The sequence below is a fragment of the Rattus norvegicus genome, chromosome 16 (assembly GCF_036323735.1).
Source record: "Rattus norvegicus strain BN/NHsdMcwi chromosome 16, GRCr8, whole genome shotgun sequence".
NCBI classification, from domain to species: domain Eukaryota; kingdom Metazoa; phylum Chordata; class Mammalia; order Rodentia; family Muridae; genus Rattus; species Rattus norvegicus.
Genome location: NC_086034.1, coordinates 62,387,275 through 62,531,453, shown reverse-complemented (window position 1 = coordinate 62,531,453; position 144,179 = coordinate 62,387,275). Strand labels below are relative to the sequence as shown.

At 44.0% G+C, this 144,179-nt stretch overlaps 1 protein-coding gene, 1 long non-coding RNA gene and 1 pseudogene across 12 annotated transcripts; 2 read left to right on the top strand and 1 right to left on the bottom strand.

Annotated features, from left to right (window-relative positions):
* Positions 1-27,554: 27,554 nt before the first annotated feature.
* On the top strand, positions 27,555-28,295 carry Ube2e3-ps2 (ubiquitin-conjugating enzyme E2E 3, pseudogene 2; annotated as a pseudogene).
* Positions 28,296-35,927: 7,632 nt separating this feature from the next.
* On the top strand, positions 35,928-91,829 carry Trmt9b (tRNA methyltransferase 9B (putative)). Of its 6 annotated transcripts, none has more exons than XM_006253223.5 (6): positions 35,933-36,126; positions 36,567-36,791; positions 60,806-60,994; positions 70,465-70,619; positions 78,073-78,246; positions 83,652-91,829. In XM_006253223.5, the coding sequence occupies exons 4-6, from the start codon at positions 70,466-70,468 to the stop codon at positions 84,662-84,664; spliced, it is 1,341 nt and encodes a 446-aa protein (XP_006253285.1). In that variant the 5' UTR covers positions 35,933-36,126; positions 36,567-36,791; positions 60,806-60,994; position 70,465; the 3' UTR covers positions 84,665-91,829. The 6 variants fall into 6 exon arrangements, with proteins under 6 accessions (XP_063131506.1, XP_063131505.1, XP_006253285.1 ...); XM_006253222.3 differs by having other exon boundaries at positions 35,936-36,291; NM_001107314.1 differs by having other exon boundaries at positions 35,936-36,273; positions 83,652-85,061.
* A 25,205-nt stretch (positions 91,830-117,034) lies between these two features.
* On the bottom strand, positions 117,035-132,870 carry LOC120097448 (uncharacterized). Of its 6 annotated transcripts, none has more exons than XR_010058414.1 (5): positions 131,673-132,870; positions 126,438-130,193; positions 126,115-126,243; positions 123,428-123,653; positions 117,035-119,810 (listed from the first exon to the last, which is right to left on the bottom strand). It is a non-coding gene; the product is annotated as an uncharacterized LOC120097448 (long non-coding RNA). The 6 variants fall into 6 exon arrangements; XR_010058412.1 differs by lacking the exon at positions 117,035-119,810 and having other exon boundaries at positions 121,250-123,653; positions 126,438-128,865; positions 129,834-130,193; XR_010058410.1 differs by lacking the exon at positions 117,035-119,810 and having other exon boundaries at positions 121,252-123,653; positions 126,438-126,522; positions 128,677-130,193.
* Between the last annotated feature and the right edge of the window lie 11,309 nt (positions 132,871-144,179).

Below are 144,179 nucleotides of genomic sequence, written 5' to 3'. Positions count from 1 at the left end.
ATTTTGAAAAGGGTAGAGCTTTATTGCACTTTATTTGAGGAAGCCAGGAGATGTACCATGCAGACACATGGGACATACGGCAAATGTTTGTGTACGTGTGTGTGTGTGTGTGTGTGTGTGTGTGTGTGTGTGTGTGATGAATACATTGACTTCCTCAAGGCAAACTAATGACTCCTCAGAAGACCTTAACAAACATGTGGTTTCTTTTGTTCTTATGAAATCAGATGAAGGAGCTTTTTTTTGTTTTGGTCTGAGATGCTCATTTTGTAGTCAGAGAGAAACATAAACTGGGAGAAAATGAAATCACCTGCCAGATTTATAAAAATTACAACATTCTAACACCCAATGCTGGAGCAGAAGGAGGCAAAACATCTAATATGGGCACCTTGCTATCGGCAGCTTTAATTGCTGCATTTTGAAATACACATCTGTCGTGGTCTACTGTGTTTATTCACATTTATAATGCAATCATTGGCCTGTCAGTCCTCTGGGGAAAGAAAAACATGACTTCAGGATTTATGTAATGCACCGGCATATTGTTTCAAGCATGTGTTTACTTATTTAAAGAAAAATTAACAAATTCAAAAATAGCTTACTTGTCTGTAGCCAGAGAATGCTTGAATAAATTATGGTGCCCATTCTATAAAATGGGGAGCAGCTATTTGAAGGAGAGTGATAGCAAGCTATGTTAATGTCAAGGAGTCTTCATGGAACACAGTCTAGTGCAGTGGTTCTCAACCTTCTTCATGCAGTGACCCCTTAATTCATTCCCTCATGTTACAGTGACCCCCCAACCATTCCTTATTTAATTGCTACTTCATCACTGTAAGTTTGCTATTGTTATAAATTGTAATGTCAATAACTGATAGGCAGGATATCCCATATGTGATCCCTAAAGGGATCATGCCCCACAGGCTGAGAACCACTGGACTAGTAAGAGATAAATGGCAGAGAGATATACAAAGTGTGGGTCCACTTTCACTTTTAAAAGGCACAAGTCTCCGAATGGACTTAGTTTTCTAAAGCAGATTTGTGTGAAGTTTGCCCTGTTTGGGCTGATGAGTATTGGCGAATGACTGGCCACGCTCAGACTCCTGGTTTAACCTGACCCTCCAGGTCATCTTGGGGGATTCTAGCAGAGATTTGAATGCTCGTGCTCCACAGGAAGCTATAAATAAGGGTGGGTTGGCTATTCTTGGTGGTCAACTTAACAACATCTGAAATTAACCAACACCCAAAGGTGGCAGCGCTGTGAGGGATTCTTGCCTAATTTGATGTGGGACAATCCACTTTTCATCTGGATCTTTGAGGTGGGGAGACACAAACTTAATACAAATCTTCTGAGGTGGGAAGACCTTCCTATAATGTGGGCCACACCTTCTGCCGGAAGCCTACATATGGACTTGGAAGAAGAAACCTTTTGCTCTTTCCCTGCTTGGTTTAACCTCACCAGCAAGTCCATTCCTCCATGAGCATTACAACCTAATTCTTCCGGATTCTTGTATAGACTAAAGAACATCTGAGACATCCAGCCTCGTGGACTGAACAGCTACTGCATTCTTCATTTACAGGCCACCATTGTTAGATTTTGCTGGAGCACAGCCTATAAGTCACTCTGATAAATGCCCTTTCTATCTGTAGAGAGATTCATTCTCTAAGTTCTGTTACTCTTGAGAGCCATAACTAATACAAAGGCCAGTCCTAGCATTACACTCAATAAAACATTTAATAAAATTATGTTTAATTCATGAAGATCTTCCCACTTCAGAAACAGAAAAGTTGGACAATCTCTGATGGCAGACAAAGGGTTCTTTACCGATCTCCCTAAGCAAAGAAATGGTTAGTGCTAGTCATGTCTAGGGACATTTTAGCATGGCAGCAGTAGACACAGTCATACATTCCATCACAGAGGCCCTTCCAAGTAGGTGTGATCTTCACACCCACAGAACCATTGTCCTGGGGCACTGCTCTGTTACTTTGGTAACACTAACTAAAATCAACTTGGGAGACAATGTGTTTATTTGGCTTATACACATCCTGCTCACAGTCCATTATTGAGGGGAGGCAAGGTAGGAACTCAATGGCAGAAGCTTGAGGCAGAAACTGAAGTGGAGACAATGGAGGAACATCATTTACTGCCTTACTCCTATGGTTTGCTTTCTTATCCAACCAGAGCCATTTACCCATAGGTGACACAGCTCACAGTGGGCTGGACCCCCCACCCCCATCCCACATCAATCATTAATCAAGAAAATGCCCTTTAGGTTTGCCCACAGGCCAATCTGATGGAGGCAATGCACAAATGAGGTTCCCTTTTCCCAGATGACTCAAGTTTGTGTCAAATGAACAATAAAAAGAAACTCTGACTGGGATACCTCTGAGCTACAGTGATGGGCACAGTCCTTTCTTTTCACTCATCCTCCTCTAACCTGGGTGAGTTAAACAACATGGATAGACTCCTCACAGCTTAAATGTGGATCTGAAAATGCAAGATCAAGGTCCAACACAGTCAGGTTCTGGTGTTTTAGACACCCTCTGCTTTCATACCACAGAGGAAAACGCACTGTTCTAGTCCTGTGGCCTCTTCTGAAAAATCAGTCATCCAGTTCCTGAGGACTCCATTCACATGATCTAATTATCTTTTAAGAGTCCCATCTCCAAATAGTACCAAACTGGGGGATAACATTTTATACATGGCTTAGAAGGTTCCGGAATCCAAACTTTCAACCACTACAGGATTCTCCAAGATGTTTTCCTTCTTGTTGGTAAATGTTCTTTCTTCTCACTGGAGCAGTAGGACTTTGGTTCTAAGCAGAAAAATCAAACCAGAGGTCTATGTTTTTCCTGAAATGCTGTTGGTATAGAAGTAATTGTCTGAGTGAGACTTTTAGTCTCCTTCCTTAAGCTGGCAAGGGGCAGTAGCTGCCTGAAAGCCAGCCTCTTGTGACTGAACATCTCTGTCTTTATGAGTCAGAATACACCTTTAATGTTGTCACCCATGCTTTGTGACATCCACTTGCTTTAGGAAAAGGATTGCTTGACCTATGGACTCAATAATAACAAAAAGTAGTGAAAGTAATATTTTTAACATATGAAAGTTTAAAGGGCCTTGCAAAGGACAACTGTAGAATATATAGTCAGTTTCTTTTTTTTTAAGGCTTTTTATTCAATCCCTTGTGTTATTTCATAAGGGTGAATCTAGTTTTAAAAACAATTAAATTCTGGTAACAGTTTTACAGGAAAAAAATTAAGGCTCTCCTCTTTGTTATTCTAAAATGTAGAGAATAAGAAAAGGAATATCAGGGCTAAAATTAAATTTGTTTACTGGTCAATTTGTATCCTTTAGCATAGACTGAAGGTCAGAAAGGAAGACTGATGCTCCTGGCTCGGTGTTGTCAGCCTTTTATATCGTTAGTGCTCCCTGGATCTCATGATGAGAATCAAGCTCACTGTTATGACAAAAGGAAAGTAAGCTCAGTGGATCTATCCAGGATGGACTGTTCCCCACCATCACATTCTAAACCCAGGGTAGGACTTTGAAAGACACATATTAGTTTTTGTCACCCTCATCATACCTGTGTCTAGCGGTTCTCCCTCTCTTGTCTCTCCCATTCTATTTAGTCTTCTGTTTCAGCCAATAGTCAAGATGGGTTAGGTTAAAACTCATGTGGAAAGTCATGGGTATTTAGATGGTGACTTTCAAAAGCTTGAACGTGATTCCTTTTGCCTTGTTTCTGCTGGACGATGGAGAGGATTCTCTAATATTTACCAAGAACCTGACCAGATTTCTGTTAAATGAGTCACACAAACTATAGATATCACCCATGATTGGCTCCTTCCGGAATTTTTAGCTCTGTATTTCTTCACACTGTGCCTCTGAAACTCAGCAATTACCACATTGACCTTTTTACATACTGCCTGCTCCCAAGATTCCACGATGAGACTCAACCATGGTAGGTCAAAAGAAAAGTATGACTAAAATTTGAGGAAATCTAGCTTTGTATGTTCCCCACTCAGGCAAAGGTTCCTGAACTGGTTTCCATTTGTGACTGTCTTTTCTGGAGAAGACTCCAAGGACCAAAGGGAAGGGGAGTCCAGCTGAAAGACAGGTGAGTTCCTGAGACACTGCTGGGAGAAAAACTGCTGAAAGTTGTGCCCCAGTACAGAATTCTCAGGTCTCCTGGGTAAGATGGTAGATGAGAGACTGTCACCACGTGAGGTAGTGAATAAGAGAGTCAGAATAATGGGCGAGGAGCAGGGTGCAGGGGGGGATCGTTATTCCAAGACAGAAAGAAGAACTTTGAAAATCAGCAAGTTAAAGGATTCACCAAACAGATAGTGTAGAAAGTGCAAGACACAGACAAGTGTGCTGCCCACAGTTTAACTGTGCACAGGAAACAGAATTCACTTCCAGAAACAGAATATTGAAACCTCAATTATAAGACATTCACAGAGAAGATTTTCCCCTGCAGCAACCCAAACGAAAGCAAACAAAGAGAAGAGACATCCAAAGGTGCATATAGACGAGTCACTTTACAGAGACATAAGCGCCATGAAAACTCAAGACAGACATCAGACATCATCCTAAGTCAAGTACTGAACTCAAGGGTATCGAAAGGGGTAAAACGTCAGATGCAGAGTTTAAAAATGCTCTATTTTAAATGATCAGTGACTTGAAAGAGGATTAAAAACAAGCAGAGGACTGCTAAGATGCCTGACTTCAGAGTGCTAACCGCAAGAGAGGGGGAAGGAGACAACCAACACCTATGACGTGTCCTCTGAACTCCGTACTTCTGCTGTGGTCTATGAATACCACACACAGTCACATGCACACATGTCACACCCACATACACCATATACATTAGATTCAGTGGATCCGATTTTATGTTGAAGTCCTTGATACACTTGAACTTGAGCTTTGTGCAAGGTGGCAAATATAATTCTATTTTCATTTTTCTACAGACAGCCAGTTAGACTAGCACTATTTATTGAAGATGCTTTCTTTTTTCCATTGTATATTTTGGGCTTCTTTGTCAAAGATCAAGTGTGTATAAGTGTGTGGTTTTATTTCTGGGTCTTCAATCCTATTCCATTGATCAACCTGTCTGTCTCTATACCAACACCATGCAGTTTTTTTATCACTATTGCTCTATAGGAGAGCTTGATGTCAGGGATGGCGATTCAGGGATGAACTTTTAAAATTCCTAGAATCAAATGAAACATATAAGAATTGTTACTATATAATTAAAAGATTTATAAGATGAAGATTTATAACTGTAAATGTTTATAATAAAACAGAAAGTTCCAATAAATACTGATACACTTGTAGGCCCTAAAAAGATAAGGACAATCCAAAGCCAAAAGCAGTAGACAGCAAGAAATAATAAACATGTAGTAAGGAATAATAAAGAAATAATAAAGGTCAGAGAAGGAATGATCATAGACTATAATCAAGAATAAATCAATAATAAAGAATATAATAAGTAAAATCAAAGTCTTGGTTCCTTAAAAAAAAAACAGTATTGATATTCCCTCAGTATAAACCAAAGAATGAAGAACTGCAGAGACAAAAAGAGAAGAGACTGAGGGAAAGAAGCTCCAGTGACAGCCCAACTTGGGATCCATCTCAAGGGGAGGCTCCAAGGCCTGACACTTACTGAGGCTATGGTGTGCTTACAGACACGAGCCTAGCATGGCTGCCCTCTGAGAGGCCCAACAAGCAGCTGACTGAGACAGATGCAGATACTTACACCCAACCATTGAACTGAAGTCAGGGACCCCTGTGATTGAATTAGGGAAAGACTGGAAGAAGCTGAGGAGGAGGGTGACCCCATAGGAAGACTAGTAGTCTCAACTAATCCAAACCCCCGAGAACTCTCAGACACTGAGCCACTAACCAGGCAACATACATATATACATATGTATGTATATGTAAGTATATATGTTGCATGTGTGTATACATTCATACATACACACACTTGCTTAAATATAGCAAACATAAAATTGCGTGATAGTTGGTGCAAAAGAGGCTTTTGACAGAAGTCAAAGTCATTTTTCATGGGATAAAAAAGTCCCAAAGGGAAAAAAGGGAGGAGTGAACATACCTCAACATAATAAAGACTACAAATCATAAACCTATGACCAGCAGTACAGCGGTAGGTGAAGAAAACTTGTTCAGGAATTTCAATACAGCAACATGGCTGCTTTTGCAAGAGATCACATCTTAAAACCTCTAGGCCTGTGTGATCCAGCTGGAAGACCAACAAACCTTTACTCCCAGGAGACAGATGCAAGCAGATATCTGAATTCAAGTCCTGTCTGATACAGAGCAAATTTCCAGTAAAGAAAAGCTTAGGTCCAGGGTAATGGTGCATGCCTTTAATCCCAGCACTCAGGAGACAGAGGCTTGCAGAACTCTTGAGTTACAGTCGTTTCAATTGAGTCGGTTGAGTCAGGAAGTTGAAAGTCAGTAAATACAGTGGAGTGGAGTTCCCGGCAGTTCAGTTTGTCTAGTTCAGAGGCAGTTTTTACAGGGACAATTTACAGATAGGTTGCAGAGAGAACAAGCTAGACAGACATAGGTGAAGACAGAATGAGCCAGAAAATGAGGAGTTGGAAGATTAGAATAAATTGCTAGCGTTAGTTTGAGGCCAAGCAGAGCAATTCAGTGAGAAGCCAAGAGAAACCAGACTGAATCCATCAGCTTAGAGAGGAGTCTGAGCCAGAACTCTTAACTTGAACAACCCAGCCACAAGACTAAAAACATGAAGAGAAAAAGAAAAAGACAAGTTTTCAGTACTTAAGATGGCATGATCCTATTCTTGGGTACGTGCATATTGTGGATATAGTGTGTGTGTGTGTGTGTGTGTGTGTGTGTGTGTGTGTGTAAAAAGAAGATATCCTAAGGAGGGAGGGACGGAGGGAGGAGGGGAGAGAGAGAGAGAGAGAGAGAGAGAGAGAGAGAGAGAGAGAGAGAGGGAGAGGGAGGATAAGGAGAAGAAAGGGAAGATGTCAGAGTGCACAGGGAGCATAGAGGAGAGTAGAGGGACAGAGAGGAAGAAATGAGACAGAGTATACTGACAAACACCTGTGAAAATACTTAATGAAACTTATTATTTTGTATGCCAAACCTAAAATTAAAAAAAATTCCTCAACAACAATAAAATAAATTACAAAGAAACCAAGACTTTTCCTTTTATCTTTGTTACTTTTATTAGCACAGCAAGAAATACTAGCATGCCAGGTATGGGGGCTGGGGACAGTGAAAGGCCTAAGGACGAAGGGGCACCCCAATCTATCCCTCTCTACTTTTGGTGCTGTCTTCAAAGGATTTGAGTAACACAGAGTACAGGCTTGAAACTACTATTAAGGAGTTCCAAAGACACAGAAAGAACAGGAGTTTGTATAAGAAAGGGACAAAAAAGGGGAGTGGCCACAGTTGTTCCCACTGTCTAGCTGTGTCCTCACTAACCACTTGAAGTGTAGCAGTGTGTCATCGTAAGTGCGGGGTGAGCTGCGGGTGCAGTGGCTTAACTTCAGCAGCTCTGTCTTTGCGTTTAGCGTGGTTCAGCCTGCTTGTTTTGAGCTTTTGGCTAGGTTTTAGGAAGCATATGTTTAGGCTCCTGTTCCTTGAGCTAGCAATCTCCATAATTACGAGTTTGGAAAGAATACTGGAAGGGGAACAACCTACTTCTTGGATGAATTTATATCTGCGTGTGGGGAATGCATTTCCTTCCGATTGCCTTAATTATCGTCTTGGGCGTCTACAGCATTTGTTTCACATTTAGAGTCTAACAACAGAGTCTCACTTGAAGAGACAGCGGTCTCTTGAATGATTCCCTCCAAATTAATCTCCTAAGTTTGCTTCCACATTTGCAACCAGTGTGTTCTCCTGGACTGTTTGCAAGTTTTAAATGTATAGCTTGGCCCAAGATCAGGTCAACATGTCTCTGATTCTGGGAGTAATTAAACTCTGAAATTTCCTGCAATAACAGCTTCACACACAGGACTGGTTGTTCATGTGCATCCCTGTCTTCTTTGATTGGTGGTGAATTAGTACCACAGCTCAGAGTCTACTGAGTGCATGTGGTAGTTATCTTCCTCCTTCTATGGCCTCATGGAAACAACATAAGGGAGGAAGGGTTTATTTGGGCTCATGGCTTGAGAGGAGACAGACCTCCGTCATCAGAAGACATGTGGGGTTCACAGTGAACATGACGCTGGGGCTCCTAAAATTTAGGTGGACCAGCAAGCAGAAAGCTCAGACAGGAGGTACTGTTCTTTGTAGCAACTTACTTCTTGCAGCTAGATTCCACCTTCTAGACCCAACCTGTTGGTCACAACCTCTTTGGGGTCACATATCTTGCATATCAAACAGGTTGATAGCATCCCACCCCTGCCTGACTTGGCACGATTGGTCATGGAACCATCTAGAGATGGTACTGTTGAGGAGAGGTAGGGAAAGGGGCAGGTTCAGAGGTTATGTGGGTCACCAAAATGAGACAAAATGGATATCTCTAAAAATGCTTGGATGAGTCAAACTACGTGGAAATGCAAGGACTGCACGTATGCCTTTGGGAGTTACAACGTTGGGTTGATTTTCCTCTTAGATGAACAGGACTGAGGGATACCAAGCCAACAAATTCATCAAAAACAACCAACTAAAGTCATTTGCTCTCGGGGCAAGACACTGTTGTGGTCAATTTTCCTTCAGTATCATTAAGGCGTCTTCCCCCAACATCTTTACAGGTAAAGGAACTTAACAGAGGACCTCTAAGAACTACATATGCATGCGGCTAAACAAGACGATGAAAGATTCATTGCGGAGCAAGAATGGGTGGAGCTTTGTCCTCTCCCAGATGACGAGAATGGGGTAGATCAAGATTTTCCCACAGAGAGCTGGCACACATAATATATTGAACATCACATACACACACACACATAAATACAAACATAAACATATGTACATATACACCTACACATGCACACAATCCATTCACATGTGCACATACATATACATGAACATAAACACATACACACATGCACACACACATACATACATAAGTGCATGCACATATTCATACACACACGCACACACACACACACACACACACACACACACTGATGCATACTCTCATACTGTCTCAAGTGCATGAATAGCTACTGGCATGACCTTGACCCAACTGACTTAATTTCAAAATCTCTGTTTTCTCAGCCACATGTGTATTGGTAAGAGTGGAAGCGTTAAAAGTTTACTGCGGGGCTGGAGAGATGACTCATCGGTTAAGAGCACCCGACTGCTCTTCCAGAGGTCCTGAGTTCAATTCCCAGCAACCACATGGTGGCTCACAAACATCTGTAAAGAGATCCGATGCCATTGTCTGGTGTATCTGAAGACAGCTACAGTGTACTTATATATAATAAATGAATAAATAAATCTTTTTTAAAAAGTTTACTGCGTGGATTCTAGGAGTTTTAAGTGACAGAGAGTGCACTCTCACACTCTCACACAGACCCACAAGTGTCCTTTCTGCTGCCCTGGCTCATAGTTCTATTTTGATTTGCATAAGCACATTTGTTTTTCCAATTTTGTAGCTAAAAGAAGCCTGAGAGCTACAGTAAAATGGCAGCTGGTGAAAAATTAGCATTAAGTTGCTGGCAGTGATCTAGAAACACAACTGAAAATGCATATCTCTGAATCGGTGTTAGAATTGCCATACCTTTCAACAAATCTAGTATCAAATATTTCCAGGGCTTTCCAGGCCAGACAGTCAGTCTTGATGGGTTAGATCCTGAACTGACTTATACTGCTCTCTAAAACCACTCTCTGTCTTCCTTCTCTTACAAACCCCACCTTCAAAACACTCATTTTCTTCTCTAATTCTCCCAGCTAGATGCTGCTCTAAAATATTTATTATGTTAAAAATTGATAGGATTGCATTCATGTGAGTGAGTGGGTTATACTCTTCACACTGTAGATGAAGATCGGGTCCTAAGGTTAACAGAGGTAAAATGTTCAGTGGCCAACAGGACCATTGGAGAGGGGCTGCATTGAAGGCCACTGTGACTGTAGAGCCTCTCTGTCTCTGGAACAGATCACTGCCTCTTCCCTTAAGCACCAGATTAAGCAGCTGGCTTGCACTCAAGGTCATATTGCAACAAGAGCGATACATTTAAAACACTCGTCTCACACCGAGCACAGTCAAGAGCTCATTCTTTAAGTCATTGGGTCTTAAGCTCAAGCTTTGCTATTGCTTTGGGGCACCTGCTCACTGAGGAGAAGATCACTGGTGTGATGCGAAATCAATGTCTGCACATCTATCCATGCATCTGCCCACCCATCCACCCACCATTGAGCTATCCATTGATACACACCTATCAATCTATCTACCTACTACCTATCTATCCATTTACCCATCCACTATTCGTCCACCCATCCACCCACCCACCCATCCATCTACCTACCCACTCATCTATCCATCCATCTACCTATTCACCCACTCATACATACATACATACATACATACATACATACATACATACATACATCTGCAAAAGAATGGTGCACTTCTAATGAATTGTTCTTTGCAGACAGATTAAAGAAAGAAAGTTGATTCAAAAATCATCCTTGTCTTTTTCTAATTCCCTAGAAATGATATTAAGTGTGTGTGTGTGTGTGTGTGTGTGAGAGAGAGAGAGAGAGAGAGAGAACAAGGGTGAAGCCTCAAACATTTTGCCAGCAAATTTGAAAGTTTAAAAATAATTAATAGGGGTTGTAAAGATATAAAGATAGCTTAGCAGTTGATAGCACTGGCTGCTGTTGCAGAGGACCTGAGTTTGGTTCCTAACACCCACCTAGAGAGGCTTACAAGCTCCTGGAATGCCAGCTCTAGGGACCAGACACCTTTGCCTTCCTGCACTCACATGAACATACTCATGCATTGATAGAGACAGAAATGATATTGCTAGAGAGAGGTGGAGCTGGAGAAGGAGAAGGGGATAATCTCCAAGTTTAATTATCCCCTGAAAAGCCTTATTTCTAGCTAAGAGATGGCCCAGTGGATGAAGTGCTTGCCACCTAGGCACACCTGTATGGATGTGAATTGTAGACATTGTAAAGGTATTTTTTTACAGGAATTTATTTTATATTGAAAAGGGTGTACAGTCATTTAACTCAGTAAGTTTACTTCTTGATTCCAAGTGGGACCTTCTCACAGACATACATAAAGAGGAACTCTGAGCCCACAGAATAGTACACAAGTCCTGTTTCAGCATGATTTGAAGTAGCCAAAGTGGAGGGAGATGATCAATAAATCAATAAATCGCAGTGTTCCACTATTATGTGTATTGATTGGTTTGTGAGGCCCACCAGTACTTCAGACTGAGTCTCCTAGACAGCAGGAACATTTTCTCTCACTTCTTCAACCTTGAAGTCGGAGCTTCGAGGGTTAGCATGGTGTGACCAAGACCTGCTCATCTCATTAGCTTGTAGATGGTCACCTTCTTCCTGTGAGTTCATCCTGGTCTTTCCTCTCTGTCCCATCTCATCAGAACACCAGTATCAGATTAGTGCTCACCCAGAGACCTCTGATAAGCTTAATTATCTCTTCTGCCCAGTCAAGAGACGGCCCAGTGGATAAAGTGCTTGACACCTAAGCATGACTATTTGATCTCAAGAACGCACATAAAAGTCAAGCAGGCTCTAAGTTCAGTTCTTGAGAGGCAGAGGCAGGACATCTGCAGCACAAAACTAAGTATGTGAACCCTGGATGAATAAAGTAGAGAGTAATGGAGAAAGACACTCAGTGGCCTACACACACACACATTAGCATGCATACAACATGTTAGCCTACATACACATGCAAAGATAATACTAAGTCAACATAAAGCCTTATTCCAATAGTCACTTTCTGAGATACTAGGGATTGTCACTACATCATGTAAATTTGGGGAAGATAATTCTGCCCACATCACTGTGGGATGCTATGCAAGAGTTAAAAAGAAAGAGGATACATGTACAGGCATAGACACAGTTCTGGACATCACGTTAAGTTTAAACAACCTCATCTAATTTGCTTTGAAAATGGAGCACTCATTTATGAGATTTGAGAAGCTGTCTCTGGAGTACTGTGGTCTGAGCATGGCTTGTCACTTCTGAACTTTTTCTCAAAGCTCACCCACACTGTAAGGCAGTATGGTAGTCACTGTCAACCTGCTTCTGCTGCTAACAGCAGGGTCTTAGGGAGGGGATTAGAGGAAGTGATCAGGTGCAGGGTAGGCCCTGTGGAGCAAATGCTGTCTGGGAGATGCGAATACTCATCCCTGTCTCTTGCTGCCTGATGTCCTGGGCCTTACACATCAGACACATTCTCTGATCTTGCACCAGACCTGTGAGCTGAAAGAAACCTCAGTTCTTTATAACATGCCCAGTCTATGGTGTTGTGCTGTTAGCAACAGAAAAATAAGCTGACACCATAGGCTAAGAGATAATGAAGGAGTTTTATTTTATTTATACTATTTCAACTTTTACATGGGGAGCTTTCCTGAACTTGCTGTGAATCCCTTCTTGGAAAAATCCTGAACCAGAACACACTAATACATCTCCTTGTCAAGTTAAATTCAGAAACACACATGGTAAACAGGGACAACCTTCTGTTCTGCCTTTGTTCAGTGCTGGGAGTGGCCCTCACAGTTTGGTTCCGACATATGACCAATCATAAACACATATAGAGATGAGTCTAATCATTGTGGAATTTTTTTTTCAAATCAGAAAACTTCAAGAGTGAAAGTGGGCACTGCCTATCATCATAACTGAGAAAATAGACAGACGAGGACTATTTGGGCAAACCAGGACACCTTGGCAATGCAGGCGCTTTGTTCCCTGCACAAATGGGTGTACGCTCTCCGCAGGATGTTGAACTCTTTCTCATCAGTTTTGCCTCTTACACATCCCTTCTGATCAGGTCCAGAGAGTCTCCGTCACTCTGCCCTTTCTGTGGTATGGCCGCCCTATAATTTACTTAAACAATCCATCTTTTACAAGAATGACCTTTCAAAAATAATTAGAAAATTATTTTCTGTTTTCATTAAAATGAAACTTGCTCATTGTAGAAGACAGGGGTAGGGCAAAGCAAAGCAAAACAAAACTAAACCAAAAACACAAACCACTGGGCATCTTCTAGGCTTTAAAGCTGGAGGCTTTGCAGCTGTTTCTGCCCCCCAGAGCGACCACTTCCTCCAGCTCCTACTTCTCAGTGCTGCTGGCCGTTAATTTCAGAACTCAAAATAACATGTCCACATATTGATTTCCTGGACTGAAAGATTGAATGTCTGCATGAGAGATGAGGAATTAAATGCATTTAGACCAGCTCCCACAAGCCCTTGCTGCATTCAAAACCTTATTACGTGGAAAAATCAACATGATTAGAGAAAAACCCACGGATGCAGGAGAGATCGTAGATTCCCAGAGCTGAAGAGCTAGTAGAATTTGGGGGCATGGGGAGTTACTAGGGGAGGCTCCTTTTCTGTGGTCTCTCCTCACTGACACCGATGTAGCAAACTTCTCATCCTCCTCAAATATCAGGCCGTCGTCTCTGAGGCGTTCCAACCTAGATGGGATGGTCACAAACATGAATCTTTAAAATGATTTTTATTTGATCAGCTGGGGTCTCTTTACCCTTCTGGGCTATCTTCTTCACTCACAGAGAATAGGGAGAAGTGGGATAAGATGTCTTGTGCGTTATTATGTTGTCCTTATCAATGGGAAAAGACGGCCTGTGAGTCCTTTATGTTTTCCTCACTAATGTTCATCTCCGGGAGCCATCTGATTTTGTAGATCTGCTCCTAATGAATTGAAAACTCAAAATCCCACTGACTGGTCCCCAACCCCTTCCCCAGGAGACGAGTCTTACCTAGTGAAAGAACCTTCCTCTCCCTGAAGAAAGATGTTTAGCCCTGTGCCTATTGCTGTGATTAGATTTACAAATGAATGATTGCATCAAAGGGATTACAGATCTTCTCAATTATCTTGACTTAATCTCATCTATTAACTTAATAGACATCTCAGTCAGAGGAACCAACCAGGGACACTGTGTCATTTGCTAATGAAAAAATTGCATCAGAACAAGAAGAAGGCTGGGACTGAGCTGGGGGTAGAAGGCTCCCAAAGAAGCAGAAGATGGCCCCCTTACTTGTCCCTGTTTAAGGAAGGAAGTGGAAAAGAATAGGAGATCAGGGAGGAAGGAGATCACTGAGTCCTGAATCAAGGGAGTTGCTTGGCACTGTAATGAGGGATGGATATAATTAAAACTAAGGGATGCTTGTCTGCTCTTTAGTGAGTGTGGACCGTGATGTATCATACTCCATTGTTTTTTCTCTTGCCCATCCAGAGTCCACAGATGCTAGTATTTGCACCCTGCTGAAGTTATGTTTCTATATAGAACACCTTGGCTGGGCTGAGAGTTTCCTTGCTAATGATCAAATTGTGCCCCCTGATCTAAGACCTGTGGCCCCAGAGAGGAACATTTTAATTCAGATAAGCCACTGTTTAGGGAGCCAGGTAGACTTCCTCGTTTAAATGTTGTGGTGTATGCTCTGAAGATGGGTTTCTCCTGAGAAGGCATAGAAAACTTCAGAGCAATGTGGCCTGTGGCTTGATTCTTTTATGAAGACTCATAATTTGCTTCAGCAGACACTTCAGCCTAAAATGCAGGCTCTCATTCCAAAGCATGACAAAACACTTCTGGGGGCTCCAACATGCAGGTGTGCAAAGTACTCAATTTCTTCTTTTTTAAAAAGTATGTGTGCACATTTATGTATGTGCAGCTATACACGTGTATTCAGGTGCATGTGTGTGCTCTGCAGGTGCACATCTTTGAAGCAAGGCCTCCCACTGAACATGAATTGCTCACCATTTAAGCTAGACTGGCTGGTCATTGAGGCCCAGGCATCATCCAGTCTCTGCCTTCCCAGTGCTGGGACTGTGGCTTGTACCACCAGATTGGGTATTTTGGGGGAAGGTTCTGGATACTCAACTCAAGTCCTCCTACTTGCAAGGCAAGCACTCACTGCCTGAGCTATCCTCCCAGCTTCTTAATGCCGTCATTGGTATTTAAGTACCTAATGAGTTGTTTCCACTATATGGAAGAGCATCAAGGGGCCTGGGAACAAGGCACAGAAGTCTGGAGAGCAAGCTCTCATCTGGAAGGAAGATGTATCTAGGGTAAGATGCTGGTGAGCAGAGAGGTATGCAGGACTACAACTGAATGTGCCTTGAAAGTTTCTTCTTGGAGCCATACTGTATACCTGTGGCTTTAGTGTATTACCCCAGTCTTTGGTTGTTAATAGCCTCTTTCCCAGATGGGAGGGGCAGGGAGAAGATGGAGTAGCAAGGTTAATTTGTAAATGCATTCCAGTGTCTGGTTGCCATGTGCCAAGCCCTGCCAAGAACTGCCAATCTCTTGAATCAACAGTTAACGTCCATCTCTGCTGGCAAGGAACTGGTTCACGTGTCATAAATTAAAAGCTGAGTTAAAAGGACCTGACGGGAGGGTCTGATGCTCTGGCTGGATCCCTCCAGTGATCTGCCTCCATTCTGTGGTCTTAGACAGAGGGGGCAAATGCATCTCTCAGCGTGCACCTAGCTCGACAGAGGCCTCACTCTGAAATTCCTGGAACCACACACTAATAGGCTTATGTATTTCACTGCTGTCAGGTTGGAAGGCTCCTGGAACATTCAGTTTAAACTAGAACATTAAATTCAAGTCCTTCGATCTCTCAGCTATTAGATAGGAACTGAGTATGAAAAGGAACAGAAATATATATAATGGTATGCAGCTGGATGAAGGGGACAAGTTTAGCTAATCTCAGTAGGAGCAGTTCCAGTAGGGGAACAGTCTTCAGACCATAAACATCAGGGGTGGGAGTAGAAGTGGCTATGGTGGACATGTCTTTTTTTTCCACATACTGTCAACACTCACACCCAAATATATAAAATAAAAATAAATAAATCTTTTTGAAAATGTTTATTGGATTTAAAACATACTTAGCAAATGCTTATACCATAAACCATCTTGATCCACCCACCCACTCCCAGAAAAAATTCACAATGGATTAACTTAATGAAAAGGGGCTCTCTTGGTTCAAAGAGGGTACTAGCTGTTGAGGCCAGAGGTTTGAGAGTCTTGAATTTTTGGATTCTGTAGAAGTGAGGCATCTAGAGTCTCAGAGTTTAGAAAGATGTCTATGATACTCAAGGTTAGGATTATACCTTCTTCCTGACAGCACTGAGCTCAACAGAGTTCACACATCCAAGAAATAAACAAGAAGAGAAAGAATAATTGCAGGTGGCAGGAGCGATTAACAGCAATACAAGAGTTGTTTCCAAAGCAAGGCCATCCTGGAGCAGGGAAAACGTGGAGAAATTCTTTTTCAAGGATGCATACCCATAGGGCGTTAGGCACATTCCTGAGCAAGCTGATTTCAGATATACATAACTGAGCATGCTCAGCCTAAGGTCTTTAAGAAAGACAGCCGAAAAGATCACTTGGCATGCCTAGCTTGCTTGGTAATGATGGCAGTCAGAGATACTTCTGGACCCACTTAACTTCTTTCACCATAAAGGTTTTAGCCATGGCTTTAAGAAAGAACTCTTCGAGAGTGGGCTAATATATGAATTTGTTAAGGGAACCTGCATCAGTTGATAACACAACTAGTCCACAACAGAGCTGTTCTTGTCTTTTCCCACAATCACTCAGCATAAGCCATCTTAGAATGGTCCTTCCTTGCACCCTTCATTGAATGATTCTCCATGCTGCCATCAGTAATAAACCTGACTTCCTTAATCGCTTGCTAGTGTTTCCCTTGGTTCTTTGTCTGGAGGGCTTTTGGTAACCGAATTGACTAGGGTGGTAAGAAAATGAAGAAAAGATAGACAGACGGACACATGTACAGCTTGGATCAAGTGATCTGAACTCTCAAGATGGAGAACACATTAGAAGTTCAGCAATGATTATTATATAGAGTTGAACCGGGAGGCGGGGGTATTGTCTACAGCTGAACGAGGATACAGGTTTATTACCTAAGGAGATAGGGTTTGGGGTGTACAGCTGGACTGGGGGACAGGTTTAGCTAATTTCAGCCTTAGGAGCAGTCTGTAGGGGAACAGTCTTTATACCATAAACAGCTGGGGTGGAGGTGGGAGGCCATCATGGACGTCACAACTCAGGCTTCCAACTCGGTCTTCCTCTGCTCCCCACAGATATGGTGTCTCAACTTGATGATGCCTACCTCAGTGCCTGCTTTTGGCCTCTTTGGATCATCTCCCTATTGTTGTTGTAAAACTATAAAAAATAAAATGCTGTCTTTTATCCCCCACTAAGTCCGGCACCGTCGTCCCTCAAGATATCTCAATCAGCAAAGCCTCTCACCTGCTTTGCTTCATATCACACTCTGGAAGGCCTCTCTTTGAGCTGTCAGCAATCTCTCTACCTATCTAGTTCCCAAGGCAGGTTTCCATACCAGAAACACACATTTCCCAACTCCACGGCGGCCCCGTCTCTAGCCGCCACACACACTTTCTTACACTTAAATCACTACATGAAAGAACACACAATAACCTTTGATCCAATTGATAAGATATAATTGCTCACCTAAACATACAAAGCCCTGTACACATCCATCCCTTAAGAACATTTATAACAACCTGTAAAGGGACAGCGTGGAATCTTAACGTCAGCCTCCATGTTGTCTCCCAGCTACTCTCTCTCTCTCTCCTTCCCTCTTCCGTTTCAGTCTCCTCCCCTTCCTCAAACTTCTCTCCCGCTCATCCTTCCTTCCTTCTCATCCAATGACAGACCTCATTCTATCTTGTACCTGCCTCACCTGTGACATCATCCCACACTGTATTTCAAATCTTCAGGCATTAGTTTTGTTCCCTCCCTCCCATCCCCTTCTTTCTCTTTCCCACTGTAGAAGCTTAGGGAAAGATGGTTGTTTGTTTTGGGAGAAGGAGATGGTGAGATGTGATCAGATTCAGGGTACAGTGAGTATAAGAAGAGTCACAAGTGAGTACCCTATCGTTTCTTCCCTTCTCCTTCTCTCCTCCCCTTCCCTCCCCTCCTCTTCCCTCCCCTCCTCTCCTTTCCCCTCCCCTCCTCTCTCCTCTCTTCTCTTCTCCTCTCCCTTCTCCTCCCTTCCCCTTCCCTTCCCTCTCTTCTACTCTTTTCTGCTTCTCTCCCCTCCCCTCTTTCCTCTCTTCTCCACTCCCCTGCAGATTGTTTCATGTGTACTATCTGTATTTGCTTTTCTTCACAGCACATATACTTATATGGAATGCTGAGTATCTGTTTGAATGTTCATCATCTTATTAAAAATAAGCTCTACAACTTGGTTTTCATTATACTTAGGACCAAGAACAACAATATTTGGCACAGGTACTCAGCCTATATTCGTCAATAAGCCAGCTACTCAGTCCATCAAGGTGATTCAAAATGACTGCTTAAAAAAATGCAGGTACCAGCAGTAGAGTAAATATAGCTTGGTTCCACAGTTCCTTGTTCTCAATTCTGACCTCCATTAAGTCATAGATTGGTAATTCGTCAGCCCTTTTTCCCCCCTGGTATTTTGCTTGGCAAATAACTTTTAAATTCACTTCAATTCGATGAATACATTCCAAGTTTGGGTAATTTTGTTTTGGGTAACTTATTTTTTACATAACCTAGGGGAGCATATTCGTTTTTGTTTGGTAGGCTGGTTTCGTGTTCCGTTTTTGTGTCTTATAGAGGCTTGCTATGTAGTACTCACAGAAGCACACTATGTAGCTTCTGACTCCTACACTTCCTAGCTCCACCCCCCTCCCCAAATGCTGGGATTAAAGACATATGCCCCATGTTTGCTGACGATGAGCATTTTTAATATATAGGTACATTTTCCCAAATCCGACTGTGTTTGCACACTGGGTGTTGGCCATATTCTCAGTGTGTAACTGCGCGTCACTTTTACCATTGTACCTTTTTGCATGATTCATATTCCTTGGTTGTGTAATCACAAAACAGCTATGTTCTATTTTCCTTTTTTATAGTACTGATTAGCGATGGGTTGTAAGAGCTCTGGCACCACCAATTGCCAGCTCCCTAATTCTCCCCCAAAGCAATTATATCTCATTTTCCCACCTACACACAAGCATGAATTTGTGACTAATTTAGAAATCATGAGGGGAAAGGCTCTTAAAAGCCTGTCTTTCCTGAAATAATGCAGTGGCCTTGATTGATAGCAGCTGAATTGTTAGCATCCCTTCTGTAAATACATCAACTCGACAGAAATAGCTTAGGCCAACTGTGCCTCTTCCTGCTTTACAGCATCAAGGCTGTCGGGTAACTAACTCACAAGGTGGGACACTTCAGTAGAAGAGTATAGGTCATGCTCAATGACACATTTCCCACAGTTCTTAAATACTTCGGGGGCTCTGATGCCTACCCAGCCTACATTAAAAGTAAACCATACCTCTTCATCACCAGGAACAGCGATTTAGCCATTCGTTCCACAGTGTTTCAGAGAAGCCATCATGAGCCAGGTTGTGCTGTAGCCATCACAAGGAAGTATAAAGATGATTGTAACACGATCCTTCACACAAAGGATGTATCTAACGTGCAGAAAAGATAAATGCACTCCATTCCTCCATTGAATAATTACTATTGAGTGCCAGTAAGTGCTGGGGAGCCCATGGGGGCCAAGACTCAGCAATGGAAGTGTAAAAGGAGGATAGAGCTCTGTGGCAGTCCAGAGGGAGATGGGATCCTTTTATTTACACTAAGACACAGGGCTTCATGTAAGCAACATTTGCACTCTGTCGCCCCTGAGTCTTAGGGAGCAAAGATGTAGCAGGGTGGAGTTTTAGGACAAGAGAACTCTAGGAATGTACGGTTTGACAGTTAATCTCTACTCAAATTGTCCTGGCGGTGGTGGCACACGTTCTTCACTGCCCATCCCAATGTTCTGGGTTCTCTAATAAAATACACACACACACACACACACACACACACACACACACAGAGCCTTATATTTTAATACCTTAAATAACTCAATGGCTTGGCCACCCCCAAACCTCCACATAGCTAACACTTCCCCTCTGATATTCCTGAGTTTTTTCTTACTAAAATTTCTATTCCATTTTTTTCTGCCCTAGATCCAGTTGGGGGGGGGAGGGAAGCTCCTCCCTGGCTCTTGCTTGATTGCTATGCTTTCTCTTCTGCACCTCTCAGGCCTGATTCTTACTCTTTTATCAACATGGCGGCCATATCGTTCTCCCTCCCTCAGTCCCTTGCTGGGGAATCCAAAAGTCACTCCTCTGTCTCCCTGCCTAGCCATTGGCCACTGGCAACTGTATTTGCCAATCCAAACCAACTGGGGACAGAGTCCTTGGGATCTTACAGAGATGTGTGGATTCATGTGTAATTTTGGGAACTAAATTAACATAATCTAAGTAGCATTAGACCGAATCTACAACATGAGAGCAAAGGGAGCCTGTGCAATAGAGAGTGTGTGTGATGGTAAATGCATACCTGACACACATGTGACAGACATATGGGATAGGAGGTGTTACAGCAAACAACTTCCAGATTCCAATTGTTATATCACGGTAAGATTCAGCATTCAGAATGTCTTCCATGAGGACATTTGTGGATCCATGAAGTCTTTTCTCTTTACTTATTCTGTGTTCAGGAGATAGACATGGAGGAGGGAGGGAGGGAGGGAGGGAGGCAGAAAGGATGTGACACTGCTCATGACATCCTACTGGCCAGAGACAGGTCACTTGTCAAGGTACCAGTTGACTGCAAAGGACACTGGGCCATATGATCTCCCCAGGGACACAAGAGGCAAATGAATCCAGTTTGTGATTAGTGCTACAAATGCTCGTTCATTTAAAGAGCTATCATTTAACTACTTAGCATGTTGCTATAGTTGCATGTATCCTAATCACCACCACATGTATGACTACCAGACGCTGAATGACTATTCTGCAAGACAATGCACTGAACTCTGAAATGCTAGCCATGCTGTAATATTCAGAAGCAGTTCTAGATTTGACAGGACCAGGACTCTGAAGTGTTGGGGTTTGCCCTGAAGTTATCTGTATTTTGATGCTAATTCCACTGCTCCAAGGACAGCTGCCTACTCACATGCTCAGAACTCAGGTGACTTCACCTGAATTTGTAAAGTACAGATGAGGGGCAGGTACAGGATAGAAGGAAGCCTATCATTGGAGGAGAAGGAAGGATGGGCGGGAAAGAAGTTTGAAGGAAGAGGAGGAGACTAGGAGAGAAAGGAGGAGACAGGAGAGGGGAGAGGGTGAGAAGTCATGGCAGGTGATGTTAAGATTCTGCTCTGTGTATTTAGAGGTTGTTATTAATGTTCCTAAGGGATGGATGGTACCAGGCTTTGTATGTTTAAGTGGGCAATTATATCTTACCAATTGGGTCAAAGATTATTGTGTTGTGTGTTCTTTTATGTGAGTGTTTGAGTGTAGGAAAGTGTGCGGCTGGGATGTGTTTCTGCCAAGATATCTAGCAGATATCTTGGGACACCGCAGTGCGGACCTAGAGGGGTAAAAGACACTGATACCTTTCTATTTCTATATTTTTACAACAACACTGAAGGCCTGAGGGAAATTATGCAATGGTGTATAAAGTGTGTTCCAAACTGCCAGCCAAAACACAACTTCAACAAATAATCTCCAAGCTGAGGGATAAAAGAGGCCAAACAATGAGAACTCAGAGAGGTACAGAGGAGGCTGAAACCCCAAGTGGACAGTGCTGTCTGCTTTGAGCAAGCAGCTCCTACCACCCCAGCGGCAACATCTTCAGCCAGCCTTCTGAGGGGAGGCATTGGATCTGACAGGTAAAATCATCATCACAACGCAGTTTGACATTTTGTTGGGGGTCATTTACATTTCTTATGTCTAAATGGCTCATTATTACCCTGAAGAATACTGGCATTGGGGTTGGGGAGTGTGGAGAGATGGTTCAGCAGTCACAAGCGATGGCTGCCCTTCCACAGGACCTGGTTCATTTCCCAACAACACCTTGGTAGCTAACATCTGTCTGTAAGTCCAGTCCCTGAGGCTCAAGTACCCTTTTCTGATGCTTTCTTGAATACCAGGAACACGCATGGTGCAAAAAACATGCAGGCAGATAAAAAACACCCATATACATAAAGTACACTTTTTAAACAGAAACAAATAAAGTGACTAAAACCCAGTGTTAGAGTTAATTACAAATATCTTCCACCCATAGGACAATCAGTCCTAGACTTTGGGTAAATCACCCAGTATAGCCTCAACCTCCCCATTAGTAAGATCAAAAAACTTGAAAAGGATAATAACACCATGATTTAAAGGCTGCTCAGGCTCTCCTGAGTATTTTGGGGGTTAATGCAAACTGGTACTTTGCTCACCAGCCAGCACATGCAAAAGACTTGTTTTTAAGTATTATAATAATCTTTAAAGTCAATATTTAGGGGAAGGATGTAACCAGTTTGACAGAACATAAAATATAACGAAATCCCGGGAGTTGATTTTTAAAAGCCAGGAGAGCAGTGTGGCAGCTTTGTGCTGGCCCTGTCCTTAGGAGGCACAGTTGTGGTTGCTTTTATTGTCTCTGCACAATTTTGTTTCTCTTTTGTGCAATTGATTTCTAAATCCCTTCCATGTCCTAAGTTTGCTATGCACACATAATTGCTTTATTAATGTCATCTGCTCTTTTATGACCCTTCCTTTTAAAGACAGGAAGCCCCCCCACCAAAGCAGGAAAAGACAGGAAGACCCCGCCCCTCCCCAAACCAGGAAATCTGTGTTTTGCTCTTGTGTTTGAATAATTGGCCAGCAGCATTAAAAATTAATCTCTTGAAAAGCAAAATTTTATTTTCATTCCCTTGACTGACTGACTCTCTCTCTCTCTCTCTCTCTCTCTCTCTCTCTCTCTCTCTCTCTCTCTCTCTCTCTCTCGGTAAGAACCTCCTAAAATATCTTTTCAAGTCCTTGCATCTGGATCCTGAATCAATTCATGGAATACTGCTGTGTCTCATGTAAGATTTTATTTACCCAAGGTAGAATGACAATCGGTGATATATTCCAAACATTCCAAGCTTTTCTGAAGCTGAAACTTAGCATACATTGAACTATACATTTACATCAGAACACAACCTCAGGTATAATTGAATCTGGTGGAAAGCAGTTCATTTCTCTCAGCATGATGCCTTTCCTGGTGCATGGACATCTCCATTTCTCAAGGGTAGTCAACCCTTTCTTTATATAAAGAATGTTTATCTTTTAATATCTATTCAGTTTGGCGGCAGGAGAATTGTCCTTGACATTTTGCTTAAGCTTCTCACTTTAGGGTACACTGATTTGATTTATGACCATGCTACATTGTGCTTTCCTCTATGCAGACAGAATCACAAACATAAGAGAGCTTTTTTCATGGAGAATGGGAGAGCTGCAGCCGATTGTAAGTTCCTACACGCAACATTTAAAATTGCTTTCTGCCTTGTGATCTTGACTTTAACCTCCATTTATTTCATCTGAAATCTTATCTGGTAGAAGATACTTATTCCCATTCTGTTACCTTCTGGTCTTGAAGTCCCTATGTAGTTCAGGGTGACCTTGAACTTCTGACCCTTCTCTCTATTCCCCCTGAGCACTGGGATTCCAGCCTTGTGCCACCATGCCAAGCTTTATGTAATGCTAGAGATGGCTAGACAAGTACTTGGCTAACTGAGCTGTAGTCCCAACCTTCATTTTTCTCCTAGGGAAAAAAATGCTAGTGTGTTTCTTGAGAATATTTTGTTTGTCAGTTACATTTTTTAATGGTTTTAGTGATCTTACTACTGCTACTTGCTAGCTTATTTTATTTCCTCTTCTTCATTCGTGTTAAATAAATACAGAAATGCATGAACAAATTCTACACTAATGTACAGTCTTATGTCAAAACAAGGCCTTCTTTCCTTTGTCATCTGTGTGCAAGGCCTTTGTGGTCGCCACATAAGAGTCCCTGCTCTGGACTCAATCGAATTCCCCAGTTAATGGGATATTCATCTTCGCTGTTCTTTCTCATATTTTTGTGTATCTTTTCAAAAATATATTCATTTTGTTTTATTTGAACATCACATCTCTGTCTCTCACATTTGAAAATGCTAGAAAAGGTGATTTGATCTCCTGGGACTAAAGTTATAGACAGTTGAGAACCATTAAGTGGGTGTTGGGAATTGAACTCCGGTCCTCTGAAAGAGTAGCTAGTGCTCTTAACTACTGAGCCACCTCTGTAGTCCTAGTTTGTATCTTGACTGTGAATTCCAAACATTACCAGTTTCTTTTACATTATATCTAAGGAGACACCACAAGAAGCAAAAGAAACGAAGGAAAGAAGGAAGGAAGGAAGGAAGGAAGGAAGGAAGGAAGGAAGGAAGGAAGAAAGCAGTTGGGTAGACTCTGCCTACCAAGCTCAGAGTATCTGCCTTTGGCCACTTGTCAAAGACCTGTGTCAGCAAGACCATGTAGAACTCCAGCCCTGGAGAGGACAGGGTTGTGTCCGCCTTCAGGTCCTCTTTGGTGTATACTTTCCTCTGCATCAGCACCAAGAGTGAGCTGGCCTCCCTTTTGAATCATCCATGAACAAGCTTCACTTCCTGCAGAAGCTCTGTCTCCAGGCAAGCGAGACTTCAGAAAAATCTTTCTCTCTCCTTGGGTCTGAATTCTCCGCCCTGCAGCTTACTTCTGTCCTCTGGGGCCACCTGGACAAAGGTTTCCTTCATCTTTCATGTGGCAAGTGCATCCTAAAAGAGAAACGGCTTTCAACTAACTCTACACACAGCATGTTAAAATCCAGATTAGACAACGGTAGCCCCCTACTGCTCCCATTCATCACAAATGAATATGGCGAAGGAGGTACCATGCCTCCTCTTGTTCAGGAACTTCCAGATCCATGTAAAAATGCTTATTTTTGGACTCAGTAGGGGTACTCAGTAATTATCTCACTCAGCTCCCACTTTTCAGATAGTAGCATGAGTCCATCAGTCTAAAGTGAGGTCAAGGTCACAGTACACTAGTCATTAGAATTCTGGGAGCAGGACTGTAGTTTACCACTTCTGTCCTGCCTATTCTCAGAAAATATACTGTAACTATCATAAATTGTGGCCCAGGAGTGGCACTATTTAGAGGTATGGCCCCATTGGAGTAGGTGTGTCACTGTGAGTATGGGCTTTAATATCCTAGTCCTAGCTGCCTGAAAGCTAGTATTGTGCTAGCTGCCTTCAGATGGAGATGTAGAACTCTCAGCTCCTCCTGCATCATGCCTGCTTTGATGATAACGGGCTGAACCTCTGAACCTATAAGCCAGCCCCAATCACATGTTGTCCTTATAAGAGTTGCCTTGGTCATGGTGTCTGTTCACAGCAGTAAAACCCTAACTAAAACAATTGTTTTCACATACATATGCTATATGTGTATGCGTGTATAATTCTTTCTTAACTCAGTTTATTGAAACTATTTTCTACTAATCCAACTTTTCATAGCATACATTAGAACTTACTCTTTTAGTTTAAATGTTTTAGATGTATTTATTTTTATTTTATGTGTATGAGAGTTTCGCCTGCATGGGTCCATGTACCATGTTTGTCCAGTGCCTGTAGAGACCAGAAGACCAGAAGAGGGCATCAGATTCCCTGGAACTCGAGTTACAAATGTAGGTGCCACCACCACCACCACCACCCCCAAGTCCTCTGGAAGAACAACAAGTACTCCTAACCTCTGTGAAATCTCTGCAATCCTGGGACTTGTTCTTAAATTTTTATTTTTTCTAAAATATTTCAAAGCTTATGTACCAAAAATCCCACCCAAAATGGTGCTAGGGAGATGGTTCAATATATAAAGTCTTTGACACAAAACAATGGGGACCTGATTTTGGATCCCCCAATAACCACATTAAAAACCCAGAAGCAGTGGTCTATACAACCCATTTTGGGGAGGCAGAGACAGGTAGATCTTGAAGGCTATTGGCCAGCAGACCTAGCCCAATTGAAGAGCTTCAACCTCCATGAGAGACTGTATGTCAAAGAATAAGATAGAAATCAAAGAAGACAATGATATCTACTCTCACATTCACATGCATGAGTGCACAACTATGTATATGCGCCTGCACATACACATGTATACACCCACGTGAACCATAACAGAAAATTAAACAAAAATCCCACAAAGTAATAGTAGGGGAAAATATAACTAACCATTTTAAAATCTGCCCTCTCTTTTCCCCAGTCTATCAGGTCTTTAGGGACTCTGCATGCTTCAGGGACCATGAGCACACAGAATGATCCTGCTTCTCTACTTCTCCATTTTCCCCCAGAAACTGATTTTCATATAAATTCAATTTTACCATCACCAACAGCTATATGTAGTCAAGATACTCGGGCAAAGAGTCAATGTTTGACCTTCCCAATGTTACTTTCTTGCTTGTTGCTTATTGTGATAAAATATCCTGACAAAAGCAACTTGAATGGCAAAGACCATTATAGAAAACCACAAACCAATCAAAATGGAGAGTTGTGAAGCCCAGTCCCAACTGATACATCTATGCCACAACTCCTGCATAAGGCTCAGGGTTCATTTAGAAAGATGAAGGACAAAGATTGTTAAGAGCCATAGGAACAGGGAGTTTGCCATGAGATTGTAGAGTGTGGCATGAGACAATAGAGTTTGCCATGAGATTGCAGAGTTTGCCATGAAATTTGTATCTGCTAGCATATCAGAGATGCTGCATCCATGAAATCTCATCAACATATCTGCCTAATCATGACCTGAACAAGAATGAACAACAGATGTGGTAACATGAAGACAAAAAGCCCATGAGACTTCACCCCTAGACAAAAACTATGGGCAACTAAATAGCTGAGCACACCAATTGGTTACCCAATACCACAAGGTCAGCCTGGAAAACATATACATATATGTGAGTAACATTATATAGACTGAGATAATTGTATTTGTGTGTTCAGATATATATATATATATATATATATATATATATATATATATATATATCAACAGTTAAAAAAGATGCCATGAATTTGAAAGAGATCAAGAGGGACTTTTGGAGGGAGGAAAGGGAAGGGGGGAAATGTGGCTACATTATCTCAAAAATGTTTTAATTATAATTTTAAAAAGCAATTTAAGAGAGACAGGGATGTTTTTGGCTTACAGTCCCAGGGAACTGTGGAAGGCAAGATGTGTCAGCAGGCAGAGACGATGATTCAGAATAAGGAAGGAATCTGGAATCTCAGAAGAGGAGTGAAGAGGAAGTGAGGCCAGGCCATAAACCCACAAGATCTGTCCCTGGTGACCCAACTCCTCTTGAAAGGTCACTGGCCCAGTGCAAACGCCTATGGGGTTATCTTACATTTCAATCACATGCAATAAGCATTCAAATACCCAGAAGCTGCAATAAACATTCAAATACTCAGAAGTTCCAATCCAACATGGGGCATATGTAGCCAACTAATACCTGAACATGGCTGTGAATAGTTTTCGATAGGAATGCTGTGGTAGACACAGCATAGCGGCACATGAGAGCACCGGGCGGGCGAGTGAGAAGTTTTCCCAGAGATAGCTTCACCAAGATGTCCAGTGATAGCCAAAGGTTGGACGATGAGAGCCCCAACACCAGCAGTGGCAGTTCAGATGCAGACCAGCGAGACCCTATCACTCCAGAGTCTGAGAAACAGGAAGAAAGAAAACCTCTGTCACCCAGAAGAAGAAAAGCACCAAACTCTATAGCAAAATGACTGCTAAGTTATCCACTAGTGCTGAGAGAATTCAGAGGGAGCTAGCTGAGCTCACCCTTGGTCTTCCCCCTAACTGCAGTGCTGGGCCTAAGGAGATAACATTTAAAGAATGGAGGCCAACTCTACTTGGTCCACCAGGTTCTGTCTATGAAGGTGGTGGGTTTTTTTTTCTTCTTCTTGATTTCACGTTCTCTTCAGATGATCCATTTAAGCCACCAAAGGTTACCTTCTATACCCGAATCTATCACTGTAATATCAACCGTCAGGGAGTCCTCTGCCTGGATATTCTGAAAGACAACTGGAGTCCTGCTTTGACTATTTCAAAGGTTTTGCTCTCTATCTGTTCCCTTTTGACAGACTGCAACCCTTTGGATCCTCTGGTTGGAAGCATAGCCACTCAGTATTTGAGCAACAGAGTAGAACATGACAGGATAGCCAGACAGAGATATGCAACGAAATTCATGTAATTTGTATGCGGTGTGAAGGAGCAGAAGGCCTCTTCCCACTGTGCTGCGGATCTTTATAGCCTTTACAATACGGACTTTGTGTGTATGTTACTCTGACTCTACTCTTGCCTTTATGCTCTGGAGACTAAGAGACCCCCCCCCCCCAAAGGTAAGCGCTACCAAGAGTAGAACTTCGTAGTTGTAGATTAGTTATGTTTAAAATGCCTACTTGCTTCTTTGGGATATCAAAATGTATTTTGTGATATACTAAGGATACTAATCCTGAAGTCTACCAAATGTTACAGTGCACTTTAGCCTAATTCATTATCTGTACGAGGTGATAAAAGTAGCTGTAGATGACTAGGAATTATGCCATTTGTATTGAGCCCAGATCCATTTCTGAATGTGTGGTTGATGCTGCTGTGAAAATGCTGTTTCAGCTCTGTCAGTTTGAAATGAGCGGATTTCCTTCTACCCTTTGTAGCTCAGAGAGCACGGATCTCAAACCCAATACACATGTGCCTGAAGGCACAGTTTCTCCTCATTATGTTGAAAGGCTTGTCAGAGCATGTGTCTGAGATGACCGTTGATGAAATAAAGGTGTGGCTGTGACGATTGATTAAGGACTCGTACAAATGAAGGAATTATTAAATTGAAAACTTTTTTTAAAAAAGGAATACTGTGGTTATTGTAACCACCACATTAAAGCAATTACACTCCCTTACACTGCCACACTTGAGAATTTAAAATAATAGTAAAGAGACAAAAGGGCAGCGGCTGACCGCTGCTTTCCACACATTTGCTTGTAGATTGATCTCAGTGCTGCAACATCCTTGCTCCTGCAAGAAAGGACTGGGACTGTAAATAAGGTAAGCTTTACTTCCAAACAGTATGCAGACTCCTTTCTCCTTAAAGAGGAACATTATTTCTCATAGATGAACATTAAAAAGCCAAGTCTGCTGCTCGAAGAAAGCAGCTAGCATGATTTCGACATGCTTGTCCAGTTTTCTCCCTGTACGTACATGTTAATATTTGCAAAAGCTGCATAGAACCATTGTCCATTAAACAGTATGTTCTATTTCCAAATCATTCATTTGTCTTCAGAATCATGACTCAGATTTTTTCCCTTATGTAAATGCCTCAATATTTATGCAGCACATTCTTTGAGAAATCTATTTTTCCATAGTCTCGTTTCCTATTGTGTCAGACAAGGTCACTATTCCTGTACTCTGTCCATCCCAAACTAAAACCAACACATGCACACACTCAGAGGAGGTGGGGGGCAGACAGACAGACAGAGAGACAGAGACAAAGTCAGAGAGGACATCCTGTATCTGAGAAAGTTTCTTAGGAGAATTATACAATAGTTCTTGGGGAAAAAAAATGTGTGTCACTCACTGTTTCTGGGGGAAAAAAAACCAACAACAAAAAAACAAAAACTTGACTCCCAAAATTGTATGCCCTCAAATTGCAAGTGATAAAAGAGGAGAAATATTATGGTGAAAGAGAGAATAGAAAGTCCCCTGATGTCCCCCATGTCCTCAGCAACTGCAAGCAAGTGGGTAAATAACAACACAAAGGCTAACTACAGAGTGGCCTAGTTTCTGAGAGACAAAATAAGCCACCACCTTGTCTTCAGTTAGAACAAACACTAGCGACTGGTGGAGAGGGATAACAGACACACACTTGACCACACACCTACACACACACACACACACACACACACACACACACACCCCACATACTGTAGAAATTGGGAGAGTGGAAAGTGGTGGGTGACATACAATTGGGATGGAAACAATAAGAAGGGGAAACGTGGATAAAAAGCTTTGGAGACAAACTTGGCAGACTGTAGCTGCCAGTAGGAGATAAGAGGTAAGAAACAAGACTCTAGGGACACACTCAGGGCCTAGAGGACAAAGATTTGTAGAAGAAAGCTGCTAGAAGCCAATTTAGGTCCACAAGAGTACAGGGCCTGTTTCCAATATGACTCACCCTGATAGAGACTAGAGATGCCAAGTAAGTTGCCAATCATGGGGCCTAGAGGTTCCTGAGATTTTTTTTTTTTTTTTTTTTGCGGGGAGTGGGGAGGCTTCACAGAGTCTCTCCTGAGATGAAAGAGGTGGTTGAGGTGGTCCTGGGAAAGGTCACAGATAGAGAAAAGCAGAAGTTGAAAGACAGTCGGTTGGGGAAATGTTAACATTTGGCTCGTGGCTTTCATACACTATGAGAAGACAGAGAGGAAACAGGTTTGTTCTCTTCTTGGCTCATAAACTCTTATCAGATAGTTGCTGGGAAGTGCATCATAGACAACAGGGAAGCTTGCCCAGCCTTCGTAGGCGTAGGTGTCCAGTTCCCTGGACAAAGACAGCAGCTCCAGACTCTGGTACCAAAAGGGCTAGAAAAGTGAAGGACATAGGACTGAGCCACAGGGTTTGTCCAGCAATACCTGTCGCAGGTCAGATTGGTACTTCCTTGTCTAAATTGTGCTGACTTACATTATAAACTGCTGTGAGCTATTTGTTCCAGACCCGTCAGACTGGTTTGTGATAGAGGATGGTTTAAATCTCTAAGACTGCAAAGCCTTCCCCATCTCTCTCAAATGAGTGCTTTGTCTCTAAGGTAATCTCCCTACAGAAATTGCACTTCACAGTTTATCCCCCATGATCTCAAACTGACTTCTCCTCTGTTCATCATCCCACTGGTGACAGGCTCTCTTGTGTCTGCTTCAATAAACTAAGTAGAATCACTCAAAAAGGTGACTTTGAAGGGATGAAAACAGCAACATTTTTTATAAAATCTCCATCATTATAATACATTGTATAAATGAACTTTTTCAAGGAATAAACAAATAGATAAGACTGGTAATAGAAAAATAGATAGATAGATAGATAGATACACAGATACATAGATACATAGATGATGGATGGATAGAAAGATAACAGATAGATGGATAGATAGATAATGGATGGATAGAGAGATAAATAACAGATAGATGGATAGATACATAGATGATGGATGGATAAAGAGGTAAATAACAGATAGATGGATAGATACATAGATGATGGATGGATAAAGAGGTAAATAACAGATAGATAGATAGATAGATAGATAGATAGATAGATAGATAGATAGATAGAGATAGGTATAGATAGATAGATAACTTAGATGGATGGATAGATAGATACTAACTATAGGAAAGGCCCAGCACTAACTCAGAGCAGGGTCTTGGAGGAAGCCCCAGAAACAGTGAATTCACGACACTAGGCGTTAGGTAGACAGTAGCTAGGCTTACAGCAGTAGACACAAACTCAGTCCAGATATGTACACTGAACTTTAAATGCTCGAGGTTATGCTAAGTAAGTAGTGAGAATCAAATAAGCCAAGCTGTGCTCAACAGCTCTAGAAAGAACACTTGTATGAATTTCTTACAGGAACGTGGGTGGCACATGAGAGCTGAGAGGTGTAGAAGTTGACACTGTATATGTAGAAATAACCCATGAGTTTCCTTGGACTCCGAGATGTAGCCAGGATTCGTGGTACATACTAAGAAGACACGGAAAGACAGAAATGAATGTCAGACAAAAGGATCACAGAATAATTTGTTTTTAATTTTTATTGAGTATATGTTTATTCTATGTTTCCACAAAATAAATGATTTTCAACATTAGCTGCTACATTCCGGTTATAGCTTTTATAACGGTTCAGAAATATTTTATAAGAAATTGTTTATTTGACTAGCAAAAATAAAGTTGAAGATCTAGAGAGACGGCTCGGACTTTGGGAGGGTGTCTTCTTATTGCAGAGGACACTGATCTGTATCACAGCACTGACAGGACAGATCCAAATCAACCTTTACCTCCAGTTCCAAAGCCCTCTACTGACCCCTAAAAACCCAAGGTATGTCTGTGGTGTACACACATGCACAAAGTCACAACACTCAAGGCACGGAAACCAAGAATCAAATAAATAAATAATTGTGTGAAGAAGATGCATTGAAAAGTGACTTGTTTTTTACAATAATTTGCCAAAGAGAAGATTCATGGCTTGTGCTCACACGAGAAGAAGGACGGAAGTTATACAGGGAGCACACTGGGAAGGACAATCAGAGGTGCCCTTGCCTGTCGTGACAGAATCAGGGGCAATCAGGAAGCTGTGCTATTGAATCAGGTCAAGTCGGAAAAGAATCAGGTCGTCTCTGTGGATGTGCTTGATTATGAAGCTATAAGAGAAAGGAATGAAGAGCTCTACAACTGTTGGTCCATGAGGACACAGCCACTGAGGAAGAACAGTAGGGTGAACTCCTCAGTTGCCAAGGCAACTGCTGCTCCCTACAATAAAACTCAGTCTGGTGCTGGTTCTGTTTCTTCCAAGGCAGAGAACAAAACAATTAACAGTGCAGTGAGAAGGTTCATAGCCTGAGTGCTAACCCACAAAGCCCCCTTCTAAAATAGCCACAGGACGGCCTGAACCGCTCAGGGCTCACTATCTGTGATGGGTAGTTTGACTGTTGACTTAATACCATGTAGAAGCACCTGGGAGGGGAATCTCCAGGAATAGTCTGGATTGGGTCGGCCCATTGGCAGGCCTGTGAGGGATTTTCTTAGTTGGGAAGCCGCACCCTGAAAGCAGCCGCACAATTTCATGGACAGGCCCTGAACTGATGGGAAAATGGAGACTAGTGAGCACACAGTTGAGCACTAGTGTGCATTCACTAATTCCTGCTTTCTGCTCTTGAACAAGAGTGTGGGGTGATTAGTTGTTTCAAATTCTGGCATCTTGAATTCCCTGTAGTGGGAGTCTTGCACCTCCCTAGGAACTATCTTCGGATCCTTGAATGAAACATACACACTCACACACTCACACACACATTATCTTTTTTAAAATGCCTTGACTACCTCAAAAGTTGGGTACTCCTAAACCTTCCCCTGCTACCTCAGGCCCATTAGGGAAAGTGGCCAATGGCTACTTACTGGAAATCTCACACAGCTGGTTGGCTTTACCCTCTGCCACTCCTGCATCCCATCCTTCTTCCCTAGGTCCTGGAAATTCTGTGTCCTCTCCCCTACAATCCTAGCCTGCAATCGGGGACAAGAGCCTTTAGCGTTTAGACATGCAGATTTCTGATTGAATAGAAACATTAGAACCGATCTCCAACATTTCCCTGTAGAAATGACTTGGAGCCTGGAACTATGAACCAAATAAACCCTTTCCCATGAAGTTGCTTTTGCCTGTTGCCTGCTGGGTATGTTACCACAGCAGCGGGAAAACAGAAACAAAAAGCTAAGACACCATCTAACACAGCACACTTCCGGGGATGAGCTAGACACCAATGTGCCTGACTGAACTAGTCATGTGATGGGCAGTGCCAGGGTGTACGCAGGTTAGCACTGTGGTTAGCACTGTGCGTGCCTGTCTCAGATTGGGGAAGCAAGCCATGCAGGTACTGAGGCGTACTGAGGCATGTGCATGCGCATGCGCAAGGCAGGTGCTCAGAGACTTCGATCTGCTCCTTCTGGTGTAGGTGCCAGACCTGAAGAACTAAATGGAGGGCAGGATCAAGTAACATCATCGCCATCACAATAATATGAGTAATATCACATAGTGTAGTCATAAAAAGTAATAATAAAGGAGTATAGAGTAAAATAAACTGTAAGTCCAGAAAACAAAACAAAACAACAGCATCTCAGCATTCTACAGTGGTCTGGTTTCTGCAGACACCATGTCAACAAATATCATCATTCATTGTAAGAGAATATCCATTGTAAGTAGAAGTCCAATAGAAACAATGGATACATGCCGTATCATCACTGACATCTTCATATTTTTCCTTTATTATTCTTTGAACATTTTATTTATTACCCCTTGTGTGTGTTCACACGTGTGTTTATGTGAGTGAGCATGTGTGTGTCTCAGCACGTGCAGAGGTCAGAGATGAGTTTGAAGTTAGTTTTCTCCTTCCGCCGTGAGTCCTGGGTGTTGACCTCAGGTGGCCAGTCTTGGAGCAAGCTCCTTTACCCTCTGAGCTATCTCATAGGCACCTCATATTGTTTATTAGTTCTCCATCCTAACAGCTGAAGCTGGAGAATTCCATAGGACCATCTATGACAAGCCAAGAGCAAGGATTCCTTAGATTTGTTCTCATGAGAAGTGTCAAACGTCACAGATAATGAGGTAATAATCCACTTACCTCCCTCTCCTCCCCACCCAGCACCAACAACTGCCACAGTTTAGATAGCCCTGTTTTCTCTCTACCCTCTATTTTGGCTGAGCTGTGGAACTCTCAGATAAAAATACATAAGCTGGTTTTCTGAAGCCTGGCTCTGTTTCCCTAGTCTACAAATATTCTTTCCATTTCCATAGTCATCACTCAAAGTGCTCACGGCCAGGAGATAAATGCCTCTTATCATAACCTCAACTCCAGCCATCTTCTTTCCTCCCTGCCCCCGGACAAGGGACTGATACTCAAACCCGCATATTATGGCATGAGTTTCCAATTAGAGTCCACCCCCAAGGTAGCTGTGAGTGTGACCCAACACATTTGCCGACTGCGGCAGGATGCACTTTCAACGGCTCCCATACCTTGCACAGCCATAAAATGTAAAAATAATGTAAAAATAATGTCTATGCTCATTCTACCGTATTCCAGAGCTTCTGTCCCCTTGTTGTCGAGGTCCATTCCCATCCCCTGCACAAGGCTGAGGACTTCTGCTACTATCATATCTCAAAACTCTCAAAATTAAATTCTTATACCAAAATGGCGTACCTGCCCTGGCCGCCAGAATGCCTTCACTGAAATCATTTCCCTCATGTGTCTTATGAAATGTAAACCAGGTCGCTTTCCCTCTGATCCTACCCTGTTCAGCTCTCTTTTATGATGTGATATTTACTGGGCTCCTGACTTGTACCACTCAATACTCTAAGGTATGTCAGTACTTAAGATGAATTCCATCCGCCATAACTGTAGCGTCCTTGAACAGAAAGAAAAAGGAGCACCGAGTGTCTTTCCTGTTGGCTCAGGGTTCAAGAAGATGGGAAGCAGGCTAGTGAGTCTCCCTACCTCTTTTTAATCAAACGAGGAGATGGCTCTTTTGTTATTCTGGACATTGCAGTAGAAGTCCAGACAGAAGTTCTCTCTGGACCACCCCAGTAGACGGAGTAAGAGAACTGCAGCACTATCCCTGAATTAAACCGTGTGATCTCCAATCCTCCTCCTAGGGGCGCATTATAAATGCACATAGGTGAGTCCCTACCAACCCCCATAACAGGACAGCAGCTCAACAGCATGGGATTCTTATCCAAAGGCCCGCAAAACATTACTGAATATGTCGGGGTCCGATTCCGGGGAACATATAGTTTTTAAAAAGTACAGAGAACCCTGCGGGTAACTACGTTGTTTACTAATAGGGGTCGAAGGTTATTAGCTATGACACTGAAAGCAATTAACACTATTATTGCAGAAGCAATGATCTATGTCCATTTTGGGCTATCGCTTCTAAATTTCCACACTGCACTGTTGTGACAGACGGGGGTTTTGACTTGCTCCTTTTAGCAAGACATTGAAAAGATTAAACAAGCGTTGTCTTTTTCAGGAAAAACCCAGAACCCGTGCAGTGACAGGTTGGACCTAATTCCTCCAATCCTGAGTCAGCCCACGTGCCCAGATACCCGGTAGAGATTTTTCCTTTACAGTGTGTGTTGTGGTCAGGATCAAAAGGGAAGAGTTAGGCTTAGGGTCACGTGGGTGTCACCACAGGTACTGAGCTGCGCTTGGGGCCCCGCCAGGTGTACCCGCCCAGAGGCGTCTCCCGCTTAGGACCCTTCACCCCACCGGACACTGGAGTAGAGCGAGGTGAGAGACAGGAAGGTCATCCTGATTCCAGCCTCAGGCACGTCCGGGCGCGGCGATCGCAGGGGACAGACAGAGCGGCCACACCGCTTGGGCTCTGCCGCGCGCCCGCGCCGCACCGAGCCGACTCCGAGGCGCCCCGGGCTTGCGGTCAGAGCCTGGGGAGAGGTGAGGGCGGCACCACGCTGGGTGGGGGTCGCGGGAAGTCGCAGCTGCTGTCACTCTGGCTTCCAAGCCGCGCAGCTTGGCAGGAGGAGGTCCCCGCGCGAGCCTGGGTGTGCGCGGCCTCGCGGCTGCGTTCCAACTTCTCTACGGAGCCGCGCTCCAGCCCGGGAGCGCGCTCCCGTCTTGCGCGCACCCCTGCACACCCTCCTTCCCCCCTACACCCCCCCCCTCCTCACTCCCTCTCTCTAGTCCTCTCCCTTTCATTCTCACGCTCCTAGGCCGACCCATGGAAGTTGCATCCTGGACAGTCCGGGCTGCGACGCTGAAGAGCACCGAGCCAGTGCTCGGCCGAGCCTCCCGCCCGGATCCCGGGCAAAGACCGCCCAAAACCTGCTGTTGACCTTCGTCTGCACTGCTCAATGGTGACCCGAGTCTTCGCTGTCCTAGTTGCAGCCATTTGGCATCCCCAAGACTGCCAGAGCACCCGGGATCTGCAAACCTGGGTGAGTTACTGGCCTTCCTTGGCCATCCTTGTTATGGTGAGAGAACCTGTTTACCCTGCAAACTTGAGGCGCAGAGCAGAGCAAAGCAGAGCAGCCTGCCTTGCAGGACATGCTTCAGATGGCAGGGAGGATAAATAGGCTCTCAGAGTCCAAAGCGACAAGTGCAGAGGTATAAAGGTGAAGAGGAATTCTTGTTTCTGGTCGCACGTGTATCTTTCCCTTTAAAAGCCGTGACTTGGGAAATGGTTTTCTTCCCAGCAGGAGGCGGGAACTAAGATCACTCAGCAGCCTGAAAGTTTCCAAAGCTGAGGATGAAAATACAGTTTATTGGCAGGAAAGTCAAAATAGGATGGTGAGATCTATACAATGATACATGTCTCTCGTGTGCGCCTGTTTGCGTTAACTTGAGCTGTCGTCATAAATAACATGTTTGCAAGGATGCAAACAACCCCGAGCCCGGCGTTTCTTTATGTATTAGCTAGTGAAATCTTTAAAATGCACCTAGGAAATTTCGTGCAGGAAAAGGCTAGTCTAGATCCGTGTTACTTGGAGATTAAAGTTATTCTCAATACACCAGCAAGGACTGGCATTTAACAATCTTCCCCACCCCCTAGCTAAAAGCACTGTTATTCACAGGACCCATTAAAGTATCTATTCTTTCTGCTTCCCAGAAAAAAAAAATGAGTGATTAATTTGTATGGAAGTTTAGTGAAGGGAAAGTTGTAGGATTCTTCAGAGATCAAGGACCCTGCCAGTGTAAACAGGGCAGTGTAAATAGCTCTGGTGGTGTGATCCATTGGTACCTTACGGACGCGTAGGGTGGGTCTCTGGAGATGAAGGTCTCTAGGAAGGAACGTCCAAGAGCCGCTGGCTGATTGTGTGTGTGTCTTATTTAAAAGAAGACCATGACAAGTTGCAAAGCATCTCATCACTAAGGAAACCATTCCAGAGAACTGCTGCTTTACCGGTGTCACATTTGAAAAAGGGAGCCCTCTATAGGTTCCTTTCACCACCCACCACGGAAAAGATAGCCTGCCTCTAGCAAGATCTGGTTGCTCTAATGATGCTCTTTGAACATAGTTTGCCCTTTGTTATATGTCTTAGAACACCTAAGGTAGTTCAGGTATTCTGATGTTTTTCTTTGCCAAAGGGATTGTGACATTGAAAATGCTTGGTCTGTACCGTTAAGGATTTAACCTGATTCTAAACGTAGGGGCCAGGTGGCAGGGGAATCCCAGGAAATCTCAAGCCTCCATTTTGTGTTTTTTGTTTGTTTCTTATAAAGCCTAATCTTACTGATGCTTGGAGGACTGTAAACAAGAAGTGCTAACTGGGCTTAGTCCTGAAGGACCCTGCTTCTGACTCTCAAGGTTCAGTCACTGCTTTGAAGACGTCACAAGCCGGACCCAGCTGGCAATACACAGCATCTTAACATTGAGAGAAAAGTTCGTGGTGGTGCTCTGGCTGAGCGTTTTAAACAGGACCTGAGTAAAAGATGTCATTGAAATGAGCCTTTGGCCTAACCAATTGTTGTTTTTCGTCATCGTTGTTGATGGCCATTTGTACATTCCTGGTCTCACTCTTACAGGAAGGAGGATGTGTTCTTTTTTTTCCTCCATCTTTATTATATTGGGTATTTCTTATTTCATTTCAACTGTTATTCCCTTTCCTGGCTTCCAAGTCAACTTCCCCCTAACTCCTACCCCTCCCCTTCTATATGGGTGTTCCCTTCCCCATCCTTCCCCCATTACCGCCCTCCCCCCAACAATCACGTTCAGTCTTGGCAGAACCAAGGGCTTCCCCTTCCACTGGTGCTCTTACTAGGATATTCATTGCTACCTATGAGGTCAGAGTCCAGGGTCAGTCCATGTATAGTCTTTAGGTAGTGGCTTAGTCCCTGGAAGCTCTGGTTGGTTGGCATTGTTGTTCATATGGGGTCTCAAGCTCCTTCAAGCTCTTTCAGTCCTTTCTCTGATTCCTTCAATGGGGGTCCTATTCTCAGTTCAGTGGTTTGCTGCTGGCATTTGCCTATGTATTTGACGTATTCTGGCTGTGTCTCTCAGGAGAGATCTACATCCAGTTCCTGTCTGCCTGCCCCTCTTTGCTTCATCCATCTTATCTAGTTTGGTGGCTGTATATGTATGGGCCACATGCGGGGCAGGCTCTGAATGGGCATTCCTTCACTCTCTGATCTAAACTTTGCCTCCCTATCGGAGGATGTGTTCTAAACACAGTAGCATGGAGTGGGAAGCAAACCGCAGACTGTGTTGTAGGAGAGGCCCGTGGACTAAAGCCAAACTGAGCTCAATGCATAATTTGGTCCCCGAGAAACCTGAAAGTGTAGTGACGCTAAGGGCCAGTTGAGTGTCCCTTAACTTTTGTGACTCACTTCTCCAGAGAGCCTGAGAGAGAATTTTGCCTAAGGTCCTTTGATAAGAGGTTCTTCTCAAAGCGAGTAAATGCTATTCATTTGGGGGAACTTCTAAAGGAAAGTAAGCAAAGGAGCACGGAAAGAGGGCATTTTGTTGAGTTGTAAGTAGGTGTCCTAAACCGAAGCCCAGCTCAAGCCTTTTCCTCCTCTGTGACTCGGGCATAACGGTTTCTCTGAAGGTGGTTGCGGGGAGTGGGGGAGTGGTGATTGTGAAATGCTTAGTTTGCTGTTAGTGCGAGGTGAGCAGTTGTAAAGAGTGGGTAGAGGCACTGGAGAGGTGGCTCGGTGGTGAATCGTACTCACCCATCTTTCAGGGAACCAAGAGGTCAGATCCCAGCATGGGAACACCGGGCAGCCATAAATGCCCATAACTCCAGGTGTCCAAGGGATTAGATGGAGAGGGGGGAGACAGACAGACAGACACCCCTGCAGTTGCACCGTGACTTTACTTCCATTGTTGATTAAAATGAAGATTTGCCTACAGAACACCCGATTAATGGAATTCCCAAGTCAGCCCATCAAGATGCATAAAGGAAGAACATTTACTAGAAACCGAACACTACCTGTCCAAAAATCGGCCGGGAGAACTACTCAGAGCACAGGCATCTTTGACAGGAGCTGTGCTAAGGTGACAGAAACAGTAGGGCTGCCCTCAGAGAAATGTGTTTTTTTTTTTTTCTTTTCTATGATCTTAGTAGAAATCTTGTTATATGTGACTGTCTTTCATTGGGATTTATTCGGATTACACTATTAAACTATAAAAGGGAATTTGCAATGTTGAAGCTAATCTGAAAAGAAATTTATCATAATTCATTTGCCAGGGCTTTGCACCACAGGTCTGGCCTTAAGGTCCTGCAGGGCTGGAAGTGTAACTCAGCAATCAAGCAAAGCCCTTAAGTCTACCCTGTTGTAGAAATTATTTAATCCTGACCTGGGGTTTCAACCAGGCCTTTGACCATTTAGTTCCCAGATAAAGACACACACTGCCTTATATTTACAATATAAAGCACAGGAGCTGGGCAGATACTGCCCCTCTATGCTGCTAGATCTATTTTCCTATCGATAACCCTGAGTTATTGCCTATGTTTTGCCTCTGAGCTACTCTTGAGGTTCTCCTCCAACCCCAGTCCCAGGAAACCTAAACCCCACCTACGTCTCTTCTGCCCAGCTATTGGTTGTTAGCATCTGTATTTACCAATCAGAAATAACATGGGGGAAGGGTTACATTAGCATCACGTGGGTCTAGTGCAGACTCCTGGTCTAGCATTACAATAGACAGCAAGACCAAACCTCACACCCCCAGAACCCTCTCCCAATGCTAAACAAGGTTTAGATTAATCTTTCTTGTGTGTGTGTGTGTGTGTGTGTGTGTGTGTGTGTATTTTTTTCCCCAGTTGGTTGCACAAACATTTTATTTGAATCTGGAGATCCATTAAGGACCTGTAGAACATATTTGTTTTGAAATTTCATGGGGAAGGCTCTGGTCTCTCTCGGAGGAAAGGACAGAGTAGAAACATGGCAACATTCTCCCCTGATGGGCAGATCTCCCATGGTCATTTGAAGGACTTGTGGTTGGTCATCTTCTGCACATAGGTGAATTCATTATTTTTCTTTGTCTTTCCTCTCTTTTCTTCTGTCTTTCCTTCCTTAGTTTTTTTTCTCAGCTTGTCTAAGGATGTTTTGGCTTCAACTCCATCCCTTCATTTAAGTAACCCCAGTCTGCTCTGTGGCCTTGTTCTCTAACACACAGTTGTGTGTCAGATGGGCACAGCGCTCTTCATTTTTCTCCCAAAGCACTTCCTACCATCGGTGCAGTGAATGCTTCCTTTCTGGCGACAGTTAGAAAATTGTTGCAGTGACTTAAGCAGAAAGGGGCTTAGTGTGGAGATGAAGTGTTTACAAGAAAGTTGGAGCAGGAGGTTGCTAACTGAATGGAGAGGAGAGAGCCTTGTGGGCTGTCTGAATTCTGAGACTCAGCCTCCTGCACAGATGCGGACTTCATGAACATGTCATTTTTCTGCATTCCACTAATCAGAGGAAATGCTGCGTTCTTTACCCCAGGAGCCAAGGCAGTGAACATTGTTGCCAATAGCAAAAACAGACCAGCCAATAGCATCCCTAGACACTTACTGCTTCCTTCCTCCGCCATTCTCTCTGGTAGCACGTGACCTCTGTCTTGCACCCTTCAAAGGACTCTTTGGACTCTGGGAAATGGAGTCTACAGATTTCTGGCCTCAGAGTTGATGGAATGAACACTTGGAGAATGAGAGTTGAGTGACAGGCCATCACGTCTAGCACATATTTAAAATATAGTCTTCAGAGACAGATATTTCATTCAAAGTAGGCTAAGACTGACTTTGGGTAATATTTTGTTTTTTTAAAAAGAAGTGAAAAAATAAAGCAGTTGGCTAACAAGTTCCCTTTCAAATAGAAGTATATTGTAGGGATAGAGTTGAAATTTCTATAAAAAAAAAAAGCATTAAGTAAATAAAACTTACTGACCAGTCACTATATATCTAAACATAAAAACATTCTTCAGTTGGATTGGTAATCAAAATAAAGTATTAGGAAAATGAGTTTTTATATGTGACTGTGTGTTTCTATGGTGTGATATGTGCTTGCATGTGTACAGGGCATATGGGCCAAAGGTTGGTGTTGGGTGTCTTTCTTTGATGCTTGTTCACCTTCGTTTGTTGACACAGGATCTCTCTATGAAGCCGAAGCTCATTGGTTCAGCTATACTAGCTGCCCGATAAGCTTGAGGGATCCACTTGTCTTTCCAGTCTCTCCCAACCCGTGCTGGGGTTGCAGACACAAGCCATGATTCCTGACTTCTTACATGAGTTCTGGGGATCTCAGCTCAAGTCTTCACGCTTCCTCGATAGTCACTATGGCTTAAGCCCTCTTTCTTGTCCCAGAAAAATGATTTTTAAAATGATCCTCCCCACCAAAGCTTCAGCTAACAATACCCATTCATGACCCATAAAACAAAGGAAGACCACAGTCCATTTAGAAATCAGTCTCTGGCTGGGTCAGTCATTAGATGAATCACCTGGAACTTGTATTTTTTGCTGACTCTCTCTTTCCTCTGCAACATTCACAGTACTCTTTTTAATGCTGACAAAGACAGAAATGACTTGTTTCTTGGAGAGTAAAATAAAAACATGCTTGGCATTACTCCAATCACTTCCTTCATGCCCTGGCATTGATCAGATTCCCTCATTTTTTGCAAATCTCTTATCTTCTGTTAGTAAATTATGACCTTGTTTGCACTCAGAAATTGCATTAGGACATCAAGGAATAGTCTCTATCATTGAATAAAATCATCTTCACTTGGCTGCTAAAACTTGGGAAAGGAGAGACAGTTGGAGCATATTGGAGAGCGTAATGAATTTGTTAGTCTGTTGAATCAATGTTCTTGTATTGAAAACGTTATATCTTAAAAGATGACAACCATTTCATTATCTTCCCTAGTGATTGATGAGAAACATTTAAATGCAGAGTTTCAAATGCTACCTGGGTGAATCATACTCTCGTGTGATTGTATTCTTCAGGTGTAGGGGGGACATCGGTAATTTAGCCACTCACCCTCTTGCCATCAAGAATGAACATAGCTAAATGTTGTTCCATGAATATCCCCTCAAGTCTTCTATCCCAAGGTGCCACAAGCTGTTGTTCACGAACAACTTTTGTTTCACAGTCTCTTGGGTATAGCTGTTTGACTCTAATAAGAGTTGATTAATTATAAAGGAAAAGTAGGAACTATTGACCTTTCTACTTTGAAGTGACATGTAAATGACTCTCCCCAAACCCCAAACCCCAACCCCCCACCCGCCATTCCAGCTTCTCTTCCTTTCCCTAGTTTTCCTCTTTAAGTCATAGTTGAGCAAACATTGGGTGTAGAGCTCCTTGTTTCTTCCCCTGGGCTGTAAGCGTGACACATTCTTACCTTGTCCAAACATATTGAGTGTACTTGGAGATAACGGTGTTTACAAAACTGCTGTTGTGGACTGATAGTCAAAATAGGACTGAGAAGATGACTGGACAGTTAAAAGTGGTTGCTGCTCTTGCAGAAAGCCTAGCCTCAGTTCCCAGAACAACCCAGCATCTCGCAACCTTCTATAACTCTAGTTCCAGAGGGTTCAATGCCCTCTTCTGGCCTCCGTGAGCATGAGGTGCATACATAGCATACACACATACATGCAGGCAAATAGTCATAGACATAAAGGTTTAAGAAGTAATAAAAGAAAATCAAAATCAGTTTTTATTTGCTAAGTATTATATAATGTAGGCCATCTAAATGTGACTCTTCCTGGTTAAGTCACTGAGGTGCTGATTGAAAGGGAGGTGGTTTTGACCAATTAGAAATTCTGTTGGTGCAAGATGCATAAAGCATTAATTTGAGAGGTCTGAATGACAATCTGTCAAATACCAAGGGCATATATCTAAGTCACAATGTGAGTAATGCCCCTGTCGTGTGCTCAGCAGAAAAGTCTCCTAGGTGACTCAGCACCTTCAGATGCAGACATTGCACCTAAGCTTTTAGCAGGTAGGGAGAGTGCTTCTAAGTCAAGTAATCTCTCCTCGCCATGCAGTTTCATATTGGTTAAACACTTGGGGAGGAACCCGTAGAATCCATTTACTGATCTGCATTAACCCAGACAAAATGCAAGGCAGGGGGTTGCAAATCTGCCCATCATCTCAGCCTCCTGCCTGCTGCTGCAGGCCTGATCTGACTTATCTGGACCATTTCCTTTGCAGAAAGCTTGAGGCTTTGCGCCCAGTTAGCAGCAATGTGGGCAAGCTCTTATTGGGCGAGGGTGCGTATTGTGGTTCCTATATAATGTGGGAAAAGCTGTCCCCAACATGAGTCTCATAAGCTACCCAGACACCTCCATAAGGATAGAGAACGCATAGAAATATGTGAGTAAAACTGTTGAGAGACCTACTGCTGAAAGTTTTTTTTTTTCTCAGCCAAAGTAATTTATGGTCTCATGTCTGGTAGTCTATCTATTTTACTTGCTAAAATGTGGGCTTTTGGAAATGTATGGGCAGCGTGTGCACACAGAAGCCTTTTATCCTCATTATGGCGATGCATTTTCTTTGGTGGAAGCAGGACAGGTCTGTGTGTGACATATTATGTTAACATAATTTTGAAATGTAGAAAGTCTGCAGGTCGCGGCGGCGCATGCCGTGAGGGTTTGCTGAAAGGTAGAAAGTCCTAGAAATCCCAATAATGGCACAACTGAAGAAGACGGACTTCATACTCCGCCATGTTTCACTATAGGCAAGAAGTATCTTGTCAATTATTTGTGAGACTACAAATTTTTCATGTGTAACATGTATGCCTACTTGTATGTACTGTGTAAGTGCAGGGGCCCTCAGCGGCCAGAAAGGGATATTGGATTCCCCGGAACTGGAGTCCAGGCAGTTGTGGGTGCTGAGAATCGAACCCAGATCTGTGGCAAGAGTAATACATGCCCTTTGCTCTTCATTGCTGAGCCGTCTCTCTGCTCTTTTCTTCAAGAGTGCCTTTTGAATTATCCCAGTGCTCCAGGGTCTTAGGATTTATCCATTTAAGTAGAAAATTGAAGATGAGTTAATTGGAAAAAATTTTAAATAAACAAAATATATACTGTTTCTTGACATGATTTTTCTTTTTATAGAGCAGTAATGCTCCCTTAAAACGTTAGTTACTGAATATGTGATACCTGTGTTAGGCCTGTGCGTGGGTCACCTCTGCTCTCTGTTTATTTAAACCAGACCATGGCTGGATACAACGAGTACTCAAGAATCCAGTGCTTAGTCCTTGGAACCTAGATGTGTGTTTTCTGTGCTGATGGCCTCTCTGGTATACTTGACCTTCGCCCCTGGCATCAACTTTGGTTTTGCATTCATTTGCCCGTTTTTGACTTGCCTTTTCCCTGCATGAGCTCTGTGACATCTCAGTTCCTATAAGTTGAGGAGGCCGTGATCTGATGGTCAACATAGAATGTGGCGCTTCTCAAGGAAGTCATTCCGGGTCATTTGTCACGAATTTTCAAAATTATAATGCCTTGCCACTGTTGAAACTACGCTTTTGTAACTCACCTGATTAGTACACGATCGTACCTTACAGTTGGTGGCATATACTCTGCTTTCTTGACAGTAAATAAATTATGCATAAGACAAACCAGATTGTAGCTTAGGTTCAACGTAACGTTCTTTTCCGTCCATTTGTGAGAAACATTTCGCTCTGCCTTGGGAGCTTCAGGTCGAGCGCTCTGTCTTGTTTTAAAGTTTTAAATTTGGAACCAGAGCTCTCTCACCCTGATTCCTCTGCTCAGAAAGTAGATTATAACGGCTTGCCCTGAAGGTTAAAAATGGTAGCAGTAGCTTTAAATCCAAAGTAATCAACAGCGTACAACTATCCCTGGGCTTATCTCTGAAGAAACCAAACCCAGTCATAAAGTGCAACATGGAAATCGGAAAAAAAAATTATCTTTCCAAAACCGTCTGGTTTATTCTGGGCACCAACTTAATAACTGCCGCTGCTAGGAGAAGTGCAATTTGCTGCCACGGGAAGGCTTAAAAATGTCAAACACGTTCTTGCAAAATACAATGCATGCCGCCTGCAAATGAAAGGACCCCTTCGACTGGCGCGTCTCCAACTTCGGTGCAGTTTCATAATTGTAGCACTTACTCAGAATTGAAAGCTTCACCGCATGATGTAAACAGTCACACCCCCGTGGCCCTGCGGAGGTTTTCAGGGGTGCAGAGCAAGTGTGGGCAGCTGCAGACAATGGAGCCAACTGTAAGACCGTCCTACAAGGGTCCCAGTGTCACTACACAAGACAGAATCCAGAGTGTGGGAGTGGGGCGGGGAGCCCGGCTGAGAAGCAGAAGGCTGTCAGGTCTCAGGGTGGAAGGTGCGGCCAGCCTTTCAAGCATCTTCACCTCCTCGTCACAGTACAGAGCCAACACCGCCTGTACACAGTCAATATGGCTGCCGCCAAGCTCACTTATCCAAAGCTAACCCCTCTGTTACCTGTAAGTCTTTACCGTTGGTGTTTTAGTTAGGACTCCAACAAAATGGTCAACATTAAGCCCAAAGCAGATAAAATGTAGCAAATTAGAGAATGAAGGTGCCTGCTGGAGACCAAGGCAGGCTGCGGAGCAATGAGAACGCATCCCTTTTATCCATGGTTCCGCATCCACAGATTCGACCAATCTGAAACCAAAACTACTGTGCAGGGAAAGCCCCACGTAAACTTTTTCCTTACTGTTATTTGCTGAACAAAAAGGTTTGACAACTATTTGCAGAGCATTAGCATCGAATTACTTACAAAGGACCTAGAGATGCTGTGATGCTTGCGGGGAGATGCACGTCACCTGGTGAAGGGTGGTTTAATCGATCCCCATGGTTTGCTACCCTGCTATCAACTTTGATGGGACCTTTAATAATCCTTCTCCTGATTCTCCTATTTGGACCCTGCATCCTAAACAAATTAGTACAGTTCATAAAAGATAGGCTTTCAGTTATTCAAACTTTTGTGTTAAGACAACAGTACCAATTAGTAGAACAACAACCAACTGAAGTACCTTAAATGACTCAATAAATGAGTGAAAGATTCCACTCAAGGACAAAAAGAAAATGGGGGAATGAAAGACCCCCTTCCAGAAAAGGGATTATACAAGCCTAGCCCTAGGCCCTCAACCATAGAAATGACAGATGAATTTTAATACACAGGCCTGGAACTAAAATAAGCCTTATGAGAAAGTTCAAGAAGTTCATATGAGTCCCAAGCTTTGTGGGACAAGCTGACCCAGCATTTAGACAAAATAGCCCCGAAAAGAAAACAAAATGCAGAAACTAGACTAAAATATGGGCATTGCTCCATGGGCCACCTGGCAGGGAAAAAGAAACAGTCCCTGACCCCCTGGGAGACCCGACCACCATGTGCTTTTTGCTAACTCATTGTTATGATTATAGCCAAAATAAGTAACATACACGTATGCCTCATTTACTCCACCAATCACATCCCTGTAACCATGCATCTGCTTCTGTAAGCCTGCTTCTGCTCCCCAAAATACTATAAAAAGCCTACCCTGGTTCTGCTAGGCGCGCCAGTCTTCCGAATTGACTGGGACGCCCACAGATACCTGTGTATCCTGATCAATAAAAATCCTCTTGCACATTGCAGCCTGTGGACTCGGACTGGTCATGGGGCTTGAGGATCTCCCTCCTGAGGGAAGATTCTCTCTGAGAGTCTTACACTGGGAGACGCACGTCACCTGGGATAGGTAAATGCCGTTTTCTGTGCCACCTGAGCATCCTGCAGAGTTTGACACCCTCGAGGTGGGAGTTCTTGGATGATTCTCATAGATAATAAGAGGTGATTGTATTCAAACCAGGTAAGACCCTAGAGAGTTCCACTATTTTACAACTCGCTGTCCTAATTTGTCCTCAGTTGAAAAAAATGTTATTTATCAGCGGCTTAGAGAGAGAGTGAAATTATTTAGCAGAAATAGAAAGTAGTTTTGTGAAAGCCCTTAAAATAAATAATACCTCAGTACGGAAACAGATCCATTTCAGCTGTTTCCTTCATTAAATATTGTGACAGCTTCTTCTTTAACAGATCTAAACATCAAACTCAGCACAAATTTATTTAGCAAGGACTCCAGATTAATACAGCGGATGGCACACGCCAACACCTTCTAACTTGCAAGAGCTGTGTTTAGTTTCTTTTCCACTGCTGTGATAAGACACCATGACCAAGGCAACTTAGAGAAAAAAAGAGTATCCCAGGTGTGATAGTTTATATATGCTTGGCCCAGGGAGTGGCACCACTTGGAGGTGTGGCCTTACTGAAGGAAGTGTGTCACTGGAGGAGTGGGCTTTAAAACTCTCATCGTAGCTGCCTGGAAGCCAGTCTTCTCCTAGCTGCCTTCGAAACAAGATGTAGAATTTTCAGCTCCTCTTGTACCCTGCCTGCCTCAAAGACTCAACCTCTGATCCTGTAAGCCAGCCCCAATCAAATGTTATCCTTATAGGAATTGCATTGGTCATGGTGTCTGTTCACAGCAGTAAAACCCTAACTAAGTCATTGGATTGTACAGTTACAGAGGGTGAGCCTGCGACCAGCATGGCAGAGAGCATGGCAGAGAGCATGGCAGAGAGAGAGCATGGCAGAGAGCATGGCAGAGAGAGCATGGCAGACAGCATGGCAGACACCATGGCAGAGAGAGCATGGCAGAGAGAGAGCATGGCAGAGAGCATGGCAGACAGCATGGCAGAGAGCATGGCAGAGAGCATGGCAGAGAGAGAGTATGGCAGAGAGCATGGCAGAGAGAGCATGGCAGACAGCATGGGAGACACCATGGCAGAGAGAGCATGGCAGAGAGAGAGCATGGCAGAGAGCATGGCAGACAGCATAGCAGAGAGCATGGCAGAGAGAGAGCATGGCAGAGAGCATGGCAGAGAGAGAGCATGGCAGAGAGCATGGCAGAGAGAGAGCATGGCAGAGAGCATGGCAGAGAGAGAGCATGGCAGAGAGCATGGCAGACAGCATGGCAGAGAGAGCATGGCAGAGAGAGAGCATGGCAGACAGCATGGCAGACAGCATGGCAGAGAGAGCATGGCAGAGAGAGAGCATGGCAGACAGCATGGCAGAGAGAGCATGGCAGAGAGAGCATGGCAGAGAGCATGGCAGACAGCATGGCAGAGAGAGCATGGCAGAGAGCATGGCAGAGAGAGCATGGCAGAGAGAGAGCATGGCAGAGAGCATGGCAGAGAGAGCATGGCAGACAGCATGGCAGAGAGAGCATGGCAGACAGCATGGCAGACAGCATGGCAGAGAGAGCATGGCAGAGAGAGAGCATGGCAGAGAGCCTGGCAGACAGCATGGCAGAGAGCCTGGCAGACAGCATGGCCACAGGAGGCAGGCATGGAACTGCAGCACTAGATAAGAACTCACAACTCGAGCTACAACCATGAGTCAGAGAGAACTAATTGGGAATGGCAAGGGAGTGACACGCCTTCTTTACCAAGACCACACTCCCCAATCCTTTCCAAATAGTTCCACCAAAAGAAAAAGGGACCATGTATCTCAACATAGGAGCCTATGTGAACCATTCTCATTCAAACCAGCACAAGATCAGGGACAAAAGTTTTCGGATGCCTAGAGAGCAGCTCGCTTTTGTCATCTGGATCAGGGAATCACCTATTGGAGATGGGGCTTGAGCCTGTGGTGTTCAGTACCATATAGCTTGCATTTCATGGCATTCCTTCTCATTTTTACCTTATGATAGCTTATAATCCAAAGACATTCTGGACCCTGATAGTATCCAACATCAATAGACCCTCAAAGTTGTTCATCCTCCAGAGATATAGAAAATGGTCTTAGTTAGGGTTTTACTGCTGTGAGCAGACACCATGACTAAGGCAACTCTTATAAGGACAACGTTTAATTGGGGCTGGCTTACAGGTTCAGAGGTTCATTCCATCATCATCAAGGCAGGAACATGGCAGCATCCAGGCAGGCATGGTGCAGGAGGAGCTGAGAGTTCTACACCTTCATCTGAAGGCTGCTAGCAGAATACTGGCTTCCAGGCAGCTAGGATGAAGGTCTTAAAGCCCATACCCACAGTGACACACCTCCTCCAACAAGGCCACACCTAATAGTGTCACTCCCTGGGCTGAACATAGCCAAATCATCACAGAAATGTAGGTAAGTAAATCATGGGCAACATGAAAACAAGTTTTTCCACAGCTCAGGAAGGATTGGATTGAGAAACAGACATGTTCTGCATGTTTTTACTCAAATACTGCTCCCCTCTGGAATCGCGAACATCTTCCCTGATGTCTTTGGTCACTTAAACAATAAGGTGGTGGGTGGAAACACAGAAAGAAGGTCACTCAAGGTTAGTGTCATGTGTCCCATTGTGGGAATGCATGGTGCCGCTGGGAGTTGACTCTGGGACCCCGAGTCTGTCACAAGCTCTTGCTCAACTCCGCAGCTCTCACACATGGCTCAACTCCATTGGACCGCAGTTAGGTGGCAGGGGTGGTGACTTTAAAGGCAGGGTGGTGATATTCTTCTTGTGTTAAAAATGACACAAAAAGACGCCTTGTTCCTGTTAGTATTGGTGCATCTTAGGGTGTCTGGCCTTGGATTGTTTTTAACTTTTTCTCAGCAAAGCAGTAGAAGCAATGCATCTGTTCTAATTAAAGCTGCTCTTTAGAATTGGCAATGCCGCCCGATTCCTCTAGTTTTTCTGTTAAAGTAGTCACTTTCCCACTATAATGACAAACATTAATCCACCCAGTGGCAGATGGTATATTCTCAGTGGAGGAGGGATTGCTGTGCTGTAATGTTTCAGAACATTGTATGATAAAGCCATGCCGATGGTAACCGGGACCAAGCTTAGCCACTGGATTTCAAGTGTTGTTACAAGTTTAACTTTGCCACATCGCTCCTCAAAGGTCGAGGAGCCTTTTGATACAGCTGCTTTTTAAAAGACGGTATTTGCACCGATGGGTTAGATGGCTTAGCCAGGAAAGGTGCTTGCTGGCCAACAAGAGATCAATCCCCAGGTTCCATATGGTAGAAGGAGAAAGCTGAATCCCACAGCTTGTCCCGTGGCCTCCACAGGTACACCGTGGCACACAGGTGCACACACATACACACAATAAAGAACATAATTTTCAAAAGTCAATATACACTATTTACATAGTGAATGAGAGATGCTAGTCCAATTATCAATGTTATCTATGATGTCAAGGGACTGTATGGAAGTCTGCAAAAGTAAGGAACCTTCCTGGGTTGTGGCCTGTTAATAAGGATAGTGTCAGAAGGGAACAAGGTCCTCAGATCTTTCTGTGTCTGATCCTTTACTTTAGCAGCAGGTAGGCTGGCCCTTTAGATGGAATGGCTCCATGTGGATTTTTCTCTTCTAAACGAATGCTGTCCAATGACAGACAATCCCAGTTTCTTTGTCATCAAGAACTAGATATTTCTAATTAAGTATAAAACAATTGGTTCTGGCTTTCTAATCTGCGGGCTGAATGTTGTTTACAAATTCAGTCCAGGAGAACTCCTCCCTCTACGTGTTTAGCTCTCAGGCTCTCACTGGATCAGGTGACCACTCTGGAAATCAGTGTGGCGGTTCCTCAGAAAATTGGACATAGTACTACCTGAGGACCCAGCTATACCACTCCTGGGCATATACCCAAAAGATGCCCCAAAATATAACAAAGACATGTGCTCCACTATGTTCATAGCAGCCTTATTTATAATAGCCAGAAGCTGGAAAGAACCCAGATGTCCCTCAACAGAGAACGTTGTATATAAGTTCTGCATCTGGATCACTTCTGCCCCTCCCTTCCCTCAACCCCTCCTGTGTCCCCTCCCAAGTTCGTGTGTGTGTGTGTGTGTGTGTGTGTGTGTGCATGTGCCTGTACAAACATGCCCATAGTGCCTGCTGCGTCCACCTAGCACACTTGTATGGACTCATGCGCAGGACCGACCACTTGAGATTGTTGTTAGCACTTTTTTTTCATCACGCCAACATGTGACTTCTACTTTGAATTTGTATGGGGCTTAATATATATTGGTATTTCAAACTGTACCTTTGCTGGATTTAAAACGACTATTATTAAAGCACCTACCCTAAATTATCCAGCATATGGCTGAGATTTAAAAGTATTTTATTAATTTATTGAGCATCGTATAGATAGCTTGTTCTACATCAAAAGAGAAACAAAACAAACAAAAAACTGGAGAAGGTGCTGACAGAAATTAAGAAATAGGATTTGGTTAGCAAGGTGGCTCGGCAGGTGTAGATGCTTGCTGCCAAGCCTGAGAACCTGCGTTCAATTACCAGAATCCTCATGATAGAAGGAGAGAGCCAACTTTCACAAGTTATACTTGGACCATCACACACATACTAGACTATATGTACACACACACACACACACACACACACACACACACACACATACACACATGACACACGACACACGACACACACACTAAATAAATGTTTAAAATAGTAAATAAGCAAATAGATGGGAGGAAGCATAAAGTGGATATTCCTAGAAACTTATGAGCATTTTCCAAACATCTGAGTTGGAGGCAGGGGCTGATACGCAAGACCAGGGAATAGCAAGGGTCCCGGATCCACATCTTCTAAGAAGGCTCTTGGTTGCCCATTGCGGTGTCTCTTAGGGGAATAAAGAGCTGAGTCTGGGAGAGTGGAAACAATTAGAGACGGACCAACTGCTCCTAGAAAAGAAGGTTGTGCGGAAGGACTGTTGCCAGGCAACTCTGGCAGGAACAGGAAGCTAACAGAGAGAACTGCTCCCTTCTCTGACTCTTGCCTTCAAAGTCCCCTGTTGGCATTGTCACCTGGCAAAGAAGACTTGTTGTTTGTAAAGCCCTGCCCTCCAAACACAAAGCAGGGGAAAGTTTAGAGAGGGAAGCTTTTATTTTGATAACAGGTGTGGTCCTGAGTGTTTTGGTGGCTGTTGCTATCGTGATAAGGTCGGTGGCCACACTACCTAAGCAGGACTTGCAGAAGTAACTGAAAGATTTGTTTTTATTTTAACCATTTCTAGATGTACATTACAGTGGCATTACATACATTCATGTAACTGTGCAAGCATCACCACCAGGAGAGTTTTTCCCTGTCTGAAAGTCAGTGAAAAAGATCTGTGTCTCTGCCCAGGCCTCTTTTAACAGCAGCAGAATGATCCCCATAGATTCCATCTCCAGGTACATGAAGTCATCTACAAGTCCTCCTTGTTCACAGTTACCGTTTGGCAAAGGAACAGTCTAACCGTAAGAAGGCTTTGATGAAAATGGAGGAGAGACTGTTGTAGCTTGTGGCTGTTCCGCATGGGGTGAAAGCAGTGATTTAGAGTGGGAGCAAAGGAAAGGGTGCTATGACACCATACACCTGACAAGCAAACACATAGGTTCTCTGGTTTAAAGCTGGGCAGAGAAAAACAGCAGTGATGGGGACCTTCTCTCCCCTCCCCCTTTCTCTCCCCTTCCCCTACCTCTTCCTTTCCCCTTCCCCTCCCTCTCCCCTCTTCCCTTCCTTCCCTTTTGACTTCCTTTTTTATCATTTTTTAATTCTTATTATTTTCTCCACGTCACCCAGTTTGCTGGATGACAGCCACAGACCTGGCATTGCCAGGTGTTCTGTGATCATAAATGTAGGGTTGGCAGATGAGAGGAGAGGAAAGCCATCAAGCTGGGGCAGCTTAATTTAAGAACTTGGTCCTTAGAGGCGGCTGTGAAACGAGGGCTTAACCTAGACCATGATCTATGTTCACACATGAAAGGACTGTTCATTTTTTTAGAGCTTATTGGAACACACTTTAAACTAATGAGAGGATCTAGGAGCAAGGAGAAAATTGATGATTGAGAAGAAAGCAGGAGGAACTCGTTCACTGTCAGAGCTAGATTCAGGGTAGGGGCATGGGATGGCTTTATAGGACAGCATAGTTCATCTCCTGCCCTCTGAAGAAGATAGGAAAATCTTATGCAAATATGAAGATGGTATGCAAATACGTTAGTGGAGTGACTCGCATGAACTTATCATCTACCAATTCCTTCAAGGGTGAGAAAATGAAACTCTTGGGAACTGTCGGGACTGAAGCGTCAAGCTGTTGGGGAACGCTCATCTAGCACCTGTAATTATCCTGGGTTTCCCTGTGGGTTTGGCTTTGTAACTGTCCTTCAAAGGATGCTGGACAGTTACCACAGACCTACGGGCTATGAGAATCAGAGGAAACATGGAATTGATTGAGTTGCCTCTCGTTGATAAACTTCTTTGGGGTGGGAGTAGGTCTGCCTGAAAGGTCTGCTCCTTATGCAGGAGAAGAAGGCACATGTCCCTAAATTCTAAAGTCCAGCTTTTATCCCGAATCTTAGAACTTCACCTAAAGTACTTGGCAAGGTGCGAATGCTCATGCCTTTTATTAACTTCTGAGTTCTTCGTTGTTGAGCTTTAGTAACCTAGTGAAACTTCAGTAGTTCTGGGACTCATGCTGACAGTTCAAGTTAACGCCTCAGTCATTAGAGTTTAATTTTCTCCTTCTTAAGCTACTCAAGTGCCTTACTACCTCCTTAATTCATTCCTCCAGAGAGAGCAGCACTGACTCCTAAATGCTAACTCCTCTGTGTGGGCACCTAATTCCTACAACCCAAGTGGTTAAGCCACTGGAAGCCACCAGCTCACTCTCCGGGTCATTAATGATGCTGCTCGAAATTTGTATATTTCACCGAGTGGATTGGAGCACAACTGCCAATGCTTTAAAACTTAGTCAAAATTGGGGTTTAGAGGTGTGTTTCAGCAGTTGAAAGCCCTCCTGTGCTTGCAGAGAACATGGGTTCAGTGCCGAACACTCCCATGGGAGCTAATGACCATCTATATAATTCAAGTTCTAGAGAGCCTGATGCCTTCTTCTGGCCTCTGCAGGTGCTTCTCACATGTGGTACCCATGTGGAAGGGAATCACTCACACACAAAAATTAAAATAGATGATGAATAGGTTTTTTTTAAATCAGTTAAGATGGGCAGAGGAGATGGCTCAGGCCACGAGGGCACTAGTCTCACAAGCCACGTGACTCAGGTTCAGTCTCCGGAATCTACGTAAGGAGCATAAGACTCTTTAGTGGCTGAGTGTAGGTCTCATGACCAGATCATGCTATTTGATTTCTAGGGATGCTATAATATAGGGCCACAAAGTGTGTAGCCTAAAATAATAGAAATGTCCTCTTTCAGGCCTCTGAAATCCAAATATCCTAAATCAATTGGTGAGCAGTGTCATGTACCATGGAAAGTTCCAGAGGAAATCCTCACCATTTTGATACCATTGCTAGTGGCTCCAGGCATCGCCGTCTGTGTCACCATCCCTGAAATCACAATCTCCCATCTTCCCCTTCCTTCTCCTCTGCCATGTGTTGTAAGAACACCTCCCTTTGGATGCAGGCTGGATGTGGATAACCAGGATAATCTCATCTTGAAGCCCTTAAGTACATCCGTAGACTCATGTTTTCCAAATACACCAGTTCTTGCAGGTCCCAGTGATGAAGACATCTTTTGGAGGACCACCATTTAACCCACTAAAACATCCCTCCAGGAAACAGTGAATGGGGAAACTCCCCTGTTTCGGTGATTAAGGAGACAGACATGGCCCCCCAATCTCACCAGCTTTCCATACTATGAGATTAGTATGGAAATTACATACTATAGCTCAGTGTTGGACAACGGTAGAACCTCTAAGCAGTCACTGCAGTGCAAGTAGCCCAGTGTATCTGAATAATATAGGGCGGTATAGAGAGCGTCTATACAGACCTGTACGGGTAGATGTACACATCTATACAGATAAGTGTTGCTTATCTGTGGGAGGGAAGAGCTCCACAGAGAAGGTAGCACAAGGCCAGCCTCAATTATGTGTCTGCAGTGGTCCAGGGGTGAAAGGAAACTGCAGGCAGAGAGGGAATCGTGTGAAGACACGAAGTGTATTCAGATCATAAACAGAGAATGAAGGCAGGGCTGAGACCGGAAGTTTGTGCCACAGTGTACATGGTTCTTCGTCCCAGCCATATCTTCTTCATGAGAGAAGCTGTGCGTTGATTTCTATCCTGATATGAAGTTCTTCTCTCCCTGAAACCAAGGGCGTGCCGTCTTCTGCCAGGGCTACGGCAGAGTGCAGTTGTCTAAGGCAGTTGAGTCATGAGCAGAGCTACCCAAGGCCAAGCTGGACTCAGACCGGGGCAGCCTTTCTGTAGCGTGCTAACGTACTAGGATTTCTGTTGGTCAGCGCTGACCGTGGCAGACTACCAGGGCGAGCTTCAGAGTATAGGTCTATGAAAGTGGGAAGTCTGAAGGGGCAGGGGTAGGACGCCATTACAGTTGTTTCCCCAAATCCAGTTCTTTATGACAGGGTTAGTTTGTGAAAATGTTGTCGTCAGGGCACAGTGAGGTAAAAACGTTTACAAACACGGTTTCGTTTATCTTTTCATGCCGTTCATCTTTATCCCATTTGAAAGGACTCTTCTTCCTGAAACGACAGTCTCTCACCTTCCGTGGGAGTGACGATCTCCCTCCAACTGAGCAATTATGGTGACGGGAAATGCTGAGTTTTAAAAATCCCTGTGTGTCAAGCTGTCTGTCATCCATGTGATCTCCCCAACTCCTGTCCCAGATTTCAGTGAAATACCAGCTTTTACTAGTTAAGCAAATATCCCCTTGAGATTTCTCTGACTGTAAAACCGCCTAGAGAAGAGGACTCCTGGGCTAGGTCAGTGCTAACCTCAGGCTAAGGGAATGGAAAGGACTAGGGGAGACACACGAGAGGCAAGTTGGGGGAACCCACAAAATGAGGTCCTTGCCAGTCAGGTTTTCTGTACTTGGTACACACAAGGACTCATCCTGAGGTCCAAGTATGTTATGTCTTCAGCTTTGTGCTTTCTGTGAGAAACGCAGAGTGCGTGCTTTAAAGCTAATTGCATTACAAAATATATTCTGTGAAAGATGCTGACACAGTCCCGCACTTTCCCCTCTATTTCATTCTAGAAAAGAAAAAAATCACGACTATTTGTGCATTCCTTGTTTTCTAGTTAAGCCCTACAGTCTTCATTTAAATCTCTTTGAAGACCAATTCTCCATCCCCCAGCCCCGGGTGACCATTCATCCTGACAGGAAAATGGACCAGTGATGAATGGCTGTGCCTGCTCTAGCTGTCCAGAACATCAGAATCATCTTCTTGAGGGCTGCTCTTGTGAGATCTGGCGCTTTGATCTCTGTGCAGACTGGAGGCTAGTTTCATCAAATTGACACCAGCAGCGGATGCCTGGGGGAAGCTGGCCACTCTGTTTCTATCTCCCTTAAATTTCATATTTGATTTTCTTGTTCTTCTCTGGCATTTCCTAGTCTGTGAACTCAGAGTGAATTATATAACCTAGTTAGCATGAAGAAGACCCGGCCATCGCCTGTGGAGGAGCAGCTGCATATGCTCGTGTTCTCCACCCGGATGTCATCCTGCTGGCTTTGATTGTGAGGATAATAGTCCACCCTGAAATAGAAGTTCATTTAGACAAAGAATCCTGGGAATTTTTGAAGAAAAGAGTAAAGTTTTGTTGGGGACATGTCAGGTCTTTTTTCCTTAATACAAAAAAAGAAGCACGTTTCCTATTTGACCCTTTCACTTCGATATGCATCTGATAGGCATTGTGATTGCAGGCGGGGCGTATTCCCCCTGGGCCCTGTATTTTGTTGTTGGAAGCCCCACTTCGTAGGCTTTCTGTTGTTCCCTTTGCTGCCATGTTCACTGGGATCTTTCTGGCGGATCTCAGGGAGTTTCTGGGCAGAGTTCTCGGCATTAATGAGATCGTTTCACTAGTCTCCTTACTTAACAGAATTAGAGTTCCTGTCACGCCCAACTGTAAAAGCAGCTCTTGCCTCATGTGCAAGATCAGTCAGTCCTTGCTTACTTGTTTTGTACACAGCCGTTCTTGAATGATCTCTCTCAGGCTAGACTCTAGACAGTGGGAAAGCTCACTTCTACACACCTTCCTTTTCTCGTCTCATGGTCACCAGTGCAATTCTTACCTTGTATCTGCCCCCTCATACTTCTTTAATGGCATTGAATCCTCTGTCACTCTAGGAGATGTGGCCAGCTGACATCTGTGGAGGTCAAGTATTAGCAGCCCGTGTATTCCCGCCTTATTCTTGCTCACTCTGGATGATTCTTCTCTGATAGAGCATATTCCCATGACCCTAGTTGCCAAGTGCGAGGATAATATTTTATTTTGTTTCTTTGTTGGGTTTTATTCTTGTTGCTGCTGCTGCTGCTGTTGTCATGATCTCTAACCAGTCCACAATCCAAAGCCTCAAGTCCCTTTTACGTGTTCTTCAAATTCCACAAGAACCACCTGCTCAGGCCTACACCCGGAACCTCCTCTTATATCCCCTCTGATGGCATTGACCATTTTGGAACCCTGACTGGGAGGAGGGTCTGTTTAATCTTTATCCTTGGTGTTTTATCTGTACACAAAAGCATATGAACCTTGAGAATACTCTGTTAAATAAATGATAGCTTTGTGCTAACTCAGTCAAGAAAATCCTTTAACCCTAACACTGCCTTTGCTCTGTGGTCAAGATCTGACCCTCTTACTGGACAGCTCACGCACATGCTGCACCTCATCATTTCAGGCGGTTTGTGTCAGAAAATCGTTTCCCATTAGCACAAGGAGAAGCGGAGACAGTGTATTTATTTTAATATCAAATGCCTGACAGAGCTCAAGGACTCATTTGAATTCAGACTTACAAAGATAGGTACTACTGTGTTTCAGTTTTACTCAGTAACTTCCTGGAGGAGATAACAGGATTCAAATACTTTAGAAAGAGGCAAATTTGGATCTAACTTAGGACACCTAAGTCAGTAACATACAGGCATATGGAGAATTTGCATGGAGCCTATAGAAAATCCAGGTTGCTCACCTGTACCTTCTACATCGCTTCCAACTCTTTCCATCAGCTGCTCTTACTGAGTAAGACATTGGAGCCCTCAGAAGTCAGAGAAGGCTAACAGATCTGCCACTAATGCTGAAGAAAAAGTGCATGCAGAACCAAGCCAAGATAACAATGTGTGACCAGACTTGGAAGGGTCATCCAGGTGGGGAAACTTTGCATCAGACATAGCCTATGTAACAGATTTATCTTAGTTATGATTAAAGCAGTTTGGGAACAGGTACGTAACTATCCAGGAGCTAACTCAAAATCTCTCCCTAATGTACTCCCTAAGGAGACCATTTTTGATGCTCAATAGCACAGACTAGATACTTGCCTGTGACTTTCAGATATCTCGAGTTCAAATGTCATTGCAAAAGACCAGAGACTCCTCAGAGATCCTTAAATAGGGATGGTTCTGTACAGTTTAGAGAATGACCTACCATACCCATTGTATTTTGAGTCTTGAATAAGTTTATTAATTATATAGCAAGCAAAAATAATAGAACAGTAATTAGGAGAGAGAGAGAGAGAGAGAGAGAGAGAGAGAGAACAAATTATTAGCAGACCGAGTGCTCACAATGTCTGCAGACAACCAGAGTAGTTGGACTGAGGGAAAATTGCAGTCTTGCGACATGCACCAGAAACTGACCAGGAAAGTTAAGGAGTCAGCTAGAGTTCCTGACCAAGCTTTCTCTCAGTAGCTGAATGGCCAGCTTCTTTCCCTCTGTGGGCATTTTTAGGTCATGGGATAAACAATAATAACCATGTTTGGTAGTGGGTTACCTTCTAGCTGTTCTTGAAAACACAATGTTTTTATTCTTGAGGCATTTTGCTCTTCTCTTTACTCCTAGTTTCAGAATTGGGGGATGGGGGCAGACAGTTCTCAGCGGATGGGTCTGGAGAGCTCTTTGAGATGAATCAGCTTGAGTCTGAAATGGAGGGACCAATCCCACTTCCTGTGTCAGCTTCTCTGTGAGCTCAGAAGTCACTTGGGAATAGGCAATACAATGTACACTGCAGAGACCAAGATTGGGGTGGGAAAAGAGCAATAGCAAGCTGGGGGAAGCCATGTGGATCCCACTCAGTCACCTTGATAATTGTCACATGTACCAGAAGGCATATGTTGTGTCCTTTCATGTGTGCAGAACATAGACAAAGGATCCGCTCAACACAGACAACAGTGGCTGATGGAGATTGAAGTCTGGTGACCTCACTTATAGATAAGCAATGAAGACAGAGTGTTTACTAGAGAGTGGGCTCTGTCTTTGATGTCAGGCTGCTCTTGGAATCTCATTCTCTACCCCACAATTTCTATGTTACAAAGAGACTTTTGCTATGTGGGTTACTTTTTTTCATTTTTTTTATTGTTGAAAGTCTTTTAATGGATTTCATGATAATATTATAAAAATAAAAACAAAGTATGAACATTGCTGGTTGACCAGGAGGACTTGTCACAGTAGCTGATACTGTGAATGGGGAGACTGCTGCCCCGGTCTCTGTGAGTTCATGTATGCTGTGTCAGTCCTGTCTTGTTTGGAAGGTGCGTTTCCTTGGTGTCGTCCATCCCACTGGCTCTTACAATCTTTCTGCCTCCTCTTCTTCGAAGTTCCCTGAGCCTTGAGGGGAGAGGATTGATGAAGACATCCCATTTAGGGCTGAGTGTTCCAAGGTCTTTCCTATTCTGGGCTCTGTCCAATTGTGGGTCTCTGTATTCGTTCCCATTTCCTACAGGAGGAAGGTTCTCTGATGATGGCTGAGAGACACTGGTCTATGGGTGTAGCAGATTGTCTCCAGGGGTCATTTCATTGCTGCAGTCCTGTAGCAAAGCAATAATATCAAGTAGAATACATCTTAAACCACTGGGTTTGAGATGACTCTCTGTGCTTATAATTTGGGGTAAAAGTACTTTTGTTTACAAACTATCTTGATAATTCTAGTATATTCCACATACTGGCCTTTCTTTGTAGCCCCTTCCTCCTTTAGTGGGATGCATAGGTCAAGAGACCAACTTGACAATAGCAGGTTTTATATTCTTATGTTGTTAAGTGACCCATTTTTGTTGTTTTTCCTCATAGGGCTTGGATTCTCTTCAGAGACTCATACTGAGTGGTGGATCTTGTGAAGGGCTCACTAACTCAATTCCTGCTCCTTTCATGTGTGTTATATACTGAGAGCCCTGAGAAGGAACTGTTCCTCCCTGAGGAAGGAAACTGCCGTGATTTACCAAAACCAGAAATAATCCACATGATCACAAAATGAGTCAGGTTAGTAGCTGCCTGTCATTGTATTTCAAAGACTGGGGGGGGGGGGGATTGAGTGGTGGGCATATGTATCAAATCCAATTAGTCTAGTGCCTATAGTTTAACATGTATGCTGAGATGCTGGAAAGTAGATTGAAGCTTCATTTTTGCACTGTGTGAGGGAAGGAAATAAAAACTATACAAACCTATTTGGTATTTGCTAATGCTTTTCTAAGATAATAAATATATATATATACATATACATATATACACACACATATACATACATATATATATACATATACATATATACATACACACACATATATTCATACATACGCACAGACACACATACACACACACACACATATATATATACATATATATATATATATATATATATATATATATATATATATGTAGTGTTTTGAGATGGGTTTTTTTTTAATCCTGGAACTCACTCTAGACCAGACTGACCTCAAATAGACTCAAACAGATATAACTGTTCTGCACCCCTGCCCTACACCAGTGCTGGGATTAAAGGCATATAGCACCACTTTCTGGCCTAATATAAACATTTTTAAGTGAGAGGTTTTGCAAACAGTAACAGAGATGTTTGAAGCGCCATGTGTTTGAAATAGCAATAAAGGCCACCTATTCTAAATAAGTCTTATCATTATTCTGATCAACTTAGAGTCTTACTTCAGAATTACAGTTGGGTATTTTCAATACCTTGGAAATTTAAAGCAGATTTTGATGCCAAATTTTTATAAAATACTGTGTCTCTGGCGTTAATAATAATATTTATATTTATTATTTATTTAAGATATGTGGCAGCTATATAGCTAGGTGTGTCTATAAACCTTGTCTCTCAATAGACAAACAATAGTACAATATAGTCCCAGGGAACCTGAGTCTTAGCTCTGCTCCTCTCGGAGCTTTCTGGGCCTTGGGCAAAGTATTCACAGCTTCAGCCTAAGACCTCTTTGCCTCAAGTAAAGTATTATTGTCTGGTGAGAGGAGTCAAAGAAACAGCTATTAATTCATTTGCTCTGTAATTATCTAGTGACGCTCTGTATCCATACCGTCTGAGGCAATTTTGTTGGTGTATGTATTCTATATGTTTTATATGTGTCATGCATATCATGTATGTGCAGCACATATATCTCCCGTCCCAGTGCCCACATTCTAAGTTTATACTCCAGTTGAAAACACACACAATTGCAAGTTGAAAATCCTTCAAGGGTCCCTCCTCCCTCTGGGGTAAAGCTTGCATTCCTCATTCGCCCGTTTATGTAGCCCCTGCATATATGTCTGCAATGGCTTGGCTAAGATATGAGTGTGTCTTTTGATGGTTCACGGGCTGGAGCCTGGTCCAAGTGTGGCTACACTGAGAGATACTTCAGGAAAACGGCTTCGACTTTTGCAAGAATAGAGATTCCAAATTCATGGAGAGAAAAATGACAAATTATAGCCAGCAAGCCAGGGATGTCACAAATGCTGTCATGGAACTGGAGAAAGAAGTGCTCTAGGGAACAAGACTAATCCTTCCCAGAGTTCTTTAGACATCTATGGGTCAAGGGTGATGTCCGCCTCCTTGATGGACCAGCAGGAAGGCCTTGTCTTGGGAGCATGTTTAGCTCTTCCTAGCATGTTTACCCATGTATGGAAAACTGGGTGTGTTTTTATGGACCTTCAAGAAGTGCTATACCTGGGTGAAAGAAAGCAAACCTCTCATTTTGTTTTAATTTTGGTCATATCATATACCCAGAGCTTGCCCTTGAAATTGTGGCTGTTGCTGCTCCCTCTTTTTTTTAGCCCAGGAGGCTGGCATTCCCAAAACTAAGCACAGTGAGGGTGGAAGGTAGCACTAGCTACAGACCTTCCTACACAGGGACTGAAGGAAGGACACCTTTGAGTCGAGAGGTAGGGTCATTGTCTTAATGGTCTGTGTGGCTTTCTCCATGGCTACATGTAACCAGACTTAACAGATTAGGTACTTTCGTTCTGTGCAGGGTTTTGCTTGTCAGCTATGCCTCTTTTAAAATTCAAAAATTAAAAAGAGAACTCGCTGAGTTGCCCTTGAGTTTTTTTCTTTATTTCCTCATTAAACATGTTATAGGATGAGGTGTGCAGGTCAATGATAGAGAAGGGGGGAGGAGGGGTGAGAGCAGCAGAGTGCAAAGTGTACGTGAGACCCTGGATTCTGTTCATGTGACACCCCCCCACAGAGAGAGAGAGAGAGAGACAGAGATAGAGAGACAGAGAGAGAGACAGAGACGGAGAGACAGAGACGGAGACAGAGAGACAGACAGAAGAGACAGAGAGAGACAGAGAAAGATAGAGAGAAAGAGACAGACACAGACACAGAGAGACAGAAACAAAGACAGTGAAAGAAACAGAGACAGGCAGACACACAGAGAGACAGACAGACACACACAGAGATAAAAAGGCAGAGAAAGAGACAGAGACAGACACACACAGAGACAGAGACAGAGAGAGACAGAGAGAGACACAGAGAGAAACACAGAGACAGAGAGAGACAGAGACAGAAAGAGACAAAGACAGACACACACGAGATAGAGAAATACACACAGAGACAGAGAGACAGAGAGAGAGAGAGAGAATATAGACTGAGGGAGTGTTAGGGTTGTACCATCTTAAAATAATTCAAATTGATATGTTGTCTCTTTCACACTGAAGTCTGAAGTCACTGTAACTTCAGAAAGGGCCATTTGGCAGCAAAACATAAAGGTTGTTTTGAGGGACATGCTCTGCCTACCAAGGCTGGACAGAAAGTAGCCTTGTCACCAAAGAACTCACTGGAAGTCTAACACATCTGTATAAAGGCTTTGAAGGAACCCTTATCTTCCACACATACTCTCCCACCCTCACACACATCTCTTGGTAACAGCCCTGGCCTTTACTCCCTGGCTCCAGTCTCTCATTTGTCCTGTCCGTCCTTCACATGCTTGCTGCTCTGTGTCTAAAAACCATAAAACCATCATGGGCTCTCCCATAAGGATCCCTTTGTCTGTGCAAAATTAATAAAACTTCCCTTTTGGAGACAAAGGAAAGGGATCCAGCAAGCCATAGGCTGCTTAAAGATTTTTCCACTCAGAAGCCAGCCTCATCTTTTTGGATCATGATTGACACCCACAGACAGTCACGTGACTTTGCCTGACTCGAGAAGATGAAGTGTTTAATCACACATGCAGAAGAGACAATCCAAACACTTGTGATTTCTTAATGAGGGCCCTGCTTCCAGGAGCAGGAATTGCTAATGTCCTAGCCAGTCCCCAGCCAGGCACCTGCTCTGCTAATTTCCCATTGTTTCTTCTTCTCTCTCTCTTGCTCTGAGGAAGGTTGCAGCTCTTCCTGTCAGGAGTAGCTGGACTGACAGTGAGAGATCAGAAACAACAAGCTTATGTTGAGGAGGCATTGACTCTGCCCTGGAGGGTTAAGATTAACTTGTGGGGCCACAGGAGCCCAAACCACAGAGACTGGAATACTGCAAGGCAGTATCCCGCTACCCGGACTCTCTCCTCTCCTCTCTCTTCTCTGCTTGCCTTCCCTGACCTCATTGCCTCTACTTGGAGATGAGTCCTTTCCATATGGTAGGAAAGATGGAGTCACAGCTTGACCCTTTCATGTTTCCAACTGTGGCATCAGAGGGGAAGCCACTTGCTGCTCAGCTCCACACTGAGATAATCCTCAGAAGGACCCACGAGAGCCTGGCTCACCTGCTCACCCTCAACAATGAAATGTGTTCAGGGATGTGGGACACATGCCCAGGGACATCGCAAGTCCATCTGAGTAGGGCAAGATGCAAGAGATCAGAAGAGGGACAGAAAATAGTTCTGGGTTTCAGCATGTAGTTTATTATGAATCCTTCCTACTTTTCCCGTCTCTCCTGACTCACCGATGAGTACCACGGGGGCCTTTGCTCCCCAAACGTGTTTCATTCTAGAGGGCACTGAAACCAGGCATGTGCCTTACCTTTACAGTCACTTACTTTCTCATCATGAGTGGTCCCCCCTTCTTCCCTCTTCCTCCATCCTCCTCCTCCCTATTACACACACACACACACACACACACACACACACACACACACACACACACACACACACACCGAAAGCAAGCGACAACAAAACAAGCAATAGCAAACTGCTACAACGTCATCACCAAAATGGAGGAGTGAAACATGATATAGTTCTTTCTCTTCTTACCTCCCAGTTCTCTCTCTACCCAAAAACTCTGGCAAAGCACTGATCTCACTTCAATCTGTTTAGTTTTATTCCACTGTACTTTTATAATTAGAAAACACAATTTGCATATACAGAGTTTAAAAAACAAACAAACAAACAAACAAACAACAGGAAAGGAACTCTGGACCATAAGCAAGATGTGAGCAGTCGTTGGAAGCCAGGAGACCCAGCTTTTCTAGAATTACCATGGGAGGGGCTGGCGAGATGGCTCAGAAGTTAAGAGCACTGTCTGCTCTTCCGGAGGTCCTGAGTTCAATTCCCAGCAACCACATGGTGGCTCACAACCATCTATAATCAGGTCTGGTGCCCTCTTCTGGCTGCAGGCATACATGCAGGCAGAAAGTTGTATAACATATACATAATAAATAAATAAATGTTTAGAATTACCATGGGAAAGAGTCACAGGTGACAGGGTTTATTAAAAATAAAAAGTGGGAAGCATGAAAAGTAGCAAGCAGCAGTGTGATCTGAACACAGCTTCTGAGACCTAAGGTTGGGTGGGGGGGTCACTGTGAAGGCCAGTGGGGTTTGCGGTCAAGGGAAAAGAACACAGAGATGTCAACATCCGTGAACCTTTTCTGGACTTTTCTTTTTTTTTTTTTTTTTTTTTTTTTTCCGGAGCTGGGGACCGAACCCAGGGCCTTGCGCTTCCTAGGTAAGCGCTCTACCACTGAGCTAAATCCCCAACCCCTTTTCTGGACTTTTCTTGCATTCTTCCTGCCAAGTGCCCCTTTTGATGTTGGTACCAGTTGGATCTGGGCTGTCCCTAAAGTCACGTATTGTGGTGATTTGATTAGTTTTGGCCCCCCATAGATTTTTCAAAGTTTGGCCACATGAAGTGGCAGTATAAAGGGTATGGCTTTATTAGAGTAGGTGTGGCCTTATTGAAGGAAGTATGTCACTGTGTAGGCGGCCTTTAAGGTCTACTATGCTCAAGTTCCACCCAGTGTAGAAGAGAGTCTCCTCTTGGCTGCCTTTGGATCAAAATGTAGAACTCCCTGCTCTTCCCACACCATGTCCCCTGAACACTGCCATGCTTCCTGCCATGATGATAATAGACTAAACCTCTGAAACTGTAAATAGTCCCAATTAAACGTTTGCCCTTATAAGAGTTGCCTTGGTCATGGTATCTCTTCACAGCAACAAAACCCATAATTAAAACACCTGCTAAAGACTTGGGTGCTCCTGATGGCAAAGTGGGATTGGAAATTAGGGAGCGGGTTCTGGTTAGAGAAAGTGGGTCACTGTGGGTGTCCCCTTGAGGCACATATTTCATCCCAGTCCTTTTCTCTAGCTCTTTGCCTTGGCTTCCTGAATACCATATGGTGATACTGCCTAGCCACGGGCTCCCAGCCGTGATGTTCTCCCTCGGCTTATAAGCTCAAAGTAACTGGGCCAAATGTCCATGGAAATGTGAGGCAAAAGAAAACCTCCCTCCTTTTACGTTGTTCACGTCAGGTATTTTGTTACAGAAAAGCTAACACATCCATGGAGTTGCTTGTTTTTTGCCATCATCATATTTATTATTTTCATTATTATTATTCCTGTTTGACTTTGTTTGTTTCTACCAGGGTTACATTGTAAGTTTTATAGATTGCTTAACTAGTGACAGTCGCTGTCACTATCCCTTGAACACGAGTTACTTGAAGAGGAAAGCAATCATTTCTAAATTTCTGTCATTTTGAAAGAAGCAATTTAATAGTCTAGTTTCTCTTCAAATAGAAGAGAACAAAGTAAAAAGAATCAATTTGTCTGTCTTAGGGAAGATGAGTTGCAAGGAACATAATGAGGCTGGAAAGAAGAACGTCGTGGGGCTGACTAGAAGGCACTTGAAATTCCAGGTTAGGAACTGAAGAACTTCTGGACTCGGCCAGCACTGTGAAGTAACATTTATCTTGGAGTCAGATGACCTCCAGGCAACAGTCCAGACCCCTCAGAGGAGCTAGAACTAGGTCATAGAGTAGGCTGTCCGTTCCTCCTGCTCTCTTCCCGCCAGCCTCTCTGGTCTCCTGTGCTATTTAAAAGCTACCTTTATTTTACAGGATTTTTTCCTCTCTCTTGTTCTGTTTATGTGTGCATGGTTCAAACTGGACTCTGAAACCCCAGAGGCACCTGTGCTCATATGATTCTCCTGGTTCTTTGGCTGAGATTCTCAAGGCTGAGTTACTTCCACCTATGACCTTGTTCCCATTTCACCCTGGACCCAGAGAGTGTAGCAGAGAGAAGCCGCTCTCAGATTGCCAGCAATGACAGTGCAAAGTCTACAGGCACAAGGGCCACTGAAATGACATGGGTGGAAAGGGGGTACTCAGGAAAAGCTTCCTCGGTTTTAGGCACTTCCTTGAAGTGGAAATCACCAGAGTAACATTTCCCAAACACTTTGTGTGGAGTCTTAGTCTGTGGGAAGAAACAAACAGTAGTGTAGGTCCAGTGGGTTTGAGAAATGGACAGTTTTGCAAACCAACTTGGACTCTTTTCTGAAACCCACAGGGCGCTGGTGGGCTTTTACATCTCACAGGCAAGACATACCACTGGGGCTTTGTCTACTGAGCCCTTTGACCTAGAATATTTTGCAGGTCTGAAATTTGGTAACACACAGAACAGGAAGCCTGGCTAAGATCACGTCCACATCCCATTCTCCAGCTAGAATCCACTGCTGGCTTCCCCTCTGCTCTCATTAGCTTCAGAAGCTACCAACCTCAGAAGGAATTGGCTTGTTCAGCATCCATCAAATTCCCTTGGAAATTACTCTCAGAAATTCAGACCCACAGAATTTCAAGCGCGTTACACTCACAGCCGATGATTGACTGCAGCATTTAAACCTTGCGTGTGATACAATAAGAACAGAATGGATTCGCCCCGCTCGCCCAATCGAAAACAGCAATTTCCAAGGCTACTTGTTTTTGGTAGAAGCCAAGCAATTTGGGAGAGAACTCAGAGAAAAGTCTCCAGGGGGGTGTCGTTCAGACTAAATGCTCTGCACTTAAATTGGAGCCATTCCTTTTGAACTGGTATTTTATGTCTGGCCCTTTTTTAAAAAATTCTTCTCTTGTTCATTACATCTTGAACTCAGTTTCCCCTCCCTTCACTCTTCCCAGTCTCTCCCTCACCTCCCTCCTTCCCCCTGATCCATAACTCCTCCATTTTCCTTCTGAAAAGAGCAGTCCTCCCATCAGTATCAACCAAAACATGGCATAGCAAGTTACAATGAGACGAGGCACATGCCCTCATCTCAAGGCTGGACGAGGCAATCCAATGGGAGGGAAAGGATCCCACACTGAGGCAAAAGTGTCAGAGCGCCCTCCACTCTCACTGTTAGGAGTACCAAAGAACACCAAAGAACACCCTGTATGCAGAGGACCTAATTCACAGCTGTACAGGGTCCGGGTTGGTTGCTTCAATTCCTATGAGACCCTGTGAGCCCTGCCTAGTTGACTCTGAGGACTGCACTCTTGCCGTGAATGTGCATCCGGGAGGAATCCAGTCTATGTCATTCGCCATTTAAATGTTGCCTTATTGTGCTTGTCAGCGTCATCTGTTTTAAGGGTCTCCAAAATACACAGGGCCTGATTGCTTCTGTAAAAGGGGTTTGGCGTTCAAATAGACAAATTCCTGAGATGGAGATTTTTTTGACTCGAAAGAAAAGTATGCAGGGGCTGGGAAGATGGCTTGGTGGGTGAAGCGCATGCAAGATGGGAGTTCGGGTCCCTCACATCTATATAAATGCCAGTGTGCGTGTGAGGAGGAATGCCTATAACCTAGCACTTGGGAGGCAGAGATGAAGGATCGCTGGCACAAGCTGTCTAGCCAGCCTGGCCAAGTCTAGAAGCTCTGGGTTAGTGAGAGCCCCCGCTTCAATATTTAAGATGGAGAACTATTAATCTTATCGAGTATACCCAACATCAACCTCTGGCTTCTACGACTGTGTGTTCGCACACGCAAACATGCATATATAGAAGCATGCATACTGCACAGAACACCCATAAATAGGTAAACAAACAAATGACCAAGCAGAAGAAAAGCATGAAGAAAGTTGAGGTTGCTCCTGTGTGGAGCACGGTGTCCCTGCGTGGCTGCATAGATGAACCCGAACAGGATGATGAGGTAACAGAGAGAATGTGAACCCAAACAGACGGAAATAGCTGGGCTCAGGTGGACTAGGCTCTGGGATGGAGAAACCACGGACAGCATTCTGGAAGCTCCATATGTTTATTATTCGGCGTTGAACATGGAGGCGGGGTTATTGCATACAGCTGAACGAGGAGGAGGAGTTTTGCACACAGATTAACAAGGAGGCATTGCATAACCTTCTGAGCCAGATGAACTTAATTGGATAACTGTAAACACTTTTGAGGATGCCCAAGCTGAGAAGCAATGTGATTGGATGTACATTTCAACTTCAGAGATTTAAGTAGCTATTATATAACCAAAATGGGGCGAGGGGGACATTAAAGGGCCAGAAAAATCTGTTTGTGGACTGTTGATATCACTCAGGTCAAAATCTATTTACTCAAAAAGAAGAAGCAGTAGACATAAAGTTTTAATATCCAAGCATATTAAAAAAATAAGAGGGAGAGATAATTCACAAAGCCCCTTGCGCATGCGCTTCTGTGCCTGCGTGCCTGCGTGCCTGCGTGAGTGCCTGTGTGAGTGCCTGTGTGAGTGCCTGCTTGCCTGCCTGCCTGCGTGAGTGCCTGCGTGCAAGCCTGCGTGCGCATATAGGCCAGAGGCCATTCTCAGATGTCATTCCCCAGTTGCTGTACTTGCCAATTAGGCTAGGCTGGGAAACTCCAAGGATCTACCGGTCTAAGTGCTTTTACCAAGTGAGCCATCTTCACAACCTCACAGTGTTTCTCGTTTGGAATGATAGCGTCCCGTTACGACATTTAAAAATCTACCTCGAATTAGATAGAATTTTTATCCAAAGGAAACCATTTGATACTCATGACCCCCATGCTTCCGAAACGAAGAATTGATCCTGAGCAGAAACTTCCGGTGATTAACCCGTCCCCAAACCACTGGTTTCTGAAAGTGGGCAGATGAACACTCCACACTTGACAAGGTTAGGCTGTTGGTATTGAAGCGTCAGTGGTGGTACCAGAAAGTACAAAACCAGCCTAACTTTTGCAGCGGTAGGTTCCATTATCGGGAACACTCTGCACCCCTTTATCTGTGTCTGCTTCATTCTCTTACCTGTGCGCCTCGTGTTGGCCCTGCTCTCCCCAGGATGGATCCCGAAGCCGTGCAGCTGGAGAAGCAGCACGTGCACAAGGTCTATGAGAGCACCGCCCCCTACTTCAGTGACCTTCAAAACAAAGCTTGGCCCCGCGTCCGCCAGTTCCTGCAGGACCAGAAGCCAGGCAGCCTCATCGCTGACATTGGTAACCCATACTTCTGTTTTGCCGTATGTGATCTCTTATTAAACCGACACAACCTTCCTAATGCCGCAGTCCTTTAATACAGTTCCTCGTGTTGTGGTGACCCCCACCCCAACCATAAAATTATTTTGTTGCTACTTCATAGCTGCAACTTTGCTACTGTTATGAATCGTAATGTGAATATCTGATATGCAGCGTATCTGAGATGTGACCCGCAGGTTGAAAACGGCTGCTTTAAAGTGTTCACTTTAGAGCAAAAATTCACGTCATCAAAGACACCAAGCAGAAAACATCTCCCAACTATACTTAGAGATCCTTTATGTACATCCTGCATCAACACCAACCTGTCACAGATAGAATCAAATAAGGACGGAAACGATGCCACGTTAGACGTTTTCAGTTTAGAGACTCTCACATTTGGAGGACGAGTTTTGTATTCTTGGCTCATGTTGAGTGGTTCCATATTCTTTTATGAAAGAACCAGACTTGTGAGATTATGAACAAAGTCTTACACCCTTTCATTTCTCTGATGGATCTCTCCTTCCCCAACCCCTGTTTATAGGCATCTTATTGCTAGGGTATGCCTTTAATTGAGTAGTACCTCCATAATTGTTGATTTATCTGGAGAACTTCAGCATCTTTCTGAATTGAGAAGTAGTCAACCACAGTTGAAGACTGAGGTTTAAGGTGTGATTGGACTCCACGTTCCAGGAATCACAAGCTTGCTACAGTTAACTCACTCTTAGTCTGGGTTGACATCAGTCTTAATACTGACAGGAGAAACTGCTGGGTGTGTGCCCAGCATATGACAGAGGATATAAGCAGTCCAGAGTTTAAAAAGAGGTACCTACCATGCTGAAGGTGAGAGTCCAAAGAAGCTCTCTAGCATGTCAGTTTTTAAAACCAAATACGGTTTCCTGGGGTCAGGGATGTGGCTCAGGGATGGTATGCGTGCTCTCTGTGTTCAGAGCCCTGCGTTCAAATCCCACTGCCACAAAATGGAGAAAGGTATCTGATTTTAGAGACTGCAACAAGCTCAAAGGTCCTACTGTCCACTGTCCGGTGTCCATGCAAAGTGTAAGACTTTCACACGGCTGGGGAGGAAAGGGGCAATTCACTAAGGAGGTTTAGGAGAGCAGCATATAAAATAAGGTGGTGTTTTTCTTATATCTTATGTCTAAATAAATTCTAAAATGCAGCAAAGGTTTAAGTGTAAGAAAATGAAATTAAGAAGGTTAGTGAAGGGCTGGAGAGATGACTCAGCCATTAAAGGCTAGGCTCACAACCAAATATATAAGAAGGTTAGTGAAATTACCTTTAAAATTATCCTGATACATAAGGCTTCTCTGTGCCTTTTGTATGTTTGTTTGTTTGGTTGGTTGGTTGGTTTTTGGTTTTGGGAACGGGGCTTCCCTTGTAGCCCTGGCTGTCCTGAATCCCACTACCCAGATCAGTCTGGCCTCTCTGCCACAGAGAACGTCCTGCCTTTGCCTCCCAAGTGCTGGGACTAAAGGTGTGCACTACTCTCTCCCAGTGCCTCTCTCTACCGGTATGCGTCTCTCTTGCCCATGCTTTAAAAATCGTCTCTAAGAAAAATAAATTGGTTGTCATACTTGTGGTGTGTTCTAAATGTATCATAAACACTGGATTGGCGAACACCAACTCACTGTCCTGGGGAAGCCTCTGGGGAGGGAGGTGCAACTATGCACTGATCATGCATTCTTGTCAGTTACCCTTGTTTGCTTGGATTTCTATTTCAGGGTTTCTTATTCACTGTGTCTTTCTGATTTGTTGGCACTGGACTCTCGGTCAACATATTCTACTCATGCTTGCACAAAGTGTTGTCTCATGCACTCTACCCACAGACACTGTAGCCTTCTATCAGGGAACACAAGAATGCTTCAGGGAGGAGGGGTACATCTGTAAAAACCAAAAGCGCACAAAAAAATTTGCAAAAACTTAGGCATGAAATAAACTGTGAGAAAGACACTTAAATATATATATATATACATACATACATATATACATATATATACATATATATATTGTGTTAGCTGACATAGACTCCACTTAGCCAAGGCCAGAGGAACCTTTACTTACCTGGGCTTTGTTAGGACAGCAATGTTGGAGACACCAGATCTAGAGAATATACTCTGAGGTTTTATGTATCACTGGTGTTACCAAAACTGTGAGGAAGTCATCAATTATACCTCTACTTTCTGGGCTTGTGACTGACATGGTAAGAGTTTACAGGAAAGGAATTGGGCACAGTCTGTCTCTGGGCAGTTTGTGAGAGTTTCATAATCTTTTACAAGCTGGTGGGTTTCATCGGGGAAAATCGCAGTTGGCATGAGAGCATGAGGTCAGCCTGAACCTGGGTGGGTACCAGATAGATTGGTTCCAAAGTTCACCTGTGATGGTCCTAACACATGCATGGCTCAGCCGGACCTGGCAACTCACTAAGTGTCCGGAACTAATTAATGGGCTTGGATTTTCTTCCTGGACAACAATCTGAGGGCCACAGCAAGTCACTTTGTTGCCTTATAGTGCATCTTCCACAATGACCAGGCAAGGGCTGTCAGTACTACTTTTAGGGATAAGAATAAAGTTGATCAGCTAGATAAACAGCTAATATGGAATGAGTCAGTAGCATAGAAAGGCCATATTGAAAACCTTGCTCCTATAAACATTTTAGTCTAAAGATCTAAAAGCAAGCAGAGAAGTATATAAGTAGTATTTCTAATAGAAACCCACATGTACAATGAAGGTACGCTAATGAAAATTCAAAAATGAATTGTCGGGATACTAAGGAAATATGCTAATGCGACCCTCACTGTGACCCTGTCCACAACCAGAACAGGAAAGAATAAAATCTTTTCTTATTTCACACGATATTTTTAAAAAGGTTTGTAAAGTCCTAGATCCTGTCATTGGTGACAACGTGTCCGAACACAGAAAACATGATGCGTAATGAAATAAATTAGACACAGAAAGACAAAGGTTACATGACCGCCATTAGATGTGTGACTTAAAAGCTCTGAACTCCCAGAGTCTAGGGAAGTGATTACCAGGAGGGGGGACAGAGATGGGCTGGGAAGAAGATGTGAATCGTGAGGCGCTAGTCTAATGATGCCCAGGTTCAATTAGTCAAATCGAAATGATAAAGAGAGATGAAGCAGCCCAAAGCCAAATGGTGAAAGGATATAAATAAATAATTCCATGAGGTTGGAGAATTCAGATGTGCTTTAAAATGTCTTGGCAGATAATCTACACACAGGGCTCTAGTTACAAAGCCATGGAAGAGTAAGCAATGGAAGAAACCACTCCAGCACATCAAGTCTCCAGACACTAAGTAACCCATGCTAAGGACAACCCTTCTGACCAGCTCGCTATGCAATCTTGACCTGTTTGTGTGACTCTTGTGCCTCTGGAGGCATGTGCCTGGATTTCCCTCTCATGGACACACAGATAGTTTGTCCAGCTTCAATATCTCACATATTCATCCGTGTGAGCTGCCCAGGATTAAAAGCTGCATAATATCCGGGTTAAGGATACCAGACTACTTTTTCCCTGTATTTTGACATAGTCCTTGAATCCCTCTCTACCAATCACTAGATATATCTGTAGTAAATACATTTTTTACCCATTTGATTCATATATGATTTAAGTATTTAAACGAATCAGAAAACAGTAACTCTTTGATTACAAAATGAAGGGTGTGTTTTAAAGTAAAATTGAAATTCAAGAAGAAATAATGTTATTCTAACCGGCAATTCTTCCGCTGTGCTGGATTTAGCATAAATAGGACCGCTGGTTGGGGAGGGAAGAACTCCATTACTAACAAGGCAGAAAATTCAAAGATGGGCACTTTCTCCAGACCCAGATCCCTTAGCTAGGGGTTTTAGGCACAAAGCTTTTGTAGGATCTTTTAAGATGCCGTATTAGTAAGGCAGGCACTGAAATAGCTATAATTTTAGGGTGGTCTGTGTTTTCTGATAAATGGTTGTTGCTATCTGTAGATCATTGAGTGCACTGGGCTCTATAAATCTAAATAAAAGTTTTTAATTAGAAAGCTGTGTCTCGTCTTCTATTTTAATCCCTCCCTGCCCCCGGAATAGCTAATTCTGCAGCTAATGGTTGGGATAATATGGGTAAAGTGTGTGGTGTATCTGAATGAAAGCACCATGAAAAACATCACTTTGTATGAAATAGCCTAATAAAAATTAAAATCAACTTGTTGGAATATAGAAAGTGTGTATCCCCCACCCCCACCCCTCTCTCTTTCCTACACACACCCCACAGGAAAAAAAGAAAATGGCTGTTTTTATCACAGGGTGGAAGAAGACAGAGAAAAACTGCTTTCACATCCCCTGTTTCACATGGTCCAGAGAAATAATCTATGATAGCTGTGTTTATGGCTTGAAAGTGTGGAGCAAGCAAAAGGACAAAGACACATAGCAAATGGTATCGAGACAGAAGCAGAAAGTAGGTAGAAAACATCATGAAATCAGTTTACAACATCCAGCAGCAGTGTTGGGGTGAACGAATGTCTCACTGTATAACCCAGACTAACCTGAACTGGCCACCCTCTGCCTCAGCTGAGATTACAGGTGTCTGCCCCCATACTATTTGGGAAACTGGAAGGATAGACATTAAGGGAACATGGAGACTAGCATAAACAACGCCTTCCGGGGTTCAACAGCAGCAACACTGAGACATACAGGAAACATTGCAACTGACCCATGTGGCCTTGGCAGTTTACCCAGAGTGGGCTGGTCCATTTCACGTCTATTGTATATAGCATGAAAGGAAGCGTGTGGGTTGAAGTTGTTACTTAGATGAGTTCAGAAAGTAAAAGAAAGACCAGAGCTGGATTCTTACCCAGCTGGATTCTGCTCATAATTAACTCCAGAAACACCTGCCCTAACAACACCAAAAAATGATATTTTTGTGCAAAATAAGACAAATTCTTCAGTCACTAAGACTCCTGTTGACTTTTATCTGGCTGCCTTCCCAGTTTCAACGGTCATCTCTCATTGGCACTAATTCTTTAATGATTATTCGTTCATTTGATGCAGTGAAAGGTATATGGCCAGTGACAGATCTCTTCAACTCTGGACTCAAAAAATGAACTTAAAATGTGCATTACATTTGTCTCTTACAACAACAACAACAAAACAGAAAAAAGAACTCTTTTAGGTGAGATATTAACAAAGAGCAAAATGTTAAATGTAGTTGTCGTTTGTCTGGGGATGTACCTAGGTGGCAGAGCCTTGCCTAGGGTGATGGGGCCCTGGGTTCTATTCTAAGTACAAATGGAAAGCAGGGTGTTTTTTTTTTCCCTACAAACATTAGGAAATTTTCACTTTTGTTATTTTCAGCAAATATTCACTCATCTTGATGGAAAAGACTTTGATGAATTGGAGCTGCTAACGTCCGTAGATACTTTCTGGTACAGAGTACAGAACTGAGAAGACGTGAACATTCAGACACTCCCCGGTGTCTCTTCAGAACTTGATTATTAACGAGATTTTGAAAGGGAACAGGAGCATTATGGACTTGCTGTGGTATCGGGGATGCTCAGTGTACATCTGAGATCACGGGAAGACCTGCCTTGTTGAAGGACCTGACTTCCTTGTTACCGGGAAGGCTTCTCCTTGCCAACATCTCAGGCTCAAAAAGGCGTCATGTTCAGAGGTTCCGTTCGAAGTGATGTCATTAGAAAAGGACATGGGAGGATGAGTCGAGAATACTACAGAGCTGGGCACCAAGAGAAAAGAAACCGAGCCTCTTTGTTATGAAAGGCTTTCTGAATATCCCCCACCATCTGTCATGATTTATGAACAGGCTCTCACCAGAATCCCCGAAGCAATTTCCTCTTTCTTTTCTCAGAGTGTATCTTCCAAGCCAACGAAAGGCGAAATGAATTTCCAAGATACTTATTAAAATGAGGCTATCATCTTTGACGTGGACAGGACTCGAACGCTGAAATACAGTGTCACTTAGACTTTCCCTGTGACTGCCTTCAAATAGCAGATACTTTTCTCCCTAAGCATTAGGAGCGGTGGCTGCAGGATCTAAAGTGAGCATCTAAGCCCAACCATTTATATCATAAGGATAACACGGGGAAGCTTTTCCGTTTATTATTCACCTCCTCTCGTCACAGCTGGCACCAGGGAACCTTCACACTTTTTCCTTGCCTCGTCATTTTGAAACAGTGTATTAAGGTGGAGTTATTAAAGGCTGTCCCAGAAGCTGCAACCTCTGCATTTAACTAGTGACTGATCTTCTTTGTGTCCCAGAAAAAAACCCCAAATAAGAAATGCCAGTACATTAGAAAATCAGCTCACGGGCTGGAGAGACGGCTCAGCGGTTAAGAGCACTGACTGCTCTTCCGGAGGTCCTGAGTTCAGTTCCCAGCAACCACATGGCGGCTCGCAGCCATCTGTAATGCGGTCTGGTGTCCTCTTCTGGCGTGCAGGTGTACACACAGGCAGAACACTATACATAATAAATAAATAAAGCTTAAATTTAAAAAAAAAATCAGCTCACTTGATTTCTTCATCCACTTGTGGGAAGGGCTTAATTTACATATCCGAGGCTGAAGGTCATGCTAGGAACCAGGTGCTGATGCATGCCCCTAGTGTGCCAACTTCTAGGAAGAAGTGAATTGGTAAAACTCACTTGAACCCAGGAGTTCATCCTGGGCAATACAGAGACCCAGTCTCAAAAGAGAAGTTGATGGCAGTACGAGAAGGGTGTAGCAATTCGTCATCCATGTTACTCTCTGTCATACTATAAGATTTGATTGACCTTAGTCGTTGGACCAGGTACTTGGACTCCTGCCACTAGGAAATGAATATCAAAAATGGTCTTTTTCCCCCCTAGACTCCCTGTTAGAGCTGTAGACTGACCCAACACAGATGCCTTGTACCTACCATTAACCTGAGAGGGCATGGAAAGATGTCTCTTCTTCAGTCTCAGCCCTATTTTTAAAAGCCACATTTTATTGTCTAGATTTTTCTATTCATAGACATCGAAAAGTTGTTAGCAGTCATTTGTTTAACACGGTCAGGGACTGATAAGACCCATTGAAGCAGATATTTGACACAGCACGCAGGCACGAAGTGAAATGTGTACATCACCATGATGACACTGACCCTCTCATGGTCCGCCTCAGTTTCTGGATGCTGGAGCTTGTGTTTCCCAGAGACAAGCCGGCTCGTGAGTTTAGGTTGTGCTGATGTGATGCACTCCGTGGGCAATGCTTCAATAAATATTCCATACGTGTTTCTTATGTCAATACTTGACTTTCCTCTCTTCTGTATGAAACTATGTCATTCTTCTCTGAAGTGTTGCATCTTGGTCATTTAATATAAAGTTTATCCGTTATAGCACATATTAACTTGCATTGTTCCAGTAAGGACAACATGTGACACTGGCTTTTCTCTTACAGGTTGTGGAACTGGAAAGTATCTTAAAGTGAATAGCCAAGTACATACTCTGGGCTGTGACTACTGTGGCCCTCTGGTAGAGATTGCCCGGAATAGAGGGTGTGAAGTCATGGTATGTGACAACCTTAATCTCCCCTTTAGGGACCAGGGCTTCGATGCTATCATCTCCATAGGAGGTAAGGCAGCCAGGCCACAATCACACTTTGCCATGAAAAACCACAGTCACACAACTCATGTGACTCAATGTCCATTCTGTGTAGAGGTCTATGCAATGCATTTTGTCTAGTTTTAAAATATGCGCACTCTGCTGCATAACTTATTTGACTCCTGCCTAATGCAGTTTTGATATGTAAGTGGTTTTAACTTTCAACTTTCAGGCACTTGCTGTATTATTTTGATAATTCTGTTTTGCTACCTGCAAAAAGAGTGTTGGGGCGCTTACTCATTGAAAATGTACTTTGCTCTATTGAGATAAGGTCAGACCCTCCTGACACAAAGGGGATTATTCAGGTTTCATGTCAACAAAAACAGACTCCAGCAGTGCCCTTGTTAACAGAAAAGTCTAGAACTAAGGTATTGAACATCCTCTGAACAAGTATGTCATCCACTGGCACTCAAGTTCCCGGAAAAGACAGGCCCTACCTGGTCCTAGATTTCATTGTTTTACCATGTCTTTCTGTTCCTAATTCTAGAAGTTGATGATGAGTACAGGGAATTTTTTTTCTCACATTTCACAAGCCTCCCCAGTAAACTCCATGCCAAAGCAAACAAAAGAGCAGAAATACCAGCAAAGTCCAGGCCTGAAGCATGCACAGATGCATGGGATTAGCTCATTTTACCCAGTACTCCTTACTGGGAAACCCCAAATTCAAGCAATCTTCCAGCCAAGCATGATGATACACATTTTTCCTCTCAGCATTTGGGAGACAGAAGCAAGTGGATTTCTGGGAGTTGAAGCTGGCCTGGTTTACACAGCAAGTTCTAGGACATCCAAGAGTACATAGAAAGACTTTGTCTGAAAAATCCAAACTAGAAACAAATGAGTCTTCTGCTAAGTTCTCTTCAGTGGTAAAATCTTTTGCAGAGCAAATTACTTGATTCACCATATTTTTTATAACTAGCCTTTTGACAAAACAAACTTTACCAAACTACCAAAACAAGGTGATCTTATGGAAGTTGACTACCATTCATGATAGTTAATGGTCTCCTCAGATGAGAACTGTATCTTGGAAATGGTCAGGAACAATGGAAGATGGTTGCCATGGGAACCTCCATTATGCTGTCTTCTGGAACTTAAAACTGTTAGACGCCTTTTGTTGTTAGCATTGGTCTGTGCAGGTTGCGCTAACAAAACCTCACGGATTCCTGTGTTTTAAACAGTAGACTTTTATTTCTTCCCTCAAAGAACAGCCATACCAGCTCCACAAATGAGCCTTCCCAAAGGTCCCACTTCCTGTGGACATAGTCTTTATTGTAGTGACACAGATATATCAAAGGGTTCATTTTACCTACGCAACACCATGCTGAGCTCTGAATCTTTAGCAGGAAAAAATATTTTTATTTAATCACCTTTCTAAAGAACTAGAAATTAAAGAGAGTTTGAGAAAAAGTTGGAGTCTTTGTTCTCGTAAACACAAAGCTGTTTGGGTTGGTTTTAGAGTCCACAAGGCTCAGTGCTACTCAGCTACGGTGACAGAGAATGCGGTGTTGACTCCTTATCTGTTTTGGAGAAATGCTCTATGTTCCTGTGTCCTCAGCTTAAGGGTCCCACCTTTCCCTCGCAGAAAACAAAGGATGCTACACTCTCATTTGTGTCTGTTCAAAAAGCTTATGTTAGAATTCATCACGGCTCTCCTGAATATATGAAGCCCGTTATAGAAGTGGGTTCATTACCACGAGGTAAAAAGTCTCTAAACCACAGAGTTGGGGAGAGATTGGCATAACTGTTTCCAGAAAGAGGTGAACCGCAGACAGGACATCTAGTACATCTGACAGGAGCGTGGGAAGATTTATTTATTACATTTGTGTCTCAAAGGCAACTTACCACTGAAGAAAGCCCACCCAACATAGCTGATAACTCATGAGTAAGTGTGACAATGTTCAGGCAGCTTCCCTGAAGAGTCTCCTCTCTACCAGCCTCTACTTAGTCTCTATATAGTCTCAGCGAGCGGGTCAGAAGTCTTGGAAATTTTGTGAGCTTCTGGTCTTCCTGAGTCTCACACTACACCTCCCTTCAAGTTTTCAATTCAGACGAAATATCTACAGTGTCCCCCAAGCTCCCCACACCTCACTCAGTGCCCTTTATTATGTGTGCACTAAACTATAGGAAGGAAGCCAGAATCCCCTCACCTAAGCTAACCCATTGGTTTGAGGAATTGCGATCATCTGGAAATGCAACCCGAATAGATTTCTACTGTTTATAGTTTACGTAGTCTTTGGCATTCGGCTACAGTAACAGAAATGTTCTGATATACCCCATTACGATTTAATTGTGAAGGTCTTGTGAGGCATGGTAGTACATACCTATAACCCCAGCCCTGTGCTGGCTGAGGCAGGAGAATCATGAGTTTAAGCTTAACTTGGAGTACACAAAGAGGTGTTAACTGAAAATAAATTAAACAAACAAAAATGTCCCTTTAAGTTCCCAAACATGCTTTTAGGAACTATAGCTAGGAGGTAACATGATGAGGTCATCTTCAGTTATATTTCCCATGTAGAATAACACGAGAAGTTTCAAAACTCACTCTTATATTCATATGTAGTCGTTCCCAATTTTGAATTGCATGTTTTGGCATTTCTTGCTTGTCCTAACATGAAGACATATCTTTTTCCCCCCTTCTTTATTTTCTTGCTTTTTGGATTCTCTCAATAACAGAAAGGCCACTGTCATCCCTGGCTATATACCCATCATCCTTCCCTGGCAGGTTCCGAGAAGGAATACTTTTTGCCCTTAGAGCAATTTGGCAAATAAGTCTAAAATAATCCAGCGATATAAACTGGTGTGAATCAAATACTCACTTCACACCAGGCTCTCCAACACCCATCCCACAGGGAACATCAGGCAATATCCGGTGACATCTTGGGGGACTCACAAGTGGACAGGTGTATGTGTGCTACTGTCATTGGCAGGAGGCTCCCCCACGAATGTCAGCTGCGATAGTAATGTTTAAAAGCCTGCTTGCTGCCAAACCTGTAAGCTCCGAGTGCTTAATAAAACCTACGCACTTAGGGGTTGCGGATTTAGCTCAGTGGTAGAGCGCTTGCCTGGCAAGCGCAAGGCCCTGGGTTCGGTCCCCAGCTCCGTAAAAAAGAAAAAAAAAAAAAACCCTACGCACTTGGAAAGTGGAAGAAGAGTAAGTCGTAAAGGGTGTTAAGGGAAATCTGGTGTCACCATCTTGGATCTGTAATGGAAAAAATGGGTCAAGTTATTTTTTTAGCCTCTCCACCGGAAAATTGCTCTAAAGTACGTATATGCAGCATATGTATGGACTATATATAGAGTGCTATTTTTGCATTTGAGTTGTGATTATGATTCACAAACAAAAATGTTCTTTTACTTTTTAAATTTTCAACGTAGTTTCTCAGCAGTGACCTTTTTGGATAGATCTCGCTACGGTGACGCTCAGGGTGCTTCCTAACAGACCGTGTATATGGGGGTGTGTGTGTGTGTGTGTGTGTGTGTGTGTGTGTTTAGCACGTTTGACATGTGTGAGGAAACCTTCCTCCATAAGCTTCCTTTTCCTCCAAAACACTTGGCTTAGAACTGGAGAGACAGCTCAGCTGTTAAGATCACTCACTACTTTTGTGGAGGACCCGGGTTCGATTCCACAACCCAGGTTGGGTGGCTCACATCTGCCTACTGCAGTCCCAGAGGATCCAACACCCTCTTTAGCCTCCCTAGGCAGTGGCATACACTTAACATTGGCTCACACAGGTATACATGCCTAAATAAAATTTAAAAACACTTGCTTTAAAAGTTTATTACCTACTACCTGTTAAATACATATTTTAAATACAAGAGTCACTTTTCTGCATAAAATTATATTTAAGAATGAATTACGTTGTAGTTACAGTAAGTGAAGATATTGTTTCCTATACAAAAAACCCAGTAGAGCCCTGGAGCATTAAAGAGCCATTGTCTACTGCAATGCATTTAATGCATTTCTCCTGTCCCCTTTGGACTTTACAAGATCAAGGCAGTGAACTGTCATGGACCACGGAAGCTGTGTTCTGGAGAGTCTTGTGGACACTGCACGGCAGCTTACAACTGTCTGTGACTCCAATTCCAAGGGGTTCGATACCCTTTTCTGGCCACCGCACAATTGTGGTGTGTGCGTACACCTATGAGGGCGAAACACCAACCCACGCACAAATAAAATGGACTGTAGATAGGATAGAGCGAAAAGAATGCAAATTGTATTCTTGAGTGACCTCCCTCCGAAAACGTTTTATATAAAGATCAGACTTTTTAGATTGATCAGACTTCCCTTTAGATATTTGATTCATGTCAGTGGCAGGTAAACCTCAGAGCTCACTCGTTTAAAACTCTCACTAAGAGCTAAGTGACATGCGCACCAAGAGGACAGATTCAGCTGCTCTCTGCCAGCGCCGCCCACGTCAGAGCCAGAGTCATTCAGCTTTGCTTGGAACCGGTCTCCTCTCTGATCTATGTAGAGGCTCCTGTTTCAAAGCAGAGCTTTCTCTTGGCACAGTGTTGTGACTAAATGCCTCCAGGACCTAAATGACCAGGACGTCCTATGTACTGGTTTGGTGAGAAGATACCTAATAAAACCGGGGGCACAGTTCAAAGGTGAAGCATTGCTATCGTGATCAGTCCCCGCTTACCTAGCATGACATAATCATTACTATTGATAAAATGCACCCATAATAACACACATACATGTAGGGGAAAAATGGATTCCATTCAGGAAATATGCCAATCTCCCTCTGACTTTTCTGGGATTAAAAGTAAAACAATAACTAATACATTTTTTTTAAGCACACACAAATTATTGTAGTTTCTTCAGGAAGGGCTAAGTTAGCATTTGCACTTGTGTTTAGCTGGCTTCTCTATGCATCATCTAACTAAAAAGAATATGATATGAACCCTTTTCTATATCTTGTTTTATTAATCTTACTAACACAATGATTCATGGTGTGCATCCTTTGTTTCTGTAGCAATAAGTTATTCAGTAAGACAATGACTTATTTCACAGACTCCAACAGAGAGCACTGCCTCACTTAATGTCCCTTTCAGATTTCAGTAATTCACATGGATTTTCTTTGTGTTAGCCAGTTTTCAAATCCCACAGGCTTTGGGGCTGAAGAGAGCTTGTTCCTCGTTATCTCTATGGTTTTTTGTTTGTTTGTTTGTTTTGTTTTGTTTTAATTATAATTGAGGGAACTTAAAACCTACAGAATTTGCTCAAGTCAAAACTGTGTGTCTCTGAAAATGAGACCCATGTTGCTTTCCCCATTTGTTGCAATAAGGCTCATTCTAGGCCAGAATTTCATCCCCAGTATGTATGTGTTTATGCATATGATGTATGCTCAACGACATCTATTTTTTTTTCTTTTTTAGTCATACATCATTTCTCTACAAAACAGAGAAGAATCAGAGCAATAAAGGAAATGGCCAGGGTCTTAGCTCCCGGAGGCCAGCTGATGATTTACGTCTGGGCAATGGAACAGAAGAACCGACACTTTGAGAAACAGGATGTGCTTGTGCCATGGAACAGGGCACTCTGTTCCCGGCTGCTGTCAGAATCCCACCAGTCGTGGGGGCATTCGTGTGAGCATCCCACGAGCCAAGGCTACCAGGGCCCTGGCTCCGCGTGCAGCTGTGCAGTGTGTTTTAAGGGCAGATGTGATTCCAAGCGGTCGCACAGCATGGACTACGGGCCTGCGGTGGCCAGAACCTGCTGCGAAGCTATTTCGAAGGAAGGACAGCAAGAGAATGGATTATATAGCAATTTTGGAAAATCCTTTCGCTCCTGGTTTTTTTCCAGGTCTTTGGATGAATCAACCCTGAGGAAGCAAATTGAAAGGGTCAGGCCGATGAAAATCGAGGGCTGGGCCAACAGCACCGTGTCCCACCAGCCTTCCCGATACCCCAGCGTAGACTTGCATGCCCAGGAGCCGTTTTCAACAAAAAGACCGAACTTAGATGAGGTGTTCGTAGACGCATCTTCTCAAAGACACGTGGGCTGCCTGGGAGTACCCAGCACTTCAGACAACTTCATTGGACACAAGGGAGGAGAGAGTAGGAGGAAGGAGGGGGGCAATTTTCTGGACACCACTGATACCGGGAACAGTGTGGCTGCAAGAAATGGCGGTGATCGTTCTGCCAGAAAAATATTAAGGAGGGTTTCTGCATTCGACTCCACGGACTCCACCTCAGAAGACCCAAGCTTTGTGGAAGGGCAACAGGATGGCCCAGATTCCAAAGCCTTCATGCGTTACTACCACGTGTTCCGGGAAGGTGAGCTGTCCAGCCTGCTGCAGGAGTGTGTGTCTGAGCTGCAGGTTCTGAGCTCCGGCAATGACCATGGTAACTGGTGCATCATCGCAGAGAAAAAGAGGAGCTGGGATTAACTACATCGCTCAAGGCAGAGGCTACAGCCCATCATCTGCTCAATGGGGCTGATGTGGACACCAGAATCGGCACCCTAGTTCATTGCTTTCAAATCCAGGTATGAGTCGGACCGTGAGCACTGTGCCCTCATCCTCCGAACTGTTGAGTAAGCATGAAGGCTGGCATGTCCTGCCTCTGCTGCGGGATCTGCCTGCTGAAGTTTCAATCAAAGGATCCGAGGAAGCAGTAGAAAGTAAACTTAAGTACAGACTTGATCTTATTCCTCCCAGAGATGAAATTATTACGATACGTGTACGTCAAGTGTCAGTATTATCTTTTGGTTTTTAAATAATCCCCTGTTAAATATACCTTTTAAAAGTAGTAATTTTTAAAAATAAATTATGTTGGTTCTCAGGTAGTTACTTAGATCCCTGTGGAAGGTAACAGAGACACCTGTGCTGTTGCTGGGCATGTGTTTAAGGTTCGCTGTGGTGGTATCTCGTTTCCGGACTTCGTTGCTAACTACATCAACCCTTCCAGTATAGCCCAGACCCTCTAAATTACATGCAAACGCCCTTAGGGATGATCGATGTTACTAATACTGTCTTCAGCATTGCTCTGAGGCTTTTACAAGGCGCTATTAGCAGAGGGTTGGTGTTAAAGCAGACAGTTTGCATGCGGCGGAATCAGCAAACATCCATGGCACCATTGACAGAAGAAAAAGTAAACAAAGGATTGTTAGCGTGCAGAGTGCTTTACAGGGGTAGCAGATGGTATGTCCCCTGGTCACATTTTCCCCAAAGGCATTAGGAGCATAAATATCTAACTGAGGTTGTCCCAAAGTTATCCAGAGTTTTCAACTAGGAAGTGCATATCTGAGTTAGCTAAGAGTCTAATTGGAGCCGTTTTACTTTGGCTGTGAGGACAGATCTGGAAATCGTCATGTATTTAGTGGACACATTACTGGGATTCGCTGCTGCATGCCATGGCATTTATTCCCTTGAAGGTGACCACATTAGATCATTGTATCAGTGACCTGGACGGAATCAAAGCTTGGTCACAAGTTGAATTTCTGGTATTCTAGAGTGCAATGATTAGACTGGGTATGGTACAAATCAATACTCTTTTATTTTTAAAGACTTAATCATGAGTCTGATTAATTCTATGTTGTGGATCCCAATAACAATTATGACAGAATTCAAGACTGAACTCAGGAGAAACAAAAATAAGTTGGCCAAGGAATATGGTTCCAGATAATTCGTTAACAAGCAGGAAATCAAATAGTCATTGTACTTTCTGGACCGATATAATGATGGAGATTGGATTAAAATCCAATCTTCACTTTCTTTTTTTCTCCCACTACAAAGTTAACAAAAATTGCAATGGATCATATTTATTTGGTGTTTACCCTCTTCAGAGATTTTGCTGGACTGTATGAAAATGAAGCTACTTTTGAAAAACACAACTCAAAAGGTGCTTTGAAAATGCAAAGTATATCTTGTAAACTTTAGAATGAATCAGATAATTCCTGAGGTTCTTTCAAGTCCAAGTTCCGTCTCTTCAACCCTGCTGTGGAAGTGGCATGTGTGTCTTGTACTTTCCAGCGTACACTTTGTACAGGGAGGCATGAAAATAGGCATAGGGGTAAAGCATAGATTAAAATTTACTGTGCCTTCCACTTCTTCAAATGAAGATATTAAACTCCATGTACGGTGGCTTCCTGGGAGAAGCGGTGACTCTGAACTAGTCAGCAGTAATGACCTCTTTATTATGGTTTCCCGCTTCTCTGAGGTCTGTGTCACTTTGACTTGGCTTTCGCTGCTGGATGTCTAAGCCTGACATCACCCTGGTTGGAATGTGCTACCTAAAGGTCATTCTATGGAACTCAGTTCATCAGGCTGTGACAGGATGGTTTACCAGCTGATATGTCTGAACAAGCTCACAAAATAAACACACACCCCATCTTGTATTAAAAAGCCTTCGGAATGGTTATTGGGATAGAGAGAGATTTTTCCTACAATGATAGAGCTGTGAGCGCTAATAACACCAACCTTGTTAAGTGCAAGAATTCCATGCATCCAGATGTTTTATTGTCTATTTAGCAAAATCTGTGGCTGGTAAGCTTCCTGGGATCCTTGTGCAAAAGCAGTCTTCCATTCAGTGTTTGCCTTTTGATGATAAAAAGCCATTGAGAACTAGTGTAAATATCTTAACCGTTTAAAAGGTTGTTCTCCTTTGGGATTGTCCTCAGAAGGAAACACAAGTCCTAAATGTATATAAATGGAGACGGTGTATGTCCGTCGGCCTTAATCAGCTTGTGGGTGGATCTCACTGATCTGTCTAAAGTGATGGAAAAAACCTTCTCCACGTTAAGACAAAATGGTGTTTTTCTAATTCCCTCCTGGCATCCACACATGAGTCCCACTGTCTGACGGAGGGAAAGTTCAGGGAAGTCATTAGATAATTGTTAGAGGTTGGACTAGCAGTACCTCCCCGGCTTGTGTGGGGCACTTTGTGGAAACAGACAAGTGATTTGGGGGGAAAAGTGATTGACTTGAACGAAAGATGCAATCAAAGTAACAGTTTCCTGGGAGGCGAGTGATTGGCAAGCTTCTCTGGTTATTGGGTTTTAGTGTTCATGTGGGGGTGGGGGGGTGTTCTTTGTTGGCAGAGAGACGAAGTATGACCAGAGTGCTGCAGTGCTTCAGGCTGGCTATGCACACACACTGGCTGCCATGCTGATTGATCCTTTCCTCTAACCTTGCTGTACGCCATCCCCATACTGTCTGTCACTCATTTTGCCTACCCCTCATCCTGATTCTGGAGGCCAAAGACTCCCATGTGCTCAACTGACCTTCATTTGAGTCAGCAAAAAAACAAAAAAACAAAAAACAAAACAAAAAAAAAAACAAAAAACAAAACAAAAAAACAAAAAAAAACTGAAGGTGATTCAGGTGGGAAAGGATCCAAATGTAAATCAGGATTTCAAAAGTACTTGACTACTATTGGCCATGGAACAAATGAATGCTGGTAGATCTTTCAAATACGTGGGCTCCCAGGAGAACAGGAAATGGGACCCTAGTTGTACTCATTATGTGAGTGAATGCCTTAGAAACAAGGTGTGAGGGCCTACTGGGTGGCTTGCTGGTTTAGAGTGCTGTCCTGCAGATGGCCTGAAAGTGGCTCCTAGCACCATGTCAGACAGCTCACAAGTGCCTCTTCAGGATGCCGAGGGTACCTGCACTCTCGTGTGCACAGACCTAAGCATACATGCACAGACACAGACACAGACACACACACACACACACACACACACACACACACACATACACAGACACATGCACACACAGACAGACACAGACACACACACAGACACATACACAGACACACACACACACAGGCACACACACAGGCACACACACAGACACACACACAGGCACAAACACACAGACAGACAGACACACAGACAGACAGACAGACACACAGACACACACACACACACACACACACACACACCAAAAATAAATATTTTTTAAGAACAGGCTATGCATGCCCAGCCTGAATGAGGAAACTGAAGTAACTGTTCACTACTTGGTTCTTCAGAGCCTGTTGTGATGGTGCAGAAAAAAGTAAGCCAAGTCTCACTTTTCCTGAACAGAAGAAGGGATGGGTAACAATAGCAGCTGACTAATATTTATCACGTTATGTGTGTAACCCCCAATAGCTGTCTCAAACAAATATAATCCCCAATTTGCAGATAAGAAAGGCAGAAAAGGAAAAAGATAATAATGCGCTAAGATATCAGAATCTACACAAGCAGTAAACATCACCCATTTAGTGAAAAACAGCTAAGATTCAGTCCTAGACTGTCTGGATCCGGTCTAAGTTCATAACCACCTGCCAGGTCCCAGACTCTATGCCAAGTAAGCAACAGAGTGTGCAAGGTTAAGTGTGACTGTCCCCTGCACAAATGCATTAAGCAGGTTAGGAAAAGACTACACCTCTCTTTCCCCTTCGTGCTGTCTTTTCAGTATTTCACATGTACTTGTCTGTGCATCTGTCCCTGAGGAGGTCGGAAGATAGCTTGCAAGAGTTAGTTCATTCCTCTAAGATCTATATGTCCCCTGAGCCCTCTTGCCAGCCCTGTTTTGTTTCTTTGTTTGTTTTATAATTCTATTTCTATTTGACTAGAATTTAAAAAGCTCTTGATCACAGGGCACTCTGATCACTTTCTACAATTCCCAAACCCTCCAAAAAGCATAGCTCTGTTTTCCTGTTTTAATCAATGAAGAACTTAGGGACTAACACAGGTATTCCTTTTTTTTTTTTTTTTTTTGTTCAGAACCGTTTGGTGTCTCTAGATACAAGTGATGAAAGCCAGGACATATCTGGGGTATTGGGTTATACACAATATGAAGACTTAATGACCAAAAATTCAAGTGTCCTGCTGGAACACATTTTGTTTTTGCTGTATGTCTGTGATCACATGACATTGTTAGTTTTGTAAAACACAATATTCAAACCCCCTTCCTGGGGTGGGGGAAGAGAGGATCACGATGCATATAATTAACATGGAGAATGCCTGTCTGACACACTTAGATTTCATTTAACTGAGGCTACCCTGGGCCAATTGACACAGCCTCCAGCACAAGTGCTCAGTAAACGTATTTCAGAAAAGGATGTGTCCTGTAGGGACAGATATGAAGTCATTCGGAAGGCATGCAGGCCCCTAGTAACCAACTCAAGTTCTGTTTCAGACTCGTTTCCTACAATTGCACCTGTTTTCTGTTCTGCAATCAGCTATTTTAAACAATGATTTCATTAAAACTACATAATAGCAAGTCATTATCCCATCCCTTGAAGGGATCTAATATATTCAGACTAGAAATGCTGTTAATTATAAACTTTCCTCAAAGACAGACGCACCAGCAGGCTCATTCCATCAATAGACACAGGAATGCTAGCACTCATCTGGCAAAGGGAGCCCTGGGAAAGTGAGAGGATCAGAAGCCCCACTTGATATTTCAAGTCCTCTGGTCCCAGCCTTGGGTCAGAAACCAGAACTCTGTTTTGACACCATGGACTCCATCCCCAAGTCTCCAGTTATATTCAAAACTGGGGTAAGAACTTAAAAAAAAAAAAAAGCTCTTAGCAACCAAGAACTGAGATCAAAGCACAAATAGCATTCCAAGGGAGGGAAGACTGGAAACCCAAGAGAATGATGAAACAAAACGCAGGCTATGAAGTGTACAGTTTTTCATCTTGTTTGAAACAGGGTCTCATGTATCCTAAACTGGCCCTGAACTTGCTGTGTACTTGAGGATAACCTTAACTTCTGATCCTCCTGGTTTCTATGAGACAGGAGATCCAGTGCAAGGCCTGATGCATAATAGGCAGGAACTCAACCCATTGAGCCTCATCTCCAGCCCCAAGCTGTGTAACGCATTATTCACCCTGAGTCCCACAGTGTACCCCAGTAGTAGAAGTGTTTCATTGGAGTGTTACCCTACTGTCTGCCCCTCCACTATGACGGTTCTCCTTCGATGGATTATAAACAGACAATAGATCACTTCATGTTGCTACGTAATCTGGCTAATCCAATGGACCACTTGTGAGAACTGATATCCGATCAGATACTCAACTGGCAAATACACGCTTTGTCTCCTTTCGACTAGAGCTGGGAAAAAAATAAAGCAGACTCTAGTATAATTAAGTGTTAATTCAACCACATGAAAACACCTGATTTTCTCCTTAGTTATTTGTCGAAGGCTCCTATCTCATGGGGGAAAGTGAGTGCCTTAGTTTCGGTTTTATTGCTGTGACCATGGCAACTCTTGTAAATGTAAACATTTGATGAGGGCTGGCTTACAGTTTCAAAGGTCCATTATCATCATAGCAGGAAGCATGGCAGCAGGCATGGTGCTGGAAGAGCCAAGAGTTCTACATCTTGGTCTGCAGGTAGCAGAAGGAGACTGGCCTCCACAGGCAGTCAGGAGGAGGCTCTGATTCCACACTGGATGTAGTTTGAGCTTTTATATGAGACCGGAAAGCCTGCCCCCACAGTGACACACTTCCTTCAACAAGGCCACACCTCCTAATAGTATCCCTCCCTGTGGGCCAAGCATTCAAACACATGAATCTATGTCAGTCAAACCTATTCCAACCAGCACGGTGAGTCATGGTAATTCCTTTATGGCAAGTGTAGCCAGATATCAAAAGTCCTTAGACGAAGTATCCACAAATTTGCATTCATACAGGAGAAAAACTATGAAACACAAGCTTCCTCTTATGCACTAATCCTAAAACTTCTCCTTAGATGGTGTATGGTAAGAACTCAAAATTCTCCTGTTTGTTTATCCAGGACATTGGCAATATTTAAGACCCACATGTAAGATCTAAGACATTCTGAATATGTATGTGAACATGTCCCATGTTCTTCAGATGCTCTTCAATATGTATGTATGTAATATATATGTGCATACGCATATTTGTAGACTCCCAGTGTTTGTTGTCATTACTGACCAGGAAAAGAGTTCTCTTGTGTGCTTGCAGAAGACATTAAATTAGCAATTACCATAGGAACGCATCTCATTGAATTGGCCTTTATTGTTGCTTCAGGAGCATTTAAGAAGACTGCTAGATGCTTTCATGCCTTCCCTGGTGTTGACATATGTATTTGTGTCAAAAGTGTGAAGCTTTTTTCCCCTTAAATATAGTTATTTTAATCTCCCCCCCCCAGGGGGAACTAGCAATAGATCTAGAGCACAAATTGATGTAAGACATCTTGACTCTTACAATAACCTAAAGATATTTATTTACGTGAACCAACAGTGGCCAGGATCTTTTTGTAACAGCTATTTAAAATAGCATAATTTGTATGCCTGTGATATGTAGTTGATTATTTATGTGTTTGTGTATTCTTTAATAATAGTCTCAAACAAACAGGATTGGAGTTTTCTTCCTCCCGAATGTGTCAGGGCAGGTGCTGTTAGGCTCGCTCACATGATGCTTGTTACACTTCAATGAAACTCAACCAGTCTGTACTTGAATTCTGTTCCCGTTGTCTGGAAGCTGGGTTAGCCGTCTAATGATACAGCATCTTTTATGGGTTGATAGAAAGGATATTATCTACTTTTTAAAAGACATATTTTAAGACTAATAAAAGACGTAGTAGACCACCCCAAAGTGACACTGTGGTGATGTGTATTTTATATTGCTGGACCTTCCACCGGCTCCATCCGCAGGTTGACAGGTGGTTCTCTTTGGAGAATGGTGAAAGGATTTGCACCTGGCCCCACTGTGACTCCCACAGATCTCCTAGGAGACGCAATCCAGGAGCAGATGGTACTTAGCATCTTGCTGCTTGGCAGTCCCTCACCTGTGCTCTCAGAAGGTGTGGCTATCATCAGAGTGTTGCTTGGCCCTGGTGAGATGGAACAAAAAAAAAAAAAAGGTGAAACAGGAACTTGGGGACATGTGCTCTGCAGTTCTGCAGAAGTCTTTTTGGTCAAAAAACAAAACAAAACAGCAAAACACTTGTCGCTCTGGTCTTTCAAAGCTGTCAATTCTTTCTCTTTGTGTTCCGTTTTTGAAGTGTCAATCACTAATTGAGCTTCAAGGCTGTCTGTTTGCCAGGCATAAGGCAAGTGTTACAGTTTTCTTGATAGTTCAGTGAGAAGCAAACTTTCAGTTTCAACTTTCCAGCTTGGTTCCCCACACCCCACTCTTGAGAAATTAGGCTTACACTGCCCCCATTCCATTGAGATGCTTGTCCTCAAAGGGTTAATCAGCAGAGAGGGACATTTGCACAGCTTTACTAGCAGGGATCCTGTTGGGACATGAACAGGCCCCTACATATTGTCCCATGAGGAGAAGGAGCCTGATCTGGGGTCGCCCCTTCTGTCACAGTGACTCTGGTCAGGGACAGCTATTTGAAAAGCTGGGTAGAACATTCTTACAGCAAGGCTCAGCCTGTGAGTAGAGCCACTGCCTATCAGTGGCACAGTGGGCCATCTGGGCTCTGTGCCACATGTGAGACAGCTGTCTCTATCCCAATGCACACAAGGGGCTCACTGCCTGAGGCCAGAATCCACAGATGCAGATGAGTTTCTCACAGTTAGCAATGTAGTCACACATCAGAGCTCCACAACAAGAAGACTGAAATGAAAGCCGACATTAAAACTGGGAATTCCAGCGACTTGTCCTCCACATGAGCATTGTGCTGGCAGTGGTGGGTGGCGGTGGAGAATGGTCCCTCCCCACACATCCCTTAAGTCTTCAGTGTCACAGGGAGGAACTTGAGGGTGAGCTAAGGTGCTTTGTCACAGCAATGGCCGGGCTCAAACATAGCTGCATCAAGAAAGCAACATAAAGCATAGAATGGGCAGAATTCAGTTCCCTATGAGGGACATGGTGATTTAAATACCACGTTTCTTTACGCTTTTGTTGAACAACTTACAAACATTCTATATAGGCAAGGGGCTTTTTAGAAACCTTTGAAGACTTAATGGGAGTCAAGTTTAATTCTCAGACTTAACTAATTAAAAGCCAGCAGGGTATGCAGCCGGAGAGTCGGTGCAGACGTTAAGAGTACGGATTGCTCTTCCAGAGGACCTTAGCTTGATTATCAGCACCCACAGAGTGGCTCATATATAACCCTGTTTAACACCAGTTCCAGGGGATCCCACACCCTTTTCAGGCACCCATGTGGTACATATATATGCAATGTAGACAAAACACTCATACAGTAAGGTTAATGATTTAAATTGAGAGAGAGAGAGAGAGAGAGAGAGAGAGAGAGAGAGAGAGAGAGAGAGAGAGAGAGAGGAATGCAAGGCTAGTTAGTCCAGAAGGCAAGGAGTTGGACAATTCTTAAAGGTGTCTGGAACACTCCCGAGTTATTTGTTGATGGTAACAATGGTTCCTTTCATTATGCAGGCTCTGCAGATCAGAAATCTTTACAGTACCACCTATTTCTGATGGTAGCTGTCACTGTAGAGACAAAAGCTGAAGCTCTCAAAGGCTACACCACTTGTGTGGACAGGGAAGGCACTTGGCTTTGTCCTGAACTGTTATTACAAAAACCACAAGAAGGTGGTTTTGCAGGGGACAGGAAAAGGCAAAGACACCTGAGAAACAGGTTGTGACCATGACCACCAGGGTGATAGATTCAGGCCTTCCCTGTTTGTTGTACGCGTTCATTTCTCTCATTGCTAGAGAGGCTTTGGGGTTTCTGGACAGGTGCTTCATAAACACTCTTTGGATAAGAGAGCAGCTGGGAGTTGGACGGGAAGGAAGGCATGGGGAGACTCAGCACGAGCTCAGGCAGTAAATTGCTAAGTAGAAATAAGACACGTGAGAATGAAAGAACGTGGAGCCTAATTAAGAGAGCCCATGAGGAGAGGAAAACTGGCCCAGCCGGTTTTAACCCAGACAGGACCATGATCAGCAGGGAAGTGTGGGTGGGAACTGTGAAATGTGGAGAGACACTGCCCTCTTCTGGACAACCGAAAGCTTCCTTTGAAGCCCTGCCTGACAGAAATGCTGTTAAGTAACTAAAGGGGAATGAGTCAACCATCACTGTTCTTTCAAATAAAAGGTAACTAATAAATGGACTCCAAGGTAGGAATTCAAACGGACCCCACAAAAGTCTATAAAGACAGACAGATGTATCTTCAGTGTGGATCACTGAAGGAGAGTCAAGCCATTTTGGAATAGAATGCCACTTAGTAGATAAGATTAGTACTCATAGCTGGGTGTTGGGGGCACTCACCTTTGATCCCAGCACCTAGGAGGCAGATGTAGGCAGATCTCTGAGTTCAAGGCCAGCCTGGTCTACGGAGTGAATTCCAAGATGGCCAGGACTACGTGGAGAAACCCTGCCTCGAAAACAAACAAACAAACAAACAAACAAAAGAATAGTAGTGAATAGTACTCATGGAGAAATGAAGGCAAATGTTTTGGGGAGGTTGATCTGACCAGGAGTGATCATTATCTGACCTCTGGCTGCTGGTGTTGATGCTAAACTACTTAAAACTATTAAGCATTGAAAACGTGAGGATTTGAATGACTTACAACTGGGGATTAATAGCTGAATTGAATCCACAAGATCCCTGGGAGGTATCCCAACGTCTCCTATCTCCCCACTGCACCACAATTACCCATTAAGGGTCTGCTCTCCCACAATACGCACCTGCGGCTTCCAATTTCGGAGCGTCACTGAAAAGTCTATACACCTGGGGAGGGTCAAATGAGGGCAGGGTCATCTTGAGATGCTGGATAGCATGGCCGCCCTCAGGTGCCTATCATAAGGAAGTTGGCCAGGCCATTCAGAATCTGGTTGCTCTCCTCTCGTCCTCTCACAATTCTGCTTCCCTTGATTTCTCAGCCCTGATATTGCTGGATTCTCAGTAAAGTATTGCTCAAATGCTTCGGGCCTCAGGGCATTTGCACTTCCTATTCTCTCTCCTAGGAACACTTCTGTCTGGAATATACAGAACATTCTCCTCGCCTTCTTCCAGCCCAGGCCCAGAAGAACTTGCTCTGAAAGTGTTTTCCCTGGAGCCATTTTGCAGCTGCTCATAGACGTCCGTCCTTACCGAACCAACACATCCCCAGACTCCCTGTTCCCTTTGGGGCTGTGTTTTTCTCTGTGTTGCCTCTGATCGAGTTTATTTCTCTAGTACAATGAAGCCCTCACAGCACTAGTCAGGTTGAGAACCACTGCTATAGTATGATTTTCTGCCTTCTCCCAAGACTCAGGGCTTCTTGGGGACAATTGGGGTTTTATCTCGTTGGCTGCTCCACACCCCCCATGTCCCTGTTATCAATCATTCCTTGAGCATTACTGGGTAATCAGGGATGGGTTCACTGTCTATACCCAAACCTCTTCCAGACAATTGTCACTGGCCCCTTTCCAAAGTCTGGCAATCCATTGCAGGGGTGGAGAGAATTTTCAAAAAACAGGAATTGGAGACTTGGAAGACCAAGCTGACATTTTTGCTTTTCTGGTTTCAAGCCCTTCCCTTCCCCAACAGCTGAGCATTGATCCTTCCCAACTCTGTCTTGCAGAGAAACTTCTGAGGCTGTATGGAGAGCCTTGAGAGTACAGTGAGCTGACACCTAGAGGGGACAAGAGGAACAACTGCTGTTTCTTTGATGTCCAGTTTTACTGTGTGTCTTAGTCAGAGTTTCTATTGCTGCAAAGAAACATCAAGAACAAAAAAGCAAGTTGGGGAGGAGAGGGGTTATTTGCTGACACTTACCTCCATATTGTAGTCCATCACTGGAGGAAGTCAAGACAGGAACTCAAGCAGGGCAGGAACCTGGAGGCAGGAGCTGATGCAGAGGCCATGGAGGAATACTGGTTTACTGGCTTGCTCTCCCTGACTTGCACAGCCTGCCTTCAGGACCACCGGTCTAGGCATGGCTCAACCCACAATAAACTGCCCTCGACCTCCGACACTGGTCACTAATTGAGAAAATGCCTTACAGCTGGATCTCAAGGAGGCATTTTTCTCAACTGAGGCCGCTTTCTCTCTGATAACTCTAGCTTGGGTCAACTTGACACACAAAACCAGCCAGTACAGTGTGGAGCCTTGAAATCCTAAAACTCAAAACACTAAAAATCTGAAACTGTGACCTTTGACATGATGCCACAGGCATGAAATAAGTTCCGTGAACAAAGTTTTGTTTTTTTTTAACTGCCTTTGGGCTATAGGTATAGACATATGAAGTGTATATAAATGGATTTTGTGTTTAGTCTTAGGTCTCAACCCCAAAAGATCTCATTGTGTATATGTAAATATTCCCAAATCCACAGAAGTCTTAAATCTCAAATATTTCTGGCTTCCAGAATTCTTGATAAGGAATCTTAAAATGTCTCCATCCTTCCATTCCCTACCTGTCTTTTGCTGATATCAACACTCACTGTCTTAACCAAGCTGCTTGAATCCTCTGAGCCTTAATTTCCTCATGTATGCAATTGTTTTCACCTATAAAATCAGATTAATGGTCACAGTGCTGGGATTATTAAATAAGGTGGATCCTGGGCTGGAGACTCAAAGCCCCAGGAACGGAAACAGCTGTGGAGAGCCCCCAGCACATAGTCAGGTTACACACTTCCCCATCCTGTGAGGGAGCTAGCAAGGTGGATCAACACTTGACCTTCTCCCTTCTTGTTACTGAAAAGAAACATATTGGATACCAAATTTCAAATCCAAAGAATACCTAAAACAACAGCCATGTTTAGAATCAGCAGATCGAATTCTGAATTTCCAAGCATTTTTTATTTTGGCATGACATGTATAACACCTACATAAAGGTGTTAGAGATAGAGTAGAGTCTGGACCACTGACTCTCTGTCAGTACCCTCAGGCTCATTCCCTGGTGTTACTATGGGTCCCCATCAGGGGTTACCAGTGTTAGGCTACTCCTAGAAGCCTGGAGACTGAAGGACCCTGGAGGTCATATTCTGCTGCAAAACACATCAAGCCCAGTGTGAGAGCCTGGCGCTCGCACCAGAGGGTCACCTTGGAGTTCTTTCCTATGGCCGTTCTACAGGAAGAAGACTCCCAAAGTTCTGCCCTCCGTTGACTCTGGACTCCCATGGCGCTTCAGCTCAGCCGGCTGTCAGTCATTGAGAAAGCGACCTGCTTTAGAAGACTTTCCCCGGGCTCTCCTTTCCTTGTGGAAACTGATCTCAGTGCTAGTTACAATGACACGCAGTACAAAGTTCACGGGAGCAACTGGACTAGTTAACTATTTAAGCTGGTAAGTCTGTGATAGATATGTCCATCCCCCTGCTTTGATCCTTACAGAATGCACAGATAACCCACACCCCACTGATGCACATGATTATTGTGTCAACAAAATAAAAAATAAGAAAAAAGTATCTTAAATAGCAGCAGCAGCAACCACAGCAAGAAGACTGAGAACTTTAATACACGCCAGTGAGCAGGATGCACCTGGGACCCGGCAGCTCGACCCTTCCACATCTGAATCCTTTTAAACCTGTAGTCCTGCAAAGGGACTCTTCTGTGTGCAGAGGCAAGTCTCCAAGCTTTCCACAGCGGGGCTACTCTCTCTGCCTATACCTCCCTGCACAGGTTCTCAAGAGACACCCAGCCCTGTGTCCACACAAACATCTGAGTGTCCCCTGAACATTTCATGCCTGGAATGTCTTTGTACAACTAGCTTCCAGGTGATCTAGGGTCCAGCTACCCACAGTGTGGTTCACAGACAGCGTCAACCTCATCCGGGATCCTAGAAGCATAGTGGTCTAGGGTTTCTATTGCTGTGATCAAACACCATGACCAAAAAGCAAGTTGGGGAGGAAAGGGTTTATTTGGCTTACACTTCTACATTGTAGTCCATCATTAAAGAAAGCCAGGACAAGAACGCAAACAACTCAGGGCCTTGCAGACAGGAGCTGAATGCAAAGGCCACGGCGACTGGTGCTGCCTGCCTGGCTTGCTCCTCATGCGACTTGTTCAACCTGAACCCAGAACCACCAATCCAGGGATTGCACCATCCACAATGGGCTGGGCCCTCCCAAATCAATCATTAATTAAGAAAATGCCTTATAGACAGATCTTCTGGAGGCATTTTCTCAAGTGAGGCTCCCTCCTCGCTGATGACTCCAACATGCCAAGTTGATACCAAACCAGTCAACACACAGAAAGTCAGAACCTGTTCACCCACACACCATCGAGCTCCAACACTGAGAGTCAAGAAACGTTCTGGGGGTTGGGGATTTAGCTCAGTGGTAGAGCGCTTGCCTAGCAAGCACAAGGCCCTGTTCGGTCCCCAGCTCCGAAAAAAAAAAAAAAAAGAAAAGAAAAAAAAAAAAGAAACGTCTGAAGAACTCACACTCAGGCTCCCCTTCACACCTCAGGTAACTCCTCTTCTGAGAAGCTTCACTCAGGCCCACCCTCTTCAACCCTGTCAATGGGAATAACAGAGATCATGTGAAGTGTAATTAAAAGTGAGTCTACTCACTTGGGAGTAGACGCTCACATGGAGTCGCCAGAGTAAACTTGGGGCATACGGTCTGGAAGTTCTTAATGACAAAACGGGGAAGCATCACAAGATATGTTGATACAATAATCCCTGCCCACAAGCACTGAAACACACAGGTGATGCCAGCCTGGTGTTGATGTGTCCGTCACTAGGCAACTGTTAGCACAGAAGTAATTTTTATGGGAGGTTGCAGTGGTCCTTGTGCAAAATTGTGGTCTCGGAAGTCTTTTGGGTCATTACTATAAAGGTATTGTACTTATAAGAGAGACCTTCCTGAATAACGTCTTGTCTTGTTGACACAGGTGACGCCATTTCTACCCTGGCAACTTCCACATGAAGTTGACTTTAAAGAATAAACTCCTCTCCTGAATCCACCAGTGTTTCAAGGTTTATAGTGCTCATAGAGAAAGAACTCAGGAACAAGCCACATTAAGGAAGTCTTACTATAAAGCCACAGTGTACACCCAGAGGGTGTATATGGGTTTCTCAAAGGACCCTCTCTCTCTATTTCCCTGGGTTTTGGATAGCTCATCCTATGAAAAAAATTAACAGAAGGGGGGATTGTTCATAATTGAAACACGGAATTCCAGGAATGGATGGAGATTTCCCTACTCCCCAGCCTCCCCCAATCCAACACACTTAGTGTTTTTGTCCTCATCTGGGGTTTAGAGATGTGTGGCTTGACTGCACAATGGAAGCAGCCAGCTTTACATAGATAATGGCATGGAAACTCCATTAAAGCGCACGAAGCATGTGCTGTTTTGGCACGTCTTATTTTTCCATTGTCCGTATCCATGATCAAACAATGTCCTTCAGTACTATAGCGCCATCAGCCTCCATTCCGCTGCAGTTTGGTTTCTTCATGTCTCTATCTAGCCTACCACAAAACATCGTTCCTCATGTTTTCGTTAAATAAAGCTCAGGCTGAGCAGACATAGCATAGATGCTTGCTCCAGGAAATCTGGGCTCCCTAGGGCAAAAGCAACCATGAGCTGAAGAACTTAGATATCAAGAGTCAGACTTTGTCCGTGAAGACAAGCTCCAGGACCCTAACTTTATTTCATCTAACACACCAAAGCTATAACAGAAAAAAAAAAAAAAAAAAAAACTGTGGATGGACCAGTACTGGCTGGTTTTGTGTCAATTTGACACAAGCTAGAGTCATTAGGCAGGAAGGAGTTTCCGTTGAGGAAATGCCTTTATGAGATCCAGCTATAAGGCATTTTTCTCAATTTGTGATCAATGTGGGAGGGCCCAGCTCATGGCTAGGTTCTATAAGAAAGCATGCTAAGCAAACCATGGGGAGCAAGCCAGTATGTAAGATCCCTCCATGACCTCTGTGTCAGCTCCTGCCTCCAAATTCCAGCCCTTGCTTGAATTCCTGTCCAAACTTCCTCCATTGACAGTCTATGATCTAGAAGTATAAGCCAAATAAACCCTTTCCTTCCCGCCTTGCTTTCTGGTCTTGGTATTTTTTATTGCAACAATAAAAGTTCTAAGATCAGACCAAAGCCACCTTGCAATATGCATCTTAGAACTACTTGTCCTGCACAGCCAGAATACGGCAAATACATAGGCGAATGCCAGCAGCAAACCACGGAACTGAGAACGGGACCCCAGTTGAAGGATTCAGAGAAAGGACTGAAAGAGCTTGAAGGGGCTTGAGACTCCATATGAACAACAATGCCAAGCAACCAGAGCTTCCAGGGACTAAGTCACTATCCAAAGACTGTACATGGACTGACCCTGGGCTCCAACTGCATAAGTCGAAGTGAATAGCCTAGTAAGAGCACCAGTGGAAGGGGAAGCTTTTGGTCCTGCCAAGGTTGGACCCCAGTGAACGGGATTGTTGGGGGAGGGCGGTAATGGGGGGAGGATGGGGAGGGGAACACCCATATAGAAGGGGAGGGGGAGGGGTTAGGGTTGATGTTGACCTGGAAACCGGGAAAGGGAATAACAATTGTAATGTATATAAGAAATACCCAATTTAATAAAGATGGAGGGGGAAAAAAACCTGTTGTATAAATGCTAGACGTTCTTTTTCTTCCTGTTTTTTGTTTTGTTTTGTTTGTTTTCGAGACTCTAGGGAATGTGATAAGCTCAGTTTTACTCAATTAATACATTTTGTAGACAGTGCGCAGCCAACATTTTCCCGGGGTTGTTAGGGTGGGAGCTTGGACACTGGTAGCCCTAAGAGAGGCTTGGCCATTTCATCTTCAGTGGGATAATTAAGGAGACAAAGCAGTAATGTTGAAAAACAGAAAAGGGAGATTTATTCAATATGGCCACATGGGAAAGAACAGAGAAGACATCCCCTAAAACATCTTTGGGGTGCTATGAAGGTGCAGGCTTAAACAACCAGTAAAAGGTACGCATAAGTAAGCAGTCTCCATCTAGGTGAGGTCCTGGCCATCATATACCCACTGATATCTAGGCTTCAGTTTCTCCTTTAAGTTGTTAGCACGGTGTGAAATCTCTTTCCAGGGGACAATTTCCTCCTGTGGCTGGCGGGGGCTACAGCTTTTTCCTTCTCCCAGCGTGAGATTCCTGGGGAAATTCCAATTTCTTGGGGTCCATTGTTTCAAGAGTCTGTTAGCAAGAGGGAGGGGGGACCTGTAAGTGTTTAGAATGTCTTTATTCCTGCCAGGAAGTGTAAGGCATATCCAACACACAATGCTGCAAATATTTATCTGTGTGGTGGACACTTCCTCCCCTCACTGCTCTCCATCCTGCACACAGGCACAGACAGACACATCCTGCACTAGGTTCAGGAGGCCCTGACTAAACCCAAAGACACTGAAGAAAGGCATTACTTGAGAGCAATCGAATGCAGAGAGATGCCCCAGTGTAGCCCGCATCACAGGAGCCATAAACATTGACAGGAAGAAAGAACATGGGTCTTGTGGTCCCTGTACTCTGAGCCCAAGCCAACAGGAAGTTCATTCCTAGACCTTCCCTCCCCCCTCCTCTGCAAGGACCAACAGGACTCCATCACATCCACCCCTCAACTCAAGCATGCTCCACAGCCGCACAAAGAGTTTGCAAACACCAGAGATAATGGAGGGAAGCTAGAGCCCGAGGCAGGAGGCAAGAGGAAAGTTGCACTGAGGACCAGGAAGTGTTGAGAGAGTGATCCCCAGGGAAGGCATTTCCTATCAGCCTGGAGAAAAAAGAATCCAGTCCTCCTGTCCCCTCCTGCCTGCCCCATCAATGCCCTCTGCTCCCTGAAGGCACACATTCCCTGGAGTAGCCCGTTTCCTGAGCAGATGGCTCTGCAGCATTTCAGGGCTGGCATGTACGGCGTAAGTTGAAAGCTAAAGGCTATCTCATACATCCTGTGTATGCTTAGATAGCCATTGTTTGTCCTTGGTCAAGCAATGTTTACGATGTATAAATATTTAAGTGTGTAATATACGTAATACTGGCTTGGCTATCTCAGAGTAATGCTGTTTCCATCCACCCACTGTAAAGATTAGGTCCTAGCCAAGAATGTCTCAATTAAAAGTTATACTTCACATGCTGCTGGCTGCAGAGGAGGGGCAGGATGGAGAGCCATGTGCAATTCCCCATAAGGTGCCCTTCAAAATAAGAGGATAACAGGGACAGAGAAAGGACAGAGCTGTGGCTTAAATGTTCTTTAGCAGTCCATCGCACCCAGCCATTCTACTCCCAATATATAGAGATCAGGAAAGAGCCCTCGTACAAGAACACGCACATGTTCTTACACTTTTCATCATAGCCCATACATGGAAATAACCTAAACATTCACCAAAGGTCAGACAGAAAAGTAAACTGAAGTGTCTTTGGATAGCTTGATGTAACAGAGCGGTAACGACTTGCCGCCACACTTACCATTAAGAGTAAATTCACAAGTACGGTTTAAGTGGAAGAAACCAGAGTCAAACACTGGCTGAATTAATACAAGTTAAAAGAGTCAGAGACAGGGCTCCTCAGGCAGTGGGGCTGGAGAGCATCCTACTTTCCCAGTCTGATTGTGTGACTATGGGTGTGCTGTTTGTGAATGCAAGGGTACGCTTTGACGTGTGTATTCGTGCCATGTATATGTGAGTGTATGCTCTCATATGTGTGCATGCGTGTTTGTGTGGACATGCAGCTATACATACATATATAACATGTAGCACATTTATGAAATGCTCTTACATTTTAAAAAAAGGTTCCAGATGATAAGTTAAGAAGGAGAGCAAAAAATATAAATAGAACATGTAACTATAAATCACTTGAACTTTAATTTAAGATATTATTGTTTTCTAACTATTTCATCTGCCTTAAATGCGTTAAACCCCATGAGGAAAAGGGTAGCACACACCTCAGTCACCTTCGTGTCCTCTGAATGCCCAGAAGAGTCACACAGTGGCTGTTCAAGAAATACATACATAATAAAATATTCGAAGCTGGGCAATGACACCACACGTCTTTAATCACAGCACTGGGGAGGCAGAGGCAGCAGATCTCTGAGTCTGAGGCCAGCCTGGACTACAGAGTGAGTTCCAGGACAGAAAATCAATAGATAGATAGGGAGGAAGGGAGGGAGGAAGGGAGGAAAGGAAGGAAGGGAGGGAGGGAGTGAGGGAGGGAGGAAGACAGAGACAGGGAGAATGTTCAGTCTATAGCAAAGTTCTTTTTGGTAAAGATAGTGATAATAAATATTTACAGTGAAAACTGATAAAGGCAAAAGGACTTTCTGAGTGGCCGTGGGCTGCTTAGAAGCAAGAACTAAGAGAGGCAAATCCACGTGTGTCAATATCAAGCGTGAATTCTTAGTGAAGTAATGATAAGAATTTGTTGCTATCGCAAACACAGCAACTTAAGACCATAACCTGTTCTCTAGCAGTTTCTGAGGATTACTTCTGAATGTGACCTAGCCTGAGAGTTCTCTTTCGAGCCTTCTCTCCAGGGTGAAGACTTAGGGATAGGCTGAAGCTGAAGCCCCTGAAAACTGGACTGAGACCATAGGAGAGCTGCCGCCTGGAGCCTTGGTTTCACCCCACATGGACCTCCTGGGGGTGGGGGTGGGGGAGGTTCACTGCCTACACAAAGCAGCCATCCAAGAGGAAGAGGATGCTGGGGACACAGTCACTTTCTGACCTCATCTCTGAAACCAGTCACACACCATCACAGTCACAAAACTGTCCTTTACCTGTGACTCATGAAGACCAGCCACACACAGACGGAAAGAAATTGGATTCTGTATTTTGAAGCCACCAACATGTAATCCATGGATGTGATTTAAACCAGTGGCTCCCAACCACTGTGAGGGGTTAAACAACCCTTTTATAGATCAGATATTTATATTACAATTCATAACAGTAGCAAAATTACAGTTCTGAAGTTAGCAATGAAAATCATTTTGTGGGTCAGTGGAGGTCTGTATACTGGTCATTGAGGGAGCATTCAAGCAAAGAGGATAGGGGAGTCGGATCTTCCGCTGCTGCTGCTGCTGCTGCTGTTGCTGCTGCCACTGCTGCTGCTGCTGCTTCAAGACACTGCTACAGTGCAGGCAGGAAGTGGGGAGAGGGAAGTACAGTCACCTGCTAGATAGTAATCGCAGCGTAGCAGCTAGGAACCGAGGTCAGGGCCACTGGGTGGGAAGTAACCACTGTGGAGCCCGGCAGCTTCTAGTCACAAAAACTTCAGGTGAAAATGACTGAAGCTCTCAGATGATCCGATCCATGATGGAGCAATTCTCACATACTTTATTCCTTCTACACAGGGTCTTATATACATTTCGGGGGTGGGTTATGGGGTCTGACAGCAAATGCTTCCTCTTGGCGTGGTCTGAGATGTTAAGGGTGTCTCATCCACATGTGAAGGGGCTTGGAGCACTGCCCCTACGTGACTGATTATCATGGTCCACTCCATGGGGTGTTGTAGTCACATGACAGGGGCCTAGTTAGGGAGCAGGCAAAGCTCCTACTATCCTCTGGTATGAGGTGACAGAGATTCTGAACCTACTCAACCTTACCAAGTTTCCTGGCGCGGTCCACTGCCCCACAGTTCAGGTCACCACACCATAAGGAACTGTATTAAAGGGTCCCAGTGTTAGGGAGGTTGAGAATCAACTGCTTTAACCTATTACAGTCCCCACCTCTGGGCGCAAAGTATTTCTACTCCTCCCACATATAAAATTCTCCTGTGTCTCCCAATACCTTCCAAAGCCTCAGATCCAGGATCAGATATCATGCTAAGCCAGGCCCTATGCAGGTAAGTTTACTCAGGTATGGTTCCACAAAGCCACAGCCTCAAGTAGATTTTTCTGTCAGAAGTCCTATGAGCTAGAGTCACGCTATCTGAAATGTCCATCAGTTATCTACCACTTATCTCTTACCTCAGCTGTCTGTCCTCACTCTCCATTTTGCTTTGAGACAGCTCTTCATTATTTATTGCTCCACAGGCAAGGATAGCTAACTGCACGCTTCCAAAGTTTCTTTTCTCTACCTCCCGTCTTACCATACGTATAACACACAAGTCATACAGTACCCCGCTTTACATAGGTCCTGGGTCTGCAAACTCAGGTAGATCACCACAATTATACAGAAGTGCACTACCCGCTGAGCCATCTCCCCAGCCTGATTAACTATCATTATGTAGCTACCTCATAAAATGTGGTTTAAAGAGAAAACATTTATCATCTCAGTTTCTGTAGGGAGGGGAAGCTGTGGTCTTGCTGGGTTTGTCTGACCTACAAAGTACAAAGGGGTTATTGTCCTCTCAAGCCCTGGTTGGGGCTGTAATATCTGGTCCAAAGATCATTCATTGGCATGGCTGGTGGACTCAGGCCTCACCAAAGAGATCTCTACATAGGTGGTACATATTTTTTGATGATAGCATTACAGTTGTTTGCCTCCAGAATAAGGTAGCCAAGGTGGTAGAAACCATTGTATCTTTTAAGACCTAATCTCAGAAGAGATATTTTGCCAACTCAGCTGTGCTGTATTTGTCTCACAGAAGAAGGACTGCTGAGATTTAATGGTGGTAGAGCATGAATCCAGGATTCTGGGTTGATGGCAGCCATCTTGGAACCAGGTGAGCACTATAGTGACCTGGAGTCAGAAGGTCGATGGAAAGAAACCATGAATGGCTGTACATTCTGGTACCGTCCCTTATTCTCTGTGCTCTTGACCTATCAACAGTAAGTAGGCCTGGGTAGCCTGAGAAGGGCACCAATAGCAATTGACTCTACCAGATTAACCATGATTCAATGACAATGGCTAACGAACAAACTATAGGTAATCCACTGAAATCTGGGTAATGCTGGTTTGAATGAGAGGCCAGCCACGTTGAGATCACGTGAGCTAGGCAAGCAGAATGTGGCTGTGGTGGCAAATCTTGGTTCTTAGACTGCTTCTAGAACCAACTAAAATGCAAGCCACTGGACACTCCTGTGGGGGACTTATTTTTTCTAAACAGGAGGACCTTAAATATGAATAGCGCCTTTTGATGGCAGCCCATATAAATGGACATGGGAAAAGGAATCTTGGTCTGCTGACTTTTTGCTCTAACTCTCCCTGGCAAGTCCATCCTTCCTGTTGCTATGACATTCCCTCACGGCCATCGGGACCTACTTCTTCAGGGTTCCCACAAAGACTGGAGACCCGCACCTCTCTACGAATCCTCCAGGCCTCCAGATTGGGACTGCTGAGACATCCAACCTCAAGGACAGCTATAGGCTTCTTCTGCTCTCCACTGTTGGACTCCCAGATGGCTTCCCGTAAGCGTTCCTCCATGGCTCCTGCTGCAGGCTCCTGCCTTGGGCCCCTGCTGTGGTTCTCCTCTGTTGTAGACTCTACCTGTAACCTAAAATAAACCCCATCCTCCCCGAGGTGCTTCTCATGGCGTTATCACAAGAACATAAAGCAAGGCAGGATAGTCAGCATGGGAACATCACTAGCTTTCTCTCAGTCTCAGTTTTCTTGGCTCCGAAGTGAGCATACTAGTTGCATTATGGATTGTTAAAATTCATACATGTACACGTACCTCCTGCACACACACACACACACACACACACACACACACACACACAAACACATACACACATACACACACACATGTGCACGCACACACATCAAAGCAATTACTAATCAATTGATAAGGAATTACTGTTGCCAAGATCAATTCATGTTTTACAATATGGTGGGGAACTGGGTTATTAGACTTCTTGCAGCTTTGAAAATTTTAAACTAATGAAAATGGTAAAAACTCTCTCAATTACTAAATAGAAAATATGCTACCTTCCATCTAACCCCCCCTCGCCATCTTTCCTTCCAGCCCTCTCTTCTGTTGCCTACAATGAAAGTCAAAGTCTACAGAAATGTTTACTGTAGCCTCCTTCACTTTGTGTCTTTTAACACAGACTTAGGCAGGGTCCGGCCAGATTATGTGAACTTTCTACAGAATTTGACCCAGGCTCTCGTTCCTGTGTGTCATCCCCGAGCAGTGACCAGAGGGTAGTAGCGGGTAGCAGCCCAGCTGAGTCAGAGTCAGATGCTACGCTGACTCAAAGGTCACCGAGGGGCACACTGGGAGGTGTGTGGAGATTCCTGAAGCTGTGAGGGAAATGAAGGATACATAGCTAACACCAGTTCCTCAGCCGTAAATTGAAACAGCTACATGCATCTAGTACATCTATCCTACAGGGCTGCATGGACAAACAATCAAGGTAGTGGAGTACACAAAAAAGATGTTGCTGAAATAGCAAGATTATATGGGTCAGAATTTTGCATCGTGAGTGTGTGTGTGTGTGTGTGTGTGTGTATGTGTGTGTGTATGTGTGTATGTGTGTGTATGTGTGTATGTGTGTGTATGTGTGTATGTGTGTGTATGTGTGTGTATGTGTGTATGTGTGTGTATGTGTGTGTATATGTGTGTATGTGTGTGTGTATGTGTGTGTATGTGTGTGTATGTGTGTGTATGTGTGTGTATGTGTGTGTGTGTGTGTTTGTGCATGTGTGTGTTTCTTAGGATCCGGCCCAAGGCTTAGACATGGTAGGCCAGTACTCTCCTGTTATGGTTATTATCCAACTCCAATAAGCCCATGCAAAGAACACACAACTCAGCTACTATATTTATGAGCTGCACGCCTAGATTGGGCAGATCGACCACTACACTGCTCTATTCCCCAGCTATGAGATTCCTTGTACTTGTGGCTTCTCTAGGCCATTGTGGCTCTGCTCCAACGCCTTCCTCGTCCTCTTCCTCCATCTCCCTCCATCTTCCTCTGTCTCTTTGCCTCTCTCTCCTCTTTCCTCTTCTCCCTCTCTAAAACCTCCAGCCCCACCTTTCCCTTCCGCTGCCCAATCACAGGCTCTAGCTTTTATTTGACCATTTAAAATGGGGAGAAGGTTCACAGAAATCACCTGAGTTTGTGAGCCATTCCTTGAGGAAGCAGAATTAGCATAGAATTAGCACCAGGACAATCCACAACACTCCCCCACTGAACAACAATCCCGACTTTTGTTTTTTGTTTTTTAATGGGACAGTCTTACTCGGTACCACAAGTTAGCCTAGAACTCATTTATGTAGCCAGACTCAACTCAAATTCAGCATCCCCCTGCCTTGCTTCCCGAGTACTGGGACTATCATGCCCAGCCAGTCTAGAAATTTTTAACAGACTTGTGAAACTTCCGATTGATGCCCTGAAATAGCGTGACTTAATTCTATGACAAAAGAAAACCCATCTAGGTATCAAGGCATTATGCCTTAGTCACAAGTCTGAAACGTTGATAGTGAACGTTGATGCTTAAGAAACCTAGGGGTGGAGCATGAGCCCACAAAGCACAAAGAATGGCAGCCTCTGGTCTCAATGTTGCTCTATGGGAGTGTGGATGGGATTCCTGTTCTTAATGGATGGCTAGAGAGCATCTCCACTACATCAGAATCACTGTGCACCATGCCACAGAGGCAAGGTGATGCTACTAGAATGTTCTGGAAATTTACACACACACTCACACACACACACACACATGCACACACGCACGCACAAGCACACACACACACACACGGCACTCTGTTGAATGTGCCCTAGCTGAGACTGATCGTTTCCTCCTTGCCGGTGTATGACAATGTTTTGCTTTGTCCCGATCTATGGGATCTTTGGATTGTTTCACAGAGACTTATACACCATTTACACAGTAAATTTTATGTCAAATAAAGAACACACATTAGGAGATGGAGAAACAGCTTAGGGTTTAAGAACACTTACTGCTATTGCAGAAGACCTGGGTTTGGTTCCCAGCATCTTCATGGCAGCTCACAGCTACCTATAACTCCAGTTCCAGGGGATCAGATAATCTCTCTGACCTCTCTGGGCACCAGACAGGTACATGATGCACAGACATACCTATAGTCAATACAGTCGGGAGCATAAATGTATACACATATACACATATGTATTTAGATATGCTCACATTAGCAAGGGTAAGTTTTCAAGTTTTATATTCAAGCGACAAGATCCATTTGACCTTATTCAGCCCCACATCTTATACATCACAAGACCTCAAAGTCCAGTCTCTTTTAAATTAATGATCTCAGGGCATGATGGCGAAAGATTTCTCAGCTTCTAGAAGCACCAAATAAACTAATCGATTTAAACAATTCTCACACTGTGGCAGGCTCCCCTCTTGACCGGACCATCTTTGTCCTTAGCACTTGGGATATGGGCATAATACCGGAGCCCTTTCTTCTCACAAACCCACAGGGTAGATTTGGAAGAAAAAGCCAGCTCCATGCTACTGAATAAGGATTACTTCTGGATAGATCTCTGAAAAATGTCAAATTTTTTCTCTTAATGTGTATACATGTTTCTGTAAGTACATATGACTTGTATATGCACCCATAACTGTGGGCAGCCACATATATACATACACATACACATACACATACACATACACATACACATACACATACACATACACATACACATACACATACACATACACATATACATATACATATACATATACATACATATTATATATATACATATATATGTATATATATATATATATATATATATATATATATATATATGCCAGCCTTGGGTGTCACTCCTCAGTTACTGTACATTTGTTTTGTGAGACAAGGTCCCTCATTGTCCTGAATCTTGCCAAGCAGTCTAGGCTGAGGGGTGACCCCTGGGGATCTGCCTGTTCTCTGCTCTCCAGAACTAAGGTTTTTAATTCTCAGGCCACCTTGCATGGCTTTTAATGCATCCACCACCACACATGGCTTTTAATGTGGGCTCTGGAGAATTGAACTCAGGTCTTTATCTTTGTGTGTTAGGCAATTTATTTGTAGACCTATGAGTCCAGACCTAAAATGTAATAATAATAATAATAATAATAATAATAAACAAATAGCAACAACACCTTCCCTAATACTTGCCAGCAGCTTTCTGCGCACATGACACATAGACAGATATGTCCTCTCCTGGTGCTTGAATACCTTCCGCTTTGGTTTGCAACATGTACACTGTAAATGGCGTTCTGACTAATCTAATGCCATTAGCCTAGGTCGAGTTTGTTTTCCATTATCATCTTTCCCAATTTGTAAACATGGAGAGGCGAGTAAATTGTCACAGTATTTATCTTGTGGAGTTTTATGAGCCTGAGGTTTTTAAAAATATTAAATAAAAACTTAAATATCACCAAACCGAAAAGACCTGTCAAAAACATCTCAACGCCCAATGTGCGTTTACACCGGGGAACGCTGAGCTCTTGGAGCGTAGAAAGTCACACATGTTTGAGAGGGGTACAATTGGTATTGTAAATCACAGCTGGGACTGGCAGAAGGTTTTTGTAAAAGTTGAGAAGGTTTCTTGGAAATATTTAGACCTAAAAAAGCAGAAAAAGCAAACAGAAAAATTGAGGCTGATCAGAAAGTAAACAACTCCCCCCATGTTCTTACCCAGGAGCATAATTACCAACAGACGTCCTACACGAAGAACACAAAAGTCACACGGAAAAATTAGAAACAGGCAGGGACCCCGGTGGAGCGATACGGAAACCAACCCACCCACAAAACTCTCAACCCAAAACTTATCCTGTCTAAAAGAAATGCGGGGGGGGGGGGGGGGGGGAGGAGGGCTGGAGAGATGGCTCAGCTGTTAACAGCACTGGCTGCTCTTCCAGAGGTCCTGAGTTCAGTTCCCAGCAACCACATGGTGGCTCACAACCATCTGTAATGAGATCTGATGTCCCGTTCTGGTGTGTCTGAAGTCAGTGACAGTGTACTCATATACATAAAATAAATAAATAAATAAATAAATAAATAAATAAATAAATCTTTAAAAGAGAGAGAGGGAGAAATGCAGGGACAGGGGATGGAGCAGAGTCTAAGGGAATGGCCATCCAATAACCGGCCCAACTTGAGACCCATTCCATAGGCAAGGACCAATCCCTGACATGATTACTGGAGAAGTGACAGTCAGTCCGGCGACTCTGATCAACATGATACTCTGTTACGCTTGCAGACAGGATTCTAGGACAACTGTCCTCTGAGGGGCTCCACAGACCAACTGACTCATACAGATACAGACAATCACAGTCAAACAGTGGATGGAGCCTGGGGACTGGTATGGAAGAATAGGAGGAAGAAGGATTGTGGACCCTAAGGGGATAGGAACTCTACAAGAAGACCAACAGAGTCAACTAACCTGGACCCTCGGGGCTCTCAGAGACGGAACCACCAACAAAGAACATACACAGGCTAGCACTAGGCCTTCCGGCTCATACGTAGCAGATGTGCAGCTTGGTTTTCATGTGGGTCCTGAACAACTGGAATGGGGGCTAGCCCAAAAGCTGTTCCCTGTGGGATATGTTCTTCTAGCTATGCCTTGTCTGGCCCCAGTGGGAGAGAAGCGCCTAGCCTCCCATAGACTTGAAGTGCCAGGTGAAGGGATATCGGGGAGGGGGGGGGGGCAGCTCAGAGGAGAAGGGGAGGGAGAAAAGGATTGGGGGAGGTGACCAGGAGGAGGACAGTGAACAGGATGTAAAATGAATAACTAAAAAAAAGAAAGAAAGAGAGAAAGAAAGGAAGGAAGGAAGGAAGGAAGGAAGGAAGGAAGGAAGGAAGGAAGAAAGATTAAAAACCAAACGCTTTTCGTGGTTCGGGGATTCTGTAGGTTACAAAAATTTGTTGGGGTCAGTAATAAATTCGACCCTCCTGGAGAACAGGAGAGCTAGGTGCAAGGCTTCCTCCGGTTTTAGCTTGTTTCAGTCAGCAAATTTTCAAATACAGTCAACCAAGCAGTAAAGCTTTAGCCCTTGAGTCGCTAGATGGCGCTAAACCCACTTGTGGAGAACCCGAGGAAGCCATCAGCGTGGGACAACCAAGACTGTAAAACAAGTTTCCTATGTGGTTCCATTTTAAATGTTCATACTCAGATACAGACACAGATGAATTTAAAAAAAAATGCCATTTGGCACATTTAGACCTAATTGAATTTAATAAGAACAGAACAGAACTGGAGAAGTGACAGCCAGCCCAGCGACTCTGGTCAACCTTTGTCAGGACGAAACCCAATCTCCAAACTCTAGAAGCTCCAGGAACAAAACAGGAAGCAAACACACTGTGGACTTTTCTTTGCAGATAAAGCCCGACATTTGTAATATTTGTGTAGAGACAATGGGGCCTGGATAATAAAGGCTCACGGAGAACATGCAAGAGGATAATATAGAATTAACCGAAAAGAAGTTATGAGGGCTTAGAACACATGGACTCACACGGTATCATATCATAAGGGAGGGAACCACGTATTTCAGAACAGCAAGTCGCAGGGAGCAGAAAGTGAACCTTTGAGCCAGAGATTCTGAACCGGAAGGAGCCTCGACAGAAACAGAACTGGGCCAGAAGATGAAATAACTTGCCCAAAATTACTTAGGTCATTAGTGGCAGCTGTGTGAGGAACCCTCGCTGTGGCTAACTGGTGTCTTTTTTGTTTTCTTTTCCATAAGGCACATGTCTAACTGAAACCCCTTCACAGAGGCTAATGAAATGCATGCAGAAGCCTCCCCTCGCTCGCTCTCCACTCTCTGCACACACGTGTACATGTGCACACACATCCACCATTATAAACATATACAGGAAATTGAAGGGAGCCGTTCTGAAGCCTCGGCAGTGCCCAGTCGCTGTTGCCCCAGATAACATATCAAACGCCCGGCTGGAAACGAGCTGCGCTGGCCTTCACACAGGAAGTCTGACTCCAGCTGTTGGCTCCTATTTAACAATCTGCCCCATATTCACAAAGAATGCCAGGACAAAACCACACGAGGGTAAAATAGACAGAAACCAACCGGCGATCTTTTCCTAAGGAAGGGCACTTGAATCCGAGAAGTTTAAAGGGAGGCCTGTTGACTGTGCAGGAAACTTGGTAACTGTGACGTCATTGTCTTATCCAGCCCAGAGAAACAGCCTTTTACAGCAGTTCTTCAAATTAACTCTGACTCAGAGTCACATTTAATCTCGACTGCTCTTAATAGTTCTAATTATCGTTTGATACATTTTGATCCCATGAGAGGCATTGAAGGGACCTTTCCTAGTAGCTACCCCTACATAGAAGCCTTGGGGTAAGACAAGGCTTAGGGTAGGACTGTTTCCAGCCCCTTAAAACAAAATAGGGTGAGTTACCTATTGTCTCATATATCTTCTTTTCAGTGAGGAAGTGAGAGTCTATGGCTTATGGCATAGGAGACCCCATAAACCAGCTGTTCTCAACCTGTGGGTCATATATATATTATATGTCCTATATATCAGATATTTACACTAACATTCATAACTAGAAAAATTATGGTTATGGCATAGCAATAAAAATAATTTTAAGGTTGGGGTCACCATAACATTAGGAACTGTATTAAAGGGTCGCAGCATTAGGAAGGCTGAGAACCACTGCTGGAAACTGTAGGCTATTTTCCCACCCACCTCCCACCCCTCCCCTGGTTTAATTTTCTCTTTTGTCTCAACAGTAGGGGCTTGGCCTCAAGAGAGGAAGGAAAAAATGACCTGGTGCCTCTTTTGCAGTGGGGTCAATTTGGAAGTCTTTATAAGACTAACAGAGACACACATATCCATCTCAGAACTCACCATACTCTTAAAAGCTGAAAATTACAAACCCAGGCCTGTAAACCCAGCCAGCCCTCGAGGGGACGAGGCAGGAGGATCAGGAGTTCAAGGTTGTCTTCTGCTACATGGCAAGTTCAAAGTCAGCTAGGCTACTGCAGACCTGATCTCATTAAACAAAGACAACAGAAGCGTCTAAACGTAAAGCAGTCAGTTGCCTTTTATCCATTCCAAGACCCCAGAGGGTGCCTAAAACTCAAGAGTAGAATTTTGTGCATTTTAAAAAAAAATATTTATTTATTTATGTATTTATTTTTCTTTTTCAAGACAGAATTTCTTTGTTTCGTCTGACTCTTCTGGAACTCACTCTACAGACTAGACTGGCTTCAAACTCAGAGATCTGCCTGCCTCTGGAGTGTTGGGATTAGAGGTGTGTGCCACCTGCCCTTTTGTTTTTTCTAAGCTTACACTTTCGTACTGAAATTAAAGGCTAAAAGTGAATTTTTTATTTCAGATGTATCAGAGGGGGAAAAAAAACCTACCAAAATATAGTATCCACAATAAATTATTGGATCCTAACCACGCATAACTTAATAAATTTTTGGAAAACCTTGGTCACGCCCTTCAAATCAACATATCTTACTAAATGTCCCATTAACTTTTCCTAGAGAGATGTGAACAAATGTCTATTCACCACAGAGAGGGTACCAATGGCCAACCAAATGACCAAATAAACAATTCCATCCACGTCTACTGAGGTGAACCGATGGGCCTAATAGAAGTTATTTATAAGAGTGTGGATGAAGAGGCCTTACAGCAGTGGTTCTCAACCTGTGCTTACGACTCCTTTGGGATCACACATTGGCTATCTACATAACACTTCATAACAGTAGCAAAATGACGCAAGGGAAATAATGTTATGGTCGGGGTCACCACAACATGAGACATTGTATTAAAGGGTCATAGCACTAGGAAGGTTGAGAACCTCTGTCCTACAGCATAGGTGATAGTCACCAAAATAAAAAAGTCTTTTTCTCCCAATAGCTCTTAATTGTCTATACATCCTCCAGGAGCCATGACTCTCCTGTGTCTTTTGACACCTCCCGTGGGGCTTATGAGCTACTCCTGTGCTTCTTATGTGCTACCCCATGGTCCTCCTTCCCTTCCATGAGAGAATGCTAGTGGGACCCATCTGTGAGGATCTTAGCAACCATTGCTGCTCTGGTCTCAAGATTGCATTGTCTGCATTCACATCTAGAGTAGAGCATCTCACACTGTGTGATAGCAAAGACCACACGTATTAGTGTCACCGAGAATCCCATGGGGATAGTCTGGATCTCTTGTGGGATAAGTGTTTTCATGCTTTAAAAATGCTGTGTGTGCTGGGGTTGGGGGTGGGGCTACTTAGAGAGGCCACGGGAGGACATTGGATCCCCTGGAGCCATTGAGAATTAGCCACCCAATGTGGGTGTTTGGAGTCGAACTACTCTGAAGAGCTGAGCCCCCTTGTCTCTTGAGCCCCAAGTTTTCTATACTTAAAATGTTCTCCCCAGTTCAAATGTAATCTTAGTCTACCAGTTCCACCTGGCCTTATAGTTGGGGTGACAAGCTCACATTTCTCCTGGGAGAAATTGTCAGCAGAACATCTAAGTCTCAGTCACTAAAGCCTCTTTTGTCCTCAAGAAGTTGCCAACCCATAAAAAGCAAACAGGAGCTCACTTGGCACAAAACTCAACTGCAAGTGTTTTCCTCGTGCAAACAAGCACGCCTTGTGCTCCAACAGGAGTGTTCGCCATGGAGGTGCCCTGTGGTCACATGGAATATCAGTTAAAAATGTACTCAAAAGTGGAGATTTAATAAAGCAATCGTTTGTTTGTTGTTTGTTTCAAGACGGGGTTTCTCTGCCTGTTCTTGGCTATCCTGGAACTCACTCTGTAGCCCAAGCTGGCCCCCAACTCATAGAGATCCACCTGCCTCTGCTTCCCTAGTGCTGGGATCAAAGGCATGTGCCACCACCACACACTTAACAAAGATATTTTTGATTACATTATTTTAGTGTGTGGGGGGAGGCGAGCATGCACGTGGAGGTCAAAGGACAACTTGTGGAGTATGTACTCTGTTTACCACACATCCTAGGGATTGGAATCAGACCTACTTGGCAGGAAGTACTCTTGTGCATTGAGCCATTTCACTGGCCCTGTGAATTCATTTTAATTAACAAAAGTTTGTCCTCCACTTTTTCCCATTGTGCACACACATTCATGTAGGCAGGTGCCTATGACTGTGAGGCCGGAGGACAGCCTCAGGCATCTTTTCAAAGAGTTACAAAACTGTCCCACCCATTTCTCCCGGAACAGCGGCTCAGATAAGTAGTACAAGTGCATGCTGGGAGTTCCTGGCAAACTTGCCAGAGGATGCTTCCTTCTTGGGTTGTCCAGAGCCAAAGGAACTTGTCCACAATGCACAGCCTCAGCCTTTCCTACCGAGTGTTAGCAGTGCTTGCTACCCTCTACGGAGGCCTGGATGGACAGTTACAAAACAGAAGAGTTTTTTTTTGTCTGAAAAGAATCGGGGCTGATATTACACAATAGAAGTTACACATGGGCTAATCTCTTGCCCTTTACTTCTCTTCTCTGTGAGGTTTACCATCCTGGGAAGATCTTTGAACAGCGAGGGTTTGAACCACAGAGATCTGCCTTCTGCTCTTTCACGCCTGGGACTTTAACCAGATGGTGCTAATGGACCTTTCTGATTGCGGTCCTGCTTCCTTCTCCTACAGCTACCAAGCCTCAGGCAGCAGACTGTCTCCTCCACGTCCTAAGTACCTTGGTCACAAGTCTCCCCTGTCTGTCCTTTTTGAAGTGGCCCTTACGTATAGAATTCTCCCCAGATCCCTCCCTCACACCACCGTTCCTGAGCTCTGCTCCCTAACTGCTGCCTGTCCTGTCTGGGGCTAGGGGTAGAAAGAGGAAAGGAGAGGTGGAGTTATTTGTGTGTGAAATGCCATTGCTCCTGTGGTGATGCATAGAACATGATGCTGGTGGGACACTGTCTATCCCTGTTGCTTATGGGTAGAACAAGAACACTTGTAGAACACACTCATATGTTTCACGTAGACAAGGATTCACCCAACCCATGATCTAGACCAAACCTGACAGGTGTAAGTTCAACAATAACAAAACACACACACACACACACACACACACACACACACACACACACACACACTTACTCAACAAACTTTCTCTGGCTGGATGTAGTGGTACATGCCTTTAATGCCAGCACTCAGGAGGCAGAGGTAGGTGGGTCTCTGTGAGTTCTAGGCCAACTGGATCTACACAGAGATTTCTAGGACAGCCAAAGCTACATACAGAGACTCTGTCTCAGAAAAAGGAGAGGAGAGGAGGGGAGGGGAGGGGAAGGGAGGGGAAGGGAGGGGAGAAGTAGAGAGGAGAGGAGAGGAGAGGAAGAAAAGACTCTTTAGAATTAATTTCTGGCTTGTTTTCATTCTCTCTTTACCTCAGCAAGATGGCGTTGTTCTTCGAGGCAGAGGAAATGTTCTTGGCAGCAAGATTCCATTTTCCAGGCTAATCTTTTTGTTTGTTTGTTTACATTCTAGTTGTTTTCTTTTGTTTGAGATTTGGTCTTTGTAGCCCAGGCTAGCCTCAAACTTAGTATCTTCCTACCTCGAACCTTGAGGATAGGGATTATAGTCATACAACACTATGCCAAGCCTTTTTACCCCTTCAGCACTAGGGGTTAAATCTACGTCTTGCTCGCACTTGGGAAATGCTCTATCTAAGGCTCACCCACAGCCCTGCTGGTATTTGCTTTTGAGGCTGGTCTTTTTCTTCAGGCCGAGTGGTGCTTGCCTTCAGCCTTCGCTTGCCTTTCCAGTGGTGTTCTCCCTTTGGTTTTCTCTTCTATGCCTCACTGAAGCTCCATGGTGACTTTATGGGCTTTGTATGTTTCCTTATAGCTAATTCCTATAACTCAGCAGGTTTCGGTGCAAGGATGTGTTGCCCCACAAGGATGTGTTTTCTCACTAGGAAGAGTTTACCTCTCTTTCATAAGACTCCCAACAGCCAACTGGTTTGTCTCCAACACAGTTCACACTGGGGGAAACAGTGGATTTATTAGGCGCACTCAAAGATCTTGCATGATCCTTAGTAGATGTGCAGGTGACCCTGATGCAGGAACACTGGAAGATTTCTGTTCTGATGGGCCATTACTCTTCCCAGTGGCTCCATAGATGAAGCCTTCTTCCCTCATCTTACCCAACTTAGGGGTGTAGGCTTACCTGTAAGCTTACCCCTAACTAGCTTACAAATAAGCGAGACTGAGACTATGGTTATTTTTATTTGGTTTTGACAACGATTAGGAGATAATCCGTAATCTACTCTTCTAACTGCTGGCCTGGCTACCTCCCCAGCGGTGTATCCCAGACACTTGCTGTTTCTCCTGGTCACGTGCTCATGGTCCATCTCGTCTCATGGTGGCCTCCTCCTCCCTCCCTCTCTTCCTCCTCTTCTTCTCCCAACCAGGTCACTCCAAATCTCTAATCCCTCCAGTAATTAGCTGTAGCCAATTTTATTTAGCCAATAGTTTTAAATCAAGGAACAAGGTTTGCACGACAGAAGCTTGTGAACAAGAGAAGTCACTCAGAGGCCTAGACTTTTGGGTTTAGAACTTAACATTACAATACACAGGAACAGATCGAACTTCAACATGCATACTCTAGCATCTATCCCAGACCATGAAGTCGAATCCAATTAGGGAAAACTGCGTACAAAGGGAAGGGAACCGTGACTGTAAGACCTTGTGAGGGTCCAATGATGCCTCTTCCCATCCTCTCATACTCTGAGAGGATGTCAAGTTTGCCTCATCCCAATGGACCCTTTTAGATCAGGTAGGCACCACTGATCTCATAAAGATGGTCCAGCTTTGGCTAGAAAAATAGTACCTTACAATAGACTGCTAGGAAAATTTCCTTTCAAAGTCTACAGTGTCTTCTGTGTGACAGGGAGCTGCACCCATGGAATCCTAACATGGTGGCTGCCTAATCAAGACCTACAAGACACTAATCCACGGGTTGATGTGGATGGGGAAATCTCAAAAGGACCCTTTACTAGGTGAAGAGCTACAGTTAACTAATGGCTGCTAAGAGAGTGAGAGTTAGACCTCTCCAAGGACAAGTCCCCAAGTAGTCACCTTTAAACACATACAAATGGACTTAGCATGTTGTATGTATATATTTGCATACATATTTATGTGTTAATAATCATAATGATAATAACAAGGTCATGCATTTGAGAGGGAATAGGAGGAAGTTGGGAGGAGCTGGAGGAACAGAAGTTGGAGAGGAAATGATATACCTACAGTACTGGTAGATAAAATTCTCAAAACATTTTAAAATTGTTGGGCAGTGGACATACATTTCTTTATTCCCAGCACTTGGAAGGCAGAGGCAGCTATGTTCTGTGATTTCTAGGCTAGCCTGGACTACAGAGAGAGTTCTAGGACAGCCACAGCTACAAGAGAAACCCCGTCTCCAAGGAAGAACAAACAACAACCAAAAGAAAAGCTTTAAGGATTAAAAAACAAAATCAAGCCTACTATGCCAGCTTCTTAGGGTCCCCATCAACTGTGAGTGCTGGTGATGACAGAGGAGGAAAGATGGACTTCTTTTCCTTCTTTATCTCTGGAGAAACAATACGTCCCCTGTGCTACCTCATTGCCAGTCACCTGACTTATTATAAGGTCCCCTTTTAGGCTGACTTTTCTAAAACAGAGCAAGGAAATAATACATTGTATTAAGGAAGAGGAAGGCCATCAAGTCAAGGCTTGCAGTCTCTACAACCCCCTAACCCAGGTCTGCACTGCCTCCTGTAGGCAAGGCAAGAATATTTGTCCTGATTAGAATACTCTGGAGGCTGGTCTAGCTAGAGGCTGCAATGCTACCAGGATACCACAGAGAAGACCTCAAGGCAGCAGGAGAGATGTCCAGGTTCTTCAATCCATTTTTTTTCCCAGAAATGCTTCAACTTGAAATGACTTGTGCTCTGTAAAGCAAAACTGGGAGAACAGGGCACATTTTAAGTAGCCTCACTGACCTTTTTTTTTATCCAGTTCTTTGCTGTGTTCCCAGTTCAAGGCCAGCCTCTACGTTACGCTGGCTTCCTGTGATGGAGAGGCTCAGAGCTTGCCTCTGTCCTTCTTGTCTGCTCAGCTAGTCGGGTGTGTGTGTGTGTGTGTGTGTGTGTGTGTGTGTGTGTGTGTGTGTGTGCGTGTTGGGGATTTAGCTCAGTGGTAGAGCGCTTGCCTAGGAAGCACAAGGCCCTGGGTTCGGTCCCCAGCTCCGAAAAAAAGAAAAAGAAAAACAAACAAACAAACAAACAAACAAACAAAAAAAAAAAAAACCCATGAGCTAGTCATCCCTAATGGACCCAGTGGTAGGTGTAGATTGAAACAGGCCCGCAATCAGAAAGGCCCATTAACACCATCTGTTTAAAGTCAACAGCATGTATAAGAGAAAGGAAATCTTTGTGACTCAAACCCTCACTGTTCAAATATTTTCCTTCGATTTTCCCGGTATCATAAAACTCACAGACAAGAGAAATAAAGGGGGTCAGATATTAGCCTGTATATAACTTCTATTAATATCAGCCTGATTAATTTTAGGCAAAACACCTTCTGTTTTGTAACTGTCTAGTAGCAAAGAAGCAAGATAGGTAGGAAAGGCTGAGGCTGTGCACCTTGGCCAGTTTCCTTTGGCTTTAGACAACCAAAGAAGGAAGCATCCAGCAAGCGTTCCCTGGGAACTCCCAGCATGTACTTGCCCAGTTTATCTAAGCCACTGCTCCAGTCGAAGCAGGAGTCCTCAGCTAAACCAGAATAGAAAGCTTGAATGTTTGAGAGGCTCAATGGGACTTGACGACTCTCAAGGACACGGAGGGACCAGCGTGTGCGTCACATAAGGGATGCATGCCTAGGTCTCTCCCTATGTAAATGGCTCATTGAGGAAGACGGGCATGGGGGGGGGGGCAGCAAACAGAAAGATTTCACTGTTTTGCTCTGGTTTTTGAGGCACAGCTGTCTTGAATTTACAATTCTTCTGCCTCTGTGTTCAAGAGCTGCTGCATAACAGGGGTGTGCCGTCATACCTAAGAAATTAATTTTATTTTCAGCCTCTGGAGCTTAAAATTGTCACTCCAGGAACCTATGAGGTGACCTTGTGGGGACAAGTTACTGCCACCAAACCTGACAATCTGAGTTCATTCCCTAGAACCCATATTGTGGAAGGAGACAACCGGCTCTTATGATGTAGTCAGCAACCTCCACATGGGGGCAGGGTGGGGGTGGCACAGGCACACAGACACATATACAGAGAGAGAGAGAGAGAGAGAGAGAGAGAGAGAGAGAGACAGAGACAGAGACAGAGACAGAGACAGAGACAGAACATAAATAGATTAAAAAAAAAAAAAAAAAAGCCTGGGACAGGACAGGCAGGACTATGTAGAAAAAGGCTGTCTCAAAAATACCACATAAATAAAGTGTAAGAAATTAAACATTTTTTAAAAAATTGTTTCTCCAAAAGCTGACTGTGTTGAGCAAACCATTTGGTGTGGAGTAGTATGGGTTCCAGAACCATGAGGAAAGCACTAATTTGAGTTATAGTCTGGTGAGTGGTCACCAACTCGATCAAAGCATTCATGAATATCTCTAAATGATTTTACTCGGGGCCACACCTTCTGGTCACAGAAGGACCAGGAAGAAAGAAGCTTTGCTCTTTGTCTTTTCCCCCTCGCTCTTGGTAGCAAACACATTCCTTCACTGGCATTAGGAACTCCCTCTTGGAGACTGTACCCTGAAGACCAACAGAGACATCCAACCTCATGGGTTAGGCATAGCATCAGTAAGTATTCTCTGGAATGGATTAACCACATCCTTCATAATCTTCCCTCTTTCCTACAGGCACTGATTCCTTTTGTGTGGTTCCATCTAAAGTTTCTGAAGTGAAAACTTCTAGTTTCTTTGAAAATTTAGTTACATTAAATGAAGTTTTGCTGGTGCACACAGGGGAAAGAATGTCTTGCTAAAGCAGACATGGGAAAGAATGTTTTCCTGAAGCAGACACAGAGGAAGGATGCTTGGATATAGCAAACACACGGAAGGACCTGTGATGAAAGATAATGTGACCCCATAGACAGTGGGAGACAAGCACTGAGCATTGGTCTATTCTTCACTAAGAAGACACACGTGTATTGGTTCGCCTTACACAGTGTCGTTGAGCTCAACTTGTGGTAACACCATCATCAAGAGAAACTCGCCAAGAACTGCTTGTGAGGTTTCTGCGGCAACTTGTAACTTCCGAGACCTTACCCTAGGCCAGTTGGCAAGCCTGGCGGTTTCTTCAGAACTGAACTACAGTTGCTGGTTCGTTCCTGGTGTCTGCCTGCAGAAAGGACTGGATTGTAGCCGCCAGTTCATGTGTGTTATCTGCCTGCTTACAGGAATGCACTGTAGCTGCCAGTTAATGTGTGGTATCTGCCTTCCTAGAGGACCGGTCTGCAGCTGCTGGTGTTTGCTATGGGACCGACATGCTGAGAAAGAAGATAGAGCTTGTTCCCAGAGAACTACTGCTGAAAGGGTCCACTTCCCCCATCTCCTAGTAAACTTTTCTCCTCCATTACCTCTGCTGTGTGGTGGGTTAGAGGAGAGGTTGAGCCCTTATTAAAAGGAGGTTGCAAAAAATGTATGCCTACAGTTTTCCAGCAGAGAGAGTCAATTTAAAGACCCTTGACCAAGGTATTGTTGGGCCCTACCTTGGGGTGTTTCCCTCCCCCCTCACTGAGCCTTTTAGCCTACTATGGCAAGAAGTTGTTTACACCCTGGGAAGCCCCTGATTTTGTTTTTGTTTCTTTTTTTTTTTTTTTTTTTTTTTTTCCGGAGCTGGGGACCGAACCCAGGGCCTTGCTAGGGCCTTGCTCTTGCTAGGCAAGCGCTCTACCACTGAGCTAAATCCCCAACCCCAGCCCCTGATTTTGGACCTGGACTTTGCATGGCACCCTTCCCCCTCACTGAGCCTTTCAGCTTACTGTTGTTAAGAAGTTGTTTACGCCCCTGTTTTGGGGCCAGGACTTTCCACACACAGATTTTTTCCTGTTTTCCTGGTTAGGGATTTTCACCTGCTTTATTGTTTTTCCACGGCTTTTGCCTCTGGTATATAAGGAGATCTCAGTAAAGCCCAGACGGCATTCGTTTAACACGAATGACCGGAGTCTGTGTTTCTTCTTAAATCTTGCAGGCCTACGTCTGGTTCTCAGTGTCGTGGAGACGCCTGCATCATCAAGGTATGATTCCTCAGCTCTGAGCCCACCATCACAATGATAGGGGTTTCATTCAAACAGCTCCATAAGCAGAAAGCAGGTTAACACCTGGTTCAGGTCTTACAGATGGGTCCACCTCTACATTCTCTTTTATCCACCATGAAGATTTTATACAAAAGGAGGCAAGCCTCCAAATGTCTTTTGTGATTCTTGTTTTCTTTCCTAAACTTGCAACTGGCTGTGTCAAATAAGTAAGGCACAAATCTGGCAATTGTCGTATGTCTATCACACCCTCTTAGAGCTGCTTCTGCATGTGGTGATTTGAAATGGATGTACAGTCTAGGATTACAGTTTCCAACTTACAGACAACAGAACTGAACTCGTGATGAGATTCCACCATGGTGTCCCATGACCAGGGCCACAAGATGCAGAATGTGGTGGTGAAGCTCATCAACCTCATCTTCTGGTACTGCAGAATTCTTGTCATGCTCCAGGGTGACTCCATGAAGAGCAGGAGGGTGGAGGGTTATTATTGCTGGCTTTGATGAGTACATGAACCTTTCGTTAGATGATGCAGAAGAGAGTGGATCTAAAACAAAGCCAAGAAATACTGGGTTAGGCAGGACCTGCTAAACTGAGATGATAATACTCTGCTATGAAGTGTTCCCAAATAAGAATGGTCAAGAAAGTGACTTGGAGATGGTGGGGTCTGTTGTTGTCTTGTTTTGTTTTGTTGTCTTCTTTTGGGAGTAGGGTACAGAAGTATTTATTTGTATCCTTTTGATACTGTACACTTACTATCAAGGGATAAGAAATATAGTGAGATTGCTTTGTTAAAAAAGAAATGGGACTGGAGAGATGACTCAGCAGTTCCAGAGGTCCTGAGTTCAATTCCTAGCAACTACAAGGTGGTTCACAACCATCCGTAATGGGATCCAATGCCCTCTTCTGGTGTGCCTGAAGACAGCAACAGTGTGCTCACATACATAAAACAAATGAATCTTGAAAGAAAGAAAGAAAGAAAGAAAGAAAGAAAGAAAGAAAGAAAGAAAGAAAGGAAGGAAGAAAGAAAGAGAGAACCTTTTTGCAAACCTGTATTTTCACCAGTGCAGAGAGTGGGTACATCTCCCTGGCTTTTTTCCTAGAAGGTTTTAAAGAAAGTGTGGGTGCAGATCTAAGATTTTGAAGTGTAAGTCGGCTGTGCTGGATTAGCTGGTAAACACCGCTATCCAAAGTGGAGGACCGAGAGAAAGTCTACTCCTTATCTCTAATAGTTTCAGACTCACTCTTTCCACCAGAGGAACAAAGCGTAGAGGTAAAATACAAACTTCCTGAGAGAGATCAGTCAATGTTCTCCTTCCCTGAGAGTCAAACACACTGCAGCAAGGAGGGTAGAATGAAGCAAGGCAGAGGAAGGTGTAATGCGTAATCTAAGAGCTAAAGGATTATCTAGGCAGAGCTCAACTTATAGGCTTGGTGTCAGATACTGTGGAGAGTGAGGACAACTGAGACCAAGGAGTCATGTTGACCTCAGGCACACCTGGATTGGTCACAGGGTGCATTTTTGAAGACAGCAGAAATCAAGAGGAAGGCCCAAAGGAAGTTCAGAAGCTCTGTATTGGGTTGTAATGTTCAAGCATTACTAGGTGACAAGGTGTTGCAAGAGGAGGTATCAGGTCAGGGTCCTGGCAGGAATGTTTAATGTGTGGATGGTTTACAATAATGTGAGCAGAGTTCTAAAAAGGATCTGTGCTACTGTTGTTTGGTGAAGGCAAGAACCGTGGAGAGCTACATTTCTACAGATAGCATTAAAGATTGGAAGAAAGAAAAAGGGAAGAAAGGGAGGGAGAGAGAAAAAGAAGAAGGGAGAGGCACAGGAATGGCAACTTCTTGAGATCTGTGGCTTTCAGAAGGATGATCCAGCCAACCTGAGGGGACCCACCGAGAAGAAGTTTATGAACATCACAAGCCTCCAGCCTCTAAGACCTTGTTTGAAACAATCACAGGAAGTCGGAGAGACTATCGATGAAGTCCATAAATGGTTGATACGCCAAGACAGAGAGACAGGTTAGAAAGTGGAGAGTAGATAGAGAAGGACAAATGGGGAGCATACATAAGACAGGGTTTCCAAGCAGGTGTGTGCACTGGGTGGAAATAATTAGCATGCAGATTGGAGTAACAGTAGAAACAGATGAAGTCATGGAAGGAGAGAAGATACATCAAGAGAAGTCACTGAACTACAGTGAACACTGACCGGAGAGAGAGGTGTCTGGGGAAGAGGGTCTCACAATGGAGAATGAGAAATGAAAGGCAAAGACCCAATAGTAAAATGATGTCAGGGTATCATAGGGCAGAATCAGGGGACCATTTCTGAGCAAGAAGCACATAGCAATATAGCATAGAGGTCCTCAAAAAAGTGAAGCTGGATGGTGGTGATGCATGCCCTTTAGCCTAGCAGTTGAGAGTTTGAGGCCTGCTTGATCTTCAGAGCACATTCTAGGACAGCCAGGGCTCCCCAGCGAAACCCTATACAGCTAAGCAAGAAACCAAAAATGAGATCTTGAAGAGACAGAAGTATATACCACATGGATTATATTCATGATAGTAAAAATGAAAAAGCATAAACCTAACATCCATCGATGGATGGTGGCTAATATAAATTCATAAAATTTGTTACATGAACACATATATACACACTTGAATATTATTCATCCTTGAAAAGGGAGAGGACTGTGGCCTCTGAAAACCCTCAGTGAAACTTGAGATAATTGAAATAAGCCAGCCACAAAAGGATAAGAACTGCACTATTTCACTATTTGAGATAACTAACATGACAAGCCTTATGTAGACCAATGTACAGGGGTGGTAGGTAGGGGCTGCAGGGAGAGGAAAAAGGAATTTGGTGGGTCTGGATACTCTGTGCTGCAAGAAAAAAAACATTCTGGAGACTGGCTGTGTGAGAGACGGTAACTGGAGTTAGTATATATACATCAAATGTCTTAGTTAATGTTCTATTGCAGTGAAAAGACACCATGGCCAAGGCAACTTACAGAAAAAAGCATTTAATTGAGGAGTCACTTCCTGTTTAAGAGGGTTAGTCCATGACCATCTCATCATGGTGGGGAGCATGGCAGCAAGCAGGCAGGCACTGGAACAGTAGCTGAGAGCTTACATCAGATCTGCAAGTTATAGGCAGAAAAAGGAAGACGGGGTCTGGAGTGGACTCTTAAAATTACTCCAACAAGGCCATGCCCCCTAATCCTTCCAAAACTATTCCACGAACTGGGAACCAAGCAGTCAAAGATACGAACCTATGGGGGTTAATTTTCATTCAAACCACCACACTAAGGTTTGTCATGATAGTTAGTCTTACCACAGCTGTCATCCCAGCGCTCAGAAAGCTGACGGAAGTGTTCTGTGAGTTCAAGGCCATCCTGAGCTTTATAGCAAGATCTCATCTCAAAAATAGAAAAGAAAATAGAAAGATAATAATAACTAAATTAAAAAGGTAAATTTTATGGTAAGTACTTTACTGCAATTAAATATAAGATTGCACGTCTTTCTGAAACTTCTTATGACATCAAGTGACATATTTTTATGTCAACGAATTTATTTCTGTATTAATGCTTTAGCAGCTATTTAATGTGGTGTTTCATGATTCCTTAACTTTTTTGACCCAATTACCATTTTGGGGAATTTATATACTTCTTACAGAGCTATCAACATGAACAACTGTGGTGACCATTGCTATTAGCTCTGTCTTCGCCAACTGTGCAATTACATCCTTGGAGTAAATCCCTGGAATGGAATCTCTGGGCCAATGAGGGGTGTGACCTGAGTAAAGGGGTGGGTGAGGTGGAGTAAGAAATGAAATCGAGGAACTCAAACCTGAACATCAACATCAAGCAGCAGAGAGTTGAGACCCTGAGGTGATTTGCAACCCTAAGATTCGACAGAGAAAAAATTCTTTCTACGTTTGGGGCCAAATTCAAAGTCAGCTTTGTTAAATACTGAACAGAAGATGGACCTTGATCACGAGCGTCCCCTGGGATGATCCCCAGCCAAAATAGTCCCAAGACAAGTGCTGCAGGGGCATATAAGACAAACTTATAAACCACTGTACTTTCCCATCAGACTTTGTAATTTTCTAAGAACTACAATTCCCAGAATTCCAAGAGGTGACCTGGTCCTTGGGCAGGTAGGGCTTACAAGTTGGACATTACAGATATACATTGAGTGATTTATAAAATGTTTCCTGCTGGTGGTGGGGGATGGCATTTGTTTATTCACATATTTGATGTATAAATGCCATTGAGAGTCCATACTCTGTTCATGCTTATACCCTAAACATTGGGATCTCTAGTTAAATATTATTATTCTTCACGGCAGCTCAAGAAGAGCAATGGTGACCCAATTACTTCAGTGTAGTGTCTATAAACAGTAGGGATATGGCTGAGGGATACTGGGAGCAGAAAGATACCTCATCAATGAGAAGAAGCTTCTTAGAAGAATGGCCTGGATGGCAGGGCAATGAGTTTTGGATAAGTCAGAGCAGTTTAGACAATGACATCCAAAGTCCACAGTCCCCTGAGACCTTATTTAATGTCCTTAGTGAGCAACAGAAAATGGCTGAGATAATGGTGTGTAAACTCTAAAGCTAAACTACAGAGAGCAAAGCAGCTGCCGCCATCTTGCTTTCCAGGGGTCTATACCCTGTCATGAAGATATTCTGGCAGCCCTGAGGTCTCCCAAGTGCAGCCCTTGCCAACCTACCAGCCACATGAATACCTCACCTTTGAATAGGATCCTGCAGCCCCAGTGAATGACCACAGGCTAAGCTTTAACTGTTGGCTCATGAGGGAATCTCAGGTATATTAAATAGTGACGGGGTTTTGTTCTTGTTTGGTTTTCAGTGCTGAAATGTTTGAGGGTTACATGTTCTTCTACAATAGTTAATCTAACATTCTACACTCTAAATGTATGTCTTGGTTAGGGTTTTTATTACTGCAGCAAAACACCATGCCCAAAAACCAAGTTGGGAAGGGAAGGGTTTTATTAAGCTTACACTTCCACACTGCTGTTCATTATTCAAGAACATCAGGAAGGAACTCAAAGCAGGGCAGGATCCTGGAAGCAGGAGCTGATATAGAGGCCATAGGAGGAGTACCACATACGGGCTTGCTTTTCCTGGCTTGTTTAGCCTGCTTTCTTACAGAACCCAGGGCCACTAGCCTAGGCATAGCACCACCCACCATGAGCTGGGCCCTCCACTATTGATCACTAATTGTGAAAATACCTTACAGCTGGATCTCATAGTAGCCTCAACTAAGTCTCCTTTTTCTCTGATGACTCTAGCTTTGTCTCAAGTTGACACACAAAACCAGCTAGAACAATGTATGTGAAGCTCTAGCTGAACAACCCTGAAAAGAGAGCATGTCTGGAATGATCCCGGAAAAGATTCCATGTGAGATCTGGCAAGAGCTGGTTTGGAGAAGAGCAGCCAGGCCAGGCAGGGCTTATCTCCCTGTCTTACTTAGGGTCTTGTTGATGTGAAGAGATACCATGACCAAGGCAACTCCTGTAAGGACAACATTTAATTGGGGCTGACTTACAGGTTCAGAGGTTCAGTCCATTATCATCAAGGCAGGACTGTGGCAGCATCCAGGCAGGCATGGTGCAGGAGGAGCTGAGAGTTCTACATCTTCATCTGAAGACTGTTAGGAGACTGCCTTCCAGGCAACTAAGATGAAGATCTTAAAGTCCATGCCCACAATGACACACTTCCTCTAGCAAGGCCATACCTATTCCAACAAAGCTATACTGTCTAATAGTGCCACTTCCTGGGCCAAGCATATTCAAACCACCACATTCTCCATCCCCAGAACTGACTGTATTCATGTCTGAGGTGAGCATTTAGAAATAGTGGGTTGTAAGGAAAGCTTGGTCAGGGAAACCACCTCTGAGAGAGAAGAAGACAAAGAAACACATAGAAGTTCAACAACAATGGGCAAGAACTAAGAAACTCAAGGAGAGATCTCAAGCACAGATGTTAAAATAGGGGCTGGGGAGATGGTTCGTTGGTGATGCCTGCCACACAAGCGTAAGGACTTCAGCTCAGTTCAATGTACACAGGTAAAAAAAAAAAAAAAACCATGCATTGCGGTGTGCATCTAGATTCCTAGTGCTGGACAGGCAAAGATGGGAGATGCCTGCAGTTGCCTGACCAGCGAATCCTGCCAAATCTGTGAGCTTCTGGTTCAGTGAGGAGACTGTCTCAAAACAAAACAGATGCCAAAGAAGACTACAATGTGGAGAATGAGAGAGAGATGGCTGACGTAGACCTCTGGTCTTTGCAAGCCCACACAAACACACACACATAAGGAAAGATAAAAATAGGGTTTTTCTTTGGTTCTTTTTATGACCAAGTCTTACTGTTGGTATTCTGTCTAAGCTCCACCCCCTCAGCTACCTGGCAACAGCCAGGTATGCTCCACCCCATAGTTGCCTGGCAACAGCCAGCTGTGCCTGGCACACTATAAGGAGCTGCTTGGCCCCTCCTCACTCTCTTGCTTTCTGCTCTCTGCTCTCTTCTTTTCCCTGTTCTTCCTCTTTGTCCCTTCTCTCCCATCCCCCTTCCTTCCATGTGCTCACGTCGGCTTTTACTTCTTCCCTCTTCTACTCTTCTCTCATTAAACCTCTCCACGTGGAACCATGTTGGTTTGGTGTATTCTGTCTAGACAGGAGCGGAGATTTAAACCCCAACACTTACCATGTAGCTCGATTTGGCTTCAAACACTGGATCTCCATACCTCAGCTTCCCAAATACTGGAAACGCAAGGCTTTATTGCTACCTCAGATTAAAACAAAGATATTCAGAGAAAGGTATAATAGCCAAACCTTCATTTTAAAGAAAATGAGGCATGGTGTGATTAAACAATTCCAAAATACACTTCACCCTGTAAGTTGTGCGTAAAGACATAACTGGGTCAAAAGGATCCTCATATAATTAGACCAAATGGCCCGGAATTGTTCCCAAGTCAAGGAACATTTCCAGGGCTGAGGGTCTTTGGTCTCTGGTCATTTCAGGAAATACCAACGATGACGTGTCACTGGCATCCAGCAGCTCTGTCTAGGAGGAGAAAGGCAAAGATGTGGAGGATGACACAAAGGAAAAGGAGAAGGACTCTTCCCCGACCCCCCCGGGGGGGTGCTGGGTACCAAACTCGGGGTTGGGATATCCTCAGCCCCTATTAAATTTAATTCGGAACCCGTCTCATTAAGTTCTCAGGCTGGCCTTGAGCTCACTCTGTAGCCCAGCCACTCCTCAAACTCATAGTCCTCCTGCCTCAGCATTTTCAGTAGCTGAGATTACAAGCCTATTAGTCCTAGCCAGCTGAGCATTCCCATTAAAAAAAAAAAAAGGACACAATTGAAAGGAGGGGGGTGGGGGCATTTGACATTTCTGCCCTGTCTCTTGTTCATAAATCCATGTGATTGAGGTTCTCTTTTTAGCTAATGTATTTCTTTTGATTGGTCAGTCTAATCAGCTAGCCCTTTTCTCATTATCCTACCATGTGCCATTTTGGGCCTGGCCCTCATGTCAAGTCTTGGGTGACTACCCAAAATGCTAGGCTAAGTGCCACAGCCACAGCTTCCTTAACAGTTTAACAGTCCAAGGTACACCCCACATGTACAACCCCTGCAGCCCTCCTCCTCAAGGCAAAGACCTCCAAGTGACCCTTGATCCTCCTCTCATTTCCCTACCCTTCACCTCCAGCCCACCAACAAACCTATCAGCTTCCCTGTCTGTGAAGGTCCAGAACCTGCCCACTCCTCACCATTTAATCTGGGTTGGCCTCCAAATACCCACTGTTCCCTCGGGTCACTACTCTCAGACTGACAGAGCATAGCTCTCTCTGTGTGGCCTTCCCTGACCCTGGGAGAGCTGCCTTGCTCCCCCCAACCCCCCTCTCTGTCCATTGTTCCCCAGATAGAAGCCTTGGGCATCTTTTACTTTCTCTTGTTTATTGTCTGTCTTCCCGTCCTGGGTTCCAGAGGTTAGCACATCCTTTCTCAAATCTGTTCCCAGCCCCCAGCAGTCAGGCAGAACTTTAAATATCTGCTAAACCTTGACAGAATGAGGCTCTGTTCCTGTTTTCAAGAGCTGTTGATCCAAAGGGGGAAATTGACCTCCACCAACAGCGCGACCCTAGTGCTGTGTTAGCCACTCTGTAAGTATTTAGGGAAAGCAGCAGCAAGGAAGGGATGATAAGGGAAGTAACACGAGGCAGAGAGGAAGAATGACACCTACCCTGAGGTGTGTGGGCCTCAGAGGTGGGGGTTGGGAAAGGAGTTGCACAATATTGGAACCGGCCTTAGCTACCCCTCCCCCACATGACACCCTGCGTCTTTTCTTTCCTTTGCTAACTAGGGGCTGTTGAATGCTACCTGGGCCGCCTACCACTAAGCTCTACCCCGTTTCTATTTGAGACAAGTTCTTAACTAATTTACCCAGACAAACCTTGAACTCCCTCAGTACGCCCCCCCCCCCCACCTCCCTGAACTTTCTATGCTACGGTGGCTGGGATTAAAAGCTTGGACTACTCACTCAGTAACTTTAGCTTTAACCTGGCAGACACCTATGGTCGTTCATACAGCGCCCCGGGGAGGGGAGAGCCCCTCCGCTGCCATGTTTATGATGGAGGAATGGAGCAAAGGCACCCCCACTCTTCTGTTTGGAACTGCACAGATGGTGGTGGTGAGCGCCGCATGGGTGATTTAACACACTCTGCTTTCGATTGCCCTCTTGGAAGCCTGTACGTGTGGGCAGAATTTTGAAGAGTTGTGCCCTTAAAGAATGACCAAATCAAACAGAACGATTTTCTTTCACCACACGGGAGGGCAGTTCCCTGAGCTGTCATGGTGGCAGGGGTAGACAGAACTGAACCTTGGGTGCTACCTGAAGCTCACGCCTTCTTAAGGCTTAGCCACAGTGAGCAACGCTACCTTCAAGGACTAGGCAAGTCACCCTTCTTCAGACTACATGCCGTAGTCACCTCTGATGGGGTTTGGGGGTGGGGGTGGGGACTCCTAAGCGATTGAGCAAGTGATTGACACTAAGGAACGCCAGTTTACGCACAAGGGCAGAAATTGGCTTCTCCCGGACTTTGCTTCAAAGTCTTAAATTACCAAACAAAACACTGGCTAAGGCTGTGAGGCAGGAACGTAGTGCCTGCGGGTAGGGGTGGGGGGCGGCTCATCCTTTTAGAGCTTTTCCTTATCTGCCAAGGGCTACTGAAATCCCAGGTCCCAGAGCACACTGCAGCCTCGGTGACGCTCCCTCGCCTTTGAAACGTGCAACTTGTATAAATGTGCCGGTTCCTGCTTTCTGTCAATTTTTAGCAAGTGAGCAAATAAAATGTGGTTAGGAAAACCCAGATGATCCCTAAACCATCAATTGCTGACCTCGCGAAGTCCACAGTCCTTGGTAGCGCGCAGAGCTACCGGGCTACGTGACTGAGGGCTCGCCACGCCCCTGGCCACCCTAGGTTGAGTTCCCAGCTGAGCCGGCTCAACTGCCAGGGACAGGCTGCTCGGCCACGCCCCAGTCCCCTGGGCCCCAACTGTGCTAGACCGACCAGGACGCCCATCCACGTGCAGAGTCCTTCCTGCGTGCAGAACGTGCCAGCTCGATCCTGCTTCTGAGCCTCTGTAATGCATCCTTGGACTGTAGTGATTTAGGCGAACCTCAGACAGCCTGCAGAAGTACGATCTGAAGATATCCAGTTTCGCGAATGTTGTATTTCTAGTATGCAGACGCTAGTGAGGTCACGTCTATTAAATGCTATGTGTTTATTGGGGTCAAAGTACTGATTTAATTTTGTTGCCTATTTCTTAGGTAATCTCAAATCCGGTGTTTAAAGCAAAGTTTACTGAGATGTAGTGACAGCTCAACAACCCCACGTGGTTGACACATAACTTGAAGCTATCATCAGTCCGGGATCAGTTACCAGCCTTCTCTCACAACTGAGAACATTCTCATAATTTCTTATATAATATTAATCAGGTTTTTATTAATGGGATTCACTTTTGAATGAGAACAGTTAGGAACGAAATGTTTGAGAATCTCTTTTTAGGCAACTTTCAAGGAATGCTCAGTTCCTAACCTTAAACAAACCAAAAGGGCAAAGCGATGTTATCTTTTCCCGGCAGGATAATAAACTGAGCTTTCTGTTTTCCTTCGGTCTTTTGCAAGCAGTGACACTTGAGAAGTTTCTCACCAGCAGGTTTCTGTCCCCTGCCTGAAAATTGTCTGACTGACATGAACCTAAATAAGGCTGGGGGCAACGGGGTGGGGGTGGGGACCTCCTCAGCTATACTCTCTGTGTCCTGAGCCAGCCAGCCAGCAGGGCTATAGGTTTGATTCCTCCTCCCAACTCCCACCCTTGGAGATAAAAATCTTAGGCCGTGTACACTTTAGGCTAGCTTTTCTTCACCAGTGACCTACAAGCCCCAGACCCGAGGCTACAGGATTTAGGAAATCTCCATTCTTTTGTTCTTCTTGTTGATGATATTTTCTCCTTCCCAGTTAAAACGAGGCTTATTTGCAACCTCTAAAAATGGCGAAAAGGCTGGGGAGGAGTGACATTTGTCAGCGTCCACTTTCTCTCTCTGAAGTTTGGACAACGTCAAAGGAACCCGGGTAGTGAAGGTCACACGGCTGACCTGGAGTAGGAAGAGTGGGGGAGGCTGATGCAGATGGCGCCATCTGCAGAACCTCTTCTAGCCGCCATTTTACTGTACCTCACCATAGCCTTGGTTAGTTAGCGTGTTTCTTTCAGTTTTACTGTCACATGATGATGTTTGGGTCAGCAATGGGCCACATATCAGGCCGTGGTGTGGAAAGAATGTATAACGAACCCTATGGCCTAGTGACGACATAGCCATCATAACATCATAGTACAATAAACAGTAATGATGCTATAACTGAGACTACTGTGTTGCCATTTGTGTGAAAGTACACAGACAACACAGAAGGCTTGGCAACTGTAACAGTTTTACTGGTTCCTACATCTTTCCGCACTATACTTTTTTGTCCATATTTTAGAGTGTATTCTAAAGACAAAGGCTGATGTCAGATGGCACACACATCTCTGTACTGTACTGGCCTCACACATCTCTAGTTAGTGACATCTCTTCCCAGCCAAAAGGATTCGCCTGGCGTGGCCTGTCCGGGCCAGCTAGGTCTGCATCAGCACAGTGATGGAAATGTCTCGGGATGTGTTTCTCTGGCTGCTCCTTACACGAAGCAGGACTGCCGTAACAGGCTCTGGGAAAACCGTCTCAATTGAAATGTGGCCAAGAATTAGAAGGCACGGGTCCCCAAGTCCAGCTGCCTGAACTCACGCCGTTTGTTCATGACATCATATCTGACTTCTTGTAAAGAGGTGGCTCATAGGAACTGGACAGCAATGGGTCACAGTCTAAATGAAGCCACGTCAACCACTTTGGCACTCCATAAGCTGCCTTCTCTCTGCAGCTCTAGCATGGTTTTCAACTAGCTCTTGAATAACTAGGTTATACAAGGTGCCTGTATTCTGTGAAGTTATTATGGAATGACTAAATGCTGAACACTGTGATACGGAAAATACAAATGTTAGTTTCTTGTGTCATATTTTTGTCAATTATCAATTTATACCTTTTTTTTGTTTTCTAAGACAGGGTTCCTTTGTGTAGCTCTAGAACTAGCTCTTTAGACCAGGCTGGCCCTGAGATTCACAGAGATATTCCTCTACACTGAGATTGAAGGCATGAGCCACCACCGCTGAGCTATCAATATACAGCTCTGTTTAACGTGCTTTTTTCTATTTGAAGACATTCCCTTTAATGTGAGTTGTTAACTGGTTAAAGGAGACTCAGGCAGGTTGGATGTTACATACCAGGATCAGGGATGTAGAATCAGAAGGATCAGGAGTTCGAGGCTACCTTCTACTAACTGTATACCAAGTTCAAGACCAGCCTGGCCTACGTGAGTCTCCATCTCCAAAATAAGAACGGAGCGAGCGAAGTACATAAGGTTTGTGCCCAATAGCACGTGAAGCTCCAGTTTCATCCACAGGGCACACACGGTAACAGTCTAGTCATTCATGGGTGGGCAGCATTTCACAGACGTGTATAGAGGGTGGCTCTGTGTGTGGGTCATTCTAGAAAAACTAGAAATGCTAAAAAAAATAAAAATAAAAAGGCACTAACTAGAAACAGTTGCACGTGCAAATAGTACATATTTATAATATGAAGACATTTCGAGACTGGGGCCATGGAAGTCAGGAATCTTCACATTTTCACTGCTTTCCACACACCCTCTGATGCCTATCAAGAAGCCATTCCTTTTTTTTTTTAAAGATGTTGTCTTAGGGTTTTATTGTTGTGAACAGACACCGTGATGGATGCAAGTTTTATAAAGGACAGCATTTAATGGGGGCTGGCTTACAGGTTCAGAGGTGCAGTCCGTTATCATCAAGGTGAGAGCATGGCAGCATCCAGACAGGCCTGATGCAGGAGGAACTGAGTTCTACATCTTCACCCGAAGGAAGCCAGGAACAGACTGAGCATCCCCAGGCAGCTAGGAGGAGGGTCTCCAAGCTGACCCCCACAGTGACACACTTCCTCCACCAAGGCCATACCTACTAATAGTGCCACTCCCTGGGCCAAGCATATGTAAACATCACAGAAGTATTATCTTTATTTCACGTCTATGAGTGTTTTGCTTGCATGTAGGTGCCTGGCTCCTACTAAGGGTCAAGGAGGACATCAGAATCCTTGAAATTAGAGTTACGGACAGTTGTGTACTGCCATGGGCATGCTGGGAATTGATCCCAGGTCCTCTGAAAGATCAGTTCAGTGCTCTTAACCACTGAGCCATCTCTCGAGCCTTCACCTTGGGTATTAATAAGGGGCTTAGAAATAGATTTTATAGAGCAGGCAAATTTGCAAGAGAAGGATCCACAGGTATAACCAGAGTAGTCATAGGCTTAACGGGGACCAGCTAGATGGGGCAAAGTGTAAACTGTCCACCGTGTTCCCCTTTGTAAATAATGCTAACCAATTCTCCCCACCCCTCCTCTGCAGTATGTGTCACTTCCTCCATGGGCTCTCCCCAGGAAAAGGCAAACCTAAATCAGTTATTGGGCTCAGGAAATGGGAACCTGGGTGATTATTACTCTGAGACATTCTCCAACCTGTGCAGGTAAACTCAGTTTCTTTGTCTCTCAGGGTTTCTGTTATTCATTCAATAAACATTTCTCCGGTGCACTCTGGGTTGCACGAATTTGTACTGAGGGTTGTGGTCATTGAGAGCTAGCCGGTTCTCCACAGAAACACTACTAATTAGTGTTGTAGTTAGGGTTTCTATTGCTGTGACAAAACCACCATGACCAAAAGAAAGTTGGGGAAGAAAGGGTTTATTCAGCTTACACCTCCAAATCATAGTTTATCAATGGGGAAAGTCAGGACAAAAACTCAGACAAGGCTGGATCCTGGAGGCAGGAGCTGACATACAGGCTATGGAAATGTGCTGCTGACTGACTTGCTAAGCCTGCTTTCTTTCAGAACCCAGGATCACTGGCCCAGGGAAGGCACCATCCACCATGAGCTGGGCCCTCTCCCATTGACCACTAATTGAGAAAATGCCTTACAGCTGGATCTCATGAAGGCATTTCCTCAACTGAGGCTCCTTCCACTCTGATGACTCTAGCTTGGGTCAAGTTGACACAAAACCAGCCAGTACACTTAGTGATTGTGTTCAGAACAGAAGTCATAAGGCAGAGGTTCTTGACCTATAGGTCATGCTCTCTTTGAGGGATCAAACAAACCTTTCACAGGGGTCACCTAAGACCATCAGAAGACACAGATATTTACATTGCAATTTCTAACAGTAGCAAAATCATAGTTATATAGGAGCAATGAAAATAATTTTATGGTTGGGAGTCAGCACAACACGGGGAACTGTATAAAAGGCTTGCAGCATTGGGCTTCCCTGTCGTAAGGGAAGGAAGAAAAGAGTCTGCTTGAGTTACAGCTTGGGTGATGAGACTTTGAAGCTGAACATTTTACATATCTTTTTTTTTTTTTTTTGGTTCTTTTTTTTCGGTGCTGGGGACCGAACCCAGGGCCTTGCGCTTCCTAGGTAAGCGCTCTACCACTGAGCTAAATCCCCAGCCCCGAAGCTGAACATTTTAAACACTTTGCTTGGACCCTTTCCGTTTCTAGAAAGGACTTCACTACAGTGTATATAACAAAGCAGAAGTAAAAATCAGAAGAAGGCTGGAGAGATGGCTCAGCCGTTAAGAGCACTGGTTGTTCTTTTAGAAGATCTGAAATAAGTTCCCAGAACCCACGTGGAGGCTCACAACAGTCAGTAGCTGCAGTCCCAGGGATCTGATACCCTCTTCTGATTTCCTTAGTCACTGCACACCGTGGTGCACATAATACATACATTCATACATACATACATACCACATACATACATGCATACAAACACTCATATGCATAAATCTAAATTAATAAATAATTTTAAAAATCCAGAGGAAAGCGTCCAGCAGGGTAGGGCAACAAGGTCAAAGAAACAATGTGATACAAGCAGCTGACTATGGGGGAAAAAAAAGGCACGTGTGTGTGTGTGTGTGTTTGTGTGTGTGTGTGTGTGTGCACTCACGCATGTCTGAGTGGGCATGCACACGTGCACGTATTCAAAAGTGCGTGCAGTGGTGCTGTCTCTGGCCTGGCTGAATGTGGGATCTGGGTGCCTGTTCTTTGCAAAACAGACGAAAGGCATAAGCAACCACTCCCTACCCCTGCTCTCCTAGCTTCTGGCTATGTCCAAAGAAAGAAGCTGAAGTAGCAAGAAAAGGAAATGGACTGAGATTTGGAAAGGCAGTTTCTCAGGAGATTCCTCCTCACCCAGCCCTCAAGACAGATGGTGTTTTGTGCTACTCACGGAGGGGCAACTCTAGACCTTAGCAGTATTAGGCTGTGTGGAGGAGGAGGGATGGAGGTGAAGGCAGGGCCAGGATTTTTTTTTTTTTTTTTCAGGAAACAGTATGGTCCACCCTAGCCAGGAACAAGTGAGACCTTTATTTCTACTGAGAAGGCCAGAGGTGATTTCATCCTGGAAGGCCGTCAAAGCTCCTATCCACCACCCCACAGAAATATTCCAGCAATTCCCACATTTGTAAGAACAAAAACTCATGGTTCTCCTGAGCCTTTCTGCAGAGCTGTGTACCTGAAGTCCTTTCTGAGTCACACCAATTTATGTCCTCAAGTTGACTCTTTTCTTTTTCTTTTCTTTTCTTTTTTCAAGACAGGGCTTTTCTGTGTAGCCCTGGCTGTCCTGGAATTCGCTCTGTAGACCATACTGGTCTCAAACTCAGAGATTCACCTGCCTCTGTCCCTGAGTGCTGGGATTAAAGGTGTGCACCATCACTGTCTGGTTAAGGCGACATTTTTTTTTTTTTTAATGTTCCTTGACAATGAAACCGAAAGGTTCAGACAGATGAAGGAACTGCATACAGTCCCACAGCCCTGATTCTGTGTGACCTTTCCGAGAGTCGTGTTCTCCTCACTCCAACTGAATTATTTTTCATAATTCCTCTACTAATTTACATTTCTGCCAAGTACATAGCATTTCTGGTCCTGAATCATACTCACCAGCCTTTGCTATTTACTTTGGTCTTATATGGTAGCCCAACTAACTGGGGTGGGATGGAACTAACCCAGGGCCTTTCCGCTGCTAAAGAAATGCTCTACTAACGAGCTATATCCCTAGTCTCTCTTTGTAACTTAATTTCAGTTTTCGTAAAGGCTGAACGTTTCTCAGATCTTCGTTGATCATTTGTGTTTCTTCTTTTGCAATGTCTACTCAAATCATTTCTCTATTCTTAGATCGGATTGCTTGTTTTTATTGCTGTTATCTTTTAATTCTTTAAACATTCTAGATATTGACTGTCTATCTGACGAATGGCTGGCAGAGGTGTTCTCCTGTTCTGCAGACTGAGTCTTTTGCTCTGGTGTTTCCCTTTGTTCTGCAGAAGGTTTTTAGTTTACTGTATGGCCCCATTTGTCAATTTGTGATTTTCGTTTCCTGTGCCTTTGGGGTCCTATCCAGAAAAATATCCCCATATGTTTTCTTTTAGCCGTTTCAGGGTTACGGGTCTTACAGCAAAACCTTTCATCCATTTTGAGCTATTTTTGTACAGCATGAGAGATAAAGGCCAAATTGTAATCGTTTGCTTGTGGATATGCACTCTGCATAGTCTTCTTTTCCTTCATTAGGGCAACCAAATGGACACTGGCCACTGTCCCAGATTTGCGAAATGACAAAGATGAAAGGGTGGGAAAGGGTCTTTACGCAGGAAGCGCAGTGTCAGGAAGCAGGACGCTCAGGAAATTGCAAGCCATATGTTTCCCGTCCAGCACACACTGAAGTCTGGGGTGGTGGAAGAGTTTAAAGGTAGCCGGCTCAAAGTATCTTAAGGAGTCAGTGAGACGGCTCAGTGAGTAAAGGAGCCTGAAGGCTTGAGTCTGGCCCACCAGGTAGAGCAAGAAAAGACTCCAGTAAGTTGTCTTTTAACTGTCAAACATGTACCCTACTACATCATACTTACAAACACAGACAGATAGGAAGACACACAATATGTGTTTTTAAATGCATTTTTCTAAGACGTGAACTTCTTAAAAGTCTCTGAGCTTAGCTTTCCATGTGTGAGCTCTGTGTCTTGGGACTCTGCCCCTTTTCCTCTGCTGAGCTTGAAGCTAAGGCCTCATGCACGCTAGGCATGAGATGCAAACCTAAACCTAGGAAGGAGCCTGATGTGTATTGTTTTTGAAGGGATGGAGGGAAAAGGGGAATGAGTAGAGGAGTCAGTTAAGATAGAATCCACCTGCCTGCACACACAGGGGTAGCACCCTCATCCCACAACAACCAAACGAGTCCACAAATCAACTGTCGTCTTCCTGTTGGGGAAGCTGAGACTGAAAGGAGCAAAGCTTCACTAAAGCCACAGATGAATGGAATCTTAATTCTAGGCAGGGAGGAATGCCCTCGCTCAACGTTTCTAGTTGAAGCTTTTGGATCTTGACAGAAAAGAGGATGAAGGAGGAACGTCCAACGGAGATGCTTTTAAAATCCTTCTCCTAGGGGCTGGGGATTTAGCTCAGTGGTAGAGCCCTTACCTAGGAAGCGCAAGGCCCTGGGTTCGGTCCCCAGCTCCGAAAAAAAGAACCAAAAAAAAAAAAAAAATCCTTCTCCTAATTTAAAATTCTCTCAAGGCTCCACTATTCTTATATCTGGAGGGTAAGCATTGCTTAGATTTTGTCTTGTAGGGCCCAGAGGTTTAGTCCATTATCATCATGACGGGAAGCACGGCAGTGTCCAGGCAGACGTGGTGTTGGAGAAGGAGCTGAGAGTTTTCTTCTTGACCCACTAGGAGCGGACAGACACTGTGTCTCACGCTGGGCTCACTGTGAGCACAAACAGCCTGCCCACCCCCACAGTGACACACGTCCTCTCACCAGGCCACACCCACTCCAGCAAGGCCACACCCCCTAATAGTGCCCCTTCGTATAGACCAAGCATGCAAATATGTGAGTCTATGGGTTTATGGGGTCATAACTCTTCAAACCACCACAAGTAGCAAGACTTGATAAATCGTATTGTAGAAATTAATAAACTTGTGAACAAGAAAGGACGCCAGGAACACGAGGAAGAGAGTTTGCTAGCTGATCATCTGACAGAGGGTTAATATCCACAATCTGGACACGGTGATGCAACACTTTAATCCTGGCAGTCAGGAGGCAGAGGCAGGAACATCTCTGAATTTGAGGCCACCCAGGTCCACAGAGCAAGTTCCAGGGTCAGCAAAGGCTACATAGAGAAACCCTGTTTCGTTTTGTTTTGAGATAGGCCAGGCTGTCCTCGAAGTCACAGAGATCTGCTTGCCTCTGCCTTCTTAGTGCTGGGATTAAAGCCTTACACTACCAGCACCGCTTGGCTAGAAACAAAAAACAAAACCAAAAACAAACAAACAAAATCCAGAATATAATGAGCTTTAAAAAACCATAAGAGGAAATATCCAGTCAATAAATGAGTGATAGAATTTAATGCATAGGTCTGAAAAGAAGAAACAATAAATTCATTAAAGAAAAAAAAAAAGCCCAGTTTCAGGAATAGGCTCTCTTTAGAGTGGTTGGCCCCTGAGGTTCTACAGAGTCCAAATATTGCGGTCTTTTGTCAGTGTTCTTGGATGCTCTCTAGCACTGTGGTAAGTTCCTATAGTTGAAGACATCACATAGGTGACAATGGAAAGAGCAAGCTAGTGCTGACCGCCCTTCCTTTCTGCCTCATCTCTACTAGCTTTCGTAGTGCCGACATGCGTTATCCACAATCTGGGGGAAGGAGAAGGTACGTCAGCAGTCTTACCCAACTGCGAACCCCGAGAGCGACAGCCATAGCCGCATGAACATCGTAAGAGTAAGCACCCTGCTCTGGAGAGTTTTGTGTCAACTTGGTATAAGCTGCTCCTTTGAGAGGAGGGAGCCTCAATTTAAAAGTAAAAAGCCCTCCTAAGATCGGGTTCTAGGCAGGCCTGTTAGGCATTTTCTTAGAGATTGCTGAGGGAGGACCCAGCCCCTTGTGGGTGGTGCCATCCCAGGGTTGGTAGCCCTGGGTTCTATAAGAGAGCAGGCTGAGCAAGCCATGAGGAGCAATCAAGCAAGCAGACCTCCACGGCCTGCCTTCAAACTTCTGTCTTGGTTGAGTTCCTCTTCTGACTTCCTTTAATGAGGAACAGTGATATGGACGTGTGAGCCAAACTTGCTTTTTGATCACAGTGTTTTATTGGAGCAATAGAATCCCTAATGAATACATAATCACTTTACGATAATATTCAAGTCACCTCCAAATGATTAAACCCATACCTGGGACCATTACTGGGCCAAAGCCAATAGCTAGACAGGTCACAGGCTCTGTGGAATAACCTACTAATGAATGGGTATAGTATTGAATGTTCCTAATAATTTCTTGTTACACCCATATATTAAGGAATGTCTCAATTCTCATTAGAGAAGTTTCCATTTGCAGTGACTGGGACTCATAACTGGTCAAAGAGCAGAGGATCAGAAACTGCAGACTTCTCAGCCCTAAATGGACCATACCTACATCTTTTCCTCTTAAAATGGCGGATAACCAAGAAAAGTGTCTTTTGAACACAGCAGGGCAGCTGTACATAGAAACTATCAGCTGTCATTATAGCATGCACAAGATCTGTGCAAGGACAAGCCAAAAGAATTCCCAACATGGAGAAATGGGGTAGTGCATAAGGCCTGACTCTTGGCCAAGAAGCTATTGGCAACTGTTAGTTCTGTGAGAGAGTCAGTTTTCTCTAAGACTATACCTCCTCATAAGTAGACCACACTCCAGGGGAGGAGCCCCCACTGAAGAATATTTGGGAATCACAAACTGGCTTTTGGGGGTTTACAAAACAAAGAGGGACACAACCCTGGGTGGAAAAGGAAACGGAGCATGGATCTGGGAGGAGTGTGTGGGAGGCAGTGAATATGATCAAAACACTTCGTGTGAAATTCTCAAAGAATTAACACAACAGTGTTTTTCCCTTTTCTTTTTTCTTCCTTTTTTTTTTTTTTTTTTTTAATCCTCTTCTTTTTGTTTTAGTTAGCCCTGGCTGTCTTGGAACCTCACTGTAGACCACACTGGCCTCGAACTCACAGAGTTTAATCCCAGCACTCTGATGTCACATCACCCGGCCACACAACTTTTTAAATACATGAAAATCCATTTGTGTCTTTACACATCAGAACTGGGCTGCAATCCCCTTTCATTGCACTCCGAGTACCTGTTGTCTGTTGGCAAGGATGGGCTGGGAGTGGAGAGAAATGTACCCTTACATGTCGTTTGTTGGTGGGAGTGCAAATTAGTACAGCCACTGTAGAGACCACTGTGGAGGCTCCACAAAGCCCTCACATCAGATTTGCGGTGTGGTTCCCGGGTGCACGTCTGCAACGAAGTCAGCATCACACAGAGACAACAGTATCCCATGTTTATCACAGTACTGTCAAGTTATAGAAAGCCTATGTACCCATCAGCCGATGAAAGGGAAAAAATGCGGTAGGTAGACACATAGAACAGACTGTTATTTAGAAAATGGATGAAACTGGGAGACATTATATCAAGTGCAATAAAGCCTGACTCAGAAAGACAAATATTGCATATTTATTGCATATGGAAATTTGAACTTAAAAAAATTTCAAATTTAAAAAAAATTCAAGAATTTAGACACAGAAAAGTACTAGTAATAGGAAGAGGACCAATGGGAGAGAAACAGAGAACACAGGAAGCTAATGGGGTTTGATATGATGATTTCATAGATGTATGAAAATATGGAAACCGCTACTGTAAACAGTTAGCAATAATAAGAATTTGTGTGCATATATATGTGTGTGTTCATGTATGTATGTGTATTCACATATGTATGTGTGTTCACATATGTGTTGTATAGGCGCAAGCTGGCGGTCCATGTCAGTGTCTTCAACTACTTTTCACCTTGATTTTATTGAAGACAAGTTTTCGCTACATTTACTTAATTACTTTGTGTGTACGCATATAGGTTTGGGCTCACACATGCTACCACACATGTGTGGCGGTTGGAGGACAAATCCCGGAAATCAATGGTCACTTCCCAACATGTGAGATCCAGGAATACAATCCAGGTCAACCTTGGTAGCAAGTGCCTTCTTCTACTTAACCAGCTCACCAATATTCTCTCTCTCTCTCTCTCTCTCTCTCTCTCTCTCTCATTTGTATGTATGTATGTATGTATGTATGTATGTATGCATGCATGTATGTACACACATAGGTGCTCCTACTGTGTACACACAGGTGCTCCTACTGTGCACACACAGGTGCTCCTACTGTGCACACACAGGTGCTCCTACTGTGCACACATAGGTGCTCCTACTGTGCACACACAGGTGCTCCTACTGTGCACACACAGGTGCTCCTACTGTGCACACATAGGTGCTCCTACTGTGTACACATAGGTGC

Excerpts from the sequence above, each read along its gene's own strand:
- Trmt9b (XM_006253223.5), top strand. The coding sequence starts at position 70,466 with ATGGATCCCGAAGCCGTGCAGCTGGAGAAGCAGCACGTGCACAAGGTC. Across the intron at positions 70,620-78,072 it reads CAGCCTCATCGCTGACATTG|GTTGTGGAACTGGAAAGTAT; the intron begins GTAACCCATACT and ends TTTCTCTTACAG. Across the intron at positions 78,247-83,651 it reads TGCTATCATCTCCATAGGAG|TCATACATCATTTCTCTACA; the intron begins GTAAGGCAGCCA and ends TTTCTTTTTTAG.